The 144179-nt window shown below is 47.4% G+C and overlaps 1 protein-coding gene across 2 annotated transcripts; it reads left to right on the top strand.

Annotated features, from left to right (window-relative positions):
• Positions 1-23699: 23699 nt before the first annotated feature.
• On the top strand, positions 23700-114401 carry efna5b (ephrin-A5b). 2 transcript variants are annotated; one of them, XM_068566813.1, is made up of 5 exons: positions 23700-24364; positions 98106-98398; positions 111422-111487; positions 111915-111995; positions 113319-114401. In XM_068566813.1, the coding sequence occupies exons 1-5, from the start codon at positions 24240-24242 to the stop codon at positions 113444-113446; spliced, it is 693 nt and encodes a 230-aa protein (XP_068422914.1). In that variant the 5' UTR covers positions 23700-24239; the 3' UTR covers positions 113447-114401. The 2 variants fall into 2 exon arrangements, with proteins under 2 accessions (XP_068422914.1, XP_068422915.1); XM_068566814.1 differs by lacking the exon at positions 111915-111995.
• Positions 114402-144179: the final 29778 nt, after the last annotated feature.

The following is a 144179-nucleotide window of genomic DNA, read 5'->3' as shown; positions in this document are numbered from 1 at the left end:
CGATCCCAGCACTCGCAGTGATTTCCAGGCTGTTGGGCGACACTTTAACGCCTTTTCAGAGGAATTCATACTATCTTTACCTTTTGGAAACCGTTTGGAATCGCATTTTAAGTCCCAGCATGCCCCATTCAGACAATCTTTTGGCATAAATTACGTTGTTTTTTTTCCATTTTTGAACCGAACGACACAGTTTTTTTGACTGAAACTCCTTCGTAACAGGCCCAGGATTTGTTTGTTGTTGCAGATTCTGATTCTTTAGGTCCTAATCTTTCCAAAAAGGTGTTTTATTGACGGCTCAAGGAGGCATTTTTGGGGGGAATCTGGTTCACATCACGCTGGATGTTCATAGTTAGGATCAAAATATCTTTTAAAAATGTGTTTTTTGCCAATATACATTTTTTTCCCAGGACTTTGCTGAACAAATACATACAATAAACACAAGTGTTGGAATTAATTTGGGGTTCCTCCAACAACTCAAACAGAAAAGACTAAATTGGTTTCACAGTTTAACAAGTTAAAGTGTTCATTTTGCTCTTAATGTTTTGACCTTCATACGTCCTTTTAGAAATTAGATTACAGTAACTAAAATTCATCAAATCCCTGAATTATATCAGCTTGTCAAATAGATGAACGCTTCCTTTGGCGCGGTGATGCCATTTAAAGAAAATAGCACATTAAACTGCTCAGTACGAGGTGATCTTGTGTAACCGAGTCATGATTTCTAGATTTAGACGACGCCGTATATACTTTAAATGTTCTTAATGTTGCGCACCGCGAGCCGAACGGCGCGTCGTCTCGCTACATCGAGGAGAAGTTAGACAATATCTCCAAAACTGTCCAACTCACACCAGAACAATTTAGATTGATAAATAGCTTTACGGGTAAAAAAGGAAAAATGAACGAATGATTTTGGCGTGAGCGGTTCCTTTCAGGTTGCAGGGGTCTTTATTGCACCCTCTCCCATCACGTCTCGCAATCTTTCCACTCTGCTCGACTCGACTGTGCGGCAATAATTAAAAGTAATCCATCTTATGAAATGATTTTCTCGTTCGGGGTCCTCCTCAATCACCAAAATCTTCTTCTACCGCCGATTGGAACTTCATTTTCACCAAAGTTGTCTCGTTAGACTGCGTGTGCAGAAGCTTTCGGTGGAAGTTTTAAATCATTACGGCAAAAATATGCTGGGACCAAACTTTGAAACCCTTAAAAAAAAAAAAGAAAAAAAAAAGGAAAACACTCATCACAGACAACCTGAACACCGAAAGGAATTGCAACCCAGACAGCTTTTCAAACAGGAATCCACCACAATAAGTCACACTTGTGTGTCTGGTCTGCTTCCCGTCCTCGGCTGCTTCTGGTTATTTCACTCCTTCTTGTGTTTCTCATGCTCCGCAGCTCCATCATTACATACGTGTCGATTTCATGAATCTTTTCTCTGCGCTCGTGTCGCCTCCCCCAGGAATCCAAGATGGCCTCAAGGTACTTCCATGATTGCAATGACTGCAAAGCCATTTGTTTTTATCGCCTACGCCACTGTACTCTGTTAATAAAAAAAAACAAGTTTAACTAATTCCTCCTCTTATGAGCTTAAGTGTCGGCTTTTTAAAGTGGCTAAACACACGGAAAAAAAACAAAAAACGCTGCGGGGGCCAGTGCTGTTGGTGGAATATAAACGCTGATGTTAAACTGATGTGCTGGCTCAGCCCCCACAGCTAAATACTTTTGCGGCACAGCGAAAGCTGCTCGAGCTTTTGTGGCTTCAGCTGTGACACTTCAGGTACGAGCGCACATTAGCGCGTTCCCTGAAACCAGCGTGGACGTGTAGCCGTGGGGGAAAAGGGGCCCTTGTTACCGCCGCTTTCATGCTGTAAAGACATGACTGCGCGCTAAGCTAGCTCATTTAATTCAATTGTTTGGGTGAGCAGAACGATACTGACCTTTCCTAAAAAAAAAAGTCAAAGGAACTCCCACGACGGCGTCCATGTTCACGCCTGTGCCACCAGCGCGGCTTCTCTCTGGGATGAACTGTCTCACATCGGGGGGAAAATCTCCTGGAGTGCCATCGCTGACTGTCATTATTTATTCACAGGTTAACACGCTGGCATTGGCGTGAAAGAGAAATATGCACCAACGGCAAGAGAGACATCGCTCTTTGTCCTTTCACCATGTTTTAGGATCTCATTTCTCGGCCTTGATTTCTCGTCTCTCTCGCCGTCTCCCTCCTCTGTGATGCCACACACACACACACACACACACACACACACACACACACACACACACACACACACACACAGAGAGACAACTTAAGACAACTTGTAAACCCAGATAAGGAGGCTGGAAGCACATCTCACTTTGACATATATAAGGTCATTTTTACAAGCGGTTTATACAATCTTTGCCCTTTTTTTTTTTTTTTACTCCTTTTCTTTATTTCGTCTCCTCGCACGCTCGCAAATTGGATGGCAACTTTTACACGTCCAGTTTTGACATGAAGAGGTCACGGGGGCGGGGGGGGGGGGGGGTCAATCGCGGCAATTTGACGTGTGTGTCTGTGTGTGCGCGCGCGCGTTTAAAGCCAGACATGCTGCTATCATAAACATAACAGAGGACACATAATGCCCCGTGAATCCCAGAAACCCCCCCTTCAACGCAGACAGAGATTTTATTGGACACTCCTCTGTCCTGTTTGCACTTTTATCATTTGAGTGTGTCCAAGAGAGAGAAGGGAGAGTGAGAAAAGGGAGGGAGGGAGATTTACACATCGGCAGAGTAACAGGGGGGTAGCAAGCACTTAAGCTCGGGCGTGGGCAGTGGAAGGGGCGCGGCCTTCTCTCGTTAACTTTAATAAAACACTCCCCCAGTCAATGCCCGGGGCTGTAAAACATCCCCAACTCCAGCTGTGCGGCTCCACAACTTTCCCCTCGAAACGCACACATTCACACACGCTGGATGATTCACGCTCCTTATCCAGAATCCGGGCGATCTTTTCGCAGGTCGAGTCCGCTCCGCGTCGTGTTTTTTGGTTGCACACCGCGGCGCAGCGTGATGGCGTAGCAGCACGCGTGGGAGGAAATAAACAAGCCCTGTGACATCATCAACACTCTGATTTTGCCGCCGCGAGGAAGGAAAATGAACGGGGTCCAGAAGTGATTAAGCGGGAAAGGAATTGAAGAAGTATGGGAAGAATTGGAGGGAACGAAAGGAGAAGGTATGAAGAAGGATGAGAGGAGATAAGGGGGAGTCGAGAAGGAAATGAGGATGTAGCGAAGGAGAGTTTGAGTTCTTCCTGACTTTTTTATACATGGAAAATCTCAGCCTGAAATTCACTCTCGCCAAAGTCCTCCGAGCCAATATCCATATCCTGTAATCTATCAGGCCAGCTGATAAATTACAATATACGACGGGTCCGCCCCTCGCCCAGATGTTGAAGTATATCATCAACGTGTCCGCCTCCCCTCCGACTCAGCTTAATTGAAAATGAATAAATATATTTTCTTCCCGAGTTAATCTAATGTGATTTAAGAGATTAATCTTGTGGGAGTCAGGAGGAACGCCGCGCTCGTGGAACTAAATCACACAGCCCCCCAAAAAAAAAAAACAACGTGGTGGTGCGGACATCTGAAACATCCAGCGGATCAAGAGAATAAAAAGACACTCCTCACCCCCTAAACGGCCGAGGAGGTGACGAGATATAATAACCAAAACACTGGTGAGGTGTCAAGCACGTGTCTATGAAAGGATTTGTTGAATTTCAATGAAAGAAATCGCACAAAAACCACATCACAAAGCCCGCGGGCCAGGAAAAAGCACTGCAGCACTCTCACCACGCCCGCATCAACGTATGTGCATCACCTGAGGCGACTTACTGCTTTAAACAGATGTTAATCACTTTAATCAGATAAGAGGCCGAGCTTTACGGAGTTTAATATATGGAGACGCACACGTTCACATGCGAGACGTGCCGAGTGACGCGGCGGAGACGGCAGATTAATAAGTCAGGGATGCGATGCAATCTCCATCTTTATTAAGACGTTGAAAGACACGAGACGGTAAGCCACACACACACACACACACACACGTACACACACACTGACACGGGGAATTTGCTTCATGAATGACCACACGCAAAACGTCACAATATAGAACGGGGAGAGGGGGGGGGGGGGGGGATTTTAAGGGCCGTGACAAGATCATAAGAGACGAGGACAAAACGATTGAGTGTAAATATGCAAACGTGTCTTTAAATAAAGCCGTGGGAGTGATTGCAAAAGGTGGCGCATGAGGGGGGGGAGAAGGATTGTTTTTTTCGGGCCCTGTGATAATGGACAAAATGAGTGCAGATGGAGGAGGCAGATGGTTTCATTTGTGATGGGCAGCCCCGGGCTGCCACGGTGCTTGATGGGTAATGGATATTACTCCATGGAGCCCGAGGCCCCTTCCTGAGGATTGTGGCACGGTGTCAGTCACATGTTGAGGGAGGACCAGTTTAGCATGTGATCCTTTAATTGTGCAGGTTTCAGTGAGTGTAATTTGACCCTTCCTTCTACGACAGAGGGGTGTGTGTGTGTGTGTGTGTTTTGCACTAAGATAACCTTTGACTGGTTGGATAACACGCTGTCGTGTACAAATCCGACGCGTCTCGTCGCACATTCACGCATCTCTCCATCGAGCTTCGCGGCCGGCGATGTGTCATTTATTTCTTTGTCGTCGTTGTCGAAAAAAAACTGTGGGAAGAAAAAAAAAAGATGTGGGTCACACCGGGTGAAACGTCCGATTCTTCCAGGGGCCTCGTGTTAATGCGAGCTGAACGTTCTGCGGGTCAAATCCGGGAGAGAAAACTCACAGCAATAACAGGAAACATGAGGAAATAATGGCGGCACCGGCCAAGATAAACAAGCCGGATCAGAAACTCCAGAGAAGGCTCGGATAAAAATGCGGCGAAACGAGCGGACGAGACGAGGTCAGACAGACGACGACCTTTTCACTGCAGTGATGTTTTCTTGTGAGGTCACTTCACGAGCGTCTCGTGGCACCGGACTTCTCCAATCCTTTCGCCGGCAATTAAAAACGCGCAGAAGTGGCCCGAACTCGTACATCGGCGTCTCGCAAAATGGCGTGCGAGCGGGAGTGGGGGGGAGGGGGGAGGGGAGAAGCAGAGGTTTCTTTAAAAAAAAAGGAGGGTGATTGTATATTCAAGGGGGAGGTAAGAATTATCCGCGTCTCAACTGCACAGGACTATCAGGCCACATCTGTTGGCCATTCACCGGCTGCATATGTTCTAATCATGATGTGAGGAGTAATTACCATTATGGGGCTTTGTGAAATGTGTGAAGCAAAGACAGCAGGGGCACCATATTTCTTCTTTTTTTTTTCCCCCTCCTCTCTCTCTCTTTTTTAGTATAATGCTTCACATTCCTCAGGGGGCGGTTGAAAGAGTTAAGAGTGACAGATCTTTGGACATGTCACCGGCAAAACATCTCATGATGCCCCGATAATAAGAAACAGAGGGAATGTGAGTTCCTGTCTTTCTCTGCGTGTGTGTGTGTGTGTGTAAAAGAGAGAGAGAGAGAGAGAGAGAGAGAGAGAGAGAGAGAGAGAGAGAGAGAGAGAGAGAGAGAGAGAGAGAGAGAGAGAGAGAGAGAGCGCTAGTGTCTGTGTGGAGATTTGTTTAGAAAAGGTTGTGTTGTTTTTTTGTTTCAATTGTGCGTGCGCTGCGCATGAGGGTGCGGTAAAGCTGTCAGGGTGAAGGGTTAAGTGCGACTAAGTCAGTGCGTTCAGGTTTTGGGCTTCGGGCCCACCCGAAGGCGACGTCCACGCTTCAGAAGTGATTTTCCTTTTCTATACGAACACGCCCTAAAACAAAAGTCACATGACCATCCACTCACACTGGGCCTGCGGGTGTTAACAGGAAGTAGAAAATACCAGAGTCTAGTCGTACTCTTTAGTATTATAAAGGTCGTGCTTGACTGTATTTCCAACACACACACACACACACACATTCAAAAAGAAAACTTTTCAAACTTAGTTATGAGGTGCAGGTATTGCTCTCTCTCTCTCTCTCTCTCTCTCTCTCTCTCTCTCTCTCTCTCTCTCTCTCTCTCTCTCTCTCTCTCTCACACACATCAAATTTACTTTAAAAATGAACACCAACAAATCAGAGTTTGGTGAATTTGGGGTCAAGAAATGTGGATAATGCTCTCCGTGAACTTCCCAATGGTTGTGCAGAACAAAATAAGCATCAATAAGAAAAGGAAAGTCCTGTGTTTCATAGCCGCTACAGGCCAGGGACGATCCCATCGAGAAGCGATCATGTGCGTCTGCGCCATCGCTGTTAAGGATCCCCGTTTCTCACAACGCAACCCCGGCGCTTTCAAACCAACGCGCCGTCGGTCGCGTTTTCAAACGCTCCCGATTTTGTGGTCATAAAACTCCGTAGCAGTGCGGATGCTCGGCGTAAACGTGGAAATAATGTGTTCTTTAAAACGCATCAGAGTGGTTTTAACCCACGTCACTGTGTGTGTGTGTGTGTGTTGTGTGCTTTGCTCCTTTGATGCTGCTATTCTTTGTGAATGTTTGCTTCCAGGTCCCATTTTAAAGCATTACAACCAAGTGTTTTCTCTCTCCTCCTCCTCTCCTCGTCTCACCTCTCATAGACAACCGAGCAATTTGCCTTAATCCATATTGACTGCTCTTGCATGACCTCACTCCATAGGGTCCAGGACCGAGGATTTACTCTGAGACAGCCAATCTAAACAACCTGATTTAACTTCTTTTTCTCAGTATAACTGTGTGTGTGTGTGTGTGTGTGTGTGTGTGAGAGAAAAGAGAGACAGAGATGTAGGTAGGGTGTACGTAGACAGTGTGGTCGAGCAGCCGATGTGTATGTGAGTGAAGCTTTTCACTATCAGCCTTTGACATGAGGAATGGGGCAAAGATGTAAAGTCAGAGATAAACCGAAGCCCCAGCGGCTCGCTGGGAGCCGGGCCATAAAAGTCTCCTCTCTTTTTCGCAACCAATCGTTAGCTCCATGCACACGGGCCCGGCCTCGCAATCACGCACGTCCATTTTTGACAGCGGGGCGGCTACGTGCGTCTAAACTGCGCCGCGCTGGAAAAAACGAGACACAATTAGACGACGACGGCGGAAACCGTGAAGGGAAAAAGTGCTTTTTTTTTGTTGCTCTCTGACTGATTGTTTCTCGCCTGCAGACAGACTCATCAGCGGAGAACAAATGTGTACGTGCGTATTCAAATTTGTGCATTTTTTTGCCGGGTGGGTGTGTCAATAAACGCACGTGATTGTGCAGATTGAATGCGAGTGTTTCGTGAGTATATGTTGCACCGCCAGCTGGGTCAATTTCTATCGCTTTGCTTAATTAATAGTTTGCCTCTGGCGCCGCTGTGCAGAGAGCTCCTGCAGCTAGCCGCGCGGCGTGTACGCACAAATAATAACGGCACGCAACACAACACAACAGGTGCTCAGAGCGTGCAGGAAAGACTAGAAGAGAACAAGCGGCAGCAGCGATGCATCTCTTTGCGTTGAGGATGGCTTCGCTCACAGAAGAAGAAGGAGGCCACGTCGCTGCACGCTTGCATTTGTCTGCATGTATTTTACGTGAAATTATTTGATCTATTTCCTCTGGCTGCAGACATTCGTTGCCAATCAGATGTGCAAGCATTAGCGTACTGTTTGTCCGGCGTAAATGTGTATTTGTGTTGTTTGGTGTTCATGTGTTACCAGCCTCTAGTGTTTTATACGTCTTGAATTCGTTTTGTGTTATTATAAATGTATTTTTAGGCTGCCATAAAAACAAACTGTCCAGGGACAGCAGATAAAAAGCAGCTTCTCCGGCTAACTTAGTTTTACTGTTAATTAGTGTGTATTGTCCTTGTGAAATAAACAAATTATTTTTTAAAAAAAATGTAAAAAATCTCAGTAACTCAAGGAACAACACTGCTAAATAAGTTTGCAAAAAGACAAATATGTGAATTTAATGGCATTTTTTGAAAGGATTTAGATCACATCCTTCCCCCAGACGTACTGCGTTTCCCTTTAATGACCCTCCTTTGTTGTCTAACTCGCCAAAACAATAACAATGCCCTCTCTGCCCTCGTCGCCGGCAACCTCGCTCCTCAATCTGTCCTCTCCTATTCACCCGTGGCCCTGGCGTGCGGATGCAGGCCTTGCTTTGGGCATTCCCGCATACTCCGGCCTGGCGGGAGGGCCGGCGTCCGATTCACTGGGACTTTGGAGAAGAAGAAAAAAAGCGCAGCGGATCATATTCAGGGTGGTGCTCTTTTTTTCTGTCGCGCCCGTGCCGTGTTATTAAGACGCATATATGTTTAATTTATGATCGGAGCCTTTTCAAAAAGGGGGAATCGCTTGCCTCAGAATCGAGCTTTGTCCATATCTTCCATATATATTGCCTCATTCTCCGTCTCTCTCCATTTCCTTATCCCCTTTATCTCGCTGGTGCTGTCGTTGCCTACATGGTAGACACTCAAAGAGAGTACACACACACACACACACACAGACACACACACATTCCTGTCCAGCAAGCACTTGTCTCAACCGAACAGTCGCACAAGCATTGCAGGACCCTCAGAGCACCAGGAGGGAAAATCCCCAGCTGATTCCAGTTAATACCAAAAAAAAAAAGAAGACAATATTGGACGCGGCGTGTCTGACGCGCTATTGTTTCACAGGCACGGGGAGCCTATCTGAAATATTTCCTGTCAAGTCTGTAATGGAACAGGCGATAAATCTCTCTCCGGTTTGTCGGCCTGCGATGGGTTTAAATGGGCCGGGGAATAGCGAGAGGAGGACTGACAATGTGTAAAATAACCAATATCCGGGCGTAATAGATTCGGCGAAATTGGAGCTGAAGTGCTCAGTAATAATGAAAATGTGAATGCGCTTTAATAAAAACGCGTGACGGCAGTCATATCTTCTCTCGGAAGAAGCGACTCTCAATACCTTATTTATACTTCAATCATGGCTAGAAACAAACGGTTGTTTGTCTCCGTGTCCTGACGCACCAGAGCGCTTCCGATCAACCGGACGTCGGCTGTTTGTTCATGTTTTACAAATTGCGCACGTGAAAAGAAACGATTGGCTCACATTAGGCGACTCTTCGCCGTGCTTTTGATTTGATCCTCCGACCGCAGAGCTCCAAATGTGTCGACATCTTGTGTCGGCTTCTGTTAAAAGGAAAGCAAAAGTTACACGAGCTTCAAAGCGGGAAGCCTTCGAGCAAAGCAACAGAAAATGTTCAGTTTTGCATTTTCAATGAACTCATCACGACTCTTATAGGTCTGTAAAAAACACAATGATCGGGGTCAAAAAGGCATTTAACATTTAGTGCAACACTTTGAGAGAGAGAGAGAGAGAGAGAGAGAGAGAGAGAGAGAGATGGAGAGAGAGAGAGAGAGAGAGAGAGAGAGAGAGAGAGAGAGAGAGAGATTCCCAAAACTAACGTAAGAGCCGTGAACAAAGGGACAAAAACGATACTTCCTTACTTTTTTTGCTGTTTGCATTAATAGCACACACACACACACACACACACACACACACACACACACACACACACACACACACACACACAATTGGCCGGCCGCCACTGCCGAAAGCTGAACCTCGGGTTTATTTAAATCCTCTCTTTCAACATGCTGAGCCAATCAAATCAGCGCAGGACCCAGCTTTGTGTTGTGAGGGATGAGACGCAGGTATGCCCCCTGCTGAGAGGGCAACACCTGCTTTCAGTTTAGGGGAATATTCTGGTTGTTAAACATAAATAATGTTGTTGTTTTTTGTTTGGTTGGAAGCAGGATCTTGGGTGACCTACTCCTTCCCGTTACCGGTTGCAATCAGTGAAAAAAACCATCAGGAAAATGTTCGCGAAGGAATCTGAAAACCAAACAGACGTCGTGCTTCCCTTCCGGCGAGGACGCTCGCTTGAATACAAAAACGCCGCGACGTTGCAAATCAGGAATCGACGCACGGAGCTGAACAGTGACCTCGTCCCCTGTGACCTACATGTTGCTGTAAATGACCAATTCCAGCGGCATGTAGCTCCGCCACAAATGTAAAAAAAAAAAATCATTGTGTTAGGCAGTTTGTACCGTGTCGCTCATCTCTCTCTCTCTCTCTCTCTCTCTCTCTCTCTCTCTCTCTCTCTCTCTCTCTCTTTCTCTCTCTCCCCGTCACCACGATGGGGCCTCGAGGCCCAAAGTGGTGTGCAAATCCATAGGAGAACTGTCATGCTGCCTGTGTTCCTGCTTCACCGGTGGCAGGTGGTCCCATGTTCAGCCCGAGGGCAAAGAAGTGAGAGAGCGAGAGAGAGAGAGAGAGAGAGAGAGAGCGAGAGCGGCTGTGGGAGACACCGCTACAGGTGAGAGAAGTGAACGTACTTCCTGGGTGGCAGACAGTTTGAGCGAATCAAGACACGCTCGCGCTCATTTTGCCTTTGAAAAAACAGATTCGCCCGTCTCCTTTCATCGCGGCGTGATTGACGCGAGGGGCAGACCTTGTTTTTGTTTGAGCGCCGCTCAGGCATGACACATGCCAGAGAAACACACGGCCGACGCCGAGGCTCCTTTCGCTCAACATATATTTAAGCGCACGGACAAGTTGCAGGGTTTTTTTTTCTCCCCCCCTTCCTGCCTCCAGGCAAACGCGCCGGGATACGAAGAAGAATGCTCGCTATTTATTTGATCCTGCGCGAACGTATAAACCGCGAGGAAAAAACGCGCGAGGAAATGTACCGTCTGGACTGCGGCGACGTTACGTTTCATGGTTTCTTTCTTTCCGGATCACAAGAGACAAGAGTAATACAAGTTATTTAATGAGCCCCCGTCCAAGACATTACCCTTTTTTAAATATCCTGTGGCCTCCTGACCTACGGGGGGGAAAAAAGATTATGGGCGCCAGATGTGTTTTATGTTATCCCCCTTAAGCATCCAGTGGATACTGTCGTACAGTTCTTCCCCTTCTCTTGTTTCCTTTCGCAAATCTTCCTCTCGTCGCCTGCTGCTCGCCGGCGTTTTCTGCTTGTGCGAACGGGGTCGCACGCAGAGAAACACAGCGGTCGGACTCCACCGAGCTCCCGCTCGCACACACCGGCCGTCCTCCTGGTCCGCTGTTTTATAAGGCGGGAGAGAAAAGGTGAAGATCCAGAACCCAGAGGGGCATTACTGTTCCCCTGTGGGGGGACAATTACCCCTCCTCCCCTCCACTTAAATTACTTTAACTACTGTTGAAGGTATGAGGAGGGCCAAAAAAAGTGAATTTCGTTTTGTTCATGGTGGTGTAGGGTTTTTATGTATCATTGCTTTTCATCAAACTTCAACTTTCGGGAGCAGGACAGGTGCTGCATGGTCGGCGGCCTCCTCAGCGGGCTTTTCTCAAATTGTCTTAAAAGCCCTGTAATCACAACATGAATGTCTGATTTTGAATATTTTCCCTCACTCCCCTTTTCTTTCATTCCAGCGTTTTTGACTGAACAACAAATTAATTCACAGCGCATCGCGAGAGACTGTTTATGATGCAAATGATTTGGTTGGGGAAAGTGAGGGGGTTTGGGGGGGGGGGATGCTGATTGGCACAATGGCCCCTCAGGCAGCAGCAGCATCCATTTGAGATGCTGGTGAGAGACCCGGTCGTCTCTATCCGACAGATCTCTCTCTCTCTCTCTATGCTAAAACATCTCAGTGGAGGCCAGGCCTGCTTGGCCTCTCTGTCAGCAAATGCCACTGCTAATTATGACAGCCTCCTTGTTCCCTAACAAGTCGGCGTTAGCGCTGCTAGCTCTGTTCGACCGGGGTCCTGCAGATGAATTGGGCTCCGGCGACCCCTGCGCCGCGAGGGGGGGGCGCCGCGCCGAGGTAATTGCTCCAATATCCTGAGCTGCAGGGATACATAGTGCTGACAAGTTGGTATTAGTCAAACATGTCGGTTCAGAGGGCCCCGCTCCGTGGGCTACCGGCCCGCCGGCCAGCAGGTGTGAGAGTCCGGCGGGCGGATGTGTAACGCTGATACTCATCGCGCAGGAATGGTCGGGTTTCGCAATGTGAACACATGTGTTCACATCGGCGGTGGATCGGAAATTGTGAAACTGTCAGCTATCACAAACCAAAAAGTACTCGCAAGGGCTCGGTACACGAGGGGGAAAAACAACCGACATATGATCTCATTTAACCTCGAGAGTTTTGTTTTTATTTACGCAGCTTTAACCCTAACGCTAACGTTAAAAATAGTTGCACTATCACTAACGTACATATATAGATATAATATATAATCATACAGATATAATGTACCTGATAAAATATACTTCTCATCGAAATATATAAGTACAACAATACAAAGCAAGTTGAAGTATACTCTACTTTTATTTTACCCCATAGAACTAAGAAAACTTAGGGAATCGTCAATAAAAGAGTATTAAAATATATAAATAAAGGAGCTATGAACTTGTTATTTGGTCCACAAGTCTTGTTCTGTGAAGGAGAATTCTCTCTTCGATGTTGAAACCGAGAAAATCTAGAATTTTTTAAACCTCTAACGCTCACGTTGTGTAAAAAAAACAAATATCACCTGAACACTTGCCTGTAGAAAAAAAAAAGATCGGAGCAGGAAGACACACCCACCTTAAAGAAGACACGCCCACCTCCAATAACACACGCCTACCTTCATTAAAACACCCCCACCTTCAATAAGACATGCCTACTACCATCAATAAGACACGCCCTTCAATAAGACACGCCCACCTCCAATAACACAGGCCTACTACCATCAATAAGACACGCCCTTCAATAAGACACGCCTACCTTCAATAAGACACTAAGTTCAATAAGACACGCCCACCTTCAATAAGACACGCCTACCTTCAATAAGACACTAAGTTCAATAAGACACGCCTACCTTTAATAAGACACTATGTTCAATAAGACACGCCTACCTTCAATAAGACACGCCTACCTTCAATAAGACACGCCTACCTTCAATAAGACACGCCTACCTTCAATAACATCAGTGAGCATCATGAAGCAACACAAGGACCAACGCAACTCAGACCAAAGCAACACAATGAAGATAATGTAACACAACTAGCGTTCTAGCGTTAAGACACATTTATGCCGCCGGGGTTATTCTGCTCCCCGTGTACGGCGAGGATGAACACACGCTGGATTGTGGTGATAACCGCTTTGCAAAATGTCATTTCAACAGCAACATTTGTTGCCACCGAAACGCTTCACATTTCACATTTGGAGCAGCTGTTTTCAGTGCCCGCTCGAGCGCAACAAAAACGTGTGTTCCACTTGTACTAAACGTCCTAATTAAAGCGTCATACTGCAGTAATTAAAGGCTCGCGATTAAATCAAAAAGGCCGGTGACATCATTTTCCTGACTCATGTGTTAAAGGGAGGTGCTGAAACGCCGCCGCCGCCCCGCCCCGGACTGCACTTTTCTGGACGCCCTCATGATAGATGTTACGTTTTGGGGGGAAACACGGAGTGACCTCACATTTCACCCGGGTCGTGTCGCCGGACAGGGCGCCGAACGACGACATCACGTTTCACAAAAGAACCGAGGAGAACGCCGACGCCGTCCCGACGCAGGTGTCGGCATCGCTCCCGAAGCAGAAAGCCGTCGGTCACGCCGGCGTGCGTGTGAACACGGCATGCAGCGCGCGAGCTGAGGCGTGACGCTGCATCTCTGCTTCTCACTTTCCTTACAGATGCGATTACGCTGAACATATATTTTTCCACGGGGGGGGGGGGAAACGCTCTCCGAATGCTTTTCCACCCCGTAATTTCCAGAGGCGGTGTTTTCACGGCTCCGTGTCTACGCCTGTGATCACGCGCGTGCGCCCTCCGACTTCGACTTCGACGCGAGCTCAGGTGTGCACGAGCAGCGCCACACATCTGCGCTGCGTGTCATCGTGATGACTTTTTGGGGCGTGTGCAAGTTGGCCCCGAGCGCTTATTTGTTCTTCAGTCCTATTAACGGGAAAAAAAATGAAGAACACAAGGAGGAAATGGTCTTTTTCAGTCACAGTGATATCTGGAGAGGGAGGATGACTGTAGCGTTAGCGGCATGTGATGCGTCAGGAGTGTATGACTGAAGCAATGGGGGCCATGATTCACTAATAAACACATAAAACCACATTATTTTGTTAAAGTTTGATGTTTATACACCTCTGGAGAGGAAAAAAAAAGGAGCACTGTGTTTCAAAATGGACGGCCCGTAGCTTTGGAAACATTTCTGCAACTGCAATGTGCGTAACAAATTCCCCCTCTCATAAATACCTACGGGGCGAATCTCTTTTTTTTTTGGTCGGTGATACTCTCCGTGGCAATTGTGTTCCTCATTATCAGGTATTTCCTGTTGGGGATAAAATGATCTTAATTTGATCAGCGTCATAAGCTCTGATGTCAGCTTATCCCGTTTCATGTGCAGAATTATAAGCGGTCCGGGGTGGAGAGAAGAAAAAAAAGAAAAACTTTCCATTATGGCAGTGAGAATTAGCAGGCTAAGCATACACTAATGCTATTGTAGCCTCATCAATGATGTATAGCCGAGCTCTTCAATGGCCTTTCTTTTCTTTTTTTTCCCGCAGAGCAACGCTGAGAGGATGAGAGAGACGGGGGAGGAGGACAGACGCGGCGAAAGTACAGTTTGAAAAAGAAAATCAACTGGTATTAATAAGAGATTAACGTTCTCTGGCTCGCACTGACACACGTGGTCGGCGCTACCGCTCTGCCGCTTCGCGTCGAGCAGGTCCGGCTATTAGCTTTGTGCCGGGCATACGAGTCTATATTTCCCTTTTCGACACAAGAGTCATAAAGGGACAGCGAAACATCAATTTCTTCCTGAGACGCGAGGCCTCCTCTCTCGCGGCACCAACGACTGCCGCGACGCGCGCCGTCGCCAGAAATATCAAAAGGATTTTCGACATTCATCGCCATAATGAAAGAGCAGCGAGAGCACAAAAGAGGACTCGATAGTCGCCCGCCCTCTCTCTCTCTCTCTCTCTCTCTCTCCTCCCAGCTTTTCCTTTCTCTCGTTGCGATTGTACGCGAGTATTACTCAGCGTTGAGCACAGCCTCTCCAAATTGAGGCCTCCTTATTGCAGAAGCGCTGTTCGCATCGGGGAAGGGACAATGTGCTCATAATATCTATATCAGCGGTGTCCTGTCTTAATTCACTTTTATTACATCCATTCATAACGCTCTCATAATGATGAGATGGATCCCAGCCAAGGGATTTTCAGAGTGTCACCTTTATTATCGCACACTGTGATTTGCCATTTGCTCCTCTACAGGTCCCCGTAATGAGGATAAGTTAGACTTCTCTGAATTAGATCCGAGGATAAAATGCCACCGTGCGATGCGCTCTTTATCATTAACCCTGCATTTGCCCACTGGAAGTAATACACTTTAAGGGAAATAAATGGGAAGAGTTTGGTTTAAAACAAGAAGGGGAAAAAAAAAGTAACTCAATTCAGTAGGTGATACAACTCTTAAATTGTGAGCGCGCACACACACGCAGAGTGACACACTTTGTGTCTCTTACTTCGCACACAGCTGGAGCGGATGTCGTTAGTGCGCGGCGCGATAAAATATTGCACGACATAACGCATCACACACAGACATTAAGAAACAAACCACTTTGTTGCGGGACAAATGAACATTTGTACGACCGGCTGGGGGCTGTTTGTGGTTCTTGTCTCCTTGTGTGTGTGTGTGTGTGTGTGTGTGTGCGTCTCAGCAAGTCTTTGTTCTTGTAACTGTGCACGGAAGAGGAGAAAAAAAGAAAACAAGGCAGCGTCGATGTAAGAAAAACTGGGTGTAGGTCAGGACAAAAAAACACCGTTTTAACACCGACCGAGCTCGATAACACCCGGCTGAAGCATGAAGAATGTGCTTATTAATTCGTTATCAGCTGATGGTCTGTCCCAAACCCCACCCTCCCACCCCTCACACCCCAAGAGAGAAACACGCCATGTGTGGATATTCTCATTCATCCAAGAAAGTAAAACTGCTTTTCAGAATATTTACTTTACGATGAACGATAAGACTCAAGACTTTAAAAGCAAAACTCTCTCCGGGACATTCATGATTGATCTTAAACACACAGATGTGTGGTATGTATGTACATGGAGGCTCCCACACATGCACTCCTGCTCTCTATACTTGTGAGGACCTTTAACAGACCTTCCTTTTTCTGAGGGGGCCGTTCATTCAGTGCAATTTAAGGAAACCGAGGGGAGGGGATTCACTTTTGGGGAAATACACTTATTCACTTTCATGCTGAGACCACTGTCCTGTCTGCAAAGCAAACATCCCTGGTGCTGGTTAGCGTAGCTTAGCAAAAAAAGACTGGACACAGACGGGAAACAGGCTCTGCATGTTCGAGCCCTTCCAGAAGAAATAGTGCGACGCGTAAAACAAACAAGATCATGTGGCGATTAGTGAGCTTTAGGAGGTGCTGGTTCAGGTGTATTTTGTTACCTTTGGACAGAGTTCCCCCACCGTTTCCAGTTTTTGTGCTAAGCTAAGCTAAGCTAACGTGAACACGTCCGACTTTTTCTTTTCTACTGCATACCTAACTTTAACAGTTATAGTCAAACTTTGGCCGAACTCAGCAGAAAAAACGACAACATTGATTGTTTGTTGTTTGTCTAGCGTTTGTCCTACACGTCATGCCTCTTCGGGAATGCATGCTATCGAAAACACACACTGGGGCAGAATCATGCCGGTGTTTTTTGGCTCAGTGTAAGAAAAAACAAAGCGTAATGGAGGATATAATCTCTGTACAAAAGGGTTTTTTTGGACACTAGTGACTACTGTCTGCATCCAGTCTCCTACAAGCAGTCAGCGTTGGTTACTTTTAACCTCTCGGGTCTCAAAAACCTCGTAAAATATGGCTAAAATAACCCAAACTGAATCACAAAATAGACTTTTTGAACCAGAAGGTGTATATGCATAACTCTACTTTTTCCCACCTTGAAAGGGAAGAAGCTGAGGAAGATGAATCCATTGTAAGTCAATCCATTTATGTAACCAATCCCGAGTAAATGGATATGCAATAATGGAAAAAATAAGATCTTTATCCTCCTTTGTACTGCCCTAGTACATAATCTAAATTTCCAATGCAGTATCTCCATTATAACCAAGATCCCACGGATAATGTTACTGAAGGTCTGCCGCTCTTCGACACAAACGTGACTGAAAGTAAGATGAAAATAGACTTTAACACACCAATTATGAATTTATGAATTTGTAACACTATCCTAAGGCGGTCTCTCCATGTACTGGCCATGTTTGCATGTTTCCTGGGAGATTTACTGCCAAACGCTATTTATTTCCTTATAGCCACGTTACAAATAACATAAACCTCCCCAAAACAATGAAATAGTAAAACATACATATTGATGAATATCAAATATGACTGAAAAGCTCCATGCTCTACAGGCTCAAGGACTTTTAACCGCGACCACAGCCTTTCCCGACCTCTATCCAAGCTGTCTAAACATAACCAAAGCTTAATTGGAGCAGAGAGTGGATGGGGAAAGGCTCACAGGAACCATTGTCTTTACACTCACATGGGTTCAGATCTATTTGGTTTCAATACAAGGACATTGTCTGTCCTTTTGAGCACACGCACACACACAGGAAAACATTCACACAAACATTATCTGCATCTCTTTCTCTCGCTCTGCTTTTGTCTGACGCGCCCACACAAACACAAACCAGCCATCGCCGTATAGTTCACGCTTTCCCCTCTCTGAATAGAAGGACCTTGGCCGTCCCGATTGAAGCGCTGATTCCTCATTGAAAAAGGGAGCCCTTGTCCTTACGTTGCTCGGGCCCCCGTCGCACTGATAGTGTACTAATGGCGGCATCGGTCCCCCATCTGTTGTCCATCATTTGGATTCAGGGCAAGGCCCCGTCCCAGCAGATACATCCGATTAGTCCCTCTCATCGATTTGTGCTGGCTCGTCATGACTTAGTCAACCCAAGGTGTCTCTTCTATGACATGCTGTCTCCCCGTGATTTAGTTTGCCAACGCTCTAAGTGCATTGAGTGTGACAATAAAATCTTTAATCTAATATGCATCCTAAAGAGGGAGACGGCGGAGAATAAAGAGCGAGTGAGGGAGGGAGCTAGACACGGAAAGGGGGGGGGCGGAAGGGGGAGGTAATGTTCTCGATGAGCTCGGATGTAATGAGAAAGGTTTGCGTCGACTTTATGAACAGACGCTCAAGTTTGGAACGCTACACACTCGCTTTCCTGAAGCCTGACTGACACACGTGCGAGTTCAGGTGTGAGATGTCGGCATTAAATGGTTTGTCGAACTTTAATTCTTCAAATGAATATTCACAGGTGCCACCAAGTGCTTCTTCTCCAACTCCTCGCTGAGCCCGTCTCTTCTCGCATAAAAAAAAGAGGAGAAATTAGATTATCACCCACTCAAAATTTCACATCGTATTTTCTGCTCATGTTACAGAGCCTAATCTGCGTTTGCAGTTCGGAGCATACGATAGTGTGAACGAGGTTACGGGCGCGATGAACGCGCGGTGCCTTCAGTAATTCTAACTGACAACTATCCCATTGCGAGAGAGCATCATATTTATGAATGTGTGAGCTGTGTATCAATGAGAGTCGGCACTACACTGTGTGAATACAGAGCTCTCCGGTACGCGCCGCTCAATCTGTATCCATGTGGCCACCTCCGGGTCTGTGACGTGAAGCCAATGAGGAAGTAACATGAAGTCTCTCTAATGGCCAGCAGGGGGCGACTCCTTCGGTTGCAAAAAGAAGTCAGATCCTCACTTGATTTATTCCCTCGGTGAACGTTGTAAACATGAGTTTATGGTCTCAGATGTTCAACACATCATGAAGTTCTTTTAATAAATGATAGTCACATTTAGAGACAAATAGACCATAAAGCAGGGTGCACCTTAACAGAGCCGCTTTCCAAACCGGAGGAGTTGCGCCCCTGCTGGCTAGTAGCGAGAATACAGGTGTTACAACACCTCAGCATTGTCTTCACTCTGTTATGCAACTGGTACCAGGGTGAGATGGACCCAAAAGCAGCCGCAAGGCAGTTTAGAAGAAGAAAAAACAATGTTTACTGTGACAAACTGGCACAGGACAGGGAGTTGACAGAGACTAAATACACAGGGGAAGCAGACACAGGTGGAAACAATGAGGGCGGGGCTTGCAATCACACCAGAGGGCGGGAGAAGAGGAGGGAGGAGTCTGAAACAAGACACAGGTGGAAACAATGATAGTGGGACTTGCAATCACACAGAAGGGCAGCACAGGAGGAGGGAGGAGTCTGGAAGGAGACACAGGTGGAAATAATGAGGGCGGGGCTTGCAATCACACAGAAGAGCAGCAAATGAAGATGCAGGAGTCTGGAACAAAAGAAGGTGAGTGACAGCCAACACAACAACACAACAGGAACACACAGTGAACACACAGCTACCCAGGTCTGGGTGTAACACACTCAGAAGAGCAGGAAGTTGCCGTCTGGTTTACAATGAGCTCCACCCTCTGGTGTCAACATAAAAAAACCAAGATGGCGGCCACATGCCGATCTCGAGGCTTCAACATGTGCAGTCCACCAACCGACGGTTGACGTCGCGGTGACAATACGTCCACTTCTTGTACAATCGACGGTTGTATCCCAACGCCGCTGTGTGTCTCAGTAAACAGACAGAACATTAGAGAAATGTTGTGCCAAGCAATAAATACAGTAGTAATGCACTGTAAAAATGAAGCCTACTTTATAGAAATTTGATGATGAGGGAGGAGGATTTTAAAGGTGTCCTGAGAGCAGATTTAATGTTTCCTTTTCATGTTTTATTATGGTATTAAAAGCAAGCCATTATACCTGCAAGGTGCCACTGTGTCTGCATCCACTCAGTGATTTAGTTTATATCTCTTTTAATGTAAGGGCATCTCATTGACTGATCAGAGGGAAAATACAGCTAATGGATGCAGCGGATCCCTATTGAAAGACTAGGCGATTAGATTAGTTTTAATTAATGCTTTGCCAAGCAGTGTGGCATGTTTTTGCTACTGTCACACACCTCTAATTGACAGATATTTTCCAAGAGAACTTGTTCAAAGGATCCTTTTATGCTTTTTTTTTTCATGTCCGTAATTGCCTGTTGGCATGCCTGACCTGCTGTGTTGACACCAGACATACCGAGCCACAATTTCACATCTTTTTAATGAGTCGGTGTTACGTTGCTGTCTCTAATTGTGCTGTTGGCAAAAGAACAATTGTGTTAAAAAAAAAAACCCACCCAGCCAGCGAGTCAGTCAGTCAGTCACCAGCCTCCCCGCCTCACCCTGCTGTGACCCTGGCTGCGCGAGCGTACAGATTACAGTGTGTGAAAGGAGGAGAACCTCGGGCTCGGAGCCAGACGCTTGTCATTTTGGCCGGGGATGACTTCTATATATCAAATTGAAGCTCTCTGATGACGACAGTTACCCTGCATCAAAAAGGCATTACGAGAATCACCACCAAAATTGAATCGGGCAATAAAACCGTGAAAGTTGGATGTGTTTTTTTTTTTTTTTTCTTTCCCTTTCTGAGAGGGAAAGACGAGGCTCTGTCACGGGTTAAATGAAAAGACACTTTGCGTGCATTAGATGTGAATGTATGCAACAAATGAATGAGTGACGAAGGGAGCCTGAAAGAGAAGAGACACACAAAACATCATCTTACACACTGATAGCCCATGTTGGGATTGTGACAGAATAATAATAATAAAACCAGCTTTTTTTTGAGGTGGTGGTGGTTGGTGTGGGGGGGAATAGAGTTCGAGCCATCATTGCACCGCTCTGTTGACAAATGTGGACGGAGAAAATATGCTCGCATGAGAAGTAATCAACGCGGCCCACTAGGATAGTGACAGCGGGTTAAGAGGAGGGAGAGCTCTGTTCCCATGCCGGAGAAAATGAAAGCAGCTGGGGGTATGCACCGTACGCTGCAGTCAGTCATGTACGCTTGTTATAAAGTGAGTGTGTGTGTGTGTGTGTGTGTGTGTGTGTGTGTCTATTTGTGTGTGAGAGCGAGAGAGATGGGACGCAGCAGGAGAGGAATGCAGTCATGGCTGTAAAGTGAGTGTGAAAACAGCCATGTTCCCTGACCTCCAAGCCGACCTCCCATCCGTCCTCCCCTGGTAGTTGATAGTGTGTGTGTGTGTGTGTGTGTGTGTGTGTGTGTGTGTGTGTGTGTGTGTGTGTGTGTGTGTGTGTGTGTAAAAACAAAAAGAAGCTTGACAAAAATGTGTGAGTATGTGTTGATACTTGCCGGAATTTGTGTGTTTGCATTGTGTGTGTGTGTGTGTGTGTTTAGCCCATGTGCGTTGATAGCTGTAAGTGAATGGCCCTGAGTTTACAACAGTCGGCGGGGAAGAGGTCAAGAGGATTATCTTAAAATATTAGCTGCCCTCTCACCCTCTTCCTCCCTCCTTCTGTCTTCCCTCATGCTTTTCCTCTCGCCTCCTGTAGACATCCAACAGCACCTGTTGTACACGCACACACACACACACACACACACACACACACACACACACACACACACACACACATACACACACGGTAGGCATTTACGATTAACTGCATCGGATTTTCTTGACTTTACAGGGATCAAATATTCATGTAAAATCTGAGGTCTTTTATGTATTACTTATTCGCTGACACACATCGCAGAAAAAGTAAGAGGAGATAGAGACGAGAATACTAAACACGTCTTCAATTACCTCTTTAGATACACATTATATTTAGAATTTAGTTTCCCCTCCCACCACTTTGTGTGTGTATGCTCCTACACTTTCACTGCAACTTAAGATTGTATTTGCAGTACATGCAGACTTTATATCAGGTTCACCTGCCTTGTCAAAAACATATTTTTCACATCGAATCCCTCTGAAAACACACACACACACACACACACACACACACACACACACACACACACACACACACACACACACACACACACACGGTCCTAAATCTGCAGAAATAGACTTGATGGTCCACATGGTCTATAAACTCGCTCCAGACGTCGCACATTGTATCAATATGAATTTATTCTCGTTAGATGTTTCCCACCTGCATGTCGGGCCTGCTGCTCATTTCCTTAAGGTTTCATAAATCCTCCTTGTGAGCACCTGTCTCATGTAAGGTGACGAGAGACCCCCCCCCCCCCCCCCCCCCCACACACACACACACACCTTGATTTGCGTCAGCCATCCCGCCCGCTCGCCACTGCGGGGCGTCCGGGCGCAGGAGCCGCGGGGCCACGGGCCACGGCCGGTCGTCGCTCAGCATTTACGGCATCGCGCGGAGGCAGCGAGGCTCCAGCACCTCTGCGCCTCTCAGTCTCAGACGTGACCTTTTACCGCAGTTAGGTTCCTCACAGTTATTAGTATTATTGTTATTATGAGCGCAACATCGTTTTGAAGGAGGAAATATTGGGGGAGAAAAATAATGGGCAACCTATCGTTGAATCGGTGGAAGAGCCCGTTTGCAAGACATTCAAAAAAAGTATTATGGCATATATTATCTGATATCTAATTTTGTATTTGTACGATAGTAATAACAATTTGCCTGTTTGAATCCCGGCACCTTGACCCGCCATTAGAAAAAAAAAAGTGAATCTGAGTTGAGTTCAGCTGAACTGAGACAGAGGAACTGGACTCCGTGGTCTTCCGCGCTTCGCTGCGTCCGTTTTGCATGTAATGAAATAGCGCCGCGCGCACTTATCGGTCGCATCTGACAGCGGAGTTTTAGAAGAAGCCCCCCCCCCCCCCCCCCACACACACACACACACACACACACAGTCCCCCAGTCCGGCGCACCTCTCCGGCCCGTCCTCTTCCAGCTCTACCTCTCGGTAATTGAATTAGCTCGGGTTTTGGGCGCGGGGGCGGGGCTTAGCTCTGTTGAAGTGACGCCCATTCAAATCGTTTCCAACCAATGAAACTCTCCCCCTCGCTCCGCTCCGCCGTAACCAAACCCTCTCTCAGTCGGCTGGAGCTGCCTGTCTTTGCCCCTCACCTTCCTGCGTGTCCCGGCGTCTTGAAAAAAATTTTAAAAAATCACACAACCAAGCCAAAAAAACCCCCCGCAAGAACGAGGAAGAACTCCACAGCACGCACATGCGGGAGAACACGAGCTTCTTCTCCTTCTTCTCCTTCTTCTTCTTCTAGAAAACCTGCACGTCGCACGATGACTTGTACATGAGCGCGACACTTTGGGATGCGGACATTACCGAGCGTCCCCGCGGAGAGAAGCGCGTGAGACAACACAACGCCGAGCAGGACTCCTCCCCACCGCGGCCGTGACACCTCCGGTGTATACCCGAGGAAGGATAACAGTCTTTCTTTCTTTTTTTTAAAAACATTTTTTAAGGCGAACGTCACCATTCATCTGCCAGCGGCTGACTGACTGTGTGGCTTTAAAAAGTTGCATTGGAGAACATGGACATCTGACGTGCGCCACACGGCGTCATTGGACACATTGAGCCTCTCTCGCTCTCTCTCTTTTCTCCATCACACCGTGGACTGACTATACCCCCCTCCCCTCACCCTCTCTCTCTCTCCCCCCTCCCCCTTCGCCTTGGCTGTGGAGTAAGAAGAAGTGTTCGGCAGTTGTCATTCGCCCTGACACAGGCTACATCCAGTAGCTCCCTGCATCCGAAGGGGGAACCGCCGCCACACCGCAAGACCAGCGCCCGCTGTGCTGCGCATTCGCTGTGCGCGCGCTTGCCCTCGCTGTTTTTGTGCGCGTTTGAGGTGGGAGACATATTTTTTTTTGTTGTCAGCGCCGACATCCTGTGCGTTAACAAAAAAAAAAAAAAGAGCCTGCGATCCATCCGGACAATCGACCCGCATCAGAGAGACGACACGGTGACGCGTCGGGGTTTTTTTTTTTTTGTTTTTTGTTAGTGGAGGGGGTTTGTTGCTGTTGCAACTTTAAATCCCCGTCAACCCGAACAAGTGTCACCTCCAGTGTGCCTCTTCGCATGGTCACGTCGTCGCTTTCCCCCCCTCCTCTCTTCTTCCTCTTCTCCCGTCGCCTTTTTTTTTTTTCCTCCACGTTGCGCGCAACATTTTTCTGTTGAATGAGCCGCGCATCACCTGTCCCGGCTGAGCAACCCTCCCTGACTGACCGCCACTGAAGAGGAATACGTGCCGAAGTTTCGCTGTAGTGATGCTGCAAATGGAAATGGTCATCTTCCTCTGCCTGCTGCTGTTGATGTGTGTATTTAGCCAGGAGCCCAGTTCCAAAGTGGTGGCCGACCGCTTCGCCGTCTTCTGGAACCGGACCAACGCCAAGTAAGTGTTCGGCGACGGTCATCCTCCCCTCCCGTCCCTCATGCTCCCTCCCAGCGTGATCTGCATGAACCACGGCGAGGTGTTCGCAGGTTGGTTGACTGGACCACATCGGTGTTTATTCTCCGCAGTGAGGGCATAATGCCAGTAGCTGTATAGGTACAAGCTGTAGCCGACGGGGGGGAAAAGGGCAGCAGCAGAAAAAAAAAAGAAAAAAAAAGCCACGTCTTATTTCCCAATGGCTGATTATTTCCCAAGAAACCTCACGATAAAAAAAAGACCCGTGCGTAATAGGGCCTGGACGCGACATCCATGGCGTTGGTGTTGCACCCCCCGTTGTCCATGCTGTCCGTTTCACTCTCTCGCTGGTTCAAGAGCATTGTCTTGTGTTGTTTCTATAGAGCTATTTATTCACACGACCCCGCCGGACCCATTAGCAGCAGCAGCAGCATCGAAGTTTAGTCTCCACCATCCGCACCAAGTCCGTCTAATGGTGCCGCTCGTGGACTCACTTTCACACTGACAAACTTCCATTGTGGGCCAAACTCCCTGTGCAAGGGAGAGGGACAGCTTTTGGGTTGTGTGTGAGGGGTGTTTACTGTCCTCCCAACTAGGAAGTCAGTGAGAATATAATGTAGTTATCATCCAATATATAGAGAAAAACCCGATTCTGCTTCATCTACTTCCGCACAGTTCTCTTAACGCAACGTAAGGACGCGCAGCGGTCCCAGCACACCTATAACATGCGCACGTAAAGGAGTGCTTGGTGGATGTAATAAAGGCACAGTGGCAGACAAAGTGACAGAAAATGACAAACTGGTCTGTGAGTATAAGCTTCAGCACCAGAGTGATGTTATGAGGATTTATTTCTTCTTCTTTATATGAACTATTCATCTTTAAAATACTTTTTGCAATCACTTTTTTTTTCCTGTGAGTAAAAACGTCTCCTTGAGCAAAATGTTATTCACTGAAGTCTGCACAATACAGTTTATTTTATCTTTTTTTGTGAAGCATAATAATGTTGCATTGTTGACATTTTGAGCTTTGTAAAGTTAAAAAAAGAAGAATGAAATTAGGTCAGAATGTTTTTTTCCTAAATATTCTTTAAAGATCAAATAGATTTGATAAAATTCATAATAAATAATTCTAGATTGGAAACTCCGGTGTAATGCTATTATTTTTTATTCCACTAAGTGTGGTGTGGAGGACGTGGACTTTCTCGTGCACAACTTTGTGTAGCTTCCTCCCTCTAAAATGGACAAAGTTTCTCCAAATGGAAACCTTAAAAGGTCTTGAAAAGCATTCACTTTGCTGAGACGTAACTGAGCAGTCCACACGTCTCAAAATAACAATACTCAAACCGTTGAATTAAATACTATGAAATGCTTCAGGAATATAAAAAAGTGTGTACTTTTCTCTTTACCTTTTTAGCATAATAAAAGCCCAGCAGTCGGCTCAGTGAAGTGAGGACTTTACGTGCCGTTCACTCGGTGCGAGAGCACCTCGGCAAAGTTTGACATAAAAGTTTCTCAGAGTCGAACTCTCTCACTCTCTGCGATGGTGGAGACGGCGTCCCCCCCCCCCTTAAAAGTCCCTCGTGGAGTCAGACTGTACGGCCTTGTCCCCGGCTTATTAAGTCTAAACACCGCTGCCGGAGTTTACAGAGATCTTTCACTCAACTGCCAACGGCACTTAGTATTTGTTGAATAAAGCGCACGGCACAAAAGCCATTAATAGCACCGGCTGAATTTGTTGCACAACTATTTATACCTCGGGTTTGAAGTTTCGGGGGGCAAAACATGATTTATTGCTTGAAGCAATTAGCGGTCAGGGGCCACGGACGGACGGCCCGACCGAGAGCCCTCTCCTGAAGCCGGGCAGGGTGCGCAGATCCTGGGCCCGATACGCCGTCGAGCGTGACGGTTGTGGTCGTGCTCTTTACTCTGACTTGCCCCGGCTGTTTATTTATGGAGCGCTTTTTTTCCCCTCAATAGACGCAAACACAATTTGGAGTTGAATCTAGATCCCTGTAGTGGATAGGCTTTTTTTCTTCTTCTTGAAACTGTATTTTTTTTAAAAAAAAGGGTGTTATTTTCCTCTCTTTTTTTTTTTTTTTTTTTTTTTTAGTCGACAGAAAAGTTTTCACTTGACTGGCTGCTCGGTTTAACTTGATATCTTCCAGATGTGCTGACAAGTTTTTAGTGAAGTGAAAGGAAAAAGAATGGACAGAAAAAAAGGGGGGAATTTAAGTAAATCTGTTAATCTCAGATGAGACACGCGGAGAGGAAGAAAGCGAGAGGAGAAAACAAGGACTCTGTGATCCGCTGGGCTGCGTGCATGTTGTGTCTTTTCCCTCTCTCTTCGTAGTCCGTAGTCACATCTGAGAAATAGATAGCTTCCTTGAGCTCGACTCGCCCCGAAGGGAAAAAAGCAAGCAGGCTTTCGCAGGACGCTGTAATGCTGCGAAACACCAGTCACACTCTCCCCCTCTTCTCCGTACTCTAAATCGAGTTAGACTCTCAGCCCTCCGGCTCGAGGCAGGAAGCCAGAGAGGTGGAGACGGAGAGAGGTGGCGCAACTCGTCTCATTGAGGACTCGGATGATAAATATCGAGTCCCTTTTTTTTTTTTCTTCTTTTTTTTTTCGGCGTGCATGAGGCGACCGGAGGAAGCCGGAGTGGCGCTCGCGACGTCATCCGGGCTCCACGGTCGCAGCACCGAGAGGCCGGCTGCCCACGAGAGTTCCCCTTTTTTTGTGCATGCACACAACGGACGCACAACTTTATGACGGCCGTGCGCTTCAAATGCTTTAATGCAGTTTGTCATGATGATGTGAGCCGGTCACTTCAGAGATGTTTAACTTTCTCTTCACATTGTTTTCCTGTCGGTGTCTGAACACAGCTCTTCTTTACACCCCCCACACAAGAAAAAACACAAAAAAGAAGGGAATTTTTTATTTTTTTGGGGGGGTTGCTATTCATTTTCTGGCCCCGTTCTGAAATTGCGGCTTCCGCCGACGTGAAAATTGCTCGTCGGCGAGATGATCCATCACACTAAAAAGCTGCAGTTTGAGGTTTTTTTTTTGGTCACAGTGTTTTTTGCTCTGAAACCATTGTGCCCGAGTTGGACGCCTCACATCAGAGCGTGCGATACGCTTGCGCTCCGCTCACTTTATCGCCTGAAAACGCTGAAAGAGAAAATGGAAACCCACGGAAAAAAAAAAAAAATACAAAATGTCGGTGACAAACTTTGTCGCAGCAGGTTTCCTACGATTGGTTTAAAATTGTTGCATTGTAAAAAAAATAAACTGGGGGAAAGTTTGACTTGGACAAACACCAGTGGAAGAACCACTTCCGCTGTGGTCTGGAGACGCCGGTAGACAAAACACACCGGCGCAGCCGAGGCTATCGCTAGTGTTGAATGTGGAATCTCAGATAACAACTTTTTGTGTCTCAAATGGAGCCTTTCGTCTGCAAAATGTTTTCTGCAGGTCGTAATCTCCCCTATTTTGGTTTCCCCCATAAGAAGTAAAGCAATGGCTCGGTTGTTTATTGGTTCGGTGTAGCGTAGTTAGCGTTAGCGTCGAGGTTCGGTGAGGAAGGGGGGGAGGGGGGTTTCCGTTGTGTCTTGTTGGCTTCAGTCCACCGTTGTGTATCCACTCCAACGTGCAACTTCTTCCTGTCTCTCTTTAGCATATCTGTTCAGCACTTAGCCCGTCCAAAAAAACAGGGATCGTATGGGACGGTTGGGGAAATGTGTATCCGTCCTTTCCCTTCAGCTTGAGATGCATTACGGGGACGTTTCTCTCTGCCCTCTGACTGTCTTTGCTTGTGAGTATTTATTCTAATGAGGCGGACAGCCAGCGGCTCTAATGGCGTCTCAGCCGTGATGCCGAAGAGGCGGCCGTTCCCTTCCCTTCTCCCCCTGTGCCCTTTCTTCTTCCCATATTCCTCCTTGCCTTTTTCTCCTGTGGTGCCTCTCGGCCGCTCGGCCTCTCCCCGTCTCTTTCTCCCTCTCCCTCGCCCTCTCTCGCTCTCTCCCTCTCTCCCTCCATCTCTCCGTCCGTCTCCTTGCCGGGGCACAGAAAATGAATGAATACAATTAGATATTTCGGGAGTCCCTCCGCGGTTCATGGTGGAGAAAGACGCGCAGAGGTCAGGCACACTCTGAGAGGAGCTCAGGGAGAGGTCACACACACACACACACACACACACACACACACACACACACACACGCGCGGCGAGGAATAACGAAGCGGAAAGTTGGCCTGTGAATGGCAAAGCGGTGGCTACACAACTCTCCCCTTCAAGTGGAGGGTGCCGCTCACATTATGGGCGTTTTCTGCTGTTGTGGTCATACAAATGACTCCAGGTGATTTTGTGTTTTGCGGCTTAATTTGTAGCTCAACAAGCAGCCGGGAAAGTCTTTTTCTAGCCCCTTGTGTGTGTGTGTGTGTGTGTGTGTGTGTGTGTGTGTGTGTGTGTGTGTGTGTGTGTGGTATTTATTCCATTCTCCTGTAACAGGAGGCCCGCACACAGTAGTAATGTCTGTCTTGTCTTTGTCTGTGCATGCTTTTGTGTGTGTGTGTGTGTGTGTGTGTGTGTGTGTGTGTGTGTGTGTGTGTGTGTGTGTGTGTGTGTGTGTGTGTGTGTGTGTGTGTGTGTGTGTGTGTGTGTGTGTGTGTGTGTGCATGCAAGCGACCAAATGAGCCATGAGGTCATATAGGGCTTGTTTCCTCTCCTTCAGACTCATAGATACCAGAATAATTACATCTTTCTCGCCTGGACTTCTCATTACCTGTCACAGACCAGTGGGACATGAATAACCGTCAATCTGGACGTGTGTGTGTGTGTGTGTGTGTGTGTGTGTGTGTGTGTGTGTGTGTGTGTGTGTGTGTGTGTGTGCAAACGCTGCCTGTACGCTAACAAAGGCATGTACGCATAGGGGGTTGAATGTTATTCCATACACCAATCTGTCTCCAACAGATATATGTCAGTGTTCACTTTTTATTTATCTTTCAAATCCTCTATAGCTTATGAATAAAAAAATCAAGCATACGTTGCCTTTAGTTGTGAAAGTGGACGTCTTTTTGACCCCGTTACCGTTTGTACAGCGACTCGCTTGTGTTGTGCTCTCTCTCTCTCTCTCCCTCCCTCCTCGTCTCCTCTCCCCTCGTCTCCTCTCCTGCGCCCCGGCTCTCGTTCTCTCCCTCCATCTCTCCGTCTGAGGGCTGATTAGTTTGCGTTAATGACCTTCTTGCTCTGTCGTTCTTTCTGTGGCACCGGCGGCCCGGGCTGCGGGGCGACGCCAGCGAGCAGAAGATGCATTTAAAAAAAATAAAAAACACACCACCACCACCACCCAACTGTAGAGATGCTGTTGTGTGAGATGTAATACTTCTATTAGCTTTAAATGGCACTTAGTGTTTTCTCACCAGACCTGTAAATGCACTTTCCAATTTAAATGAGTTTTTCTTCTTCTTCCTCTTCCTCTATTAAGTGGAAAGTGAGCCCAGCAGGCAGTAGTCAATGCTTAGTCAATGTGCTCGGCGGAGCAGCTGTTCTCCGGCGCGCGGTGGGAGAGGGCGGAGGCCGGCGGGCCGTGACCCTCGTGGAGGCGCCGCGCGGCGGACAGAAGCGGCGCTGTCGCCGCGTGGCGCCTTTAGCGGTCAGGCGGTTGTCTCGGTTATGCTAATTGTGTGCAATGGCAGCCTGCGACTGGAGAGCAAGAAGACATTGGCCAACATTTGTATATTTATTTAAGTATTTACATCTATTTTAGAGGGCGTTGTTATTCATTTGGACAGGGGTTCTTACGGTTTATGGAAAAAACTCAATACATTTTTTTTAATGGTTATTTCCAGGCCTGGGAAAGTCTTTGAAAAAAATTCAAAAATCCCAAAAGTGTAGTAAAAGTCATGTAAATGTGTTTTATTCATGTGTGACCAAGAAAGAGGCTCAAAATATAAGCAGGCGTACATACAGGCATCCGTATAAATGTTTATTCTTTTAATCAAACCATTATCTCTCTTTCATTTGTGTCAGCTAAGGTTTACTGTATGCGTTGAATTCTCATTGTTAGTTTGAACACTACATTTTTATCACTTTTTCATGTTTACAACCAGATTTCACTAAATGTTTGGTCCTGGACATTTGTGTAAAGTCATGGAAACTATTGGTGAAAATGTATATGAACCCTGTTTATATATATATATATATATATATATATATATATATATATATATATATATATATATATATATATATATATATATATATATATATATATAATTTATTTATTATTCAAGTAAAAGACGTTGTCCTTGAATAGTGGTATCTGTTAATAGTTTGCTTTAGTGACTAAATAAATAAAAACTGTAAAAAGTAATGTTTTTAAATTCCTTGCCTACACTTTAGAGCGAGTGACATGTTTCCCCTCGACCTTCATCCTGGTGATTCAGTCACCTGAACGCAGCCTCAGAAGAAGTGTTTGTTAATGCTCAGATAAATATTTCTCACACTGGTCAAGGTTAACGGTGTTGAATCGCTTGCTGGGAGCCTTTTAAAAATACCGGCGCCGCGATAAAATGCTTGTTCGTCCACCAAAGAGGCCGACTCTTATCACACCGGCAGGAACGCACGGTGTTGCGTGGCAGCTCCCCCTTTTTTTTTTTTCGGGGGTTTGCACATGTTTCCCCCTCCTTCCCAGGTTTGAATGACCAGTTTTTTTTTTTGCTGTTTTCAGAGTAAATCACTCCAAGGTCAGCCGGAGTGCCGACACGCTGCTATCAGCTGAGCGATCTGTCTCTCTTAGCCCCCGTTCAACCCGTGGCTGCTTGGAAACAATAAAGTGTTAACCAGCTTGTGCTGGAAACCTCCATTGAAAATGATTTTTACGCAATTTTACACTCGTCGCTTGCCACTAGATGCGTGTGTTTGTTTATTCGGAGGGGAGGAGGCCAAGTTGTTCTCTCTATCCCGGCTCTCACCGTCTCAGTTTCACAAAAAAAAAAAATGTCAAAGTTGTGGGAAGTCCCTCCTCCTCCCATCGGACTGTTTCTTTATTTTTCCTAAAGTGACTTTGTGTGTGCAGGTCTGGCTGTCCAAACTCCATTTTTTTTTTTTACACCTGAGTCGTAGTTAATGTGAACCCGGTAGACAGAGGAGTTAACTATCTCGCTGCGAGGTTCATTTAGCTCCCGTATATCAGAAAAGCTCGTGTTTCAGCTCGCGAAGCTCATAAATAGTGACCGGCGGGGAGCGCAGGTCCATGAAGGGTCCAAAACGCCGCCCCGTGAATCTCCCCCTATTGTGTACGATAAGTCCTCATCCGTGGCGGGAAAATGGCGCCACCATATCCTCCTCCGGCTCCTCTGTAAGATGGAGGCTCAGAAGCAGCTGTTACTGTCGTAGTTGATCTATCACCCCTGACCAGAAAGGGGCGCTACTGAGGGATCTCTGACACCCTTATTGTGCCCTTCGGAGCGGTTTCCAAGTGGTGTGCACACTTTGGGGAGGCGACGTGCATTTTTGCGTTGATTTCAAACCAGCTCTTTCCTTTCGTGGTTGATCTGACCTCCTGTGAAACTCAGTCACTGTCAGCGTCGTGTGATATTTACTGGAACCTGTAAAGGCCCCCCTCCCCAACAAAACAAAATGACTGATGGGTTTCAAAAAATGTTTTCTCTCGCTGTCACTATCCAGCTGGAAAATGTGACGGGAACGATTGAGACCGTTGTTTTTTTTTTTTTTTACATTTTTCGCCAGACACAATTTCCACAGATAATTCCTTTCATGGTCGGCTGACTTCGGACCTTTTGCGCTGCCATTTTCCTTATTTAACTTGGGGGTGGGGGGCTGCGGAGGGAGTGACTGGATGTTTTTCTAGCTGGTCAGCAGTGTGGAGAATAGATCCCAGTAGAGAACACATCTCCAGCTCGTGAATAAAGACCTAATTGACGTGTTGCAGCCAGTTTGTAAAAATGACTCATGAGGTAATTCGTCTTCACAGACCGACTGAGAAACACACAGAGGCGGACTGTACAGTTGTGTGGTCGGCTTTCCCCCTTTTTTTTTTTTTTTTTTGGGAGTTGAGACAATCTACTTGGGTTATTTTCAAACGTTTGCGTCCAAAAAAAAAGAGAAATTTCAGTCCTAAAGTGCTGCTTCTAGCCTGGAGATGACGTGCGTCTCTCCCTCCTCACCTGCGTGTCCACCGACGGCTTCTTGGCGTTTCTCTGCTCGCGTTGGCCAAGTGGTGAAAAAGGTGAACGCACTAATTGATTCCCGGGCTTTATTTCTTCATCATTTTTAAAACATGGACACTTCCCAACGACGTGAACATGAATGAACGCATAATGCTCCTTTTCATGACGCTCAGTCTACCGTCGGGGGGCGAGACAGACGCGCCGATAATAAGCTAGCTGCATTAGCCCTGTTTGAATTGACAGTAGAGAAAAATACTAGCACCCCCCCCCCCCCCCCTCCTCTCCTCCTCCCGTCACTCCTCCACCCTCCTCCACCCCCCCCAACGCTAGGCCGTGAGACTGAAAGGCAGCCATTGTTCTGCTCTGTCTGTCCACTCCACACAGCCCGGGCTGAAAGTAATGCATGCGCTTAAAACGGAGAGAGAGAGAGAGAGAGGGAGAGAGAAAGAGGGAGGAAAAAAAGGGAGGGCAAAGGAGAGGAGCGAGGGAGAACGGTGTGAATGGCTCGAGAGGGGGGGGAACAGGGAGAGTGCAGCACAGCTGAAGTTGTAGTGCGCTTTTTGGACAGGAAAAAAAACAAAAAAAAGGGAGGAGAAGAGGAGTGTAACGCGAGCGCCAGACACGAGGGGAGAGCTGTGTAGCGGCCTGGAGTGACACAGTGTGTGTGTGTGTGTGTGTGTGTATGTGTGTGTGTGTGTGGAAAGGAAGAGGTGGCAGTTCCCCTCATTTCCAACCCGCCTCATCCATCCATCCATCCATCCATCCATCCATCCATCCATCCATCCATCCTCTCTCTCATCAACCCCCTGCCGCCTGTCTGCCCTTGCCAGGGTTTTAAAGATGCATGCGGCTCGCTTGGCTTGTCTCCCCGGGTGGTGACCGGGGTGTTGCGTGGTGGTGTTGCGTGGTGGGGTCGGGTGGTGCTTCTCTTCTCGGGAGGGATGGACTCCGGGTCTTCGCTCTTTGCGGTCCGGATTTAGTGACACTGGGGCTATTTTTTCTACAGAGACAGGATTAAGGCCGCTCAGGTTCAGACCCCTGCTTTTGTTTCCCCCTGACACTGAAGACTCCTGCACACACACACACTTACACACACACACACACACACACACGCACACACACGGAGGCCTGTGTTTACAGGCCGGTTGCTGTGAGACGCACCTCCGTACGAACCGTCACTGTGTGGCCTTGAACGTGTTTTTTTTTCTCCCAACGACGTGCGTGTGTCGCATTCGGGACGCCAGTTTTTTTTTGTTTTTTTTTGGCGTAACGCGGCGGCTTAATGGCGGGTTTCCTTCCCCCCCCCCAAAAAAAAGCCGTACATCATCCTCTGCGGGCGACAAATTGGCGCAGTGAGAACGAGCCGCTTCCCGAGCGAAGGTCCTAAAAAGATGCGTGCTGTTGGGTGCGATCAGTGAATGTGTATAATTACGCACGATTGTAATTCAAATGGTGGATATTCTGTGACAAATCTCTTTGTGTGTGTCTTTGTCTCCCTCTCTCTATCTAGACTACCTTTATTTTGAAATCTGTCGCCTCCTGTGTGATAAAAGTCTCAGTGAGCTACGCTTAAGCGTCGCAGGCTGACACTCTCGGCGTGTAAAGCTTTCAGATCCAAGCCTTTAATGAGGCAACACACACACACACACACACACACACACACACACACGTGTGATCTCAGCTCTAAGAAGATCTCCGCAATCAAGCAGATAAGGAATCCTGTTTTTCAAAAACGTAGAACACAGAACCGACGCCGACGTCCTCAGATGAATCTGGGGTTTGATGTCGAGACGGAGCGAGCGTCCGCCGGACGTATGCCTCGCTTTTTTGGGCCCTATAGCAAATGTGTGTGTGTGTGTGTCCCGAGCCGACCTCTGCGCGTTGCCTCCGCTTTGATGAAGCAGCAGAAACACAAACCCGTTACTCCAGCGGCGGAGCACAGCGCTCGTCTTGACCCAATTCCCTGAGTCGGCTCCTCCGAGATGTTTTTTCCTATTTCCGTGAAGTTGCGTTGGCCTTTTGTTTACGTGCGGCGGGCTGCTATTCCTGCGTGGAGCTGCGCAGGGTGTGTATTATTATTTTTTTAACACAACTGATCCGCAGAATGTGCGACGAGTCCCGTCTTCGGCCTCTCCTCTGAGCTTATGGTCTGGCTCACTCCAAACGTTATCCCACGAAACCAAATGTGACACCCTGAGGAACACGGAGACCGACAGACACACTCGGGGCAGTTCATTATTTCTTAAGTGTGGTTCAAGTTGCGGGAAGATGTGGTATTTATTCTACTTGTTTATTCCCCCCACCCCCCCCACCTCCTAAATCGGGGAGCGGCGAGCCTCGGAGTGCAGCAGCCTTTGAACCGCGGCCGATCCCATGACTGCAGCGCCGGGTATTAACCCAGAGCCACTGAGAGGCTTAAAAAGCCATCAGCTCATTGTCCGGAGACACAAAAACCCCCTTCCTTTAAAATCCCCCCTCCACCCCCCCCCAATCCCTCTCTTCCCTTCTCCTCCTTCCCTCCTTCCTTAAGAATGCCTTGAGCCGGCCTCTGCTGGCATTCATATTAATCAGTTTTAAGGGTCTAATGAGATAAGTGAGACTTAAGGGGAGTCCCCAAAGTGGCCTAAGCCCTGCGGATGAACAGAGGTGATGAGCGCTGCCTATGGCTACATCCTCAGTGCTGCGTTTTTTTCCTCTTCCTCCTCTTCCTCTTCCCTCCACCATAGTCATGCATATACATAAGGTTTTAGTGTCCTTAATCTCACTGTTGTGCTTTTTAAGAAAAAAACAAAACGTCACTTAGCTCGATTTATCCGAGAGGAAAGTCATCGCCTCTCAAGCTTTCGTAGGTTTTTTTGGGGGGTTCTCTCCAAGCGCTTCGGTGGGTTTGACCAACACTGTTTTTTTTTTTTACTCCTTCTTGATATCTCCCTCCTTTGTCCTAACCCCCCCCTCTTCTCCTCCTCCTCTTCCTCGCCCCGTCAACTAACCCCCTCTGTATTATAGGCCAGTCGGTTTCCTCCCGCTCTTTTGCTCTGGGTGCCATTTCCCCCTCTCTTTCTTCCTCCCGTCCTCCCACCCGTCCTCTCTTCTGTCTCTGGGATTACCGGATCCTTAACCGTGTGTTTTGGCTCTGGCGGTCCCGCTGAGGTGACCCAGCAGGCCCGCTGTCGGCATCGGGGTCAGTGTTTGTGGCCGCAGCGCTCGACGGACTCTCTATCTCATTCCCCCCGTTTCTCTTTGTCTCTTTTTCTTTTAGTCATTTCTTCATAAACATGCGGCTCTCTAATCCCCTTCCCGTTTGTACTTAAGCTCTCACCTCCAAGATGGAGACAAGAGCTCTGTGTGTGTGTGTGTGTGTGTGTGTGTGTGTGTGTGTTGCCCAAATTAGAAACATGAGCTAAAATGAGCTGGATATAGAGCAGCAATGGTTGAATCAGTTTTACATTTAAAAATAAAGATTAAAGTAGGATTAATTAGGCTACATAGATTAAAGCTATTTAGCGAGGATAACCTTCGTAGGTAAATTAAATAATCTGTAATCTCTAATAATCTGACAATAATCCAACAGGTGCAGTTCTAAGAGGTGTGAAGACATTTAGGAGTCACATAAGGTGAAAAACATTTTTTTTTTTAAAACACCGTAAAAGTTTAAATTAGTTTATTTTTGTGTTTGTGTCTCGGTTCCCGGCGCATTCGGGTTCTTCAACGGAGAACGTCCGGCTCAGATATTTGAGCAGAACCTGCTGGAGGAGCCGTGAGGCGGGACGCGACCTCAGGGAGTTGAGTTTCACCTGCTGGTCTGCGCCTTCAGGGCCGCGACGCCGCGACCGGAGACATTCCAGCCGGGATTAGAGCGAGCGCGACGCGCGGAAGCACGGATAGGAAAAGAGGAAAAAGAAGTGAAGGGGCTTTTATTTTTTTAAACAATGTTTTCTACTACATTGTGTTTGGACTTGCTGTTTTAAGTTTAATATGACCTTTGACATTTTTGCAGAAATAATTTGCAAAATCCTCTTTCAAAACATGTGATTCCTGCAAGTATTTTACTGTTGAAGCACGATTTCAGAAAGTTTTGTTCATTTTAAGTGTTAATGTTAATGAAAACTCTTAAAACTGATGCGTGGACACACTAACAGCAGCCCTCATAAAACCAGCTGCAGGACAGATGTTTGTTAGCAACATAAAAAGTGACAAATTCATCACAAACCGTCGCTGCTGCTGTTATCAAATAATTACAATTGTGTGTTGCGAAATTCTGGAAATTGTGTTACAATTCTTATCTTTGTGTTTGCTTTTACACAAAATAATTATATATCATAGTCGACAAAATTAAATTTTACAGTAAAATGCTATGCATTCATATATTTTACTACATTTTAATATTTACACTGTCATTTCAGGCGTAGTTTTTTTTTAAATTTCAAATTTCTATTCATTAAAGGGGTATTACACATTAAAATGTGTTTTTTGAGCTGCACATTTAATTATATGACTGTACTGTGATGCCCTACACTAATGTGCTAGTAGTATAATTCATGTTAAGATATTTCTTACCAAATTCATAAAGAAATCAGCATTTCATTGGTTAATTAAAAAAATAAAAACAATTTGAGGTTCAACATGTAGTCCTGGCTACTGATTTAAATGAACCTCTCTCAAATCCAATGCTGAGATAGCTTTGTTCTTTATTTTCTACCTAATACAATTTATAAACCTCAAAACCATGCGACTTAAAGGCGACGGGACGCTCACACACTCGCCCACTCTTTAGCTGCTCGCCCACTTTCCTTCCTGTTGCATTTTTCTGAATGACGCGTGGAAGTTGGGCAAAGTGGGAGTGAAGTTACACGATGATAAATATCTATATTCTTCTGCCAAAATCAATTTGAATGTATTTGAGAGTTTCCACATTTTCAGTTTGGCTTCAGAAAATGCTAATTTGCCCTCCGTTCATTCCACCTACTACAACGGAAACCAAAAGAAAAAAAAAAGAAAAGGCGCCTGACACTTTGCAGATGTTTCGGCGGTATTACTTTTCACAAGTTCCAGAGTTGAAGTAGATTATTAGCCTGTGGGAAAAAGACGTGCATCGTGTTTCTCGCGTTGGATTAGAGTGCGTGCCCGGCCGTGGGGTGGAGAGATGAAATATTCATTACTGTTTGTGATCTCGAAGAAGAGTAGCGCTCGCGAACCCTCCGCACGCAATTCATGAAAAATGAAGTCAAAGGTAGACACGTTTCCAGCGTGAATGTGATGGGAGGCTCGGCTGACCCACAGCATCCGTGGTGGCTGGCTCAACATTTCCTCCCTGGGAGTTTCTTTTCAAACTCTTTCCACAAGTTGCTTCAAAAAAACGTGGCGTCGCACGACGAAATTGCCCACTTTCTCCTCCCCGTTAACAGATTGACAGCTGTCACGTCGGTTGGCGTCCGCGACAGCGTCGGCCTCGTCGGCGTGAGTGACATTTTGCTTTTTTTTTCGCGGCTCCTTTTAATAATGCAGCGCCGCCACACTTTTTCTCTCCCGTCCTCGCATTAAGACCGGGTCAGATTGCGTCTGCCGTCGTACATTAGCAGCAAAGGCTTTTTTTCCCTCTTCTTTCCCCCCTTCCCTGTATCACTGGTAAGAGGAACATGGCACGAAGATGGCTGAATTATTCACACTCATAATCGGCCTTTATGTCCTGCTGCCGAGCGCCGGCCCCCACTGTTATTCTAGTGCATAATTGATAGTGCTCATGAGTGGAAAAGTTAGAATAGCAGAAGTAATGCAAAGCGAAAGTGTAGTCGGGCAGCACCGGGAGGGAAGAGAGGGGATTGGTGGAGGGGGGGGGGGGGGTAGAAGAGGATGGAGGTGCCCCCCCCTCCTCCACTCCCCCCACCTATAGGAGTTTTTACACCGAGTTTGTGTTAGCCTTTACGGGGCTTAGGTCCAGCTAGCGTGAGGATCGCGTGTGTAGGAGACTCGTCTAGGAGAGAAGGGGGGATGAAAGGAGGTGGGAGGGAGAGGAGACGAGGATCCAGAGTAACAAGGCCTGACGCTGAGCCGGCCCAGAATGTGGTCTTGTTTCTCCCCCCCCCCCCTAGAGTTTTACTCCCGACTGGCTCCGCTGTGGGCAAATATGCTTTTTTTTTTTAATGGAAAAATTCAAAAAAAGTTTGTTTTTGTCTTTTTCGAGTAATCACAACTGATATCTGCACGGTACGTCTGTACTCACGGGGTTTGGTTTTCCCCCTTTTTTTTTGGAGCTAATCCAGCGCCTTTCTTCTTCTTCTTCTTCCTCTTCTTCCTCCTCGGTGCCTGCTTGCTCGGGCAGGTACGAGAGGCACGGACACATCGCATTACAACCACGCGATACAGCGATCGATAAGCGGCGATCTTGGCTCGGTTCCAATCGGAAAGAGAAGCCGTCTGTTGGGAAATTGAGTGAAACAACCTTTTGAATATTGCTTCGAGACTACAATAAAGGAAAGGGGGAAAAAAAAGTTTCCTCTTGCACATTTCATTTCAAGTAACCTCCCGTCAACTTCCACCTCCATCTCCACGCGGTTAATTCCCACATTATATTCAAGATACTTCCGCCTCCTCACGCCTCCCTCGCTTGAACACCGCAACAGACCGCCGCGGAAAAGTTTGCATGTCTCAGGTGGAGGTGTTAACACGGGCCCGCAGGTGTAGTCTATTTAACACCTCTCTGACCCCGAACAAAGCCGCGCTAACTGCTGCCGAGCTCTGCCTTTTGTGCTCCGCAACAAAGCCCTTTAGCTTCTAATAACACGGCGGCGCTGGCGGTGTCAGGAGAAACCTGAGATAAGGTCCACATCAGAGAGTTGGTGGGAAACTGTTTAATCCGCTTCTCTGAAAAAAAAAACAACCGAACCAACACACACAACAGGGTTTGGGGGGGGGGGGGATCATGTTTGGCAAAGTGGCCTCGCTTTGATGGAGGAGGGAGGGGGGGGGGGGTAATCGGGTGGTGCGAGTAGGTGGAGCGGGGACGCCGGAAAATAGAAAGGCGGCTGAATGCCGGTCGTCTTTTGACGGAGCTGTGAAAGAGAACATCTGGAGAATAATACAGGGAGTTGTACACAGACTGGTGTGCTAACGCTCCCTCGACACACACACACACACACACACACACACACACACACACACACACGCAGCAGTATTACACGCCGCTCTGCTGATTCATTCTACGATTTCCTCCTCTAATCACAATAAAAGTAAATGATTCGCCCAATTACACACAGTTTTTCTTACATGTATGCAAATATAATGACCACGCCCGGTCGCAAACACATGAGGAAACAGTCGTCGGACGAGTTCCCACTGAAGTTGAAAGAGGACTATTTCCTTCGCTCTCCAGGATTATTACTGTAATTCTTTGTAAACAAGGACTTGTACAAAAGCTCCACATCCATCTCTCTCTATATTCTTTGTTGTCGACATCTCTTTTGCGATATATTAGAAAGTATCTTTCGCCAGAGTCGCTGCAATGTGGCCATAAAACCGTCGAGTGGAAACATTAGTAGCGATATGTCTCAGAAACTCATAAAACCAATTTACGAGCGCACTTAAGGCCCGTACACCTACTGGAGCCTTTCTATAAAGATGCAGACAGAGATTGCACCAAACTCTCCCCAATTACCCGCATTTAAAAGTAATAAATGTGGATCGATAAGTGATAGAGGGCCTGTTAATCGCGGACTTACCCCAGTTCTTTCCAATTGAGGCTCTCCTTTTCAAACTAAAATTGCAGCATTTACAAGCTTAGCATTGATTTGTTTCATTGTTTTCTTCCTGCCGGCTCCACGCGGCATTGAGCTGTTTTTGTAGTCGTCCTCTGGAATGAATCTTTTGTGGTGCTTAAATTCTTAAGAGACTCTCCTTTTATCTTATTAAAAAAGAGAAATTGGAAGGGCCAGAATGCTTTTGATTGCAATTATTCTTTATTTATATGCGACTTTTTCTTTTTTTTTTGGAATCCACCGAGAAAGGAATTTTAATGAAAGGAGGGAAACTTCAATAATCAACACAATATTAAGTAAACAACGTTGCTGCTCTGGCGCGTGGAAACAACCCCCCCACCTTTCCCTCCTCGCCCTCCTTGTGAAACACATTCCCGGTCATCCAGCTCTTGTGAACGCGTCCAGTTTATTTATCCGCAGCGCCGCTCAGCTTGCCGGCTAGCGCTCCGACGCTATCGGCGCTAGCAGGTATGGATTAGCCCCCTTTTCTGTCCCGCTGTGAAGTTAATTGAGGGGATCGTCCTCCCGCGGTTGGACCCCGGGACCGTCTCACATCTCCAAAAGAAGACTCCGCGAGCTAGACTCGGCTACGCTTCTCACTTCTCATTGTTATTGACGCTTTCTGACGGCCCGAAACCGACGAGGCCGCGTCCGATGAATCATTCCTCTGTGACCTTTTACAGCTTGGGTCCGGAAACGAGCCCCTCCCCTCTCCCGCTCTCCCCTATACCGCCATTAATGCAACGCTATTAATACGACGCAATGGCTTATTACGCCGTGGCAAATTAGATTGTCCAGCAGTTAGATGTGTCATCATCCCATCCCGCCATTTAATTGCTCCGCTAATGGGTCACCTTTTGCATATTTACATGTTAGCCGCGCAATCGCTCGCCGCGGCTTCACGTGCGTGCATACAGCGGCAATGCGGCGTTAAATGTACCTCACCCTCTTCTGCAAACCCGGGACGAACAATTATCTCGACATAATTAGTGTAATATCAAGCAAATAGTCTCATCAGGAAATGCCAATGCTTATCTGCCGGCTGGCATTTGGTGTAAATACCCACTCGGCTGATGGGAGGATGATCGACTGTCTTTTTTTGTTGCTACATTTGTCTGAACATGTGTTATTTATGTGCCGCTTTTTCACGTAAACAGCCAATTAATTAAATGTCACAGCGAAGCTCAGATTAGCCCATGTGTTTATTCGCTCAGCGCGCTGTCTGAGAATTTGAGAAAAAGGCAATTGATTTGTGACTGATGTGGCATTATTATTATTATTATTTGCCTGTCACGGCTCATCATACGGATTTATGTCGAAAACACCTCCATTAACGTCTCAGAGCTCACTTCATGGATGTCTTTTATTTGTTCGTCCCTTAAACCCGTGGAGAAGACGGTACATTCGTGTGTGTCATTGTTTTTGAGTGTTTTCCTTCTACATATCTGGAAACAGAGTCATTCCTCTTCCTCCTGGCTCTTTTTTTGTGTTTTCGGGGCGTCTCTTTTGGTCTTTTAATTGTGATTTTTCCCTCCCCCCCCCCCCCATTTTTTTACAGCGCAGTAATGATTTCATAGCGGCCTGTTTCATACCGGTGTCCAAACCTGCAGCCTGGGGGAGATTTAGTGTGCCGTCGCTGTTGGGTACTGAGCTCTAATTGGAAGGTCAGGAGGACGTGTTTGAGAGTAGCAGGAGATCACCCCCGCGCACTGCAGATTTTAAAGGTTATCCAAACCCACCCGCAGACATAAATATGTAATTTCCCTGTTATTATATTAGCCATCTGGATGGAGCGAATCGCGTGACCAACCGATTCAGAAAATTGAATTGTATTAATCTGGCCGAAACTTGTCATTTTGGGATTACAGCATATAAAAACGTGACCTTTTTTGAGCCGCTGATGTGCTCATTTCATTCCGTGGTTTGTTCCAGATAAGATCACACTGTACACGCTGCGTTATCGTGCACGCGGTATCCCAGCTTGATGGGCACGCACTGTGCTATTTTCAACATTTCCGACGCAAGTGGAAGAGCTCCTCTCGGTTGCTTTGACACCGGGAAGATTTTTTTATTTTTTTATTTTTTCCATCCAGCCATGGCGTCTCTCTTAAGAACAGCTGCCTCTGGTCCTGCATGGCATGCCAGAAGTTAACCACACTGTAGGGCTCGGCTGGAAGGCTGAGACGTCTGTGTGTGTGCCGCTCCGTGTGTGAAGTGTGTGTGTGTGTGTGTGTGTGTGTGTGTGTGTGTGTGTGTGTGTGTGTGTGTGTGTGTGTCTGAGGGGCTCCGTTTCTGCATTTCGTGCCACATTTCGTGTCTATCGCCAGCCCTTCTCTCACGCTTGCCTGGTCCTGTGTCGTTGATGGAGTTTGGGGTGGAGCGAGGAGGGCGTGAGGAGGAGGAGGAGGAAGAAGAGGAGGAAGAGGAGGAGGAGGAAGGTGGCTGTGGCGGCGGCTGGTAGATAAGTGGTCGATGTCTGGCTTATGCTGTCGATGAAGGCTGGGGTAGGGCTGGGTCACATGGTGGACCCACATAAAGATCTCTCTGGGTGATTCTTGGCACGCAATGGTTTGAACTCAACGTACCACACACACACACACACACACACACACACACACACACACACACACACACACACACACACACACACACACACACACACACACACACACACACACACACACACACCCCCGCTCCTGACATTTGGTTCTAATAACCTGATTGAGCCTGGATTCGATGTGAATTCTGTGCACCTGTGTGTATCCACGTCTGCCAGTGTGTGTTTGTGTGTGTGTGGCTCGGTTTGTGCCTTTCCACCCACCCTTGGTAGCGACACAGTTATTGACAACAGAAGAAGAAGAGGTGACGGTTCTGCACAGACGGAGAGGACCGAATGTGCTGACCGGAGCATCCGGGGACAAAAGCAGTGTGGCCGAGGCAGCAGCAGGTGATCCGTTAACGGCTCCAAAGAACCGGCCGGGCTCGCTGACCAACACTACTTTATTTTATTTCCTCCCTTCTCCTTTTTTTCCTCTCTCTCTCTCTCTCTGTCTTTTTACTTCCTCTTTCTCAGTCTGCCATTAAAGCAGAAGCAATTGATTTTCTAATCCCCCCCCCCTTCGCCCCCTCCAGCCTCTTTCTTTTATTTAATACCCCTCTGCCATTGCCTACCCCTCGCAGCCCAGATCAATACAGTATCTGCATGTTCACCGGGATACAATACAAGCGCACACTACAACAGTGTCACAGCGGGGGTCGGCTATTCTTAAGCCCGGCGTCATCTTGTTCCTCATCCTCCTTTTTTTTTTTTTTTTTTTTTTTTTTACTCGTTTCCTGTCGTGCGCTCTGTTTGTCCCCGTGTCTCTCCTCAACCTCCTCCTCCTCTTCCTCCTCTACCTCCCTCTCATCGATGCAGACGGGTGAGAAAGTTAAGAGGCTGAAAATGCATTTACGGTGCCTCCTCCCCCTCCCTCCTCTTCCTCATCCCTCCTCCTCCTCCCCCTCCTTCTCGCCCGAAGGCTTGTAATGAGAGTCTGACTGCGTTTTTTTTTTTCGCGTGCAAGTTTACGAGAGTGATATTGGTTCTCACGGGGGTCAGCGCGAGCGGAGCAGGACCATCCTCGCCGTGCGTGGATGTTGTGCGTGGGCGTAAGTGCACATCGCAGCTCTCTGTGTGTGTGTATGTGTGTGTGTGTAGGTTACACTATATATGCAGAGCTCACTCTATCCCCTGTCCTCCACCGCTTTGACCTTCTCTTTGTCCCCCCTCCACCCAGCCGGGCTGCGTCCTGATAGAAGAAATAAAACGAGGCTGGCGAGCACATGCAGGCCAAACCCCCCCCCCCCCCCCCCCCACACACACACACACACAAAAATAAACGCACATAGGCCCTTCACAGCGAGGCACTGACACCACTTCTCCTCCGTCGCTCGCCCCTGTCTCTCTTCCTCTCCGGCTGCGATTTGACTACTTTTGACTGCGTTCAGCGGTTCTGGAGAGCTGTCGGGCCCAGCGTGGGGCTCGCATGCTGGGCTTGCTGTTTCCTTGGCGCTCCCTTCTCTGATGACAAATGACCCGCGTCTCCAGATCAGACACCGTGGGGGCGGGGCAGCGAGCGAGGGAGGGAGGGGTTTAATAGTGTAAAGTGCACCGTTATATGGACTGAATTTAAAAAAGGTGATACTGGGAGGCGGTGGAGGAAAAGAGAAAAATGAAGAAAAAAACCTCACCGAGTGATAGAATGACCCATATCTGTGAGAAATGGACTCTTTTTTTTTTTTTTTTTTTGAAGCGAGGAGGACCTCATTCACCTTCGCGGAGTCACCTCTGCTTCCTGTGTGTGTTTGTGCACCGTGAATCATGTCTGGCGTAATTGTCAGGCGAACGGACGTTTAGCTCCACAAACATTTGTCACAGCAACAACAACAAACCACCACCGCCGGATAGAAGCACACAACCATTACATAGACACACCTTTCTGGCACAATGAAGCTCATCATCAGCGCTTGGTGTTGGGAGAACATTGCCCCCGGAGACTCAACGCACGAGTCTTTTGGCGAGACACAGCATACAATAGGTTACATTCGACCCCCTCAAGGGGAAATAATTTCCTTTCAAAACTGACAAGGTGGCATGCTGAGTAATTTAGGCTCTATTATTTCTGTGTATTACCAAGTAAATGGCCTCTGATTCACTGCTTGTCACAGAACCGGGCGGTCCAACGGGGGAGGGAGGGCGGCGAACAGTTCCCCTTTTGTTCACACCCAAGGTTTTTTCGTCGGGCCTTCAAGACCTCCATCTTTTTAAAAAACAGAAATGCCTAATTCATACCACATGGTTCCTTCCTCTCATATTCTTCCCCCTTCTTCTTCGGTTCATTTTTGATTTTTTTTTACATTCGTGCGCACACGTCACGGGTCACACCCGCGGCCGCCCGACCACGCATGGAAGACGCTAGCATTTACATATCGCACGCTAGCACACACACAGACACACACACACCTTCACCCTCGGCTCCCGCTTGGCTGTAGCTTCCCGAGTCGGTCAGTCAATGTTGGATGTTGCTGATTCAGACAGCTGTCGCGGCGGCATCAGCACTACGCCAGACAGACACCATGCAAAGCCACGTAGACATTCTGCTGTGTGTGTGTGTGTGTGTGTGTGTGTGTGTGTGTGTGTGTGTGTGTGTGTGTGTGTGTGTGTGCGCGTGCATTAAAGGGGGATGAGTGCATATGTGTCTGAGCATGCATCAGTGGTTTTTCCGTTAATTCACTTTACACCGTATTCAACGCCGCACGCACGCCGCAACCGCGCTCCCCTTATATTCCTTCACAAGGGCAGACAGGACGGCCGGGCGGCGGGAGAGACGGTGCCAGAAAACCGAGGAAGTCGCAGGTCCGACAGCCAGTGTTCGGCGTGTTGCACCCTTCCACCTCAAACCGCTCATTCATCAGAAATTGGCCCGCGTAAAAGTGTCGGCTAAAAGGAGCTAATTCTGTGACGGATATGGGATGTGACAGCTATTTGATGCCGAAAAATGTTTTCAGTGATTTGATTCGAAAGTAAAATACCCCCCCCCCCCCCCCCCCCCCCTTGGAATTGCCTCCGTGGTAAAATGAATTAACCTCAAACTCAAAGGGTCGGTTCAACCTAAATTACTAAAAAAAAAACAAGCTAGCATATTTACCTGTAGTTGTATCCAGTCATGCGGAAAGTTTTCATCGAGGTGGGTTTGAGTTATCCTTCTCTGAGACTTCTGCTTTCACCCTCTCCCTCTGCCGCCCACCCACTCAGCAATGTCCCCTCCGCACGGGATAATCCATAAACCCGGCAAGAGTTTTCATAGCCACTATTTCTCTGCTATGAAGTAGTTCCAATAAAAACATGCTGAAATTGTATTCTGTGGACTTTCCAGAGCAGCCGGGACATGAAGTCTAAAAACCCAAAACTATGTGCATGGCATTACGTTTATTTGTATTTCGGGTGAACTGATGAGTGAGTGTTTTAAGTACAGCTTATATATACATGAATTGTTCCTATAGCATTGCCTCCAATACAGGCTAAAACGCCGGATTGGGTATCGACCAGTATGCTAGTCTAAATGCACCGATACAGTGTCACGTTACGCTGTAATTTAAGCTACGCAGGAACGACAACAACAACAACAACACGGCTAACGCGCTACCCGATCTGTACGTCATGCTGCACACGTGCATGGCTCAACGTGAGCATTGGAAAGCAGCTAACTTCTAATCTCTGTTGCACATGTGCACTACCTAGCGGTTAGCATGTCACGGTAACCAGAGCTGACAAAAGGAAGGAAAAAAAATGCTAATTTTAACCCTGGAAAAATCTGTTAAGCTAGATGTATTGTTTTTTTTTACTTTTAACGCACTGGTACTCGGTACACAAGTCCACGCATCTGAGTGGGGGAGGAGAGACTGCTATCGCGGCGCCTCCCGGCTTTAATGTGTCACGTTTTGGATGCGCGAGTCATGTGTGTGTTGTTCTTTTTCGCGGGCGAGTCCATTGGTGGACGCTGGCTGTGATGAGCACCACTTGGGGTCCCCAGCTCCTGCTGTGCCCTGAGGGGGGTGAGGATGTCCTCCATAGATTAGACACCATCTGTTAGCTGGCACTTGACAAACACATTGCCTTCTTCTGCACACGCACACAAACCCCACGGACAACCTTGTTAACGTTGTTCACTCATTTCCTTTCCTCTAAACTTTTCCGTCACCTTCGTCCTTTTAACTTTCCCCCTTTTTGTTTTCAGTGCAGGCTTCCACCCTCCATCGTGTTTTTCTTCCTCCATGTGGCCAGTATTCAATGCATCCATGTCCTGTTTTCCCAGACTGTACTTTCCCTCCCTTTTTCCCCCTTCTCTTCCTCCTTCTCCCTCATTTCCTTGTGTCTTGTATCCCCCCTCGACCCCCTTCCTCCTGTCTGGTGGGAATGTTTGGGTGTGAAAGACTGTCATTAAAGAGATGCCCCCTCTCCTGCTGGGAGTAATCATCTATGAAAGAGGACACATTAATAGTACCAAAGCTAACACTGTTTGCTCTGTGTGTGTCACCGTCTGAGTGGCCCATGATGCCAACATGGCCCCGCCCCTCCCAGCACCCCCTCCCCCCCCTCCCTCCTCACACACTCGCCAAATCCTCCCTCAAGGTCACAGTCACTCAGACCTATGTGTGTGTGTGTGTGTGTGTGTGTGTAGATCTCAGTCTGTTGCTGATCCCATGACTCTTGCTTATGAATAGAGCTCATTCTCCATAGAATCACAGGCATATTTTTTTTTCTGAAATTGGCATATAATCCGCCGACCAATTTCGCAGGTATTGATGCTGAACTTAAATAAATGTGTGCATACCTGTGTGTGTGTGTGTGTGTGTGTGTGTGTGTGAGTGAGAGAGGGGCTGTGCTTGTGTCAGCGCTGTGTGTCTGTGTGTTTCGTGACTGTGTCGGTGCTCAGCTTCTGGTTTGTTTTTTTTCGCGTCAGCGTTGTTTGTGTTTGTGTGGCGGCACCTCCGTGTTTCATCCTGCCTCCTCGGGGTTCAATGCTCTCCGGCTATTCTGAAGGTCGGAGATGACACCGTGGGAGAGGGGTCAGCCATCACTGCCACCCGTCCGTCTCCTCCTCTCACCATCTCTCCATCTCCCCTTTCATGTGTTCTCATCTGGCTCTTGTGTGTGTGTGTGTGTGTGTGTGTGTGTGTGTGGCTCTCGGTATGTGGACTTTATTAAATTTTCCTCCGGGTGGGTGACGGAGAAGACAGGCGGCGGGGGGAGGTGGAGGGAGGGGATCAGGGGAGTCATCCCCTCTTTGCTGCTTTCATCTGTCGCTCCTCTTTCATTCCCGCGAAGGGGACTGTGGTTGGAGGGTGCACGCCGTGAAAAAGGTAGCCCTGGAAACCTCTGCCCTCTGTGGGCACTGTGCTCCACGACGGCTCCCTGATTCCATCTGGAGGTCAGGGAGTGGAAAAAAGATCTCTCTCTCTCTCTCTCCCTCCCTCTCTCCCTCTCTCTCTCATCACATGCTGCACTGTCTTTAAGGCCTTAAGGGCGATGTACACTCTTGCAACTACAACTGCGGCTGGCCACTCGGTCGCATCGACGGACTCGTGTTGGTTTATGGTTCTCGTCCCTTTTTCCTACGCCAGAACAGCGGGGGGCGCAACGACCGTTTAGAGTCGACCTGCACGCCGACGTTCACCGATATCTCCCTCCAGGAATTCACCGCCATCTGCGTGTCCTTATACTCCGTCAAAGACCTGTTATATAAACGCTCGTATTTGCAGGACCTCTTCAGCCAAACGTTCTTCAACGGCATCCATCGTTCGGGTTTCTGCGGTGGCTTTTAAAAACAGCGGTATTATGCTCTGAAACCGGAAAGGCGAGACTCAGAAAGGACGTGGTTAGCAGCAGCTTTGTCGGATAGTCAGAAAGTTTGGGCGACGCACGCAAGATGGCTGACGGGACGACGCAAGGGGCCCGTGTGGGTCTTGCGTGCTTGCATCTCGTTGTAAAACCCGAGTGTAAATGACCCTTCAGGCCTGACAGAAAGAGGGGAAAAGAATCGTTCCGCAGCAGCGCCGCTCTTTCTCGTCAATCTTCCCCAATCAAAGGAAATTAAGAAACGCGCTTTGCGGCAGCAAAATAAGACGCAGCCTGGGATTGCTTTGCAAATTCAGGTATTTGGATCGTGAGCTCTTCATTTTAATGAACGGGCCCGACAGAGCCTGTTCTGCTAATGCACATTGTTAAACACACACGAGGGTATACACCTGCTCATCGACGTGTGTGTGTGTGGATGAATGTAGTTTTAGTGTAATTGCAGCATTACATGTGTTTTAATCGCTCATTATCTACTGTGGTAAGGCCTTTTCCTTCGTCACATGGTCAGGTTTCTGGTATTGTGAGTGTGGTTGCTCACTTGGGAGTGTCTAAGGGGCTTGGGGAGTATTACCAAGGATGTATTTGAATATTATGTATATAAAACTGAAGTGGAAGCCTGTGAAGCTCGATGAATTTGAATATGAATCCAAGACAGAAAGGCGTGAAACTTCCTTTTTCTTGCGTTTTTCTTCTTCTTTCGTCCAGGTCTTCAGTTCGGCGGCTCGGTCCTGGCGCCACTGTGTTGCTTTATTTTCTGTTTTGGTCCCTTCATGAATCGCACGGCGGGCTTCCCTGTGGCTTTTTTCTCTGGCTCACACTGTCTCTGCTACAGCCAGGGACTCAGATGAGGTAATTGATTGCTTGAAATAATCCTTTCCCCCCCCCCCTTCTTTTGTTCGCCGCGTTCGCTGTTTGTGAACTGTAGCTAAAGCTTGTTTATTGGCAGATATTAATTATCCACATTCCCCATTGGGAAAAAATGGGGGAGATAATTAATCCAGGTCAATGGGTTGTGTTTTGCCATCACATGGGGCAAACAGGATCACATAAGTAACGCGGTCCTGCTATTGGACACGTGTCTCTGGAGTTGGAGAGGCAGACGCTTTGAATTTCTTTATCGTTTCCGAAAACAAATAAGTTCCTCCGGAGATGTTCTACTTCCATCCCCCAGACCTTAATGGTGGCCCGCACAGCAGATCATTTGAAAGGAAAAGCAGATGACAATCTGCCATGCTCAGACTTTCACCCACTGCTTTGACTAATGTGTTTTTTATGCAACAGATTGGAAGAAGACCCGACCTTGTGTTTTGGTTATTGTGGTCATGTCACGGTCACAAGGATACCAAACCTCGTAGTGTGGACATTGAGTTTACACCCAGAGGGCAATTTGTAATCCCTGGTTTTACTCTAAAAACCTGCAGCCAACAAACCGGGGATTAATAATTTGTGTTAACAAGAGGGATGCCTGCCTCCTTTTCATCCATCCCCAAGTTATGCCCCTCTTTTGCTTCCACCCCTGTCAGCCCCGCTGATTACACCTGACAGTTCCTCCCTCTCATCGTCAAGACATGACAAAGTGTCTCTCCTTTGCTCTCGGTGTCTCATCCCTCAGCCACGGATGGCCCAGATCACAGTGGGAGCAGATATGAGACCAGGGAGCAGATCCGTCACAACTCCCTCCCTACCCCCCACACCGTTCTACCTGGAAGTCGTTTCTCAGCTCCCGGGATAGGGCGAGCGCGAGGCATCTCTTCGCGGTAAATGTGATTTATCCACTGAGCTGCGGCTCGGTGGCGGCCGACGCGGCTACAGGACTTACAATTAACACAGATTTATCCGCCAGCTCAACTCTGAACCGTCAGCGTTGATCAAGAAGAAGCCTCGGGTCGAACACGGGGAAGGGGTTTTTAGTGATAAAATCGATTTGATAAATCAACTTGTGTGTGTGTGTGTGTGCGGAGAAGAAAGACTTAAAAATAAAATGTTATGTATTAATCGTCCCCGTAGACTGCGTGTAAGAAGTGGATGTAGTCGCCGTGACATCACCCACTTGTTTGAGGGTTTTGAAGCATCGAGTTTGGCTTTTTGGCCGCCGCCATCTTGGATGTTAGCCATCTTTGCTTTGTGTAGTGACAGAGGAGTCGCCCTCTGGTGACCATTAGAGAGAATGCAGCGTCAAGCCACTTCAGCGTTGGGTTCACTTTTCAGACCCCGCTGGCTTGTAACACTTAATCAAGCTGTTTTTTTAATTTAAAATATTAGCGTACTTAAGAAAAATGAAAAGGGCGACAGAAATACCAACCGGCCCCCGTCATTCACCTCATGACCACAGTGCTGTACGAGAGTATTTAAAATAAATCATATTTGTCTCCGCACCACTGCACTCTTTGCCTCCGGAGCCACAGTAGGAGGAAAAGCCAAGCCACATAATTTAACACAACACTGGTCTAATGGAAGACATTGGAGGCAACAAAGACAGACATTTAGCAGGACAGCATCAGACAGGATTAGGACGGGTCCGTGTGGAAAGGATGACAGCTTTAGCCACACGTTTCACTGGGTGTCATTTAATACAGCTCCACTGCTGAGCCAAAATTAATTCCCTCATGATGACTCCTGCTCGCTGCGTTCTCTTTTTTTATTTATATATTTGCCCTCGTTGCATTTGTTCCTCCTGTCTCCGTTTTTTTTTTTTTTTTTTACATTCCGCACAGTTTTTAATGGATTTATGTAATTCCAGTCTTTCTTTCCAAATGTGTCAGCGTTCAGAATACCGCCAATTTGCAAGAAAATTAGTCCATTTCATCTCTGTAATTATTGACATGAGGGGAGGTTTGGGGTGTGTGTGTGTGTGTGTGTGTGTTTGAAACACTCACACACAGCCATTACTGGTTTCTTTGAAGCCTGCAGAAGCTCGCTCTGTCAACAGGTTTGCCAAGAAACCGCGACGTGATGAAGTATCGCCCGGACGGTTCGCTTCATGTCGAGTAGTTTACACGCGCGGCGTGCGGCGTAACGCCGACCGCACTTCATAGCCGATCAGGAATCATCCATCAAAACAACTTTACGTCATCCCTTCCCCAAAAGGTGGGGGTGGTGCTGGTGGTGGAGTCATGTTTGTTGTCACGGGGAATAGGAGGTCTCAGAGGGGTGACGGGGTTTAAGGTCTCAGCTTAATCTAACTCCAATCTGGCGGTCGTGTGAAAAGAAATGCTGAGATTTGGGCCACGGCTGGAGGTTAGGTCAAGTCCCCCGTGTAAACCTAATGGTGTATTGCATCCGTGCCTCCTGCAGCCCGTGTGCGTGTGCATGTGTGTCCGTGGGCATTTTCACACCTCCACCATATCAACTTATATTTCCACTGGGTGGTGTATAGCATGGGGAGCGGGGGAGGGAGGGGGGGGGCTCTGGGTTTATGCTAAGACCATCATAAAGGGTCGTGATGGCGGGCGATTGTGTGAGAACGTGTTTATGTATGTCTGCATGGGGCGCCAACAGGACCCTCCCTCGGGCTGGGTTTTAATTCCAAATGGACGTGTGTGTGAACGGATAAAGTGTGTGTGTGTGTGTGTGTGTGTTGGGTGGAGGGGGGTCTGTTGAGGTAGTGTGTAAAATGGTTATTGTAGCGTAATCAGCGTGTTGACCCCGAGCCAGAGTTAATATTGAGGAGCTTGACCTTTTTCTGTTGGCGGGAGAAGAGGAGCGCCCTCTCCATCCCCCTGTAGCACGCACGCACACACACACACACACACGCACACGCGCACGCACACACACACACTAACACTACAATGAGTATTGTTTTAAATGCCAGATACGTGGCAGAATCAGAAACAGCAGTCGCCCCCAACTCCTCTCTCCCCACACACACACACACACACATGCATATTTAATACTGCGCCTCAGTTTCAATCCGGTTTCTCAAAAACAAAAACAACAAAAAAAAGCACATTTGTGTTGTTGAAGCATCGGACAATGGAACGTCTTCGGCTGGAATTACAAACAGCTGGAGCGGCTCCACGAGACGCAGAGGCGGACTCGTTGGGCGTTCTCGGCGAGCCTTTTTTTGTTCCTTCAAAGAAAGACACCTGATTCACTCGCTGATTCACTCGATCCGTTGTTTAATTTCTCTCTGGGAAACCTGCCCAGTCATACCTACCCACATGCCCCGGGAGAAATAACGGCCTACTTGGATCACAGGGGGGGAAAGACTGGTTGGCGAGCAAAGCGCCTCCGTGCATTCCCACCGACTCTTCCGACTCTTTTTCTGGCTTCATCTGCTTTCATAACCTCCCGTGCTCTCTCCCTTTTACTCTCACCTCCTAAATCCTCCCAGTGGTATTAAATTTGTGTTTATCCCTCCAGCCTGCCTCCCTCCCCCCTATGTCCTCCCGAGTCCCCACGGGAAGATCCAAAGCACAGCGCCCCAGGTAGGGGAGCCCTAGGCCGGGCTTGTAGCTGCCGTGGGAGCCCTCACAGGGATTTGCAATCTCGAGGGAGCCTTTAATAGCTGCACAAGGTCTGCTGTTGCACCACAGAGAGGTGTGTATGGAGAGCAGGCAGGAATAGAGAGAGACTGAGAGGGCGCAGAAAAGAAACGACGTGGTTTTCTGCACATTTCGGATCGTCAACATGTGTAATTTGTTGTAAATCCACACTGCTGGAATGTAAATGTAACCCCTCCCGCCCCCGGCCATGTGTGCCTCGAAGCCCCTCCCACATGTGAAACCTCCCCACCGCCCGCCTCCCATTTGTCCGACAGAGAGGGAACAATTGGTCGCAGCGGTTTCGGAGGCCCCGTCTCGGCCCTCGGCTTTGTACGCGGATAAGATGATGTCCCATGCTTGGAACAAAGCCGGATAATTGACCCCCTTCAGTTTCGCTAGCGCGGCTCATGTGGACTGTTGGACACGGGCGGCTCCTCGGCGTGCACACATGAATGCGCTGACAAGCGCAATCACGCTCACGCACACACACACACACACACACACAAATGCAAACAAAATGTGTTGCGCTGGTTCCGTTGCGATTGAGCTAAAACAGTAAATGTAAGCTCTGTGTCATTTCTGTCTCCCCGCCGTCACGGGGCATTTCGGCTGATCCGCTCCGAGTGCCTTTCAGGAGCTGAACATATACACCCTGTAATCTTTTCTGCTTTGTTACGCGGCCGAGGTGTAAACTTTCGGATTTGATGGACGTCTTTACAATAGGCGGGGTTTGCCCATTCTTCTGTGTGAATGGAGCCCGATGACAGCACTTATGACAGCGATGGAACAATAAGAAGTGTTTCACATGTTCGGCTGGAGTTGATGTGCACCATGTTGCTCCTCATGTGTCTTCATTTAGTCTCTTAAGTCCATTCTCTCTGTGTGTGTGTGTGTGTGTGTGTGTGTGTGTGTACAATTTAGACATAAGCACAACGTGAACCTCATTCTTGAAAATCAATTCCGTCACAATTAAATTGGAAAGAAAACACATCACCTCTCTGGCTGACTTTGGCAAAAAAACAACAACACATTTTGTATTGGAAACGGTGTAAAAACAACTTTAATCACATATATAGAGGTCACCCTGTTACTTTGTCTATAGATAGACATACTGTGTGTATTCATAAATATGTATTTTTTTATGTTCTGTTGTAGGCAGACAACACAAGAGTTTTTTTCGGAGATGATTTGTTTTTGAGAGAAACAACAGAACATATTGCGCTTGAATCTGCAGCCGTGCTCACGAGCTCAGAGTTTGTGTGCATCTCTCTCTCTCTCTCTCTCTCTCTGTCTCTCTCTCTCTCTCTCTCTCTCTCTCTCTCTCTCTCTCTCCCCCTCGCTGTGTTATTGAGCTCGAGCCTCGTGTGGGTCAGCCACATCAGTCATTCTCCGACGGCCAGAGTTGCAATACACTGTATGCTAATTGTTTGCTGCTTAATATGCTACATCAATCAGGACTAATTATGACATTGTTCCAGCGCTCAGCGTTATTTCAGCAAATGAGGCCTAGTGGGTGAGAGACAGAGGAGAGAGAGAGAGAGAGAGAGAAGGGGAAACAAAAAAAAAACCAGAGAGATGCTCCATAAGCGGAGTAGAACACAAATGCAAATGCCAGTGAGGATGTGCGGTGTGTAACAAGCGTCTTCGTAGTTTCTTCAGCGGCGGAGGCGGGGTGTGTGTTTGTGTGTGTGTGTGTGTGTGTGTGTGTGTGTGTGTGTGTGTGGAAGGGGGGGGCTCCTGTACCATGTGATCATCCGGCGGTATACCAACGTACTGTTGTTCTCTCCCGCCGTCGGGTGACTTTTCGCACTATTGATCGCCCCGATTGCAAGCGCCGGGCAAAAAACCCAACAAAATGCACAAACATTATTAAAATGTAGTTCAGCCGGAGCCTTGCTATGATTTCCCTCCGCGTTAATCGCCTTTCATGAGTGATTACCTCAGGAATTCCTTTTTAATGGGCTCCCGCCGCACGGTAGGAGCACCTCTTGTTACGCTGAATTATTGTCAGATATTGTGACGTGCCGGGCTATCAAAATATTATTCCTCTGGTAAGGAAACTTGAAAGTATACACCCGTGCACGCTTTAACACACCTTTTAAAAACTTCTTGACTGCAGTGTGTGACCTCCTGGTCGTTGCCAAGTGCTCGGGACGGGGCCCTCTGGCTTTTTAATGGACTCCTCGACAGTCCATTTCCATTGTGTGTGTGGAGGACAACCCCGGTGAATGCAGCAAATTAATCACTTTCGGGCCCAGATTGGCCGCCACTTCCCAGAGAGAGAGCCCCCCTCGCCAAGGTGCAACCTCGGCGGACTCGAGGGGGTCAGACGAGCACAAAATGGAGGTTGCCGACGGGAGAACAGGGAGGGGAAACTCTTTAGTTTAACCCTCAGCTGAAAGAGGAACAAGGCTGTCATTTTGTATTCCGGCGCGGCCTCCCTTTCTGGTGCTCCTGCTGGCATTCTTGCTGCATTTTGTAGTAGCAGGGTCCACGTGCCATTGTGTGTTTGCCGCGAGTGTGTGTTTGCGCTGAGACGGGGAGCGCTCTTGCTGTTTTGTCGTGGCAAAGGTCAGCTTGTAGTGCCAGCTGGAGAGGGGCCTGCGAGGCCCCCACTGGGGTAGGCAGACGTGTGCAAAAGGAGAAAAACGAAGAAGAGGAGGGCGAGATGGATGAATGAGAGGTGAGGAGGGGGGGAGGCGATGGTGGGCTGGAGTTGGGGTTGCAGGACATGATGCAGAGGCGACGCAGATTTGCTATCTGATCGTGTGATCTTTATTTCATCACATAACACTTGAAAAAGCAGGTGATGCTGTCCGATAAGAAAAACAACCGGGAGGAGGAGGAGGAGGAGGAGGAGGGCGGAGAGCTTAATAATGGGCGAGGGGGAGGCAGAAGGCATGGAGAACGAGGAGAAAATGGGCCAAGCGGCGAGAGGAAGCTTGTCGCGGCCCCTGTTCAGTATGCATCCCCACTGACAGTGGGGGCAGAAGAAGCCCATTGTTCCTTTTCGGATCCCACGTCGAGAAAAAGAGCGATGGATGGAAGAGAGGAAGAGAAGAAGGCAAGACACCGAAAGAGGGTTAGGGTGTGGGGCTGACCCGTGACCCCCCCCCCCCCCCCTCCGACCCTCCGACACCCGCCACAACCGGGGCTTTTGTCTGAGGACCGGGCTCTCCGCGACCTCCTCCGTGTAAAATCGAATCCTTAGAAGCCCCCCCACCGCCCCGAGCCCGCTCAAATGTGACAAGGTCAGGGTTCAAACACTGCAAGGGGCCCGAGGGCAGTCGAATAGAACTGAGAAGCGGCATAGTGCATATGTTTATGTGTGTGTGCGTGTGTGTGTGTGTGTGTGTGTGTGCACCTGGATATGTGGATATGTGTTTATACGCTTGTGCGTGCAGTTGTTAAAAAGCTGTGGTCATGTAATGTAATAAGGGGGCGGGTTTTTAAAAGAACGACTCTCCGAGGATTTTAGGGCGGTTAAACTAATGCCGGCTTTATGTTCCTTTCAACACCCTTTCGGCCCTTTTCTACCTGTGTGTGTGTGTGTGTGTGTGTGTGTGTGTGTGTGTGTCTGTGTGTGTGGTGTGCTCTGGTTCCAGTTTGCTGCGGGGGCTCATTACCGTTTGTCCTCCGGTATCAGCGGCTGGAAACGAACGTGAAAGTGAGAAGAAACACTCAATTGAATCTTTAACAGAGACAGACAGTTGAGTATTTTTAACAACCTAAAGGTGGCATCGACCCCACTGTATCCAAGACACACTCCTTTTACACAATGTGTCTCCTTCTTTTACTTCTTCGCCCCGCTACACCCAACTGTATTCCCTGTTTAGGCTTTCATCATCGGTACATCATGGTTTATATTCATTGGAGAGCCCATATACTGCTGCGAAATCACAGGAGCCTGACTGTTTCCATGTGTTGGCTTTTATTGCCGGTTTCCTGCCTCACTAATGTGGATTTTATCAACTCAGCATGTGGATATTGATGTTTGAACGTTTCCCTCTTTTGAACATTTCCAACCCAGCCCCTTCACGACGCAGTCGGCGCTCGAGCTTCGAGGGATATGTTCTTGGACACGCGTATAGACTTAAATGATGTATAATATAAACACATAAACACTGGCCCCTCTTTCTCGCTTTTCTCTTTCAGACACACACACACACACACACAGTCGGCACATTCACACTTTAGAATAATATGCTTTCAGGATCAAATAAATCACTGCAAGATCACACACACACCGGCCATCTACCCTCTTTGGCACAGCATCCATGAATATAAACGCATCTCGTGGACTTGGTCAGTGACATGAAAACATATATTAACATTTCCCTCCATATTTCAAGCTTGTCGAATGAAGCGGGAGGCAGGAAAGAGGAGAGGAGGTGGGGGGGGGGGGTAACGACGACATGCCTCTGGTAAAAGTTTTTGACTGATTGCCGACAGGAGTGGAGCATTTAAAGCTGGAGCAAGTGGGAGGGAGAGCAGGAAAGGAGAGAGAGAGAGTGAGAAGAGCTAAATGTGGAAAACATGAGGACGCTGGCAGGAAGGCAGGCTGGCGAGCTGTGGGAGATCAACACAGAGATGGTTTGACATGGCTCTGTCAAACCAGTGTAATTACTAAAACACCCCAAATTACATACCCTCATTTAGTCGTCCCCTATCATTTACCACGATCCGCATAGCTCTCTTTTTTACTCCTACTCTGTCCCGCTCTTTCCTGCTCTCTTTCTCTCTCTCTCTCTCTTTTCCGCTTTGCCGCTCATTTTTTCTCAACTACGTCTTTTCTGTTTCTCCACCTGTGATTCTCCCGAGCTCTCCAGTGTTATGTTGCATCCCTGTAAAGCGTCCCAGCGTTATAAAAAATTCATTCACAGTGTTTTTCCCTCTCGGAAAACAAGGTAACGCGTGAGGAAACAACAAGAGGAGGCCTTGAGTGGCATCCAATCGTCATTTGTCCGCCCTAGATACCCTTTTTTTCCCACTACATGTTAAATCCCAACTCACTTGGGTGGATGGGGGGGGGGCTTGAGGCCTTGCTGTGAACACATTTATTAACATTAGTCTCCCGGCGGCGAGTGAAACATCACTCCCACAGACTCGGTCTCTCGCGTTCCCCACAGGCAAAATGGAGACGGCCATATGCTCAGAAATCAAGGGCTCGACTCTGGGGTTAGAGTGCCCACTGTGCACATCTGCGGGCTCCTTTTAGTGTGTACGCCCAAGTGTGCGTTTGCACGCGCTTGCATATTTTTGAAGTGTCTTAATGCAGCCTATGTGCTGATGGGTGTATGCTGGTATTAATCCCCTGCGAGTGTCCCGTTCTGATTACAGCCCGGCTAGTTTGCTTGGATTGGCACCGAGCGTGGCGAGCAGCAGAGCCCCCCCCCCCCCACCCTGCCACAGGCTACATACCAGGCTAAAATGTCTATATCCAGTGTCCCTCCGTCTCACCCACAACACACTCGCAGGCTTTCCTGTTTGTGTTTCCAGTGTGTACCTTTTCTTCGATCGAGCGAGAAGCGCCTCCGCTCTGTTGGGGGAAAGCGTGAAGTGCTCTCGGGAGCGAGTGGCGTTCCAACACTTTGTGGCTGTTTGCGCGACTCGGAGACCTTCGCGGATAGATCAGACTGTCAGGACTCTCCGCGCCGTAGCTCTGCTTTGGCAGCGCGCTGATGATGTCATAAACCTGCTCCAGCTACCTCTAGATCACGGTCTGACATTTTCACGGTTGACGGGCCGCCGAATGGGCCGAGCACCTCACATCAAGGAGGGGATTCCATTATCTCGTAACTCACACACACACACACACACACACACACACACTGTCCACCACTTACTCCCAAAAGGTAAGACTTGAGCTAGAGGACACCCGCCCATAGTGCATGTCTGAGGAGGTGTGTATCATTCCCAACGAGGACATTTTGGGGGTTCTCAGGGTCGAGGAGCGTGGGCTCAGTCGGTCTCCGCGGTGGTAATCGCCGGGCGCGGCCTCTGATTTATCGTCCCACCTACGGCCACGGAAACCATCAGCGGATGGCGATGCAGATGAGCGGAGGGGTAACGAGATGAGAAACGGCAAGAGCAACGGAGGAGCGGAAACACGAGGGCCTGGGATCGATGAGAGAGAGAGTGGTGTCCATCTGGGTAACGGCAAGAGGATCGTAAGTGGACAGGGTCAGACGCCGTTTCATTATCAGCTGCGTCCCGATCGCCGTCTGGCGGCCGCGATCGGATGTCGACACGTCTTCGAAGTCTGAGCGAAGGCGGCGAAAACGTCCGCTCAAACAACGGCGTCGGCTTCGATTTAACTCGCTTGAACCTTCGCAGCTTTCGGCGCGCTCGCTCTCCTCCTAGAATTTCGCCCGTTTCTCCTTTTTCATTTTGTCCGTGCACCTCGCGGTGCACAGCGGCGTTTGCGTGCGTTTTTTTTTTTTTTTTTGGAAGATGCAGGTTAAGTTCCCAAAGTCACCTCCGAGAAGCCCATCTCTCTGCAGCGTTCACTATCTGATCCCACCTTTTTGCAGCAGCGACGCTTTGAAGTGTATTTGCACTGTGGACCGGCCTGCCAGGTGCTCCCTTTACCCCCGCTCGCTCGGTTCACTCTCTCTCTTTGTTCCCGTCTGCATGTTTTTTGTCTCCTTGCATCTCTGACTCTCCTCACCTTTTCTCTGTCTCCCTATTTGTCTTCCGACCCTTTTCTTCATTTTTTTTCTCTCTTTCAATTCCGCTATTCACGCTCTTCTTTCTTCATTTCTTTTTTTTTTTTTTTTTTTTGTGCCTCTAAGCCGAAAATGGACTTAAATGGATGAAGTCATGGAGAGCTGTCAACGCCGTGATCATATGGCCGCTACCGGCTCTGCTAACAGCTGAGGATGTGCTCTCAATGGCAACTCTCTGTTTCGTAATCTCAGGAACAAACATTGGCTGGAACTAGATGTTTTGTATTGGGAAACGTAAATATTAGAGTAGAAACTGTCTATAAATGAATGTGAGCCGAACTGTTCTCGGGGAAAACCCCCCGTGCTGCTCCCAGACAACGTGTGCGTCTGGTTATGTGTGTGGTCACAGCTCGTCTGACTCGGGTGGCGTACCTTTTCAACACGCTGAGACATCAGAGGGTGAGAGAGCCTGTGAGAAGGTGTTGATTTGATCACACACACACACACACACACACACACACACACACACACACACACACACACACACACACACACACACACGGACATTCACACCCTTTATCTGAGGGCCTCTCAGCCCTGGAGGAACAGAATTAATCATTTCAGACAGATAGGATCAGATGCTCGTCTCACATGCAGGTAAGATGTAAAGGCAGTGTAGAGTTTTTATATATATATATATATATATATATATATATATATATATATATATATATATATATATATATATATATATATATATATATATATTGTATGTATGTCTGTTTCCTATTTTCATCCACCAATATGTTTTTGTTGGTTGCCAACTTTTTGTTAGGAAATGATGGATTTATTAGAGGAGGCCCACCCAAAGCCCCAATAGTGTTTTCTTTCTTCCGCAAACACCTAAAATATTAACCCCGACAGCAAGTTCACAACTTCCTTCAGCTAAGGGAAACAAAAGATCTATACTTCGACCCAATACTCGTCATGCACACGAGTTTGCTGATATACAAAAAATGAACTGATTGAGCGATTTAAATCAGCCGTTCCCACTGAATCCCTCAACTCCTCATCATCTGGTTCTTTCCCTGCTGTTGGTGCTGATATGCAGAGTATACTGCCTCCGACGCCCGAGCCGCCTCCAGCCCCATTTCCTAATGAAACACTATACTTTCCATGACCAGGCTTGTCTCTGGAAGTTATGTAATCCACATGTCAATAATAAGTGTTTTCTGTGTTGTATTCTCTTACCCCTGGGCGGCGAGTTAAATCTTTAGCATGCTGCCGGATAAATGCAGCCAGGGCTCGAGGTTGTGCCTTCGGTGGTTGTCGGCGAGCTAGCAAGGAGCTAGTGGAGAGCTAGAAGCAGCGCTAGCAGCAGCAGAGCTAGCAGCAGCAGAGCTAGCAGCAGCAGAGCTAGTAGTAGCAGCAGTAGCGGAGGCATAGTAGCAGCGCTAGCTAGTTTAAAAACCCAGAAACTTAACAATACTGTAAATAAATACATGTTGGCTTCTTGATGAAGGTACCTGCCGTTATCCGTATGTGTGGCCTCGTGCTGTGGACCCCTCGTGACAAAAATGTGCTGCAAATGTTTTGCACTTATTTACTGGTCAACACTTTTTTACACTCACGACCGGCGGCGAAATCTCAGTTTGTCGGCAAGTTGTTGGCTTGTTGGGTCGTGAGTTGCCAGGAAAAGTATCCACGCGGCAGGCATTCAAACAAGCGGGAGCTTTTTTTTTCGAGGGATGCTTTCCACATAACATGCGGCTCACAAAAAGTGCTAAAACTGTTTTTGCGTCACCTCCAGGTTAGCGGAGAGCCGGCCCTCGAGGCTACCGCTGTTCAAACATGGACAGCGCAGGCTAATGGCTAACAGCAGGTGCGTGTTGCGGACGAAGTGCATCTGCTTTTTAATGTCCCCCCCTGTCTCCTAATCACTCCACGCTACACACACACACATGCACACACACACACACATGCACACAGTCGCTCTGTCTAGCTGGTTATAAATGGCTGGGTGTGTTGTGCCTGCAAGCTGTCATTAGGAAGCCATTAGGAGCGTGCAGGGGAAGGACAAAACGATACGGAGCCGAACAGAGGAGGGAACATGCGACTAAGATGGTCCTTCCTCCTCTTCCTCCTCTTCCTCCCTCTCACCCTGCAGCGGACTGGAGGTGCTCGGCTAATGGCTAATGGCTAGCACACCTCCCTTTCAAACTGCCCCGGGCCCCCAGCGCCGCTGTCAGACAGAAAAATAACACAAGGAGGATGAGCTGTTGGTGACTGGAGGGGAGGGGAGACGGACGAAGATAGAAATCTGGCAGAGCAAAAGGGATGCTGGTATTGAAAATTAAAGGGGGCACTCCCTTTTCTTGTCCTTTTTTTGTTTACCTGTCCCTCCCGACAGGTAAAAAAGAAAATGAGAAAGAGACGGAGACATTTCACGGGCCCTTTTTGATTTCACAAGCCGCCCCTTGTGTGACACAACGCTGGAGACCGGAGAGGAGAGGAGCGCAGGAATCAATAGTTTGACTTCCTTGCCCTCCTCTTCAAGTTTTTCCTCGTTTCTCTGCAACATACAGGATTAAAAAAACCCTCTTCGTACCTCTTCTCCCTTTCACTGTGCTCTCTGAAGTTTATCTGGCCCTCTCTTTATTCCTCTTAATTTGCCAGATAGGGAGATATTAAGTAACAGGACAATAAACAGATACAGTGCATTAGAGTAAGAGGTAGAAAACAGGGGGAGGGAGAGAGAGACAGAGAGAGAGAGAGAGAGAGAGAGAGGTGCAAGCTTGTGAATAGCTGCTTGAAGCGTGGACACAGGGTTTCTTAGCAACTGGGTCCAGCTATGCAGTTCTTCTCTCTTTGTTTGATTTCCTTTAAAAGACTGAAAGGGGAAAATACACTTTGATTAGGAAAAGGGTACTGTGGATTCGTTCTCTATAGACCAGCAAAGGGACAACAACAGGGGTTTAGTGCACTTCTTAGAAGGCCGGGCTATAGGGGGAAGGCGATGAGGGGAAGCGATGGAGAGGACTGGAAGTAGATAGCGTACAGGAAAACGACTTAAAACCTTATAAACGCAAAGCTGCTTTTTCTCATTTTCAGAACAATTAGAGTAGTGTGTTTTTTCAAATGTAAAACTGCGCTATCTCCTCATCCACATGGTCAATTTAATTCATTTAAATTGCTAAAACACCGTAAACCTTGTGAGAAGAGGCGTGTGGTTTTAGGTTTTAATATTTCCGTAAGCTCCTTAACATGACTAAGCGATTTTAAACCTTCTTAAGTACCCCTTACAAAGGCGGATTTCAGTCAAAGACACATCCCTGTAACCGAGTCGGTGGGAGTTGAATACATGTACATCCTTTTCTGACCATTATTAGTGTCTCGAAGCAAGACCAGAGGTTGGTTTTTTTGGGGTGCGTTCCGAAATCCTGCGATCTCATTGGTCCTCAGACTCTTCTGAAAGCGCGTCAGGCGGCACATGCGGACGGAGGGGGTCATTTGGATACGGTGCGAGCAAGAATCAGGTCAAAGTAGATCATTTTTGAATTAATTACATAGCTCGATAGCAGGATTTACTCGAGATCAAGGACACTATAGGGTATTATCGTGGTCATATGAGCTGGAGAACTCTCGGGTCAACCTCGGGGTTGAACTGTAAAGGGTTGGACCCGAAACCAGGACACGAGGACACACCCTGAGAGAGGCGTTAGACCTGTCTCGGGGATGGTGTGAGGACTGAGGCAGAGCAAAGGAATGTAGGCCAGACGGTAACCCAGAACAGACAACGACAGAAGGGAGAGTGGAGGTGACGGAGGGTGAGGGGAAGAAGAAGAAGAAGAAGAGGGAGGAAGCTTTTCCGGCTTTTCTCGCCACACCGCTGCTCCGAAAAACCAAACACATTTGGAGTTTGTCTTCCTATTGATGTGCCGGTGTTGACAAAACCACGGTTCCTACGCAGGAAAAATGAGAATAAATGGCTGTGTGTGTGTGTTTGTGCCACAGTTTTGTTTAAGTCGCACACATTCGCCTTCGCCCCCGTAAGCAATGTGTTCATGCAGCCGTGTTAGGTTTGGGCTTTCCTTACAATAGCAGTCTCAGCTATCCAAACTGTGACGCCGCAAGAGCCGAGGGAAAGCGCCCGTGTATGCGAGTGAGCTTATGTGGAATTGCGTGTGTGTGTGTGTTTAAAGTATTCATCTCAACCAGCGTGAGGGAACAGCAACAAAATAAGTGGAGGTCCGTTTCCTGGAAGAACAATAGATAATAGGACCGGAAATATACAGTAAACAGCAGTTATTAAAACTCGGGAGGACGGTTTTTCAGGAGAATTACAGCAAGTGGAAAATTACACAGCAAATACAGCTCACTATAAATAACACTTAATGCCGCCGAGGCCTCCGAGTCGCTGCTTAAGAACGGCGTGCGGCGTGCCGGCGGAGACGGCGGCGAGGCGCAGTTTGGCGTGGATCAGAAGCAGACAGGAAGAGAATAGAGAAGCGGTTCAAAGACGGGAGAGATTAGATCATATCTCAAAATTGACTTGGCGGTGCCACCCTTGACTTAAGATAATTAACACCCCGCCCCCCCCTCCTCACCGCCTACACTGACGAACCCCCGGCAGATGGATGCGAGGCAGCAGAAAGCAAGACGGACGGTCCCCCGGTGAACGTGCGCCGGTGTATAAATGCGTCCGCGCATTTTGTTTGATTGAGAGCCGCTTGTCAAAGAGGAGGAGATTGCGATTACAAATGGCGGCGGCGGCGCCACCTGTTTGTCCGTTAAAAAGAGACGCGAAGTGGCAGACGGACGTTTACACGGGAGGAGATGCCTCCACATCGCTGTTCACACTTCCTAATTAAGAGCAGTGTGTCGTTTGATCGTCGCCGACTCCAAATCGGATTGGTCGAACCTTATTTTGAAAAACTCTCCTCAACTAATTTAACACCGCGCGCGCTCAACACGCCGCGGACGGCCAAGTGTGTGAGCGCCAATGGAGATAAGTCACACGTGTGCTCCAGCGACACGAGGTCGCTGCAGTCGCTGGTGCTTCCCGTGGTGGTTAGAGCCAAGGAAAAGAAGAAAAAAAACCAACCCGGCACAGAGTGAGGATGAGGGCAGGGTGCATTCCTGCGTAATAGCCAGCCAGCCTGCCAGCCCTTGTTCTTGTTTACTGTAAACACCCTCGTGCCAATCGCTCCATCCCTCTTTTCGCCGCTCGCTGCTCCGATTCCAAGCCGGCGCGTCGCCCCGGGCCGGTTGCAGACCGGCGTGTCGAGGCCTGCGCTCACATGTTTCGGCGACGCCCGCAGAGACAACTCTCGGTTGACGTTTACCACAAGCAACACAATGTGTCCACACACACACACACACACACACACATGCACGCACGCGCACACATACGACCACGTGGACAACTTTTGTCACTTTTGCGCAACGACCTATTTCACGCTTCATGATGGGAACGCCTTCGCAGAGACAAGCGAGGACCTGTGATCACCGATTGCTTTGCCCGCCATTCATTGCCAGCGGGTGTAAGTCACCTAATTAGTGTCCCGCGATGACGTAACCGGCCATTTTCCCGCTCTGCCGACGCACCGAAAGTGTCTGCCGGTCTCCCAGCCGGCCTGCCGGTTTCTCGCCGTGCATGCGGATGTTTTTTTTTTTTTTTAAAGGCGTCGGTGTGCTCGTCTGTGGATGTGCGAGACTGTTTCCTGACAGGCAAAAACCGCGAGCGAGCCGGAGGGGCTTTGCCGAAGAGTGGATGCATAGGTGTGTGTGTGTGTGTGTGTGTGTGTGTGTGTGTTGAGATGTTTGTTTGTGTGAGGAGAGGAGAGAGGGGTGGGGGGGGTGGAGAGAGACAGAGAAGAAGAGATTGAAAGCAACGCTGAAGTAGAAATACGAGCTCTTTCGGCCACCAGGAATGGACGGATGATCCGGCATGAAGATGACCCGTGATGGATCAACACCAGGCCCGGGAGCCGCCCGGGGCTGGGAGTGGAGGGGCGGGGAGAGGTGGGGGAGGGGTCAATGGGGAAAACAGCCCCCCCGGCTGCGAGTCAAGATGGTGAGAGAGAGGACACTAGGAGCATTTGTTTATTTATTCCCCCCCTACACACATATGCTGTACCCTCTGCAGTGCTACAGTGAGTCAGCTCAATGAGGCGTACGGTGAACGCTCCATCAACTCTGCGAGGATGGGCGGGCGCCGCTGCCTCGGGAGCAGCTTACTCAAACTTCCAGCATAGAGAGTGGTCTTTCTCAAGGTTTTTGGGGGGATATGAGGGCTTGTCACTCGTCGTTTTTTTACTCGTCGTCCAGTGCTCTCTCTCTCTCTCTCTCTCTCTCTCTCTCTGTCTCTCTCTCCGAGGCCACGATGAGACGGAGGAGAAAAACTGCAGCGAGCGTCTGAGTCCAGGCGGCGTTTTTTTTTCTTCTGCTTTTGAGGCGGCCTGTGTGACAATTTGTTGGTCTCACACCGAGACGTTCACACATTAGTTGTAATCTCGAACGGCCGGCTGCGCGTGGCCCCCGATGAGAGAGAGAGAGCGAGAGAGCGAGAGAGAGAGCGAGAGCGAGTCCTCTAATGCCCACAACTTGAGAAACTGTAACGACGCCATCTCATTAACAAATGTCCTTTCTTTGTGTTTGTTTACACCATATGGAGAGTTTGGCGCCCGGAAGGCCAAAAGAAGGTTTTGACTCCTTTTTTTTTTTTTTTTAGTTTTGACCTTCTCATTGAAATTTAATGTGAAATTGGATCTCTTATTAGTGCTGGTAGGTTCAGTGGTTCACATTAGTATGTACAGCAAAGGCCAGGGGAAGGGTTTCAGAGGGAGAGAGGATCAGACACACACACACACACACACACACACACACACACACACACACACACACACACACACACAAATGCGCACGCACGTACACCTGGAAGCTACCCATTATAGGTATTTACCTAAGCACCATGCTCAAGGACACGCCATCTTTGCCCAGATTTCTCTAGTTAGACATTTTGCATTCATTTGTCTGTTTACTCAAATGCTGAAAAATTGGGATTTGATCCCTTTAAAGGGTTGCGCCGGCTATTTTTCATGTTTTTAGACAATTACACGAATCTTGTGTGGTTTACGTCGGTGCACTCGTTGTGTTTCACACACTTTGCTTTTAGCCATGGCTTACGCTACGGGATGCTCCAGTTGGACTGTAGTGGAAACGTTCTCAGCTGGAAACTGACATCCGAGACGTTTCCATTGTTTCTGCTCAACAACAATCCTCCGAATGCAAGAAACAACCAAATTCTCATTATCCGTTTCACATCAACCATGTATTTCTTTTCTCTTCTCTTTTTTTTTCCCATCCCGGATTGATTCCCTGACAGCGTAACTTGTGTGAACGTGATGCTTTTTGGCAGCTGACTCTCCTGAATCTTGGATGTTGGAGCTCGCTTCAAGCAAGGCAACGCACCAGACGCATCCAATAACAAATGAGCTTTGCTTATTTTATCAGCTTTGATTTGATAATGAAAAAAAACAACACACGAAAAAGGACAAACTTGGATGCTTGAGCGTAACGATTTTTTGTGTTTTTCCAAGAGGAGCTGACTATCCTTTCCTCTGCTTCAAACACACACAGGCCTCTGCGTTTAGTATAATCCTCTGAGACTACACACATCATTTCAAATCCAGTCAGGATTTACAATTTAAGCATCAACTGTGGCAGTTATGTTTCATACGTTGCCCAGTGCACTATATTAACCACACCGGCTTAATCCCATCCATCATCCCCACACACTGAATTCCAGACAATAATGCTCATCTTCTTTTTCCCTCAAAAGGACGACGTTCCCCTTGGAGATGTTACGTTCTATATGGATTAAGGGATGACAAAAAAAAAAACCCTCCCATGCGGCGCGTTGTCGCCGAGGAGAGAGGACTCTGAACTCTTCACTTCTGACACGAGTTGTGGCCAAAATGAAATGAAGTTCCCGATGCCTAAATCAAATGAGTGTGTGTGTGTGTGTGTGTGTGTGTGACCGCAATCTGATGCGCAACAACACACCAATTTGAAGAGAAAGCCACATGGAGGGTAACCGCTTTGTGATGGGGAGGTCGGGGGCTGGGGGGGGGGTCACATGTTTACATAGCCCTCTGCCACTTCTGTGTGTGAGTGTGTGTGTGTGTGTGTGTGTGTGCATCGGAAAGGGAGAGAGTGCCTATGAGCGTCAGCATTTACATATGTGTGCATCTAATGAACAGTAATTTCATTTAGCGCTAGTTAGATGGGCGGTGCAATCAGGCATCCCATTTCAAAACTCTCTCTACACACACACACACACACACACACACACACACACACACACACACACACACACACACACAGATACAGAGTGACTCCTCGACTCCATACGCATACAGAATAAATGTCTCTTGGCTGCTATCTAGCTATCTAATTATTCCTTTTTTCATTAAATGGGTAAATCAGATTCTAATTAGCTAGGCTGTCATTCAATGGCCGGGGAGATTGTGTGTGTGTGCGTGTGTGTGTGTATCTGATAGCATATGCTCTCCTCTCGGTCCCTAGGGCGAGGTAGAGGTCTCTAGTAATTACTTTTGTTGCACCAGGAAAGAATGCCGGTGGAGAGCAGGAAGGGGAGCCAGCAGGAACCAATCAGGTGCTAGACCTCTGATTAAAGCTTCGTCAGACGTATCAACGCGCGCGGTCTGGAAGGTAGACACACAACCATCCTGCGGATACATGTCGACGAGTCCTGCAAGCAGAAAACAACAAGTATTTTAAAAAAAATAAACAAATTTAAAGAGAGAAAACGACACCCGGACCCGCTGCCTTCCCCACTGCGCCCTGCTTTTGTCGTGCGTGTTTTAACGGAGGCTAAAGGAGCCATCAGAGGAAACGAAGCGGCGAAGAGGCTCGTGTAACATTAACCGCGGCTCCTCGGACTAATTGGCCCTCGCGAGACGCGCCGCTGAAGGACGACACTTTCTTGTCGCTTTTTGCCGCCGCTGTCGGCGCTCCGGCTCGCTGCGAGAACACGGGTCGCCCGGCTGTGCTTCTTACCGCCGTGTGTGTGTGTGTGTGTGTGTGTGGGGGGGTGGGGGTGGGGGGGAGGGGTGGGGGGGGGAGAAAGGGTTCACACCCCTGTTGGAATTGGTTGAATTGATGTAAAACACTTGAAATGACTACCTCACCCCGCGATAAGATACACATCAGCTCATCAGGATGAACAAGCGATGCCCAGGTTTGTCATCGCCAAACCCGGGTGTGGGATGTCAACGTCTACTCACGGACTGATCCCTCTCCTCCCCCTCCCTCCTCCCTCCCCCCCTCCCCCCTCCTTGCATCTCACTGGGGAACCCGCTAAAGATTTGTTTGGGACGCTTTTGAAATTTGCAAGACCTTCCTTGTTTTGGGCCCGCCTGGTGTATCAAAGTTTTAATTGCAACGGGGAAAATAAAGAGCGAGGGCTCGATGTGCTCGTATATGCGTGCGTCCCATGTGTTCAAGTGTGTGTGTGTGTGTGTGTGTGTGCGCATGTGTGAGAAACAGTGTTTGTAAGTGCTGGTGGGAATTTGGATTTTGTTAAAATGAGAACAAAAACATTCCTGCATAATGTTCAGTACTGAGCATCGGCCACTTAACGCTCTTTTCTCACACACTAACACACACACACACACACACACACACGCACACACACTTCGGGCATCAGAAGGGGGGCAGCAGGTGGGAGGAAAGTTTCAGCGCGACGGTTGGCGTCGAGAAGCAGAGACGCGAGCGGAGCGACGCCTCGAGGAGTCGGAGGGACGGTCGGGTGCACACGAGCGTCGCACGATGACGACTCCTTGATATCGGTTTCTTTTGATGAAGAGCGTAATCGTTTACCAAACTTTACCGGAGGCAGGACGTTTTGTTTGCATGAACTTGACCACTTGTCACATGAATCGTGGTTGCACTGGTCATCCAGGTCTTTTTACAGAGATGCTGGCATCATTCTTTTAATGGTTTTAAACCGTTTAATGCCTGGAGCATTTTTTTTTTTTTGTCAATATATTTTCTCGATCTGCCATTTCCTTTTACCGCGACGACAACTTTCACACAAAAACATCAATGTTAAGCGACAAAAAAAGGCGCCATCATTTTTTTCTTCTTCTCCAGAGCAAAGTCTATTAAAAGTCTCAACCAACCAGCACAGACCGTGCGCTCTCCTTCCACTCTTACCCTACCAAAATAAAAGCCCAGTGTGCACGCTGTGTAACTGTTGACCCAGAGGGAGCTCGCGCGCACTCGGAGCGTTTTGCTGAAAGGAAACAAGGTCACAGCAGATTCGACAAGGGAACTCATACAGAGCGACAGCCGCCGCTCTGGGTCGAAAGCCTCCGGCTCGTCGGTCGTCCGCCCGCGCAAATCTATTCAAACCTTTTAATTGAAAACGTTTTGCAACTCTTGCAAATTGGCGTCGCTTGCTGGTCTGAATGGTTTCCATGCAAAATACTCTCGCCGGTGAATGTTTTTTGCATTTCTTGTTCACTCGCCACGCCCCCTGCTAAATAAAGGCCTTTTGAAACGGCCACCTGCACTGTACTCCCCTCTCACGTACCTGCCTCAGCTGCTGCTGTGTGTGTGTGTGTGTGTGTGTGTGTGTGTGTGTGTGTGTGTGTGTGCATCTGCACTCGTACTGCACAGAAACCGAAATCCTTCATTGACCCACACAGATTGTGTTCAGATAGCGACACCTATCACCGCGGTATGTGCTGCCGCTGCTGCTGCTGTGCGTGTCCGAATAGACGGCACACTGTGTGTGTGTGCGTGTGTGCGTGCGTGTGTGTGTAGCACAGCTGGTCACTGCAATCCGGCACGAAGCCCGGTGAGGATCCGAAGCCTCAGGAGGAGGGAGGAAGTAACAAGAAATACACGGGGTCGCGATGGAGATTTGGAAAACGTGCTCTTCAGAAAACACTGAGTCATGTAAATAGTTGAAGGCTGACGTTTGAAGACATTTGTTCACTCGTTCAAAGGGCTTCAAGGCGGAAGCCGTTAGCATATTTATGACGCTCTTGTTCTTCTGGAAGCAGCGATTGAAAGCGATCCAGGAGAAAGACAAGAAACGTCTGTCTGCAGTTGCTCACTCACATGGATGACATCACCACTCGGGAGGTCGCACTATGTGTGTAAAAGGTGCGTGAGTGTGTGTGTGTGTGTGTGTGTGGTATCCGTGAAGTTGTAGCTCGTGGGTTTTTGAGGCTGTTACAAGATGAAAGAGAGGAGATGTCTTCTCTTTTTCTACCTTTTCTTTTATTAATTTGTAGGGATTGCTTTCTGAAAACTATCATCTGGCAGCGAATAAGAATCCCCTCTCTCTCTCTCTCTCTCTCTTTACCGTGTTTATCCCTCTGTCTCTCTACCGTTTTCTCTCCAAGTTGTGTGTGGGTGTTCTCGCCACATCTGGCCGCTGTCTGAATGTACACTGTTATTCCGGCAATTAGGCTTAAAAACAAATAGAAAACATTCGGTTTATGCTTGCCAGTTTGCATATAAATAGCAACGCGCGCACACATACACACACGCCTACTGCCCGTCTCATCACGCCACACACGCACACACACACACACACACACACACGCCCCGAAATGATAGTAGCTGTTCATGTTTGTCATCCATTTTTCATGGCCAATTAGGTGTAATGGAGTGCATGTTTCACTGAAACCTCAGCTATGGCAGCAACATCTCCAGCTTTAGAGGATGCAGACAGAGATGCGTGTGTGTGTGTGTGTGTGTGTGGTTTTGTGCGTCCCCACCGGGAACGTGTCGTACGCTGTGTGTGTGTGTGTGTGTGCTGCTGTGTAGACGTTCGCAGTGTACAGTAACGTTTCATCCGTTTGGGATCCGCACATCAATCACAGCAGATTAGCTGACACCTCTCCTACCCACAGTGCTCTGCTCCCTGCCTGCAGGCCCCTCCCCCCTGCACCCCCCTCCCCCTCCTCCGACTGATAGGTGGGTGCTAGAAAAACAACACACACTCTCCTCTCGCCCGATAGCAAACAGATATGTAAGAGCTCTCTCTCTCTCTCTCGCTCACACAAACTCCCACATGCACATATTCATCCCTCCCTCCCTCCATCCCTCCATCCCTCCCTCCCTCCCTCCTTTTGCTTATTTTCTTTTTCTCCGTCTTTGTTTTTCTCCCACTAACTCAATATTGTTTCTGCCCACTCACTGGATCAGTCTATTTCCATGTATACCATTTTCCTCTCTCTCTGTGTGTGTGCAAATATAACCATTTTTGCGGGCTCCTGTGTGTGTGTGTGTGTTTGTGTGTGTGTATATTTCACTGATTGTCGCCTCCCCTCCGCGGTGGCTCGTTGCCCACCGGGCTTCGCTATCGGCCTGATCAAACGCTCAGCGCTCCGCGTGCCCGATCGCACACAGGCTGACGAGCGGATCCCCGAGGACGGGAGCTCCGGATTACAGTCCGCTCCGGATTACAGTCCGCTCCGGACCCGCCGGTCAACTCAGCACCCCGAAGGGCCCGGCCCGGCCGGGACCGACGGACTGGATGGACGGAGGGGGACGGCGGATGAGTTGAGAATGTGGGCGGCGTCATGGGCTTGAACAACTCCGGGATAAATTAGCTGGATGATATATAGATGTTTTGTTCACTTGACCTTCAAACGGAGACGCTGTCCCAGTGGAGACTAAAGGATTAGTCACCACCGGCTCGCACAGGAGTCGTATTGTGTTTTTTTTCTTCCTCCTTCTGTTGAATAAGCGACGTAGGAGTGACTGAAAGTGAACTGAAAAATTCTGCAAATGATGACGAATAATGGGCGACCATAAAAGCAAATATAGCAGCTTTTATCCCACTTGAAATAGCACAGTGTTCGTGGCTCCAGGCTTTCCTGACATTTCAACATTCCCTATACTTGCCGAGCAGCGTTCGGATTGAATGCCAGCCCAGCGCCGTCGCTCGCTTTGTTCATGTGAATGTCGACCGCTGCGGCTCACCAGCAAATTTATGTTCAGGCCATCTGCGCTTCAGCGTCGCCGCTCAGACCCCACTGATCAAAAAACCTTCTGCAAACACTCCTTTTGCTCCACATTCATCGCTCCCTTTCCTCTCCATGTATGTGCATGGAACGGCATCTCACATCCTGCACATGGAGGCCATGAACATAAACCCTTCACCTCCGTCTGTGTCCACATGTTTGCATTGGCTTCACACCTACTCTAAAGTCTTGAGAGCACAGAGATGCAAAGTCAAATGTCTTCACCAAGGGGGGCGGGGAGGAAGCAGGAAGTGAGACGAAGAGAGAATCACGGCGACACCGAGCGATATCAAATACGACGTGAATGAGAAGCACCCGATGGTGGAAAACGCGGACCAGTCGCATCGCAGGTATGGCCTGCAAAACCTAAATATGGGCTTACACGCCCACACGTGCACACGTGCACACCTGCAGACTGCGCACGCTATTGTGTCTGACCTGGTTCAGTGGACCGGTAACATCAACCTATGGGACCCGGCTAAAATTGGCAGACCACACAAGGCGAGGATACGTGTCAGCGCTGCATTTCTGTGCGTGTGTGTGTGTGTGTGTGTGTGTGTGTGTGTGCGTTCGTGCATTTTCGTGAGACTACACCTCGCCTTTTCTTGATTAATGGAGTGTGAAGGGATTATGCTGATTCAGTTCATAACTGGGGCACGGTGACACAGTCATTACACAGGTGAGCGTGAGTGTGGGTCCTTGCGTGGCTGTTTCTCCACTCACACACAGACACACACACACACACACACACACACACACACACACACACACACACACACAGGCAGGTGAATGGAGATGGCGGAGCAGTGAAAACGTCCCGGTCCTTTTGTCCTCTGTGCCAAAGGCAAACATGGCAGAGAGCTCTCACTAATCCCCTCCTCTAGCCTTATCTAAACAACACCTGAGAGCAAAGGAGAGAGGGAGACGAAATGTGAGGGTGTGAACACAGAGAGAGAGAGAGAGAGAGAGAGAGAAGAGTAATGCGGAAACGAAAAGGGATGGATGGTGAATGCGTTGCCGGAAAGGTGGAAGGAAGAGTGGAATGACATGCTGACAGGCGAGATCGGGAGATATAACAGGTGTGAAGATGGAGAAAGGGATGGAGGAAGTGAGTTTGGCGAGGAGAGGAAGAACGGTAGACTACGAGGTTTAAGAAGAATGACTGGGCGCTCAGTGACAGTTACACTGTGTGTTATCCCGGACGACAATCTGGGAGTAAAGTAATACCTGTGATGCCTTCAATGCAGACGAGCTGTTGAGGGGGATCGAGACTGCAAAAAAAATATTTCATCTACGCTGGCAAATCTCAGGCACTTTTTATGAAATATGCACAAAAAAGAAAATGCATTTGCTCCCAATGCGAGCACATAAACAAACTATTGTCCTCTTTTTTTTAAAAATCAAATATAACCATCGGACAGCCTCCTTAAAGGCCTCCACACGCCCCGGGCCACGATGGCATTACAATTGTGAAATAGTATCCTGTGAATATTTAGCAAAACTAATCATACAAATGCAAATTCGCAAAAATGTAGGATCCTATTGACCCAGAGCGGCGTCTGTCCGTCTGTCTCAGGTAAACTGTTGCAAAGCCTAAGCTATAATAGCTTTCAGTAGCTTAAGCTATTTGCCGTGAGTAAACAATGACTCATCGTACTGTATACGTCCAGAGCTTTTATTGTGGCGGGTAAGAGCTCATCGTGAGAGGCGCTGCCTATTGTCGAGGTTGACAGCGGTGGTAGTGTTTGCTTTGACCGCGTCGGGTCCTCAGGACGGGGCTGCTGGTCGGTGGAGGCCTTCGTTTGCTGGCGAAATCTCCGAAAAACTCAACCTTGCTCCATGAAGAAGTCATGTTTGACGCGTCGTATTTGTGTTATGTTGTGTTTGCCGTGCACACTTTCACACGGGATGTACACTGTTTAGCTAATTCATAAAGGTATTCAAGTTGACGGATGAAAGGTGCAGCTTGAGCTTGTTTTTGGACAAATAAACGGCTGAATGAAGGAACTTTGTCGCTATGACACGACATACTTATCGTCATATTGATTTTGGTCCCAAACATTGTTTTTAAAGGATAGCGCCACTATCTTCCTATCTTTTTTTTTTTTTACTACAGTCACGTCTGGAACAACGCTCGCCGGCGCTGCTGCCAAGCTTAAGAGCGGCAACGCGTAACCGAACAGGTTTTACTCTTGTGAATCAACACAATCCCCCCCCCCCCAAAAAAAGAAAATGTGAGTCTGTATTTTCAACAAGATGAGCAAAGAAGGCTTGGAAAACACTGCTGGATTTCTTGCCAATTCCTTGAACCCGTTAAGTGCAACATTTCCTTTTGTTTGAGAGACACTGTGATGTGGGATTTCCTCAGCTGCCGTGATAAGGCGTCAGTTAAACGCCAAAAGCAGCCATGTTGGCTTCAACGGAGGCTGCAGTTACATGTGTCGATGTTTCCGGCCTGATCTCCATGAAAAAGTACAGGAGGGCTTCACGAGAGCCTCGTCTTGTATTGTTTCGAAAGAAATAATCCTCCATTCAATGTGCTCACATGCTTCCCTCCAGTCACACACACACACACACAACAACAAGCTAATAGATTATCACATTGTGTTCCCGGAGGCTGCTGAAAGCGAGAGAGGAGCAGGAGATGGATGGACCGGCAGAGGCAGAAGATTAGGTGGATGATGCAGCTGCTTGTGTTTGGAAGAACACAAAAGGATGTTTGTCTCCCTCCTTGCACCTTCCTTCTGTCGCTCCCATGTTCTTGCACTCTTCTGTGCGTGTGTGTGTGTGTGTGTGTGTGTGTGCATGTCGGTGAGTGTGTGAGTGCTGAATGCCAGTTGCGAGTGCGGGAAAACGGGAGCTGCGTCATGAGCATGTTACGCAGATCAACACCCGCACACGACACACTAGCGAGGCACGTGGAAGGCCGACACACAGGCAGACACACACAGGCAGACACACACAGGCGGACAGACAGATGGACAGACGCCCGCTCTCTCAAACACTGCGTGCATTTATGTGGAATCCAATAAAGATGGTCCCAGCTGTCTGTCCGTCCTCTCTCCAAATCCCCACACCGATAATCACACAACTCTTCTTTTTTTTGTTGCTTCCACCGAGTCTTAAAAGTCTGGTTAAAATGCCTGCATGTGTGTGTGTGTGTGTGTCATACAATATCAGTTGTGTCTCTCTTGGCCCTTAAGACCCATGTGACAATATCCCCCCTGGATTTAGTCCTGTTTTTAAAACAAAAGATCTTCCTATCTCTCTCGCTTCAGCTTGGTGGCAAACGCGCCGATGCTTGATTGATGTGCGAGTGTCGAGGGAAGGAATGGAGAAATGCTCCGCCTCCAACCCAAAACACACACACACACACACACACACACACACACACACACAAAAAGACATGTTTTCATGTGCCAGCGGGCCGACCGCTGTGGTGTCAGAGTGAGAGCAAACGGGACTCGGCTTCAGACGAAACGTGTCACAGTGGGCGTTTGGCCGAAGGCGCGTCTTGACGACTCGTCATCTGCATGTTGAAGCGTGTGCTCGCCTTCAGTGTCTATTTTGTCTTTGCGTGCGTGCGCGTACGTGTGTGTGTGTGTGTGCATGATGAAGTGCCAGGCAGCGAGTTGATTGGCCATATGTCTGCACAAATGAGCTCTTTATTTAATAAGGCCGATGAACTAAATTGTCATTACTGTCAACATTTAACTCTGGTCCTCCCCGCCAGATGGTATTTGGTAATATATCACGGCGATGAGCTTTCTCGGATTACTCTTTACTCATTACATGATGAATCCATCCCAGATTAGGAAAACGCTCCAGCTTGCTTACAGTCGGATTACCTTGAAGGCCTCTTCAGTTTGCTCTTCGTGTTAAAAGTCTCTTCAGAAAATCTTTTCATTCCACGTATTTTTCCCACCAACATCATATAGTTATAGTTTACATCTTCATCTCAGATTGTTTGCAGGCGACCGTCTTGTTCATTTTTCTGTGAGCATCCCGTTACTTGTTGGAAATGATCACATTTTTGTGGTTAACTTCACTCGCTGGACGACAGTTATTTGCATGAAGCTTCACAAATGCAAAACACTTGATTATAATAACACCTAGTAATGACCTTAATAGACAGGTTTAAAGCTCTTCATGTCTCACCTCGCATAAGAACCCATCGCCAGCTGGGTCCACTTGTCATTGGATCACGCCTCCCTCCATGCACATATCAACAGCGTTGTTGAGACAACAGCCGTCAACCTTAATACCCTACGTATTAGCGAATCGGGACGCGTGAGCGTAAGAACACACGGCGATGCGGTTCCCCGCGGTCCCGGCTGGACCGCGGGTCCACAAAAACACCTCCACATCACCGGCAAGCTATTGAGCTCCATAAGTACATATCAAGATGTCCCCTGATGCAGCGTCGGCCACATGTCTACAGGGCTTTTATTATGAAAAGGTCAGGGTGGAAAGAGCGGAGCTGTTATCCATGTTGACAATGTGGGAGCAGCAAAGTGTTTCCTGTTATTTTATTACTTTGTGAGAATATAGGCGCAACCACAAGCTGTCCTGGGACACCTCTCTTTAAAATAACACACACACACACACAGCTGAGGAGGCGCTGCTTCACTGTGGTCCAGGGCACGTTTGCGTACACACGGCTAAAAGAATATGCAACATGGATGGTCTCCAGACGTGGTCCGAGCGTCCTGGAGCCGTCCCGGGTGCCTCCGCACCGGGGACGGTCCACTTTCTCCTCTCAAGGTGTTTTGTTTCTGGGCCGAAGACATCTCATCACGGAATAATGCCGGTCCGGCTCACTCCCCCTGCTGCCATTACAGAGGACCGCTGATGAAAATGTCAGCCGTGTTTGTTAATGACCGGGATGTTCCAGACGGGGGTCTGGAGGCAATCAAACCAGCGGCCCGTCGGTCCTTTTCGCAGCAGCGCAGACATTTAGTGGACCCCGAGGCTTCATCTGCACGCTGGCATCTCTTCACTTCTCTTCCCCACTGGATGCACGCATACACATTTTCTTTTTGCATCATGAGAGTATGAGGAGGAGGGATAAGTGTCACATAATGGCAGTGGGGGGTGGAGGAGGTGGGGGGGGGGAGGTGTGATAGAGTGGCAAGGCGGAGCGTGAAGTGGAGCTACGCATTCAGAGAGCGATTTGCGCAGCCGGGTCGGGGAATGGATGGAGACATGTGCAAAAGAGCCAAGGCCAAGAAGAAGAAAGAGGAGGAGGAGAGACGAACAGAGCGGGGAAGAAGAGTCGGAAACTGCACTATCGCAAATGTTTCTTCCAATCTCCTCACATCAAACAACACTCACAGTCTGCGTATGGTGTCTGTTTCCTTTGTGCGTCTTTGTCCTGTGACTCTGCTCCCCAGCGCCATGTTTTCTGGCGATCCTTTTAATCAATGGTCATGCCATGAAAGCCTTTACTCAAGACCAAAAGAGGAGAGAGCGCTTCCTTTCTTGCCGTCGGGACAATACTTCAAACGGTTTCTCCCCCTCCCTCCCCTGCCAGAGCGATTCATTCACAGATGTTTGGCTCGGATCGATGCGAGGATTTAAGAAAAAAAAGATATTACTTCAAGGAAAAAAAGAAGTAACAAATCGTCTGGCTGAAAAAAGTGAAAGCGAGACGTCTAACGAGCCGCGGCGGGAGAGAGCGGAGACGCTCGGCGGTTTGTCGCGGCGAGCTTTTCATAAAAAAACAAAACAAAACTCAAGAGACGGAGACAGAAGTGCTCGCCGCCGATGTCGCGGGCGCAATCTTTGCCGTTCAACTCAAGAGACGTCTGCTTTTCAGTGGATGGTCAGCTCTCTCTTCCTCTGATGGGCTCGGGCCGTTCAAAGTTTCCATTCAGACCCAAAATGTTTCCGTCTCTCTCTCTCTCTCTCTCTCTCTCTCTCTCTCTCTCTCTCTCTCTCTCTCTCTCTCTCTCTCTCTCTCTCTCTCTCTCTCTCTCCCTCCCTGATGGGGGTTAAGTGTGCAGGTTAATTGCAGCCCAAAGTGGAGCCCCGCGCTGCAGCTGAAGAGGAGGTTTTCACGCCTTTTCCTAAACGTCTTTTTAGTCTTCCTCTCACAACATCGTCTGTCCTCTATTGTTTCAGAGCAACGCTTTGGGGAAAAAACAGGGGGCCACTTCACCTCCATGTCGGCCTCCGACTGCACAAGGTTACTTGGCACATCTGCAGTGTGTGTGTGTGTGTGTGTGTGTGTGTGTGTGTGTGTGTGTGTGTATATAAAAGGAAAGGCTAAAGCTGGTGTATATTTGGGAAAATATTCAAAATTGTCCACAGAGCTGTTTCATTACTGTTGTTTACAAGGCTTTGAATGTGAGCACGGCCGAACAATCCTCGTAGCTTACTGTACCATGTTGGGTGTGTGTGTGTGTGTGTGTGTGTGTGTGTGTGGGGGGGGGCATCAACAGACAACAGCCCATTCTTCCTCTCCTCCATGTCTCCGTGTCGTGTGTTTCCTCCCTCTCATCTGTCGTTCCTCCTGTGCCGCCAAAAAGACGGCCAGGAGGCAGGGAACAGGAGCGCGGTAATAACAGGGAGGAAAGGAAGGAAGGAAGGAAGGAAGGATGGAAGGATGGATGGAGAGGGAGATATAGAGAGGGTGTATGATAATTGCACAATAGAGTTGAGAAAAGTACAGAGAGATGTGTTCACCTGCTGCGCCGAGGCCTTCCAGAGAGCGCAGGTGTGGTTTGAGGATGTTCTTCTTTGAATTGTAGTGGCAAAACAACATTTATGTGTAATATCATTTATTTTATGGGAGGGGGGGGGGGGGGGGGGGTAGTGCAACACCTTTGGTACCCCTGTGTACAACAAGTACATTCATATATACACCCGGTGTAGAGATTGTCATGCAAATGTTGTCCTTAAAAGGAAGATGCAAAGCTCTCCGCACACTGTTGCTGTCATGCTCTTCATTATTGGAGACCAGCAGCTTTAAGAGGCTTCCTCCTTGTTTGAGGTTGTATTCAGTTTTTCCCAGTTATTACTATTATTTTAGCCATATATTAGACATTAGGGCTTTGTGCGGTATAGTTCGGACCACACATCTGCTGTGCCGTCACTGCTTCTGTCTTTTCTTGACTTCATATATGTGAAGTGTGCCGCTGCGGTGCTGAGAAAAGACTCACTGTAGATTTAAAGGCTGCACATCATCCCTTCTCTCTCTCTCTCTCTCTCTCTCTCTCTCTCTCTCTCTCTCTCTCTCTCTCTCTCTCTCTCTCTCTCTCTCTCTCTGCCACCCGGTGCTTACTGTCATTCTACTTCCCCCTCCTGTTGGTCTTTATTTGCCTTTGTTTTTTACTCCGTCTCCGCGCCGACTTCCTCCTCCTCCTCTCCCTCCTCCTCCTCCTCCTCCTCCTCCTCTCTAATTCTATTCATGAGAGGTGCACACTCCATCATTCTGTCTCCCTATATCTCTGTCTGCCCTTCATTTTCTCCACACCTTTCTGCACCGGAGCGAGATGAAGGGAGGGAGAGAGGGAGGGGAGAGGCAGAAAGAAACAGAGGGAGAGAGAGAGAGAGAGATGGACGGATTAGGTGACAGTGATAAGCGATCGATCTCAAGGCCAAACAGCCCAGAGAGGATCCTCCTCCTCCTCCCCCCTCCTCCCCCTCCTCCTCCTCCCCCCCCCCCCCTCCCCCCTCCACTCTATTCTTTTATTTTTATCCCCCCTCGCTCTCCTCTCCTCCGCACCTCTTCCCTCTCTTCTTTCTCTCTAACCTTTGTTCCCCTCATACTGACAAGGGTTCATTAAGGATCCACTTTGTGTGTGTAAGTGCGTGTAAGTGTGTAAGTGTGTGTGTGTGCGTGCGTGTGTGCGGACACATACGCGCGCACGTTTGCCTGTCTGCCTGGTTGATAAGTCATGAAGGATAGCTCCCCGAGGTGCCCCTAAAGAGCTCTTAGTGGCTTTCGATCACACGCACGCACACACACACGCACACACACACACGCACACACACACACGCGTTCTCGTTAGAGCTTTTCACGAGCACAAAGCACTCGCTCTGTGATTGTTGGACATTCCTTGCGTCCCTGTATTCATGTTGCTCTGCTGCTACTTTTCTGCAGGAGGACAGGCCCCGCCCCGCCCCGCCCATCTCCCCCGCCTCCCTTGTCCCCCCCCCCCCCCCCCCCCCACGCCCCCCACCCCTCCTCGTGCCTCAGAATGTGCCCGCCACAGCATATTGCCCTAACGAGGTTGTCCGTTGATCAATTGATGGTCTTTGTTCTGGACGCCTAAATGGACCGTCCGCCACTCTCACCAGGCCCGTTTTTTTTATGGCCGCTGCGACGGCTTTGGCCTGATTACAATGGAAGCACTTAAAAATGCTCGACGCCGGATGTTTTATGCGCGAGCACGCGCCGTCCCCGGCCTCGCGAGCGAGCGCACGTCCGCTGCACTGCAGCGCTCCCCCAAAGTGTGTGCATTTCAGCTTGTTTCACCGGCCGGCGGCCGGCGTTCGGCGTTCGGTGCGAGAGAGAGTGTGTTTGTTTAGCGTGCGGCGAAAATCTGAGCAAGTCAATTGAATATCGGCGCACACACACGCACACAATTTGTGTTGATTCGCTCAGTCTGATTGATTGTCTGTACGTGTTTAAGATTCCTGTTTGTACAGTCCGTGCGTGTTTTTGCGCGGCTCGGTGTGTGTTCGCGCGCTCCGATACGTCGGCGTGCCCCCCCCCCCTCCCCCCCACCGCGTGCCGGTTTAATTCAGTGCCAATCGACTGTGACGGTGGGAAAATTACCCACAATGCCTCCCACTAAATCCCCGGATTCCCTCCCCTTTTTAGCGCCGCCGTCACTTCGCCACCCCCTGTCGCATCCTCCCGAGAAATAAGCTTTTTTTTTTTTCTTCTTTTTTTTCTCTCCAGACAATCATTCCCTCCGCTGTTTATTCACGATGCAGCCACTTCAAATATTTCACCAGTCATCGGGCAATATATTGAGTCGAGGCCGATGAATAATGGAAGTGTCTTTGACGTTACGCGCGCGTGTGTGTATGTGTGTGTGTGTGTGTGTGTGTGTGTCACAGATCATCCGTGTAACATCAGCCGGTGAGTTTTAACGACAGCTTTGACTTTTTTTTGTAGTATTGTGTGAAACACTGATTGTTTCTGGTTTTACTTTGAACCGTCGTCATCCGTCAAATTAGCTGAAATGTGATGGGAAAGTGTTCTCTGTAGTTTATCAGATGCTCTCTCTCTCTCTCTCTCTCTCTCTCTCTCTCTCTCTCTCTCTCTCTCCACAAGTCGGTGTTTCACATGAGTCCGTTTCAGTCAAACAGCATGAAGCCGGAGTTAAAACCAGCCTCATGCTGATGTGCTGAACTCCAGCGATGGCCATCCGGATAGCAACATGTGATTTTAATTCAAATACTTGGGTAATCTCCTTTCCCTTCCTTTGCTTTCCTTTTGTCCGTTACCTTATGACATTTCTTTCATAATCATATTTCTTCTACTCTCACACCCCTGCATTCTTTGAAATATTACTCTCTTTTTTTTTTTTTTTTTTTTTCACCGACAGAAATCCGTCTTGAAGTTTCTCTTGGATCTTTCCTCCACATTTCATTATCTTGATCTTTCGCTCAGCCACTCCCCAAACGCAGGCCTGATGTTTTTCATGTAACAGAAACAAAAGGTCAGCAGTATATTATGGGGATTTATGTATTTTTTTTTGTCTACTCATTGCTTGAAAAAGTAGAAAAAAAGGAGGAGCTGCGTGAGTCGTGATGAATGATGAATGAAATGAAAAAGATTTGTGTTTTGAATTGATCCCCGACACCTGTGGGCGGTTTCAGCCAAACCCTCCCAAGTGCTCTGCTGACGTGATGTGGACCGTCGCCACACACACACACACACACACACACACACACACACACACACACACTTGACTAATGCCTCGCCTGGGACATCCCTCCCAGGCATGTGTGTGTCTGCGAGTGTGTGTCCGTGTTGAAGGGGGCCCCCCGCCGGGCCCTGATGGGGACATCAATAGCAGGCAGTTTAGGCTTTCGACACACTCGCATCAGAGTGCGGAGGAAGAGCGGCAGCAGGTGGAGCGAGACCGGCGACAAAATGGCCGACGGGCCGACGCCATCGCATGGGACGGACACTTTAATTTTCTTTGTAAACGTAACTATGAACAAATATCGCCGCGAATAACAAACTATCACAGATCGCCGCAACAATACACCACATGTGTCGTGTGCGGCGCAACATGTGGTCTTCGTTTGAGTCGTTAAGTCGTTAAGTGACAATCGGGCGGTGGGGGAAAGGGGCGGGGCTTCCTTTCATAAGATTGATAGACGTTTTGTTTTATGAGCTCTTGCAGTACCCGGCCGCGGTATGCGGCGAACGTGCAGTGTGCCGCGTCGAGGCCGGAGGCCCTGACAGCCAGCTCAGGTCAGGAGGATGAGAAGGGGACAGCTGGCGAGGAGTGTATGCTCAGGGATGGATGCAATGCATTCTCCAACTGCGCTAACTTTAGACCACACATGTCGGTAAACCTCCCCAAACCTGTCCACAGCGTGTCACCACTTGCTTCCATAAAACCCCCTTTGTGTGCGTGTGTTTGAGTGTGTGTGTGTGTGTGTGTGTGTGTGTGTGTGGGTATATTGGGGAGCCGAATCCTTTGCGAGCGTGACGCATCTCGTCCCCCCGTGTTGAAAACGTCATTTTCATTACCCAGAAGCTCGCCGTGTCAATTTCCTGCTCCGCGAGTTCAAAAGTTCACGCTCTCGCAGTGGGAAGTCTGAGCAGAATGGAGCTGGTGCCCACCAAGACGTGACCCACAGACCTCGATTCGGTGCCAAAAAGCTTCTGTGTCTCTACACACGGGGAACAAAAAAAAAAGGGCAACCAGGCCAATTAGTTTGAATGCAGAAGTAGTTTGGGTTCAGAAAGAATCAATCAGGAACTCTATTATCAGAGGGTTGATTTGGGAAGGGACTTGTGTGTGTGTGTGTGTGTGTGTGTGTGTGTGTGTGTGTGTGTGTGTTAAGTGGAGTCAAGAGGTTCTGGGTTGCGTGTGCACTGTTGCTTCGCTTCACGTGTCTTTCTCTTCTTCTCGAGTAACCGTTTGGTGAAGGACGGTCCAGATTTTAACACAAATGCACAGACACACACACACACACACACATATGCACGTTGAGTAAAAGGTCAACCGTTGGGAACAAAGGCGAGGGCCGCGCTGACTGCTCCCGCTTTGCCCGGTTCGATCCCGCTAGCTGCTCTCCCCAAAGCGAAACACACCGGGAAGGGAACAGAAAAGGGAGGAAAAGTTCATAAAAAAAAAAAAAAAAACCTTGTTTCTCTGTCACATTTTTGCTGTTTGACTGAAATAGGCAGCCGTGCCGCATTGATTGAGCCGTTTTAAAATGTGGACCGTGAGTCTGCTTATGGAGGATTTACAGTACAGAACGGGAATGTGATTGAAATGCAAATATCCAGTGAGACTGCAACGCATTTATATCCCCACTGCAACCTAACCGCACATGGTCCTCAATAAAGCACTTGTTTAGTTTGTTTTAATCGTTGAATAGATTCAGCTGTCTGCCCGTCAACACTAAACAAGGTCTCCTTGCAATAAACACACAAAAACTATCCAGACCCCCGGACACACAAGGGTAAACTGCAAAGTGGCCCTGAACTGTACAGTTTAACATCTCTGGATTTACGTGTTTAGATTGATGTCGTGTGCATGTATGCATGGAAATCTGTGAGTGTGTGTGTGTAAGCTCATGTCTATATTATAGAGCGACCTTTGCTGCCCTACATAACGCAGACATTGCCCACATAAGACACGCAGCGCAAGTAGCCGACACAGCGCTTAACCCCCCGCCTGGGACCTTGACAGCTTCTCCATAGGAGGCTGACCCTGAAGGTCCTGGAAAATACTCTGTTCATACCAAACACACACACACACACACACACACACACAGAACCTCGGCACAGTAATACAGACCTGCACTCTGCTCATGCATGCGTGTGCAGGGTAGGGGCTAAAGGAGCATATAGCTTTTAAACAAGCATGAGGAATTAGCAGAGGCCCATGTGTCAGCACCCCCACTGACAAAAACACCCTGTTGATCCCTCTGGAGTCGCAGCCCCGGACCGCCTCGATAGATCTCCAACCCGACAAAGCACCAGTGCAAAAAGACCTTGAAATATCTGTCGACACAAATATGCACATTTGAAAGATTTGGACAGTTTTGTTTTCTTTTCCAGAAGAAAACAAAGCTCTGCGAACAAATCACATTGGACATGTGGGATACAAGGGGATTGGTCTTTTTCTCTTTTCTTTTCCCCAAATTCAAAAGAACGTAGACACCGATGGAGCGATGTTGGAAATAGTTGTTTTGGGAATGCAGCAATAACGATATCAAAGCCGGTACAAACAGCTGGATCGGTGACAATGGAGACAATTGATCTATAATTCTCTGTTTCTATATCGCATTAAACTCGTTTACGCGTGAATTGTAATTTCTAATTTGGAAGATTTCTTACCAAGTGGCCGGTGTGCGTACAACATACATGTCTACATTCATCTCTAACGTCAGAAAAGCCATGCTGAGGTCAAGCCCGACATAAAAGAAGGATCCCAGTCACTTCTCTGCATCGGCCCAGGATGCTATAAAAAAAAGTCAGATGGGTGCATCCAGAGAACGTGCACACGAGCGTACAAAGCTAATTGTTGCACGTGTGCGAGCGTCCTTGTTTTACAGCGGCGCTCAGGATTAACACAAATCTCCCCGGCGTCGAGAAACAGCAGCGCCCTCGTTGGGAAACGCTGCCGCTGTCGCCTCGCGCCGAGGCCGCTCATGAAGGAATTCCATCATCTCTCCGTAACCATCTGCTCTTAAAACACTCTGCCTTTTTACAATCAGCAGATGCTCTGGAAATTACCTCCTCTTCCCCTCGCTCGCTCTCTCTCTCTCTCTCTCTCTCGCACTGCCGCATCAACCACATCGCTCGTCTGCCAGATCGGCGCGTCAATAGTCATAACACCGAGGAGCGACGCCGGCCGATTTCCGTCCATTTGTTCTCCGAAAACTCGTGATTGAACTTGAAAGTTGTTATCCGACCCCACCGGAGAGGAGACGGGACGCCGTGCGCTCCTCCCCCGGCTTTCTGATGCTTATCCCTGTGACGCATGCTCGCCGTGAGGATGAGCGTATGTATATTAGCACCTTTTGTTCAGCCGGGATGATCGCTATCTGGGAATATTGCTGTTTTTTTCCCTTCCGGATTGCGTGTCAACACCGAGGCTGTATTGTGTCCACTATGACTCGTCTGCGCTGTCTAGACCGAGGCAGATCATGAAGGTGGCGACGCGTGACGCGATGCGATCGAACATGTCGCCACATCCCGTAATCTGTCGGCCCGAGTGTTTTTTTTTTTTTTTTTTTAATAACACACTTTTGGATACGAGCGTCCGTGGGAATAAAACGAGCCTCTACTGCTGAGAGAGTGTGTTGCGCAACAGAGAGCGAGTGAATCAGACTTTTTGGGAATTAGCACGGGCTGGTTTTGTCTAATGCGAGATGCCAGCGTTGTGCTGCGTTTCCCTTGTATTGCCCGAGGAGAGCAATTAGTGTAGCAATGAATGGTTGACGTATCATCTCGTTATGCGAATGGGGTGAATCCATTTAATGTAATACCTTGTAACTTTTACGAGAGGCACAAGCGTGGGAGGAACGCTATGGATTATGCTGAGGAAAAAAATGGGAGGAAATCCAGTTAGAGCAAACATTCGGGAGGGATCCCAAACAAGCCTCGCCGTGCAGCTTGGACGCGGCGTCGCGGGGGTTTGACGCCTCGCGAAACATTTCCAGAAGTCTGGTTCTGATCCCCCGAAAAAATCCAGCTCACGCAATATGAAAGCACCCCGGAGCAATCGAGAGCCGAAATCTAGGAATGATCCTGGAAATATGAACGTTAAGACGGGAGGGCAAAGGGGGAGGAGTTGCTCACCTCTTCAGAGGCAGCTACACGATGTAATGTACAGTCGATGAAGTCGTTTCACGTGCTCCGCATCGCAAAAAACAACTCGACAAAAAAAAAGATGAACTTCCTCCGTAATCGTCGAGATGACAACACGCCGACTCTCAATCCGCTTGCGCCGCGTTGGATCTTCCGGATTCCCGCGTAATTTAAAGTAATCCCGTCTGAAGCGCGTCTCCTCGAAAGGCAAACAGCGAACACACGACAACAGTGATGTATGGACAAGCACGGCTATAGCTACGCAATCTGTCAGTGGAGCAATTACATCCCACGGATAAACACACGGCATTTGGCTTCCCGTGGCTCCCTCTGTTACGGGGCCTAAAACTGCAGCGATCGCAGAAAGCTTGACACACACACACACACACACACAGTAACGCATGCGGTCGGGCCGTATACAGTCGGTGGTTTGTGAACTGTGAAAGGGCCGAAGGGTTTTATGAAAGTGGTGACATTATAGCGCCCTGACACAGCTCCACGGCCGCCTACCTTGAAGGTCAGTGCGTGGTTTGCCCGTGTGCGTTCAGCGTATGGATATATACGTGGATATATATGTGTGTGTGTGTGTGGGGGGTGTCAGCGTGGGTCAGCGTGTTCACGGCCGAGACGCCAGACTTAATGATCAGGTGCAACGGCTGAAAACAACGGGCTCGCTTGGATGAAACAAACGAGGCACATACATGTTTGTTTCATCCTCGCTCCTCTGTTTTCTTCCCACATGTTTACTCTTCTCTCCGCCATCTTTTGCCGCTTTTATTCCTCCATACATGGCTTTTTTTTTTGTGTGTGTGTGTGTATGTGCGTGTGTGTGTGTGTGTGTTATTCCTCCCCTCCTCCCACACTGGATCTCTCCTGCTTCTCCCACGTGCTTCCTTTTATTGTTTTATTTTTTTCTTCTCTCCCTCTGCCCTTTTTTTTTTTTTTTGCCAGTTTTTCTACTCATTTCACTCCTCCATCCATCTGCTGATCATTTGTCCTGGGAGACGGCGAGAGAGAGAGAGAGAGAGAGAGAGAGAGAGAGAGGGAGTGAGCAACATCGCAATAACGGAGGAAAAGTGGGCCGACATTCTTCTGTAATGTGTTCGGGGGGGAATGCAGCGATGCCGCTGTCTCAGTCTCGATCCCGGTACCGGCGCTTTGAGCACCGATCGGCTGCCCGTGTTGAATAAACAGCTCCCCGTGCGGAGGAGACGCTCACCATTCATCACCCTGTCCTGTGGCAACGTCGGGCGCTACGTGAATATCGCCGACCTAAACGACATAAATGCATCGATTTAGCGGATATGTAATATGTTAGCAAAATAATAGATTGTGCACGGCGTAAACATGGATTAAAACTTAAACAGGAAATGGCAAATCACTGAACTAAAGAGATAAAATCCAACTAAAAAAAGGAAAACGCAGTACATCCCACTTTATCTAACAGGTTTTACTTATCCAGAAGAAAACAGGTGCGTCATGTCTATAGAACATCACACTGCATTTACATCAAGTGTGTGTGTGTGTGTGTGTGTGTGTGTGTGTGTGGCCGTACTGTGCTGCAGCTGCTGTGGAGATCGGTCTGGCTATGCGTGACTAGCATGTGAGCATCGTGTGTGTGTTTGTGTGTGTGTGTTTGGGTGTGTGGTGACGTTACACATCTGGCTAGTGGAGAAAAGATAGCTCCCAACGCCCCACAGTGTTGCTGGATATATTATGTGTAATTTCCAGATAACTATCACAATATTTTAAAGGCCAAGCGCGTCAACTCCACTCATCTTTTCAAGAGGTTACGGGCTGACGTAAGCGGGTTCAATGAGGACAGAGAGAGCCGTGAGGGTGGGGGGGGGTCACCGTTTGTATATGTGACCGTCGAAACAGATACTCATCGTATTATAATATTTCTCATCGTGGGCCGATTGATCGGTGCGGTCTTCCTGTTCACAGAAGAGAGGAGCGGAGCAGCGTCCAGGTTGGGACGCCGGGTCGAGAGGATCTGTCCTCGCCGTCAAACTCCATTTATTCAGCCGTAATGCAAGTTTGCCCAGACGGACGGAGGCCTCGGCTTCGTTAAATTCTCATATCGGATTGAAGTGTGCGGGGTCCTCTGCTCCCCGAGTGCGGTGATCTTCTCAAAAGTACGGGAGGAAAGTGCACATTTTAATTTACACAACGCTTTCTTTTTTTTAACTTAATCCAGGCACAGCTCCGCCGCCTCTTTTGAAGACGCTCTTTTTTCCTTCGGTTTAAAGGTCCACACCAGGGACATTATGTAACGCAACTCGGCGTCGTGTATTGTAAGTACGACGAGAAGGAATTAGAGGAGAAAAAAACTCATTTTCTTCTTCCTCTCTTTCATAATCCGCTGACTGCTGGGACCCGATTCATCCGATCTAACCCTTCTGCGTCACGATGCGATGTTTACGACGCAAAGACGCCACGTTTCCTTGTGTTTGTGTGCTCGCGTGCGTGTCGCCCGCCGCCTGTCAAAGTGTGTTCGCGGGTTTCGTCACCTTTGCTTCCACTGGGCATGTGCGGTGTTTGTGTTTATCTAACCTGGAACATGTTCACAGCCGGCAGGTAATGGAGTCGACACCAGACCGGCTCTTGTCCCTTTTCTGTCCTCCTCTCTCTCTCTCTCTCTCTCTCTCTCTCTCTCTCTCTGTCTCTCACACACATTAGGAAGACATGCTACGCGGCTCCGAGACGTTTCATTGCCGCTGTTCTGTCTCAGCTGTCAAATAGCTTGTCGCCATAAAACAATGACTTATGATTAATGGCGAACACGTCCACCCGCTCCATGATGTACGGCCATTAATTGACACTAACTGCCTACGCGTGACCGCGCATACACTCGCGTGCATCTACCAGGGGCGCGCACACACACACACACACACACACACACACACACACGGCCCTGGTACACGCATGTCAGAGCGTACAGTATGTACAAAAAGGGACGGAGTGGGTTTGGGGCAGCAATGTCTCAGGAGAATGGGCCCCCGGGGTCTGACAGGATGTTGGGGGATGTGTCATTTTTTCCCCTTGGTGACATGCAGGGACATAAAGAAATCCTTTTACACACAGGGATGTACACACAGACCCACAAACACACACCCAGAGCCATTCCCTCGCATATTAAGCCTACACACATCAGTGTTATACGGCCATAAAAATGCTTGTTTGGCGGAGTAGATGAGCTCAGAGGAAGTATCTTTCTTTTTTTTTTTCTTCATTTTTTTTTTTTTTTTCTCGCTCCCCCTTCTTCTTCTCTGTTTGGAGCTGGAGCTGCGGCATGCTAATGCAGACGACATCAAACGCTCGCCGGAGTCCCGCCACCCCCCCACCACCCCCCTCCGACTCGCCCGTTTTTCACTCGGCGACCGAGCGCAGAACAAGAACTCGTCTGTCGCTGCTCTTAATTCATTGTCTCCCCCGGGGGCGAAATGAGCGCCGACAGACGTAAATGGCAGAAATGAATATCGTAAGATCACAGTGGAGGGGTTGGCGAGGTGGGGGAGGAAAGCAGGGGTGATAAGAGTGAGGGAGCAGATGTGGGGGGGAGGGATGGGAGAGGGACAGACTTGGAGAGAGAGAGAGAGAAGTGTAGGAGTCGAGATGGGAGCTGGGATACTTGTGAGAAAGAGAGATGAAGGAATGCATGGGTACGTCCCCGTGTCCCTCACTGCTGACAGTCGGTATATTATACTGGGCTGACCACCTGCTCCGAGCCCGCAGTCCAGCCTCCATAAAGCTGCAGCAGATGGACACAGTAAAATGCACCATGACCAGCAGCATACGTGTGTGTGTGTGTGTGTGTGTGTGTGTGTTTGTCCGTTACAGCAGATATCCCCTATAAATATATTCAAATATGCCAACATTCACACACACGCACGAGCCCGCCGCCGTGTCCTGGAGGCATTATCAGTAACATGTGATACTCTAGAGGTCTGATGCGTCTTCTCCCGACGCTGTAAGCCTGTCGGCCAGTTAGCCGGCGAAGGAATGCGGCTGTCAACTCGTATAACAAGCGACCCCCCCCCCCCCTCCTCCCTCCCTCCTCCCGCCCTCGAATGCTCTTCCTCTGACTTCACCGTCCTCTTCTTAGCCGACCCCTCTACCTCCACGCTGGGATTTTCCTCGCGGGATAATGTTCGCCGGCCAAAAATCCGAGTAAGGACTCGAGAGGGCGACTCGGCCGCCTCTGCCGTCATCGCGGCTAATTGTGTATTGTCGTGAGGGTGGGGGGAGGGGGGGGGGGGGGCGACGCGGCCGACAGCTTCTACGACGACATCGCTGTCGTGTGATTATCCCAGACGGGCTGGCGTTGTCGCTTCTCGCCCGCGGAGAAGAAAAGAAAGGGAGGAATTGCGGCGCGGCTCTCGTCGCTCCTCCGTCAGCGATAACGAGGTGAAAACCTCTCCGGACGGAAGGCCGAGTGCCTTTTTTCCTCGACAGCTGTTTAGATCAAACGCGATCAATCGCAAACAGTCGGTCTCTTCTTCCCCGTTCTGCCTGCCTCCGTCTTTCAACCCTTTCTTTCTGCTCCCCCTTCGCTCTTTCGTCCTCTGACACCACACCGATCATCTGTAATTAGACAACTGCGCAAACTAAATCGAGAAGTGTTAGCGATGTGCGTTTGCTCCGGACGTGTTGAAAGGTCCTGAATGGGCCTTTTTTTTTCTTCTTTCTTTCGCGTGTATACTTTAGTCGGGGGTTGAGTCAGAGTTCATCTCCGCTTAGCTAAACATATCTCCCCCCCTCCCCTCCCTCCCCCCTCCCTCTCACCCCCACGGGACCAAAATCAACAAATGATCTTTCACTTGAGGAACACGCACACGCAGCGGCGTACGCGTACACACTCGACAGCCTTTTAAGGGCTTTTAAGGGCCCGGCGCATTTCTTCTTTCTTTTTTTTGTGCGAGGGAGAAGGGTGGGGGGGGGGGTTACTGTGATTTGATTAAACGGGCAACAGGAACATTGCCTGAGGATGTTGAATTGAAACAATATATATATATATATCCGATGTATGAATTTCAACGGGGAGAGGTCGTGTAAATAGATCTGATTTGGGGTCGTGAGCGCGACTGGGCCGAGCGAGAAACTCAGGCAGGCGGAAAGAAAGAAAAGAAAAGAAAATGCAGAGAAGAACGGGAGGAGGAGGAGGGGAAAAAGAAGCGCGGCGTAGACAAACAAAGATGATCTCTTCTACTCGGGTACAGGAGGCTTTGACTTTGTAATGCGTGCAGCTGTCAGCAGTGGTTCAGCGCGTCGGTCTTGACACTTCCTGTCTTTAAAAGTTCCTGCGGCTTTCGTTTCAGGCATTTCTTTTTTTTTTTTTTTTTTTTTTTTTTTTTACATGAAAAATCTCCCCGTCAGCCGCCCGTTAGCTGGAAACGTTGCCAATGGCGTCTTCTGCGCCGACAACAACGGCAATCTCCCCCCACCCAGAGGTGCCCCAGTGGTTTGGCCTTGAGAAGCGAACGCTAGCTAGCTTCGACTTCTTACCTAATTTCGTAGGTAAGTTTTCTTATTGCTCTGCTTCCCCACCTACCTGCGTTGCCCTTCAACACAGAAGATTGACGACAAGAGTGCACATTTCTTACACTATCCTTTCCCAGACTATACAAGAACATCTCACGCCGGATCTTTACAAAACTCAGCTCCGCTCCGAGGTCACAGCCTTCAGGCGCCGCGCCGCTGCACGGCAGCGCATTGAAAAGTTCCTCCTTCTATTGAATCTCACTCAGTCAACTGGCCTCGCATTGCTCCGCACCTCCGAGTTCTTGCTGCGCTCCTTCTTCTCTCCGTCTCTCTGGTTGTTGTTTTTTCTCGCTCGGCTCCGCTATCCGTCCCCGTCCTTCTCGCTTTCTGTCTGCCGCCGCCGGTGCACAGCTCGGAGAGGTGGCTGATGGGAGTTCAGTGGGTGTACGGTGTGTTTTGCGAGTGTGCGCGCAGGGCCGGCGCGAGCGCGGGTGCGTGGTCGAGCGTGTGTGTTTTTGTCTGCGCTGTGTGTCTGTGTGTGTGTGTGTGTGTGTGCGCACGGCGATGTCACTGGGCTGTGTAATTGAAATGGAAATGAGCCAATCAGCGACTGCAGTGGCGTGCCACCTCACCCAGCATTCACTTCACTGTTCCAGCTCTCCAAAACTCACTCGCTCTGTTTGTGATTGTGTGCAAGTGTCTCTATGTATCTGTGTGAGTGTGTGTGTGTGTGTGTGTGTAGGTGTGTGTGTGTTTGTGCTGACAATACTAGGCCCTTCAGTTTCTGCCCCGCGGGCCTGAGGAGGCAGTGTAAAAATGTAATCAGTCGGTAATAAAGATTATCTCTCCCGCTCTCTCTCTCTCTCCCTCTTGCTCACTCACTTTCTCACTGACTAACACACACAGACACACACACACACACACACATATGCACGCACCCACCCTCTGTGTCCAGCGTATTTCCCAGGCTTTGTGTTGTGACCCACGGCGCGCAGAGACAGCTGCGGCACAACAAAGACGTGTAATTATCACCATTTGACAATTAGCCCACCATCCAACTTTGCTCCTTAATTACCTATTTTACTGCTCGCAGGCCTCCGCTGCCACTCAGCTGCCGCTCTTTGCTCACAAGAATGGGGAAAGATTGGCGCTCACGATGTCGCCACTCGGGTGCCGTGGAGGAGGGCGCCGTCGTGGCGTTGTGTGGCATCGGAGGAGGAGCCGAGGAAACTCTGCATCTGGACAGTTTCACTTGTTGTGACTTTGATGGGAATGTACGTGTGTGCTATGTTTGTACGGGTTCTTGCATATGCCATCAGATTGATTTGATTATGTCGTGCTTACTGGTGACATGTAATAAAACATATATTAAGGTGATGCATGAAAACATTGCATGTTGAGCATTGAAATGAGCATTTAATCAATTTACTCGTGTGTCATATGACATCTCACGATGAATTTACCTCCTGCTCCCGTTTTCTAATACTTCCTCATGTGTGTCTATACAAATCATTTGAAGGGTAACAGGTTGCTTGTGCATATGGATATTACACAGTGTTTATAGCAATGCTTGTATGGTTTTGTATGGTTAGTAACGAGCTGAACACATTTCAACTTTGAAAAGCATCATTTACCTGTGAAAGATGTTGACACTATGTGGCTGATTTCACTGAGAAAAATGCATCATTATTCCAGAAGCACGCTCCAAACAAAAAGAAATCCCGCCGACACAAACGCACATAACAACCAGTTGTGACGCGGCCTGAATTTTAATTAATTTTCCTTCGCGCCCACCGGTTTAGTCGATCCTGTGGTATCTTTGCAATTACTCTTGTCTGTCGCCCCCAGCGGTACTGTACCTCCTCGCCGAGGTGTCACTTACATTCCAGCGGTGCGACCTCTCGTCGCTCCTGTGTCCTGCACGGCCGGCCGGCGTGTGTCTAAAAAAGCGCGGCGGCCATTTTTGCGCGGCGGAAAGAACGCGTTCATTCCTCTTCCTGCTAGAAAAAAAAAAAAGCGTCAGCGGCCGAAGTTTACAGACGATTAAAGCTGTAAACGAGACACCGGCTGCATCTAAAAAAAAACAAAAAAACAGCCCACATTAGTCCCTTGATAACAGGTTTTATTTCACAAGGCCAATAAACACAGCTTTCTTCCTCTCTCCGGGAGACATCTCGCTGATGGCCTCGCACTGAATAGACCGTTAAGACTCGCAGCTTTGGCTGCAAACACAGCCGTGTCATCCGCGTAGAGTTTTAGTCGAATCTCCTTTCATGATAAATGTGTTGTTGAATAACCGGGAAGCCTGGCAACACTCTCTGCACTATTCAGTCGCGCCGCCTCTGTTTTTGTATATTCCCTCACCTTCTTTTGGAAACCCCGGTCCCTTTCTCTCTCCCCATGGTGTCTGTTTCTCGCCCCTCGCTCTCTTTCTCACTCGGTGCCATTAGCAGCTTCTGGCCGTCTCACTGCTGTTCCTTTGCCAATGTGCCAGGGAGCTCACTGAACTGATAACACAAACCCAATGCATGTGCGTGAGCACGCACGTGTGTGTGTGTGTGTGTGTTGCATATGCAGAGTGTGCGCGTGTGCGTGTGTGAGGGAGTGTTATACATGTTACAAATGCCTGTCCTGTCCCTTTTATGTGCTCACTCACCCAAACATCCTCCGCTTCATTTGCAGTCAGGGCCACGAGCCACTATTCTGACTGCTGAGACAGAGAGAAGGGCAGCTGAAACATCACACACACACACACACACACACACACACACACAGTGCACGTACACACACACACGGCGGGGCGAGCGGATGGGAGGATGTGACCATTAAGTCAGTGACATTTTAAAGCAGCGAGAGAGATGCACGGCTCTGCCCGGACCTCCGCCGACATGTTTTAAAGGAGATGTTACAGATGAGCGACTCCGTGCCGCGGTCGTAAACACCCTCGCATTAGTATTTAGCCTGCGCGGGTAAACACGGCAAAAGCATCATTTTATGCTAGCTCATGCTCACGCCCACACACACACATGCACTTGAATAAATACACAGAGCGGAAACACACACGTGATGGCATAACTGAGAAAATGTGGCTTTAATCGGTGGGAGAACAGCAGCGTGATTTAGACGGCGGCAAAAGCAGATTTTCTTTTTTTTTAGGGCTCAAATTGCTATTTGATCTTGGAAAACGAGCGGCCTTGTTTGCATTGTGATTCTGAGTCGCTTCCTTCTCTCTCTCTCTCTCTCTCTCTCTCTCTCTCTCTCTCTCTCTCTCTCTCTCTCTCTCTCTCTCTCGACTGGTGCAGCCACGTGGAACGAGCGTGTTCGGATTTTGATCTTTTGAGAAAGGAAAAACATCCTTTTGGAATCAGAACTCAAACATCACACGGAGATAATGAGCCCAGCCGCACTTCTGAATAGAGAGAGCCGCGATAAGTGGGTGGAAACTCTGAAAAGGAGGCAGAACGTAAATATAATTACCTTTTCATACCATTGTGCAGCATTGTATTTTCATCAACATGCGAATATCCAGCTGGTATTTTTAGATCAACTGCAAGAAAGAAAGAATTGTTGTCCCCCCTCCGCCCCCTTTTTGAAGCTCTGCCGCTGAATCGGTCTGTACAAAATCTTTACGACATAATGGACACTTTGTACACGAGAGCAACAGAAAAGTCCCGTCAAGGCAATTTTATGTATGCAGCCCAATATCACACAACTGAAATTTGGCTTGAGGGGGGCTTTACAATCTGCACAGCACACAACGCCCTCTATAATTAGATTCTCAGCTTTGGAAAAAGTCCCGAAAAAAAAAAAAAACGGAAAGAAGAAGACGCTAGAAACCTCAGGAAAGGATCAGACACGGAGTAGATGTTGTGTGCACGGGACGGACCAGCATATTAAGACGCAAATGAATTCAGGGAAACAACTGTTGAGCCGACCCGAACCGCGCCGAGACGTGGCAAGAAGAGAAAAAACACACACGGCGGAAGAGAAAGAGGTCGCAATGGAGCGCGTTAATCCTGAGCCTCCAGAGTCTTCTGGATAAAACTATTTCAGCCTCTTTACACGCCACGACACGACTGCCCTGTGTGCGCTCCCTCCCCCCCCCCCCCACATCCCCTCAAACCCTCCTCCCGGGACTCCAGGAGCTCTTTCTTCCAGACAGCAGCGGCAGTTTTCAATTAAAAGTTTTGTCTGGACTCTCGTCAGGTTGTGCTCTTCCAGCACTAAAGACTCGGTCTCAATTATAAACGAACACCGTCAGGTGAAACGGGTCATTGACACCAGCTGTGTGTGTGTGTGTGTGTGTGTGTGTGTGTGTGTGTGTGTGTGTGTGTGTGTGTGTGTGCTAAATTGAGGGCACGACAAGCTAGGTTTTACAGGTAGTCAATGTTTTCTCTGTGAGGCCGATCTGTGACCCCCGGGGTCAGGGGTCATGGCGTCCTACACCCGGCCAGAAGCAGCTCACAACACGAGATTGCGCTCTGATTTTTTCGGTTTAGCCGTGAAAATTCCACAGGCGAGAGATTTATTTTGTGGGCAGCAGAGAGGAAATTGTGTGTGTGTGTGCGCTTGTGACAGTGTGTGGCCTTTTGATGAATCTGCCTGTATGTATTGAAGCCCTCTGACCCTGTGTGGCCCGTTCTAGATCATTGCAGTTGTAAAGATGCCTCAGCAGACAGCCCTCAGGGACACCCGGGTTCTTTATTTTTCCTACCGTGACATTTACTGTCGGGACCGTCCTGTATCCTCAGCATCATTTTGCTCGTCTCTTTCTGCACGTTGTTTTTTTTGGGGGGGGGTATTTCTTTTTCAAACCCAGTCCTCTCATTAGCGACACTTAAGTTTGCTCTCACTGGAAAAGCAGATGTGTGTACGTGTGAGTAAATATCTGCTGCAATGCCAGATTTATAGATAAACCAACCAACCCCTCCCAAATGTATTGAAGCCGAGGGGAGATGAGAGCGCTGGCGCTTGTAAATTTCCGCACGGCGCCGAGAGATCAAACCTGCGCTCGCTGCACATGTGCCGAGTTCAAACAGACTTTTATCCGTGCTAATTGAGGCGATGTTGACGCGTCAACACGCGGAGATCAAAATGATTTGTCTACATAACTTCACACTTTACACAGAAGTCAACTTTGGATTCGCGCGGCGTTCCGATTTGTCTCCGAAATCCGGTTTCCGCGAAACATCACTGCGGTTTGTATGAGAGAGTTGGTTTTCCCTCGTTAGACAACCGCAGAAAGGAACCCTGGGAAATGTTCCTGTATGTGAGATTGTGCAACGTGGACGGCCTCCTTATCTTTGTTCTCGACTGAAAACAAGAACTATAAGTCGCTGCTCCGTTGCTGTTGATGAATTGTGTTCTTTTGTCATAAACAAAGCAGGATTAAGGATCATTTGATCACTGTGTGAAGCTTTTATTGCTCAAATTCACTGGTTTATTATACGTTTGTTGTCTCTTTTATAGAACATTTGTATTTTTTTCCTTCTTGTTGTTGTGCTTTTGAAGTTCCTCTGTGTTTTTATACGTTTCTTTTTCATGCACATTGTCATGTTGACCGTCTTGTCCTCCTAAAGGAGCCTGATTTGTTTCCCCCTGGGAAAACAAAGGGTTAAACAGTCTACTAATAAAACCTCTCTCTCTCTCTCTCCCGTTGTCCAGGTTCCACCGTGGAGACTACCACATCGACGTGTGCATAAACGACTACCTGGACGTCTACTGCCCCCACTATGAAGAGACGGTGCCCGAGGAGCGCACCGAGCGCTACGTGCTCTACATGGTGAACTACGACGGCTACAGCACGTGCGACCACACCGCCAAGGGCTTCAAGCGCTGGGAGTGCAACCGGCCGCACTCCCCCAACGGGCCGCTCAAGTTCTCGGAGAAGTTCCAGCTCTTCACCCCGTTCTCCCTGGGCTTCGAGTTCCGGCCGGGCAGAGAGTACTACTACATATGTGAGTACTCCAAACCCACGGCGACACGTCGTAGAGCTGCAGTGGAGCCAAAGTCCATATTTCATAGCACAGCGTGTGCTACGATGCTGCGTGGAGGAGACTACCAAAACCACGCGTGCATGAATCCACAGACACGTACGCAGTAAATTTGACTTAAATTGAAATGAAATTGACTCAAAAAGACAGAACATTTTGGTCCCAGTCTATGAAGGTAGATTTGTGTCTTTTTTTTTACCCGAGCAAATTTTTTGTTTGTAAGGAAATTACCTCAAAATCTCTGGTCTTAGTTCAATAATTTGCTCTAATGAAAAATAAAAATGTGCCCTAAAAAAAAAAAAATGCTCTCAAAAATAAAATTTGCTCTTAAAAAAATACGCTCTAAAAAAAAAGAAATTGCTCTAAAAAAAAAAAAAAAAAAAACACTCAAAAGTCAAAAAGTAAATTTTAGTAGTTTCCAGAGCGTTTTTTTTTTGAGAGCAATTTTTTTTTTTTAGGGCACATTTTTATTTTTGAGAGCGTTTTTTTTTTTTTTTTTTTTTTTTTTGAGAGAGAGCATTTTTTTAATTGAGAGCAAAGATTTAGAGACAATTTACTTACAAACAACAAATTTGCTCGGGTAAAAAAAGACACAAATTTAACTTCATACCAGTCTAAATAGAGTAAGATCTACTCTTGCCTCAGAGTTGATAATTCATATTTTTTCTCTATTTAATGTTCACATTTAACTCTACATGATGATATATTTACTAGAATTGGATTCAATTCTCCTCTAACATTCTATTCTAGAATTCTCGAACATTCTATTCTAGAATTCTCGAACATTCTATTCTAGAATTCTCTATAGAACTTGATTCAATTCCATATAGAGCTGAATCTCGATGTCATGGCGGCGGAAGCAGAACTTAAGGAACCGTGGTGGGCGTGGTCACGCTGTTTTACTCCGATAGATTGTATTATGAATATTTCTTCCTCCTCTACTGGCTACCTGATGATTACGCTCTAATATGAGGGAATATATTCCTTCTTTACAGGAAAATAATAGTAACTTTGGAAAAATGACTTTTTCCTCGTGTAGTGAGCCAAATACACCGACTTCACACGGATTACAAACCTAAATGGCCCTTTCCTGACATAATGTTATTCTTTTAACACGCCGAGCGAGCGCGATAGAGACACGCAGCCTGTTCCTAACCGGTGTTTTCACAGCTTCACCGCGGAGCTTTGGAGAGTGGCATTACAGTGATCCCAGTAGGCGCTCCCATGCTGTGCTTTCAGCCCGGCTTTTCACGCGGCTCTCAGCGCTCTGGCGGACAACTCTTCCCTAAAATGGCAATGGAATTCGCATGGCGGGAGTTAAATTGAGACAGTTTAAAAAAAAAAAAAAAGAGTAATACCTCACTTCCCGTACCGCACACTGTACTGTATCCCTTGGAGAAAAATAGAGTGCCCTCCTCTCCTCTCCGCATTATGTGATGCTCTTGTTCAACTCGCGTTAGACGTGAAGTCGTCTGCTTCTTGGCGTCGAAACTGAGCCTAACCGAGTTCATCGGAAGTTTGAAGCCCCTGGGAAATTAGGTTTTTTATCAAAGCGAGGTGACAGAGTGGAGTTGAGCCTGTCCTCCCACCGCAGACCCGCACGGAGGAGTTACTGCCGGCGTGCGCTGTGGCCGCCACTCGCTCCAAACACATTTGTCACAGGGATACGCTGATATTACAAAATAGGAAGCACGGTTACGCTCTCATATTGGTGGCATTAGTGCAATAGCGTGCAGCGCGCTGCGTTATTGCTTCAGCTGTTGAGGGAAAGTTGAAACTTCAGTGGGCCGACGTCCGAGGGAACATTGTATGAATTCCTTCCCAGCGAGGGGGAGACGGGGGGGGCGTCAGTTTAGACAGTTAAGGCTCTCCTGTTAAACGCTGCGGGTTAAGCTGCGCTTGTGTGTTCTTCGTCAGGGGGGTTTGGACGTGTTGTTAACGCACATGGAGGTGGCTGTCAAACGCCCGCGTCTTTGCGTTCTCTCCTTCGCTCGGAGACGGCGTTGAACTGGTTTCTAAGTTGACACCTTTTTTATGAAGCGGTTAACCTGACAGCCAGCCAAGACTTCTGTCCCTTTCATTCATTTAATCTCCCTCTTTCTTTCTTTCTCTCTCTCGCTCTCCCTCCTTGTTCCGTAACACTTGAGAGCTAGAGACTGTAAAAAAAATTAAAAAAAATCCAAACATGAGAGTGCCTCCGTAATGTTCGCCGTTGTTTCCGTCGTGAATAGCTGTTTTCTCTCTCGAGCTTGTCCACAAAACAAATAGCCTGAGCTCTTTTTCCACAGGCCTTTCAACAACCAGGGCTTCGGCCATTTGTCTGTTAAAAAGTAACCAGATTTCCCTTTGCTTTGATAGCCGATTTGCATCGACTGTCATACTAAATGGGACAAGAGAAAAATGAAAGTCTCCGAAGTTGTGAGCGTAGATGGGGGTTAGGGACGGGTCACGCAATTCATCCACTCCTGTAAGTCACTATTTCTAAATATATATATTTTTTTTCCTTCTATTTCTGTTGAGAGATGCTTGTCCTAAGGGCTGGATTAAATTACACTGCGACTGACAGGCCTTCCACGGAGCACATCCATTCTGCTGGTGCACGCCATATTGGTTTAGTGGCCCGCGGCTTCATTGGCTATTGAATGATTCTAGCGTATAGCCTCTCTGGCTACTGCGGCGGATATTAAAGTCATCTACCATGAAATACTCTTGACATGTGATTCCCCACCGCCATTGTATCCGGCCTGAACGTTCATAAGTAGCAGGCAAGATGGCCGCTGAGATGGATCGGACAGTCTCTCGCTCTCTCTCTCTCTTTAGCGGGACGGCGTGTCGCCCTGAAGGATGGAGATGAAACAGAGAGGGAGGGAGGTAGTTGCATTACTACACCTGGCAATTTATCCGCAACATCTGTTTCCATCGCTACCACTATCATCATCATCACCAAGGGACACGAGGAGGAAGGGAGTGAGCGGGTCTTTCTTGTGCCCTTGCAGTAGAAGCATACGAGACCTTTCAGCTTGCATTGGGTTACATCATTCACAAAAAAAAAACCCATTCAAACTGAGGAATAAGTAAACTGCAAAAATGAACAAGAATCTTTTTAAAAGAGTAAAACCCAATTACTGTTTTGTTTGTGTTCCAACTCTGGTAGGTGTTAGCTAAACATGCTATTATCATAAATATCCAGGAGTGAAGATGGCTCCAAAAATGGCCGTGGTACACCTGGAGCATGCCGCGGTCATGTGACTTAACTAAATGTCCAGACTCCAGTAGAAACATAGCGACGCGACCGTCCCACTTGAGTCAATTGCAAATGGTCAAGAAATGCCGTGTAAAACGATGGACATTGCTCGCCCTAAACGGGCGCCATCTTGGCTACGTAGCGGAAGAGGAGGAGCCCTTCCCGCCAGCTTTTCATTTATTTATTTACATCCTCCTACCGCTATTGTGGAGGTCTCACAGTTACCACGTGGGGTGGAGAAAGAGGTACACGAGGGACAAAAAGAGGGCAAGAAGCGCGTTCATTTGGTCAGTTTTAGTTTTTGCGGGTATCGCGAGCAGATTTGCGTCCTTCACTCCCGCCGCGTGGTTAACGTAAGTGTATTCATTTGATGCAGCGCTTATCAGCGACAGAGTGCACTCCAGATGTTAGTGCACTGTATTGTAGTGTTCGGTAATAGACACAGTCATAGTCTTCTACTTAGACGAATGCCACATGGAGCCTTTAGCACTTTTGCGTTGAGCGTTCCAGGAGTGAAGATATCACAAGATATCTGAATTTAAATGATCATATTTTAAAGTTAATATTCCCCATGGCCAACACACTGGAGGAGTCCATCGTCCTCTCCGGCCTTGTCTATTTCCTGCTCTGAAGCACAACCTGAATCCCCCCCCCCCTTCCATCCACTCCATACAAGGATTATTAAATATGCATTGCATCATCTTTCACTTTGCATAGAGATGCTTAAGCACCGAAGGCCAAATGTCTAAATAATGACTCTCGAGCCGTTATTTGTGACTGATCTCTTTCATTTTCATACATCGAGTAAATTGTTATTTTTCATTGACATAAAGGTCCGTAATGATGTGTGCCAGGAGCCTACAACTGGCCTCGACACAGCACAGACATGTTTGCCCTTGTCGGCCGTGTGTGATTGCGTAGTGCAGCGTAGCTAACCGAGAAAAAGCTCACGCGTCATTACCCGCTGAAGCCGGCTGCAGAGCTACGCCGAGCAGAAATGTCAACGTGTCCCGAGGCAGAGGTGACCAACGGTGAGCGGCGAATGGGCTCATGGCGGCATGTCATATTCATGACATGTATATATTCATGAAATGCGTAATTTCTTTGGTTTTTAATACCACCTCGGTTGGTATTCGTTTAGAGTAACTAATATGTAACCACACGCAGAACAGCAGATACCTTATGTATAAATAAAGTCCCTTCACACACAGCAGCAGAATATTAATCTTTTGCTCAGCTACAAATGACCCGAGGGAAAAGGGAAGGTGGGGGGGGGGATGAAAAATTTGCCCTCACTGGTCGTGATTGATCTGCGTTATGTTTGTAGATGAAAATTAAGCTGTCAAATCACATTCCCGCCTGAGAAAACGCCCGTTAATGGCGTTTTCAACCCCGCGAGTTCGATGCGGGTCGAGGGGTTGATGATTTGTTGCGTCTCTGATAAAATTAGAGGAGAGGAGACAGGGTTCTGCTGTCATCCGCCTCAACAACAGAAACAGCTTAATCAACGCCAGCAGTACGGCGGGAATTGACTCAAATGGAAGTCATAATTCTTCATTTTGGTTAGTGTCAGCCTCTTCTCTCTGGCAGGTAATTGAGGACGAGGCGGAAGCCGGGAGTCAGTCGGGAGACAACATCCAGCTGTGTTTTCTCCCAGTTTTAACACAAGGCAGGGCGGAGACCGAGAGAACCATCATTAACAGAGGAATGCGTTAAAGATGATGATCCGCAAAACGCAGTACATTCGCTGTACTGTGGCCCCGAGAGTGAGTTACAACTCCGGAGGCGTCCGCCTCTGTGACAGGCCGAGGAGGATAAGCGGATAATTGTAACACTTCTCGGGTCGGAGTTCACAAGTGCGTTCACGGTTTAAGAAACCCATCTCGCGGGATGCTGATGCGAGCACGTTCGTCTGATATCGACGGGATTTTTTTTCTTCTTTCATCTGAGAAGGGGCCAGCAATCCAATATCAGTGGCGAGAGATGAGTGAGCCCAGTTATGGCGTCTCTGGGAGCGTAAGATGTGTGTGGCGAAAAAGGGAAGGCGCTCGGTGTGATGGTGCGGCGGCAGATTGTCGGGCCGAGCAGATGTCGTTTACGTGCCGTCTGACTTGTTCCCCCGCACGGTGCTGCTTCTCACAGGGAAAAGAATAAGAAGAAAAAACACACAATCAATAACACTTTTGTGTCTCGCTTGTGGATGGAGTTGTTTTATAGATATTTCGGTGTTTTCACACTGCGAAAAAGAGGGATATTACAGCAGTGAACACTTGTTAAATGACCGACAAGGTAGGCCAGAGGTTGGGTAATGATTCTCCCCGTGTTTGGATCTTTTTGTTTTTTATGTTTCGATGAGGCTTCAATCACTCTGCGGATGCCCCCGGAGGCCGATATGCAAAAATGCGACACAAGACTTAAGATTGATCATAAATACCGAACCGAGAAAAAACCTTTTGATATTTATAAGGCTTTCCTACAAGATCTAACAAGGTCTCTCTTTTTTTTTTTCAGTCTTACTGGACTGCTCGATGCACACACAAAGCTCAAACAGATTTCTCCAAGACATGCGCTCTATATAGCCGGCGTCTGATTGATCATAAATCCTTGTGATGCAACATGCTCCCATGAGGAGAACGGAGTAGAGATCGCCGAGCGGCAGCAAAACCGCATTAATGGACGAATGAAACGGAGGCCGGGGCCCGTGTGTGTGTGTGTGTGTGTGTGTGCAGTCTGTATGTTGTTACGGCTACGGGAGGTCTGCTAATAATGACGAAGAGCCGGGCGCTGTTCCGTTCGCGGTTTTCTTTTCGCGGGGGGGAGGGAGGAAACATGCATATGGACGCCATCATAACTCAGCCCTTTCATTCATTCACGTGAAAAATCAAGCCTGTCATCGGGATTCAGAAATGATCCGGCAACACGGAGTAATGTGGGAGAAACACACACACACACACACACACTCACATACACACTCTCGCATGGCTACACATCCGCGTATAAAAAATAAATCCATACACATGCATGAACAGACAGACATAAAAGGCACACAGATGCGAGCTGTCTGGAATGCGTTCATATAATCCTGAGAGATGGAAAGACATTCCATCACCTCCACTGTTTACTCCATCATTTATCGTCTCCCCCTTTTTAATCTAATCTCATTGTAGTTTAGTAAAAGTATTAACAAACTAGCTCTCTCTCTCTCTCTCTCGCGTCAGATTCTTCTGCCCTTCAGATAACGGACGTGATGGCCCATGCACACGGACGAAAGAAACACCTTGAATGAAGTTCAACACACGCGCCTCCACACAGGGCTCACGAGGTGGTTGATGCATGGTTTGTCGGCGTATTTAAAAAAAGGATGCCGTCGCCACTAACCGCCTCAAGGTGTCAAGTGATCGCCCATTAGAGATTTTGGCATCGGCTGGGTTTAACGGCGCTCTTCACAGCCGACGTCAAAGCAAACAAACGACGGCGTCCGATGGATGTGCTGTGGAAGGCCGTGAGGTGGTCCAACGCCTTGCCGAGACACTTTACTCTGAAATGTATTCAATCTGTCGCCAGTCTGACCACACACACACACACACACACACACACACACACACACACGTCGGGCGTGACAAGCCCGCTGGAGTTTTCAGGAACAAAACTGGACACAGTCCACCAGCCAAGCGAGCGAGCCCGTTGGCCAGCCGCGGTTATTAATACGCCGCGAGCAAAGTCACGCCGCACTTGTTGACGGCGGAGCGAGCGAAGACGAGTCTCTAATCAAGTCACTTTGAGGCTCGACCGCCAACAAAGTCGCCGCCGCTTCTCCCGTCTGCCGGGAAAACGAGGAAGGTCGGGGTGGAAAAGCCGAGAGATCAGAGGAAAAGTAGGGCAGGCGCAGCGCTGTGATTCAGAGGGTCACGAGGTTCCTCTCAGCAGAGTATGATTCATGCTCCGGACGGACGTCTTCAGGAGCTGATTGTGATTCACTGCAACGACGACAAAGGACATGTTATCCTTGGCCATCAAACCAATAACGCATATATTATTAACCCGGTGCATTGGTCATTATTTTTAATTGGTTATTGTTCATTGAATCATTCTCTCTCTATTGCAATGCCCACACTATAGCGTTCACACACACACACACACACACACGCACAGCTTTTCCTCATTTATTCAGTGGGAGGACATCCGAGCCTCAACAATAATATTTTGATTCTGCGGGGTGCACTAAGTGCAGTAATGACACATTATTGCGTAGTGTGATTTATTATTTGTGTGCCTGCTTTAAGAAGCCAAACGCCCCCCCCCCCCCACCCCTCTCCCCTTTCAGATTAATAAATCATCAAGTTCATTGTCGTTTGAGTGCGAGGACGCGAATGAGTTGATGACGCTCAAGGGTTCTCAGGCCTTCGAGGCACTTTTGACTTTTTTTTTTTTGGAGAAGAGAGAGCAATTTTGTCGGATTGTCATTAGGGGAGCTTTCACAAAATGACGATACTTGATGTAGATCGACATAAGAGCGATGAGGGAAATGATTGTATCCACGCCCTCTCGCGTCGATGTACAACGGTGTGAGGGAGCTCGTGCGACGTTTAACTCGGCGTGATCCATTGCAGCTCACTTTTAGCTCTCGACTCGCGGGCCCCGCCCCCCTCGCTTCCCTTCCCTTGTGTCTCTCGCTCTTTTTTTTCTTCCCCCCGTCGCCTGTGACCTCGTCACCTCGGAGCATGCGGCAAGAGGAATGACTTTGGTTCACTTTTGGCGGCGGGTTTTAAAAGATGCAAGGAAAGAGCAAAAGGTCAGCTATCACCAGGAGGGAGGGAGGGAGGGAGGGAGGGAAGGAGGGGAGGGAGATTGGGGGGTGGGGGGTGGAGTCTCCCTCGGCTGCCTGAGTCCAAGTCCTCTCCTTTCACCGCTCCTCCTCGTTCCCCTCCTATTGTGCGCTCGCTGTAGTAGCATCTGCCTAATGGGACACTTCAGTGCACAGTCTCTTCCGTCTTCTCACATGTGCGCATTTTGTGAGTGGGCACACACACACACACACACACACACACACACAGAGGCGGCGGTGCAGATAGCTTGCATCGTATGCGCTGGTAGTTTTAAATCTTTCTTTATGATATTTATTCCCTTCTTTCTGTCTTGCTGCATCGGTTCGCTGCGTTGTAACATTTTTTTTGAAGGACACTCAGTAATCCAGAGTGTTTCTGTACGTTGTTTCATTTCATACGGGTCTGTTATGTACTGCATGCGTGTGCTATTTTAGGCCTTAAAGAGGTTCTTTTGGACAGTGCAGCGGATGATATTACCTATTGGATGGGGGTCATATAAATATTCTCTCTCGGTCTGAAACTCCCTCTCGTCTCCTGAATCCAAGGTTTTCTTCCGCGTGTTTGCTTCAACATTGTCCTTTCTTTTCTTTTTTTTTTTTAAATGATTCCATACCCTGAAACCAGAACGAGGAGCGGTAATGAATCCCAGCAGTGATTTCTGTCCACAGAATAGAGGAAATGTATTCTGGCCGCATACTGTCTAATTAACTGGATGGAGACGTGGGCAGAAGATGCTACAAAGGGTCTAGAGAGTAACACTGTGTGTGTGTGTGTGTGTGTGTGTTTTGGTCAGTGTGTGTCCTCGCTCTTGGACACCGGTTTATATAAACTCCTGGACCTAAACTCCGACGGGTTCGCATGGTGTAAACCACATGAGTAATCTCGCCGAATCAAAGTCAAGGCCGGCAGCCTTTTTAAGAGCGCTGGCAGAATTAGCTCGCTAGGAATGCTCAGCGCCGGACACGACATTACAGGGCATTGTGTTTAACCCACCGCGTCCTCCTAACAAATAAGCAGGGATCAAAGGATTAGAGCACCATTATTAAAGCCAGCTGGAGACCTGAAGCCGACTACAGGCACGCTAACACGATGCTATTAATGTAACGTGTCCACATGACGGCATATGAGCCTCTGCCAGGCTCGGCCTTCTTGTTGTCGCCGCGTGTTTAGCTACGCGGACACTCGGGGGAGAGGGGAGTAGTCTCAAAAGGTCGTTTACTGATGTCGTAGTGGACCACTGCAACCCTCTTCAGCACGGCTGTCAAAAGAAGGGAACTGGAAAGTATCTAGTAAACCGTCCGCGCCGCATTGCTCGCTAATCTGCAATATTACATTTGGCGCTGTGGTTTGTGGTGACACTGCCATATGTCTGCTTCTCAGCAACGGTTTCCCCGACTATGAGAAAAAACCCCCCAGATGACACCTGAGTCGAAGGAAATAACAAACAAAGCCTCTTCTCGCAGTTTGATTGACTGGCCTCGCAGTATTCCTTTACAGCCGAGCCATTACAGCTCCTAAATGACGGATAAGAAATCAATATCCCACCATGATATCATCTTGTGTATTTAGCCAGTGTAAACTTTGCTTTTAGCTCCCCCGTCGCTGCAGACACATGCTTTTTATGTCCTCGTGTCTGGAAATGTGCTGGTTGAGTCTTTTCATTGAAAGGCAATGGAAATGTGTTTTCCAGATAACATTACAGTTGCAATAAAGCTTGGCTTGGGCCGTGATTGAAACAATGCCGCGCCTAAGCCGCACTGAGCCCACCTGTTTGTTCTTCCGTAATTGGATTCTGCTTCATTCCATTTGCCTTAATGCTGATGCATAATGCAGTGTACTGAGGGGACCAGCCATTACTAGCCAGGGGACAAGGCTTGGAGGAGTAACTCGACCTCGCCTCCCCCCACCCCGTCCCATCTTTTCAGGGCCTCTGTCCTTCAAAAGCAGCCACTTGCTCCGGCTGGATGGATTGATGGTGGAGGCTGCCGGCCTGATGGGGGGACCAGAATAGCAGGTGTTGATGTTACGGCCCGCAAGAACAATAAGCTGGCCCTCGGCGGCGCGTTAATCCAAAATAAACAGGAGCTGGCGCGGACAGTTTGGCGGAGGGATCCCCCATCAAACACACAGAGTATGAAGCGCTGCGACCAAGAAGGGAACGTAGAGCCAAAGCTAATCTTTTCCTTTGTAGTCGACAATGTACAGCAACACACCTCAGTCACCCGCCAACGCAATCCAAGCTCGGTCGAGCGTTTTCTCACACTAGCATGATTGTCATTTACTGTACGGAAAGCATGAAGTGCTTGAACATAAAAAAAATATGAATTCCAGCGTAACACAATTGGTGAAAGATACTTTGACCACGGCAGACGATTGTGATATATGTCGTGGCCAGGATTGTTCCCAAATCTTGGCGTGACACGCTAAATCTTGACGCTAAATCTTGACGCTAAATCTTGACGCTAAATCTTGACGCTAAATCTTGACGCTAAATCTTGACGCTACATCTTGACGCTACATCTTGACGCTACATCTTGACGCTACATCTTGACGCTAAATCTTGACGCTAAATCTTGACGCTACATCTTGACGCTAAATCTTGACGCTAAATCTTGACGCTACATCTTGACGCTAAATCTTGACGCTACATCTTGACGCTGAATCTTGACGCTACATCTTTACCCTTCATCTTTACGCTAAATCTTTACGCTAAATCTTCACACTAAATCTTGAAACGTCACGACAGCTTCACTAACTGTCACGACAGAGACTCCCCACTTACATTTTTTGCCATTTTCATCAGCGGGGCGGGTGTGGGGGGGCCATACTTCTCTCCTGATCAGCTGCCTTTGCTAAGTGGCTGGTGTCGATGGCTGTGACTCAGCTCTGCCCCCAACAATGATGAAGATAAGACATCTGGAGTGTGTGTGTGTGTGTGTGTGTGTGTGAGACCGTGTGTGTGCGTGCGTGACGATATACAGTACGTGCACACATTGAATATGGGAGCATTAAGTAGAGTGTTGGAGAAGAAAAGTGCAATAGAGCAATAAGAAGACAGACAAATTGTGTGGGCACTGGTATATATCTGAGTGGGTGAGCGACTGTGGTCAAGGTTCATTAGCGTGTCATCGGCTGCCTCCACACCAAAATAATAAGGCTTCTCTCTCTCTCTCTCTCGCTCTTCCCTCTTTCTTCCTCCTGTGCATCGTCTGAATATGAACCGAGTTGGGGAAAAAGCATAAGAATAAGCGTGTGATCTCAAGTCACCTCTCGCGCGCCTTGACACACGGCTAAGAAACGGCTGATGAAGCTAACGACATTAGAGCGGTAGCGGCGAGGTTCGGAGGGACGGAGAGGGAGCTTGGCGAGCAGCAAGAGAAGCCTCCAGTGAATTGAAAGTGATTGAAAGAGTGTGCGGCATGCATTTGATGGAAAAAAAACAGCATCTTGATCTCAGGGTGAGTGCGAGAAAAGGAATAGATTTCCATTTCTTCCGACCCCCACCCCCTTTTTCCCATAGTTATTCGTCAATAACGCTCCTAATGAACATATCCCCCGGCTACAGAGACAGTCCGTTGCTTTTTTCAACTGCCTCCACGTGAAATACCAAGCTGGGACGATCGATTTGCAGCAACGTGAAAAAAATCCTGCAGGCCGGGAGAAATCAGGGGATTCTGTGTTACCCAAACGGACGCGGAGCGACGCCTCCAGACGGATATTAAAACCCGATGTCCCGTGTGCGCGCGCACGGCCGGAGAAGCACAAAACGATGAAGGCGAGTCAGTTGAGCTTTGATGAATGGATACGGCGGCGCTGACAGACGAGAAGAGAGGGTGACACAGCTGGGAGAGAGGGGAGGGGCGAGGTAAAGGTTCACTCGAGAGGAGTTGACAGATCCCAAATGGTCGCCTTTGGAAACGCTCGGCTTCGTCGCATCAGCTGTGGGGAAAGGATTCACGCAGGAAACATAAAATGATGCCCGGAAGACATCGTAACGGAGCTGAGGATCACCAGAAATGAAAACTGGTTCGCTTTAAAGCGGCGTTGATATATCAGAATAGTGGGAAACGCTAAATATCCTCCATCTAAAATGAGGCCCTGACACAAGACAACAGCGTTGTGTGTATATATATATTTTAACTACTGTACTTTCCCCTTGACGGATGCTTGCATTACGCTGCCACCGTGCTCCAACTGACATGTGTTTGACCCCTATCCCCGCATACAGGAGAAAGCACCTGGTGCCTCACCACAACACCATTAGTGGTCAACCACACACACACACACACACACACACACACACACAGCGTCTCGCACACTCCTCTTCACATGAGATATTTTTAGGGGATGTGATACAACCGCTATGATAGCTAACGCTCAGAGATTCACACCCCGTGGGCTCGACAGGAAGGGATCCGTTTCCTGACAGCAGCCGCAAACACGCATCCTTAACGTTGTTAAGAGAGGAGGACGCACGTGTACACGCGTGGAAGTATTAGCGCGACATGAAATCTTCCGGTTTTGAGTGTTTTTTTTTCTCTCTCCAGGATGTAAATTCCTTGATCCTTATTAAGCTGCTGCCAGTTGTCGAATCTAATGCGCAACAATTAAACCGAGCAAAGCACTCCACTTTCCCCAGAGACATCTCCCGAGCACATCTGTAAATACTTTCTGGCTATAATTCCAATAGAACCATGACTAACCCTTCAAAATCCACTTAAGAGTCAACATTAACATCCGAAAGTTAATGCTTGTTTTCTGAATAAACTACCTCGGTTTTTAACTGACCCTTCACGGAAGATTTATTCACTATTCAAAATATATTGACGCGGACCTTTAATACTGTCGGGAACTCTGTGCATGTGTGTCTTACATTAACACCCGCTTTACTTGTGTCTTGTGATTTTTCTTTCTCAGCCTCCACCATCGCTGAGAACGGGAGGAAAACATGCCTGAAGCTCAAAGTTTTCGTCCGACCATCAAGTGAGTGTTTGCGCGCGGCGCGCGGCTTTGTGATGAAGCTCCTTGAAGTCCACGTTGGGATTGGAAATCAAAACGCTTCTCGTCCACCTCTCTGGTTCCCTCACTTCCTTTCTCGACTACCTTTTTGCTCGCTGTCCAACACCCCCCCTCTCTCCTTACCCCTCTTTTCATTCATCACCCCCCCCTTCCCAAAAAAAAACCCTGCTAAGAATTGTTTTCCTGGAAACATGAAAAGGATGATGGATGATCACATCAAATGAAATCCAGGTCACGTCATACTTCATCTGAATGTTGCCATGAGCTTTGTTGCTTGGGATGTTTGATTCCAGAGGGAGGGAGGGAGGAGGGGGGAGGGGCTTCAAATGTCACTAACCTATTTGGCATCAACCTCTAATGATCTTTCATTCTCTCTTATTTTCTGTTATAGACAGCTGTGTGAAAACTATAGGCGTACATGACCGCGTATTTGACGTAAACGACAAAGTAGACAATACATTAGAACCACGAGGTTAGTATGGCTTCCTGCTTATTTTGATTCTCCTCAGTGTGACCGCCCTACATCTATCTGTCCATGTGTTTCCTGTCTCTGTGCCCGTTTGCTTTGATGCCGTTTGTCTGGAAGCTGAGCTGCTCTTCCACGTCTCTGCCTGCTGCTTCTCTGCAACTGATTCCTCTCCAGATGTTGTGTCACGCTACTGTCGCTTGCATATTGTGCATTGCATGATGATGCAATATATATATATATATATATATATATATATATATATATATATATATATATATATATATATATATATATATATATATATATATCACGTTTGTGGAGTGTGTCAGTGTCTCACAGATGTGCATGTTTTGCATTCTCACACTGTTTTCAAACCTTTTCACTTCCAGCTGCATGTTGATGTTGTGCCCCATAACATTTTTTTTTTTTTTTTTACATTATTTTTTATACGAGAATCATTCAGCGCCAATATATCAGTCACTTGACTGCTAATTAAGTCAATATTTTGAGAAAAAAAAGAAGAAAAAAGATGAACTTTCAAGATAAAACAATTTGCCACAAATTGGACCCGTACACTCACACACACACACACACACACACACACACACACACACACACACACACACACACACACACACACACAAGGCCAGATCCTCGGACATTTGTGGTGCCCATCTGCCTCTCCTCCCGGCCTGTCTGCCTGCCTCGCTATCCTACCTGCATCTTTGATGGCTGCCTCTCACCTCTGGCTCGCTCCCCGATCACACTCTCCAAAGGAGGGAGATTAAAACATTCATCCGTCATCTACTGTTGCCATGTCCCTCAGCCACACACACACACACACACCCTTACACACACACACACACACACGCACACTCCTATAGTTACGTAACTGCCCGGCCCTCTGTTCTGTCAGCTGTCCTTTGCTGTGCATGGTCCAGCCACTTTCCCATGATGCTGAGGGCTCGTCGCTGATCAGAGATCGCGGTGCCGCCGCCGCACGCGACGGCGCCTCACCCGGGAGTCGGATTCAAAATGTTCCCCACGACGTTCAAAGCATGACAAAGCGACCCAAGTTCATATGGCAACTCAGACTCTCACCTTTCCAACTCTATGAACGTAACGAACGTGGGCCCAAACATCCCCGTGGTGCGCGGTTGTCTCCATTACAGCTGTTCATTCTGGAAGTATAAATCACGCTCATGTACGCCACGACACAGCCTTTAATCTGCGATTCTCAATGCATTGCACAAGGTGGCCTTTTGTCCGTGCCTCGTTCAGTACCATGAATACCAACCCCTTGTTTCTTTCCCTTTTGTCCCGCAGACGACACCAGCCACGAACCGGCTGAGCCTTCCCGAAGTGACGAAACGAATGCTGCGCCGCGCCTGCAGAGCTCCAGTCCGCTCCCGGCTTTGTTGCTGGTCTGCCTATCAGCACTCTTCACTTTATAGCGCCCCCTCCCACCCTCCTCCCCCATCCCCGCGTCCTCGCCTCCCTCCTTCCCCCTCCCCCCTCTGTCTCCGGAGGGCATTTACACCTAGCGTGGCCTGAAGCTGCCCGGGGCTGCAGGGAAAGTGGCGGTGATCTGCGTGGAGCGTGTTTGCCTGATTCGGCGTCGGAGCAGGCTTCTCAAGGAACCCTCTATTTTTTTCAGAAATATATTTAAGTGGTCTTTTCTCCGTCTGTGAGTGGAAAAAAAAAGTTGATGTTGGAAGTGGGAGAGACAGTTCCCCCCCTTCTTAAACTTTCAACTAAGATGCCAAATCCCGTTTTTTGACACTTAGTGATTCTTATTTTCCGGTGACTTTTGACAACCCTTTACATCATGTTTTGTGTCATTGCAGCACTGACATTTACCAACACACACACACACACACACACACACACATCCAGCACACACACAGACACGCTTTGAGAGTCAAACGCCCGACATTACACCACACAAACAGTCAATAGCAGTAGGTTTTTTTCACCGTGGTTTACAGTAGCAGCAGTAGAAAAGTGAAGATGCTAGGTCTTAGAACTGTACATACACAAATGAAAAGTCGTCCCTGAGACCTCTCGAGAAGCCTTTTTCGGAAAAATGAGCTCCATCAAGTCCTGCTTGGTCGAAGGGAGCGGATTTTTTTTACAGGGATCTGAAGTGCAAAGCTGAAAAATGAAGATGTAAGACGAGAAAAGAAGGTGTTTTGAAGCAGGTCAGACTGCAACCCACAGCACTGAATATCCGCGTGCACGGCAACGCACCTTAGCCCGCTGATCTCCAGACGGCCTCGGTTTTAAACAAGATAGCGCCCTATTTTCTCTTGAATACAGAGAGTGCGTGTGTTTAGGTGAGTAAGCCGCCGATGGCTCGAGCGAGCGAGCGTAAAGCCGATGGGAACGCGAGGGCGTCGTCTTTCCCGCCCTTCCGGCTCAATGAAACGCGTCTCGAAAAACACCGCTCGCTTCAGCGCCGCTCACCAAACGGGCTAAATTGAAACTTTCTCACCAGACGCTTGGCGGGGGCCCCGCTATTGAGATGGAGGATCAATACCTTTCTTTTTTTTTTGAAAGTTGATCACACAATTTCACGGCAACAGTCACAGTCATTTTATGCAATGTTTACTGAGCAGCGCGGCGGCAATTGTTCTCTCCGTTCCATTGGACTATCAGTCGATTTTAACACTCCCGTGAACATTTGCATTCACAGCTTTCCTTTTCAGTTATATTGATTGCTTCAAATAAAATAAATTGGAGACTTTATTTTCTTAACATTTTATGTTATTTAACTTTTTTTCTTTGCCAAATTATGTCCCCAAGAACAATTTTTCTGACGGTGCTTTGCAGTTTTTGTACTTACAGATGCCACGGCACAGTGGTTGACACTTTAATTCACCCTTTTTCTCACGTCTGTGTCACAGCTTTGACACGTCAAGTATTAGTTAGCTGGTCATCGCGTTCAGTTTAGCGCAGCGTTAGCAGGACTTAGCTTCAGTTAGTTGAAAACACGTAGTGTGAATGGAGAAGGTCTCCATTTAGTTTAAGGCAATGCACAGCTCTTTTTAGTCTGGCCACATTAATGTTAGCACTTACATGAAAAATAAATTCACTGCTTTTTCTTTTTTACATGACATTTAGCATCCTTCAGCTCCCACAGATGCACATGGTGAGTTAGCATAATGAAGCCCATTATATCTCCTTTTCAAACGAAAAAAAAAGAGGGACTTGTTTCTGCTGGCTTTCAAAGGAAATGATAGAGGAATTAACCGCCTCCTTTCAGAGACAGGTTTTTGCATGAGAAATATGCACCAGCTGGTATGGAAAGAGAGAAACGGAGCGAGGAAAAGCATCACCGATTGCGTGTCCGCCGTCAGCTCCTAGTGTTACAGGTTTAAGTGACTCTTTAATGAGGTTCAAAATGACAGGCATGTGGACCCCATGTTGTGGCAAGGGGAGTTATTCCTGGCATTAAAAATAGATGGCGGAAGGCTTGGGGGGTCTCGGGAGGAGGAAGAGGAGGGAGGTGTAGATTTCCTTCATGGGGGGGTCGGTTTAAAGCACCAATGACCTTCCAGTTTGAGAGAATTTGGTCTGTGAAGGAGACGGAGAGACTTAACGGGAGGGCCGCACAAAGAGATGGAAAGACATGGGAGGTAGCCGAAGACGGTGCGACTAGAGTGCCTAACAAAACAAAACAACTTAAAAATCCATGCTACACTACTGAACAACAACCACCTGATTTAATGGCAAACTTATTGCTCAGTATCATTCTGTTTTTCGCATTTCTTTTCATTTTTGTGTCTGCCTCTTTACTTCTTCCCATAAAGACTGCCTTTGCCTTTTGCCATTTTTTTTTGTTTTTTTTTTGGCGTGTGTGTGGTTTTGTTGCGCTACGCTAACAATGCTATTACAGCAGGATAGCAGCTCAGCTGTGGGGGGTAATAGGAGCCGAGGCCGTTTTAATGAGGTACTAATTTTCTTGGAGAACACCACGGGGAATGAGCGCCGCGTAAGATTCAAAAATCGACGCCCGACAGCAGATTAACACGAGACATTTTTTATCCGATACCAGCTTCAATTGTACTCTCTTATACCAATACTACTCTTCGTCATTATTGCTATTATTACCATGGTTTATTCTGTACACACTTTGACCTGGGAAATGAGGATCAACTTAAAAACTGGATACTGTGTATCCTGAGGTAGTCGACCATAGAACAAGTAGTCTTAGGTTAGTATCTGTTTTGTACCTTTCTTGAGGACAAAAGAAAGAAAGAAAAAAAAACGAGATCATTGTTAAAACTGTATAATTATTGTTATGATGATGATGATTATGACTATTATTATTAGGAAACCTTCTTGATGTAAATAGTGTTTGATATTAAAGTATTAATTTGGTTCGTATGTCTTTTCTAAAAAAAAAAAAAAACGGTATTATCTCTGGGTTTTCCGGAGTGTGTGCCGTCCTCAAACTACGCATTGTGTGCTTTGATCCTCAATGCCTAAGGAAACTTTGAGCTAATATGAAGGGGACACCTGAGGGAGCTGTACACACACACACACACACACACACACACACGTGTGTGTGCGCAGAAGGCTGAACAGTAGCCGAACCGAGTGGCTCACCTGTTACATGTTTCAACCCGGTCACCGACTTCACTTCTCTTCATCGGGATCCTGCCTTGGAAAGTCACACTTTGGACTTAACGGACGGCTCGTTTGTACTTTTTTTGCCTTCAGTGTTTGAGAGCACGTCGGTCGGCTCAAAGATCTGCCATGAGTTTGCTTTTTAACGGGAGGATCTCGCCAGTTTCATTATGTGGCATGCGCATGAAATTGATGACATGTATTGAAAAAAAAACAACAAAAAAAAAACAGAAAAAAAAAAAGTTTCAAAAAAGAAAGTTTTTTTCTTTTGCTCTTATTTTCTTTTCCTTTTAAGTCGTGTTAGATTTTTCGGATCACTTTCATGTCGTGTGTGTTTTTGCATCCCCATTTGAGTGATGTCATTAGAGCTGTGTAGTGACAGATGACAAATGTACATAACACAAACCATTGTTGTGAAGTTACAGTGGGGGTCGGCCATTTTGTAGTTCAAAAGCAACTTTTTCCTGTTTCTTTTTCTCTCTCCGAAGAATGCCTCTTTCTGTACCCATCTACTGAATTCATCCCATGTAGTTGCAGTCCGTCTCCCCTGACCATTCATCCTCTTTCTGCTCTCCCGAGAAGGAGGCGTTTTGGGAGTGTGTACACATCCGTGTGTGGACGTTTTTTTCAAGTGTGGAAAAAAAAAACAAATGTTTGAGACCTTTTTTGAGTTTGTGTGTGTGTGTGTGTGTGCGTGTCTCATTTTGCTGTTGCCGCAGTGAATGGGAAGCGGCAACCCTCTTTGGCAACGAAGAGTGTTTCCCATGCCTTAGCCCTTCAGCCTCTGCCCTGGCAGCCCCGTCTGTGTACAAGACGCTTTCTGCCATTGTGCTTTTACACGGGACGGCTGCTGGCGTCGACGAGACTACAGCGGGGCCCTTCACCCTTCTCCCTCCCCTTTTTAACAAACCCCCGGGATCACTCGTCCCCGAGGTAGGACGTCGGTCTTGGCCGCACAGTTCAAGGATTAGTGGCGACCCCTTCCACCGGATCCTGAACCGGGATCGTTAGCGGGGTGAAAGCCGATCGTCGATCCAGGTTCTGTGCGTACAGGGCAAAGCCTTTTCCTTTCGCCAGCCCCCCTCTCTTCCTCCTCCTCCTCCTCCTCTTGCCGATGAGCCACTTGTTCATTTTTACGCGCCCGTCCCGTCCCTCTTGTGCTTGTATAACCTCCACCACACCACCTGCTGTTCCCTCACTTTTGAAAAAACCCCGCTCCCACTTTGCCATCCGTGGGGGGATATTTCCAATCTGCTCTTTTACAGTATATAGACAACAACAAAAAAAATTTGACAAAAAAAAAAAAAGATCTGTATTTGTATATACACGTGTCTGAACTATGAGTAATACAATAAAACAGAAATACATTGCTTTAATCGTTGTGCTCTGCTCTTTTCGGCTCTTCTTGAACGCACATTCACGGTGGGATTAAAACACAACCGACCTTGAGATTAGAAGCTCTGACACATTTGACGGTGCTTCTCATGATCGTGGTTGGGTCCCTACATCCCTACCGTAATGCAGCGAATACACCTACATCATGTCAAATCATGTGTCATCATGTGTCAACTTGCACACACACACACACACACACACACTCACCCATCTCCATGTATCGCCCCATCAGCGTCTCGCCATAGCTGTCTATGCTAGAAAATCGCACCCTGTAAAAAAACAGACCGAGAGGAAAACCATCCATCAGGATCACAATAAGACCTTAAACCTCCTTTCACTTCACTCGGGCACTAATGAGGACACCTAATAACCTTCTGCTGGACCCCATCAGCGCCATTTAGCTTCACCCTCCATTATCTCTGGTAATTAGACTGAGTGCCAGCAAGCCCCGAGGGCCACATGGGTGGTGTAGGGGGGGTGGAAGGCCTCCAGATAAGCGATCGGAGCGATGTTGTGAGGATGGCTGAAATTTGACTGGAGAGAATACAAACACTACTCTCCGCATGAAAGGTCCATCGATGGCTGTTGAGAGCGTTTGAGAGATATACGCAGAAAGCTTGGATTCGTGCCGCGCGGGTAAAGCATGAAAAAGCTTTTCCTGTAACGTGGGTTACACAGCGGAGACGCAAAAGTCATGAAATCTCGCGTGGGATGCGATCCTCTCCAATCTCATCTCTTTTTCTTTATCTTCCAAAGCCGCTACTTTTTTTCTACGCATCAGACGAAGAAAAGCTCTATTCATGAACACACACTCGACACGATGAGCCAATTAGTGTCAAGTTGTTCTTCCTGGTGTTATTACCAAAGGAAGGCTCTGGAGATGCAGGTGTGTGTCTCTCTCTGTGTGTGTGTGTGTGTGTTTCTCTCTGTGTGTGTCCATGAAGACCAATAAAGATAAATCACCGCAGCTCATCATTCAATCTGAAGTAACGACACCTCGTGCGACGCCGCGGCCCAGATGTGCTATTAAGCTACGCTCATAGTCGAGGTCCGTGACCAGCGGGCGAGTGCGAGGAGGACGCCACCGGGGGGATGAGATGGCGTTCAACCGGAAAGCGTGTCACCCCTTGAGATGGCGACGTGAATGTGCACCGATTTACCTGCGCCTCTCGATTCTATTCCTCTTTTCCGCCAGTGCAGCTTTAAAAGCTTCACACATTAACAACTTCTTGAAGAGGCCACTTCAGCGCAAAAAAAAAAAAAAGGGCTTTTTTTTTTCATAAAGACATCGTTCTCAAGTCAGCTGGCTCCCTCATTGGCTGGATGGAGTTTCGTTTCCATGTGAACAATCAGTTTGATTGACAGCTCTGAATGATGTCTTCAGTTAATCGCTCCAGTGGTGTGAAAAGGTCATAAATCACCCAATTATGTTGCCCCGCTTTATGAATAGATATTTTTTTTGGGGGGGGAATATTTAAAATGCCTTCGAGGCATATCAACTTAGTCAACCCCATATTTATTGAGAGGGAGTTTGGGCGGGGGTGAGGGGGAGGCGGCTGCTTGTGCCAGAAATAACTGATAAGCTGAATACGCTTTCAGAGTCTCGGTCACACTGTTGAATGTCACCGTGTTGCCGGGTTGGAAAGTTGGAGCCGCATTCAAGGTCAGGATTCATGATTTATGACGCCTTCGACGTGTTTCAAGCGCAAGTTCACGGAGAAAAATAGAAATAATTACAGAGGGGACGTCAACATGAAACCAAAAAAATGCCGGATGGAGAAGCAAAAATGTATTCTTCCAACAGAGCCATCAGCACATTGTTTTACAGCAGATTTATCAGCACGAAAACACATCTATTTGAAACACCTTTGTCCCTGTCGAAAGCAGGCTGCAACGTGTCACCTGTGTTTGATCAATACCCGTCAAAATAAAATGTCTAAGTTACATTCATTGCACTTGCACAGTCGGAAAAAAGCAAGTCACGGATCTCCATCTTGCAGAATGTATGAAGCATTTGCACGAATTTTCCGCCAAATAAATCAGACAAATGAACTGCCTCAACCCTGGAAAGACGTCAGGCTGTAAATACTGGAAAGCAACATCCCGCGTAAACGATAAGGTGAAACCCTTTTGTGGCAAAGATTTGGATAAATGGTCCCACTGCAGGTTTTGAAGATGCTTTTTTTTTTATGAATTATGAACCCCATCTCCTCTCCACCTCTACAAATCCAAGGTATATGCCACCAGCTCAGGTGTAGGTTGATGCTTTGTGTTGCACGCCGGCTATTTTCTTTCACTGATCCCTCTCACATGTTGACCTTCAGGGTTGAGAGATGAGGGCGCTGCAGCCAATCCAGAGGAGGATTACGGGGGGGAAGATGTGACGCCGCTGCAAACAAAATATCAACTGGAGGAGGGAATTGAGACGGAGATTGAAAGTGGGCGGAGCCGGGAGGTGAGGACTGTGACTGAGGCCCGCACGCATGCATGTCTATGTTTTATGTATCGAGCTTGTTTGTCTAAAAGTTTCAATCTCATTTTCAAATCGTGACTGAAATGGAGAAGGAGGAAAAAAAAACAAAAAAAAGCTCCCCCTGGTAAGACGGATTGTTATCCGTGCCCGTGTGGAGGCAGTCGGATGCTGCAAAGAGCGATGGAAACAGCAGGTTTTCACACAGTGTTCCACGCGGCGTGTGATGTGTTACAGTGTGTATTCACACATGCAGAAATGAAGGTTTCCTCGTTTGAAGCGACGGATCATTTTGGCGGGGCGACGCGACCCAAAAGATTCAACAGTTCTCCGGCGAGAGCGCCAGGAGTGGGTGGCAAGAAAACACTTTTTCATTTATCAGGTTCATTTCATAAGACTCACACGGCACACATCCCCATTTAAAGTGTTAATCAAAGAGTTTTTCCCGACACCGATGGAGATGATATCACCTAATTCTCGCCGTCGAATGAACTCAAGACTCTCTAAAACTTCCCCGAGTGGAGATCAGTTTAGTTACAGAATGTGACCTTTTCAGTCAGAACGATATCCTGCCTGCGCGTCTATCTGCTTCCTCCTCGCACATAATGGAGTTATATTGGTGCCACACAAATTTAGCAGCCCTGCCAGAGGGGCGCGGGGCCTCGGCCAGCGACTGAGCAGCTCCTTCCACTCTGAGTGAGTGTGCCATTGAAATGAAAGTATTTCCTGCCAGTGCCCATTGAATGAATGAGGCGTGCGACGACAGGGATATTGCATTGACATGCCAACGCTAGATCACAGAGAAGGCTTTGCCCCCCCCCCCCTCCCCCACCCGCCACCTCCAGGGTCGTAAATTAGTTTCTAATGATTTTGTCATCCTGTTAAAAACAATAACTTTCAACTTTCTCCCTCTTTTCCTTTCGCTTTCATAACCTTTGATTTATGTTTTTAATTTTTTCCGATAGCGAGAAATCGTCCGACACTCGCGCCATTAGGATGTTGACGCCGTGAAATATTGTCCCAATTCATTTCTTTTTTTTTTCTTCCTTTCTTGACTTGATTAGTTTACTTTAAAATGCCATCCATCATAACCGGTGAGGGTTTGCAACGTGGAGGGGACCGAGAGAGCAGGGAAACTTGGCCAGGAGACGACGTCTTACAGTTGACTTCCTGGGAAATACACATTGGCTGCATTATTCATGAAGCTCGCCACGGCTTTAATCTGATTTTTAATTTGAGACTTTGCCGCTCCGACAATATTTCACGTCGCTCTTTCACCGTTTTTTTCTGGAAAGCCTTCATCTGTGCAAATGATGCGGTGGATTATCACTCCTGCACTTGATAGCATCATATTGTATTTCAAATGAGGATGCAGCATGAGACAGCTCGCGTTAGCGATCCATCTTTTCACTAAACCAGACGCAAATATTGAAGGTACAGTCTGTTACAAGACAAAAAATAATAATTCTGACACTTTTCAAATTGCCAAGATGAATGCACAGAACGTTTTGGTCTGTCGTTAAGTAATATGTCTACATTTTATGACACACAAACTCATTTTAGTGCACTTTTAAAGCACACTAATGTCCCTCAGTGTTTTTAGGCTGAAGCCCTTGCTCTCCCTGTATAGGAGAGCTTCTCAAAGTTGACCGTGTTCAAATAGTTCAAGTAGTCATATGAACCCCGAATGAGTTCTAATACTTTTTTTTTTGGTGAAAAATATGTATATTTTCAAATAAATCACTTTTATACCATATTTTGATCAAAACTGTAAATATATCCAGCATGATCTAAGCAAGATTGTCCGTTCAAAATGTGTGCTTCAGGCCGCTACCAACGTCCCACGTACTAATAACAGCCCTGGTTGGAAAAAATAGGGCCGAAAAAAAAGGGTTTAAATTGATTTAGAAATGGAAAAGTTAAACGTTTTATGAGAAAACGATATTCCCCATCGGCATCCCCGGATGCGTTCTCATCAGGAGCTTCTGCATGTGTCGTGTGACGTGGTTACAAGATCGAACAGCAAACAGGGAGCTGACTGAACCCAAAAATGTGAGACGGCGTTTTAAAAAAACAACTCTCTTGCCGTTTTGGGAACTTTAAAGTACTAATAGTCCATCAAAAGGTTCATAAAAGTTTGATAACGGTTTGATTTCATGGCTGGATCTGAGCTGCTCATGCTGTATTCTGTGAGCTTCATCCACCACGTGACGTCTACATCCCTCAACATCACATAATGTGCTTGTCTTTATTTGGGTGGAAGCGTTAGCATCAGTCAAAGGTCGCGACATCCCCCCATTCACATAAATTGTCCCTAATGCAAAATTGGAATGATGTCACAATTACATATTCACCCTTCCTTTTTTAAAAATATATATCTATATATATTCCTTGTGCATCCATGTGAACACACAACTCAAAATATTAGCACGCAACGGCTGCATCTAGCAACCAACCACAGCTACAACAGAAACCTCATAACAACAATCAATAAGATCACAAAGATGATGAAAATAATATGCAAATGTCTCGCCAGTAATGTCATCAGCGCATTTTAATGATGAAACTACCATAACATATTGCAAGCAGTTTATTGGGCCTGAAATTAGCTTTCCTCTTATAATTGATGTGTGTGAGTGAGTGCGATTCCCACACAGACCACACCTTTTATTGCCGGGTCATCTATCACGAGCTTGTGACGGTGATCAGCTCGTGAATATACGACGCTGAAAGCATATTTTGTCTGGCTGGCAAAAGTGTCTCTGCTCCTCACTGGGCCCAAACACGCCATTAGCATTACCGCGTAGCTTGTTGTTGCACTTAATGAGCCGTCGGCGGGCCACAGGTCTCCCTGCCCGTCGTCGCTGTTTTATGTCACCGAGACGGCGCGGACTGCAGGGGGTGTTAGAAGCACCGCGGGCGCACGCCGATAAAAACAGCAAAGCAAAAAAGGCTTAGAGGTCATAAATCTGACATGAAAAACCAGTAAAACCCTCGGAGGGAGAGAGGAACAGATAGGGGAGAGAACTATTTCCATTTGTGTGGTGTCATAAAACATCATAGCAAATCTGCTACAGTAATACTATCCAAATTATGCATTTGAAATCATATTGTTAGTGTTATTTAAATGTCATTATCCTGAAGTGTGACTGAATAAGGTAAAGTGAGGGGAAAAGGCAAAGCTAATTGTGAGAGCCTGACAGTATGTGGTTGCATTACTGCGCCATGGAAGTGCATTTATTAATCTTGAATTGGCAGAGTGAACACGGAGCACGGAAAATAACTTAAGTTTTCTCAAACATCAGCATTCTTCGTTCAAGCCAGAGGCCGTGAAAATATTTCCAAAAGCTCATGCAAATGACCTTTGCATGATCTTGCTAACTTCTACCTCGCTCTGTTCCTCCCTGCTGTCTTTTTTTAGTTCTTTCAACTCCACACACACACACACACACACACACACACACACACACACACACACACACACACACACACACACACACACACATATTTTGTTACAGCTACGGGAGGTCTGCTAATAATGATGAAGAGCCAGGCGCTGTTTCGTTTGCGGTTTTTCGGGGAGGAAACTTGCACATGGAGGCCATCATAACTCAGCCCTTTCATTCAGTCACGTGAAAAAATCAACCCTGTCATCGAGGATTCAGAAATGATCCGGCAACACGGAGTAATGGGGGAGAAACACACACACACACACACACACACACAGACACACACACACATTTGGAGTCATAAAAAAAGATAAAAAAACGGCCTTCCCGCGACTCGTCATTGAAGTCAGATCCTTCCTTGACTGGCACATTTGCTGACCCCTGACTTTTGCGTCTGGTTGCCGAGGGGTCAATCCTAAAATGTCAGGGGTCACGAGGTCAACATTTAAATATGGCCTTGAGTAAAGTACACATCAGTTGTCCCGACCCATGTGCTGTCACACTCACTGCGTCACCGTGCTTTGGGCGTAGGCTCACAGTACACACAGACACAAATGTGTGGTACTTTTTGTGTGACCTCAGTCCAAACACTGTCCTGATGTCCCCGTTGACACCATGACAGCAGAAAGTGTCCACATCTTCTGTCGCAAACTAAAAACACATCTTTTTCGACTACAAGGAAGGAAGGTTGAGCACGTAAATGTCTCTGACTGATGGCACTTTGTAGTTTGACTTCATTGAAGAAACGGTACTTTCTTGATTCTTGCTCTGAGTTTGTACTCAATGCACTTATTGTAAGTCGCTTTGGATAAAAGCGTCAGCTAAATGAAATGTAATGTAATGGAACGCCTTGACAACGGAGTAGAAGTGCAGCTGTCTCTTTGTGTGAAGACTCTGTGAATGAAGGTGTACTGCGCTGAGCTAATCTTCTGAAGGCCTCGCTGCTTCGGTGGAATATAATGTCAAAAAAAGTATAAAATGCAAGTCTCCTTTAAAAAATAGTGCAGTGTAGGGCTTGTGCAAAAATATGAATGCCTTTATTCTACATGGCAAAATGAACTTAACATAACGAACATGGAAGGAATGGCAAAGTGATTCTGCAGCAGTAGAGATAGTAAGTCTTAGATTGGGATTTCAGAGTTAGATTAGAGTCAAACAAGTTGCAATTGGCTATGCATGTGCATTTTAAAACTAGTCTTCAATTCTAAATAATGTAAATATATCAATATTAATCTTCCAAACTAATAAATAGGCTAACTGAGGCATGGATTTAAAAACATTCCCCCCCCTGGCTGCCTTCTCCGTATCCTTAAGGAATGTCCTGATGTAGAAGAAAAGCTGAATACATGTATATTTTTCTCTCCCTGAGTGTTGTGCAAGATAGATCAAGAGCACATGGACTAGTGCAATATATTTAAACCTATTTAAATGTATTGCTGCTCATTTCTCATGAAGTGTAGTGAAAAGCTCTTTCTTCACCGAGAAGGTGAGGCTGATGAAACCAACGGCAAGGCACGGCATTAGCATCCTTCTGGTGGTACAAAACAGCAACTTTACAAAGTTCAAATTCTTTAATTATTTCTAAAACGTCTAAACCATGAGAGCCGTACTTATAAAATATGCAATGAGTAAAAAAAATGTAGTTCCACACACTGCATGGAATAACGACTAAAACTCGTATAAAGCAACTGTTGTTTGCATGGGGTCCTGGACCTGCTGTTGCGGGGATTTAATTATCAGCGTTTTACATCTGGACGCTCTCGCCAGCCTCCACACAGGTTGTTGAAACGGAGCAATTATCATATCACATCACACTGCATTATTGAATTCACTGAAAGCCCTATAGTCATGTCCAGCGTAGGGAAAAGCAAACAGGGAACAGAGGGTGTATGTATATATATCACACATAGATCACATTGTTGTATGATGGTATTAAAGAACAATGTAAAAGGTAAAGACTTCAGGGGTAAAAAAAAAAAATACTATAAGAGAGTATCTGTGGGAGAGAGAGAGAAAGAGAGAGAGAGGACGAACAGATGAACAGATGTTATCTGACAGGTGCAGTAGGCCCCGCTTGGTGTGTGGGCAGCAGATATGACAGCGACTTTGCATACACTGTGAGAGCTAACGCTGTGCACTTCAGTACCTGTCAGGACTATAACCTTATGGTCAGATACAAAAGTTTGGGATGGGGTGTGTGGGAGGATTAGTCATGTCAGTGTTTCACACCGTGGATGTAACGCGATCGCATCGACACGAGCGCCGAGAAAAAACCCCGACACCTCGGACTGCCTCGCGTTTAGCAATGTGAAAACAATACAAACTCATTGACAGGACGTGTACCAATGCATTTGCTTTTTTTTTTTTTTTTTCTGAGGGGGCTCGATGGGCACTCGTGAAGCTTTCAGCTTTTTCGTGCGAGGCCATGACCCATGTGACTAAAATCATGCACAGTTGATGTTTTGGATGTGTCAACACGCACCACAACCCTCTCTCTCTCCAGCCGCAGGCGCATTTCATTCTGCTTAACCTGCAGCACGCCTCCATTAGCCCGTCAACAGAGTGCCTATCTCTGCGCTGATTCGGTGTTATTATTGAAAATGGAACAATGACTGGCAGATGCCCAATTTGTATAGTCTGTGTGTGTGTGTTTTTTGTTTTTTTTAAATGTCCACTCGGTGTGAGTGTCGTTGTCCCACTACTGCCTGGTTATAAATATGCCAGGCAGGCAGGCCCCTCGGCAGGGGGGCGGCGACCGGCGTCAACAAGGTCAAGGACAAAGGCGGCCCTGAGGCACTAGATGCCGAAAATTAAATGAGGTACCCCACCTGGAATGTAGCTGTTGAGTGAAGTGCACGCGCACACACTCTAGTGTGTGTGTTTAAGCTTTTGAGTGCGTGGTTGAGTGTGTGTCGGGGTGAGGTGGGGGGGGTGGTGGTTTTGTGGGTTTGGTGGGTTGGTGGATGACGCCAGAGCCAAGGTGTGCAGGGCGACATGCTTTAGGCGAGCAGGTGGGCACCACTTAGGCTCAGCTGCTTATTCAAGGAAAAATGTGAGGCTGCAACCACAAACCCATGCAAGGACACCAGAGCGTAGCAACGTATGCAAAGATAAGTCACGTGATATTTCCAGGGCAAATCCCCAAAGACTGTGCCCCAACATGCAACTCGGTAGTATTTATCCTACTTATGTCTCTGCAGAACTTCAGGCAGTAAACGTGCAATTTGCAAATACAAGAGTATGTATTACATATTCTTTCTGGGAAGTTGCTTGTCCTGTTCAGTGTTTCCCTCTAAAGTTTATGTTGATGCTGATAGTTGGACTTCTTCCCCTCTGCCAGTTTTGTCTTGGACTATTTTTGTTGTTTATTAAAATGTACTTTGCATCGTCTCGCCGCTCCCTCGTGTCTCGTGTTGCCCTTTTTTTGCCTCCCTATTCCCGGCGTGACAAACACAAAAATGAAACTGACACCAGTGGACCAGCAGGCAGCAACGTGTTTACCTGTAATTCTCGCACCTTCGGGGCAGAAATATGTCCTCGTGTTATTATTTTGAAGAAAAGACTTTTCTTCCTTAAAAAGAAAATGAAAGTAGAAGTTGTTATCCACTTTAGTTATTCCAAAATTGAGTCGTGTTAATGAGCAGATGTTTCTCTTCAGAGGAGTAACTGCTTCTTTGAAGCCCGTTTATTACCGATTTATTAGTGGGAACTTTATTAGTGGGAACTTGTATGCTTGCCCGAGACAAATGTCACCTTTTTTCACAGAATATATTCGGCTGACCTGCTGTGCGCCGACTCAAAGACTCTAGGTTACACGAGCAATTATCTTGAAGCAATTATTTTAAATGTGGCAATGAAACACTTTCAATTTTTTACACATAATTAGCACCGAATTACCAAATGCTTTCCAGGACAATTCTCCGGATACGACGGACCTGTAAAGTCGAGTGTGACAAGAGGTAAAATTCAGGCGGCCTTCTTTTTTTTTTTTTTATAATCCTGTTTAATAATGAAGTGAATGACCTCGTGGAACCGGAGACAACGCTGTACGAGTGAGCGACAGACACAGACACAGTGTCCTCCTGTGTTTCCTCTCTGCCCTTTCTGTTCCTACGGCGCTCATTACAGAATTCATACCATTGGACAACAGCTGGCCACTTTGTTTCCTTTTTTCCCCCCGAAATTATACAATAACAGAGGTAGCTTTAATGTCATTTTACATCACTTTCTCACCGTCTTTGAATCACACAGTGGTAAAATATATAAAACGACAATTCATCACAATCATGGCACCAACAGCCAGCCCCGATCACTCAAGCATGTATTAGCTTAGCTATTTCCTTTTTTAGTCCTGCAGTGGGGAAATTTGCAGGATCATTGCGGTAAATGGGTAAAGTGCACACAAGAGACATAGTAAAATTAAAAGAAATTAAAAAGCAACATAAATAAACAGTAATAAAAACAGTAAACAATGCACGATAAGTGTAGATAAAATTAATGTATGTTGCACTCGTTGCTTCGGCTGACACCAAATAATCCAGTAACGACTCTTCTGTGTTTCCTGTCGTTAAATTGAGTCGCCGTGACCCTCTGTGTCGGGTGAACTTGAGCGGCGTGCGCTATCCGCTGAGAGCTCGGTTGTGCGGATTAACGCGAGACGAAACATCCTGACTTTGTCTTCGGTCAACTTGACCATGATCTGCGCTCAGGTTATCTCAGTCCTTTCACTGGCAGCAGTTATACGGTATAATCATAATCACGATCATAATAATAGTGATGAAAATGTATATTGAAATGATTTGTAGGAAAGGGGACTACGTGCCATCAGTTCCCGCCCCTTATCTGCATAACGCAAACAGAAATACATTATACAAATGAACTCTGGCAGTTGGTGCTACTTACCCTGCTTTATATTGCTGGAGCTGACGCTTGACGTCAACGGGCTCTCAATGATATCATCTGGCTTTGGTCCCTTAGGGCGGATGACTTATACTAATTTCTTCTCCTAAATAATGCTTGTGCTCCCTGAATTATAATAGTCATATTGATTTTTCCTTATTTCAACCCCCCCAGCACAGCAATTCTCATTCAGCCTATTATTCATCAGATGTGACAAAAGAAAAAGAGATATATTTGGTTTCACTTTAATTGCTAACTTCTCGTAATCTTTGACTGTAAGACTGAGCGAGCATCATATATATAAAAATTTTGTGAGCTACTGCTACATAAGAGAAACGGCTCCATTCCCTCATTAATGCGTTGTATGTCTAAAAGTTTATTCGATGGATAATAAATAAGAGTAATAACCATGAATAATGCCCATATGTCAAAGGCAAAGTGCCCTTAGACGTTATTTCTCCCAAAACCCCATAAAAGCTGGTTAGTTTTAGGGCTGTCTGTGAACCCACTGTCTCGACGGTATTGATCAGACTTACATCACCGGGCCGGTTTTATTAGATAGATTTTTTTTATTTTTTTTATTTTTTACTACTACATGCATCATGTTCCTTTTGTCAAATCGATGAACATGAATATGGGGAAGCAGGAAACGTGGCCACGAGAAAACAGTAAGGAATAAAAAATGGGGAATTCCGTGTCACGAATTTCGTGTCACGTAACAAAGGAGTTTCTTCACCACGAGCAGCCATTTTGACCACAATCTTTATGTCACCTAGGAAGGAGTGTTGTGTCAAAGCCTGATTTAAAAACAAGAATTAAAAATCTCCTTGAATCCCACCGCAGCGCCGTGGCACACATCACACACACACACGCACACACACACACACACACACACACCAGCATTTTAGATAAATGGACTACCGTGAATTTTTATTGGGAGACATCAAAAAAAAAAAAGTCCGAATGGCAGTTCATCTTGGAAGCCAGAGCCACCATGGAAACTCTCAATGAAGTGTTTAAACACATGTTCTGGGCTGAGCCGGGCAGAGCTGACTGCGTGGGGTATAATCACAAACAGTCAAGTCTTAAAAGAACCCTGATCCAGAGAGGATTAGAGAAATAATCAGTTTATGTGCACCATTACTAAATGCATACACAAAAAAGATAGAAAGTCATTTGTCACGTAAAGGGTTTTTTTTTCTTTCTTGCTTTATTTTGGTCCAAACAGCCCTTTCAGCATTTGAATGTCTTTCCCCGAGATAATGGTGTTTTCAGTTCATTTATTTCTATCTTGTCCACTTAGAGCGATGTAACTCTTTAGTCTTCAAATAATGTCCATTAAGTATGCAGCATTTCCAATGAAACGAGTGGAGAGAGTCTCCTGAAGGAGATTGATGGCCCAACTAAACTGAGGAGACCACAGGCATCCAACGACCAAAGAAAAAGGGGATTCAGTGAAGCTCTTTTAGGTATAGTTAAAAGCAAATCTTTCATTCTCAAACTGTATTCAATAAAGGAGCTTGTTAATCAGGCGGTGTGCAGAGAAATGAATTGTTCATTCATCCATTTTCCACACCCACTTACCGAGGTTCACAGGTGGCATGGAGCCGCCACAGCGTTCAATGCCTGAGGGGCTGGGAAATGTCATGAGCAGATTTCCAGTTCACCACCTGGAAGAAATCCATGTGAAGACGGAGGGAGAACATACAAACTGCACTCTGAGATTGAAGGACATGGGACGTCCATTTAGCAACGCTGGCTCCCAAAGAAAATAACCCCGAAAAGTGAGCGCGCTTTTCCAAATCACGGTTCGAGAGAAAACACCTGGATATCGCTTTTTTTTTCTTTTAAGACGTTGATATGAAACATAACAAACCTACTTGGTTGGGTTTAGTAAAAACATCACAGTTTGGATTAAAAATAAGTGCGCTCATTACGTTGTTTAAGTGAAGGACGTGAATTAAAAAAGAGTCAACATTGACTTTTTGGTGTCACACGGGACACAAGCAGAGGTCTCCTGGGTGAAAGTCCTGTGTCGACCCATTACACATGTAATCCGCTAGATACAGTGGTTCTCCAATGGGGGTACGGGAAGGCACTGCAGGGGGTATGTGAGGTTAACGATTAGTATCCATTTAAAAATCCTTTAAAACTAGTTATTTAATACATATTTAATAAAATATAAGTATACGTCCATGAAGATAATTGGACATATTCTATATCAAAGCAGATACTGATGCTGTGTTTTACATATTCTTTTCAACCAAAAAGGATTTTGCACTGGTTAGGCGGTACAAAATTATAATTCACAGGGGTAGATGAAAAAAAAATGTTATTTCAAATTAATTATCTGATTTCATTGATAATCATTTTGGAATAAGCTTTTTTTTTTGCTTCTACCTATACCTTTTCAGTCTTTCTGTTGTTTTTTTTTGTATATTATATAGAACACTATTGTATTATAATGATTGACTGAATAAAACCAAACAAACAAACTGTACATTTTTATGTGTGCTCTTAGATGACACATTTGTGGGAAGAATATCTCAATTATTTTGGTCCTCATCATAAAATATATTGTGTGTTAAACAAAAATAAAGATATCTTAACCATTTAAACACACGGCCGCCTGCTGCCCTTAACACTGTGTGCAAACTAGTCAATCAAAAGCAAAACCAGGCTGCGGTTGTGTTTCCAATTCAGAAAGTGACATTGCAATCTCTTCTGTGGTCGGATGCATGCCTGCGCGTTGCTTATAATAGCCAATGACGACGCGCCCGGGAAGAATTGCACCACTGTACCACACTAATTCTGCTCAATTGTACATAACAGTGTGGAAAATAGGCCTGAAATATCAGATTTGAAACACAAATTAAATTTCCCATCCCGTTAGATAATTACATGGCGGTGTGAATGCTGCTTTTCCAGCATGTTGCTTTGATAAGCCCTTTGAGTGAATGGAAATAATGATATTCCTCCCCTCTGATTTAATTTGCTAAGGAGCACGCTTGCTCCACTGCGTAGGTATTCCAGTTCAAGAGGGTGTGACCGCATCGCTGTGTCTATATGAACAGAGTAATTCAACTGTTTGTCATAATCTGGTTCGGGTTTCATCTGAGTCCAGCCTCATATACAGTTTTTAATAACCCTCACATCTCTAACAGTACCCCAGTTGATGAGTAAAATCCTTGAAATGGATGTTTTCCCGAAAACTGAATCGTACAAAGAATAAAAAAGGAATAACCCCGCGCCAGTGATCGACCGAAGGCGAACACGAAGATAAAGATAATCTCAGTGTTGATCTACAAAATCGTATTAAGCGCAGGCAAAATGTTGCAACAATGTGGGGGTTGATTTTACAGCAAAGAACTTAAATTGAAATGCAACAGCAGCCCAGTCAGTTTTTGACAAATCTACAGCATCTATCTGACCTGAGTTTTACTAAACCACACACACTTAACAACCCTGCTTGAATTGTTGGGTCAAGATCATAATCTTTCCTCCACACACACACACACACACACACACACATACATACACCCTCTTTTGGCCAGTGGAACAATGGGAAAGTACCTGTTGGCCCTGAACACTAGAGGTTGTATTTAAGGCCCTTCATCCAGACGGTCCCATTCCCGTAGATGCAATAAAACTCCAGATCCAACATTCCAACGGAAGCTGTTTGAGGTCCGTTTGAACTCCGTCACTAAACCTACAAAAAAAAAAAGAAAGAAAAAGGAAAACACCCCGAAACCGACCTCTTCTTGGCAAGCAATTATTTACAGTGAGGAAACAAGCAAGATTCAAATAGATTAACACACACACATGCACGCACACACACACACAGATATATACACGTATATCTGCACACATGTGTTTCCCACAGCAGAGAGCAAACGACACTTCATCATCTTAGATTAGCACGGGTGGTCATACATGTTGGAAGCCCTTTCTCTGTGTGTGTGTGTGTGTGTGTGTGTTTGACATCTACTGCAGCTAGCCCCAATCTTCTATGTCATACAGAAGGAAAGTGATGTGTCTATATGTGGATAATAAGCTCCTTTGGGGGAGAACTCTCTTCCACTGTAGACCACAAACTAGTCTTTTACTTCAGATGATACACTTCATCTGTGGGGACCTTTCTTCTTCTTTTTTTTTTTTTCCTTCTCCTGATCTCAATAATGTTCCTCTCGTATTGTTTGGTGACTTTATATTTGGTGTCTCCGTTGCCATGGAAGTAATGTGGGTCCTATTAGAACGCGCAAAATAAACTTTCCGTATCGTCGTAAAAAAAAGCTTTTCGGAGCCGGCACGGCTTTGCTCCAATCAGCAGACGGCCCTCCCACTCACTACCAACCGAGGCCCGGCTGTAAAAGCAGACACGGCCTCCTTCACCTTTAAAAAACATCTTTGAATTCCCCCTAGTTCCTCCTCCTCGCTCGAACCACTTCAACTGCTTGCAGGCAGTCCTAGAGCCCCTTTAAGCACCGCTAATTGAAGTGTCTAGAAGGTTTTTTTGGGGGTTTTTTCCACGAGGGGTACCACTCAAGCCCCTTAACTCTCTTCTAGCCCCCCCTACTGCACACAGGAACACAAACATGCACTCGTACATTTGACCCCTCCTCCCATTTCCTTCTGGACATTTCATGGCTGTATCTTCTTTAATTGTCGCGGCCTTCCCTCTCGTTCTCTCGTGGCCTCGCTGTGCACAGTGCCAGCAGCTCATCTCAAGGTCACAGAGCGGCGCTTTTGTGATGTGGATTCGCTCCCGGCTTTTGTCACGCGGTCCAATTCCCTTCACCACAGACATCTGAAACATTCCTAACTATTAGGAAACAGTGAAGAAGACTGGAACAGGAAAAGATTTTCATCGCTCAAGAAATACCTTTTCGACACTTCAATATGCATTGCGCTTCGTTTCCAGCTTCACGATGCCACCTGACTCGTCGCTCTTTCTTTTAAAAAGCAAAAAGCAAAACATGTGCGGGATTCCATATGTTAATTAAATTGTAGGCTTTCGCTCCCTTTTCTTCGGAAAAAGAGGCCACAGAATCTCAACAGTTCAGATCTTAATTGTGATTTTTTTTTCTTTCTGGGACATTCACCTGGCGGTGCGTTCAGGGCCGTGCCGTCACACGTCAGTGTCGCCGCCGTCATGCTTGCTTTTTTTTTTTTTAATAGCGCCTCGGAAGACCGAGATGGGATTTTGCAATCACATCACTGAGCTGAATACATCACCACAAAATGAGAGCACTACGGACGCGGGGGGAGCTTCTTCTCGCTGCCTTTTCCGCATACAGTAGATGTACAAAATCAGATTTTCTCTCGTTTTATGCAAGATTAGGGCCCTAAAACCTTCTGAAGATTATACAATTGTGTGTTATGGTGTGTAAAAGTAGTGTGTATAGTGTGTAAAATGTTGATATTTATCATATGTGTGTACATGGATTACAGTGAAAAACAGCCTGAGGTCAAATTGACCCCTAAACAACATTGAAAACATATCATCATGTTCATTTTATCTTCACCCAGTTCTCCCCATTAAATTAGGAAAAGTCATGAAATATGAAGCAAAAAAAAATGATGTCAACCATTTTTTTCTGGAGACGTTAAATATTGAATGGGGACAAATCGACCCTGAAGGTAATAGGAGGGTTAAATCTGTAATCGGTGTAACTGTGTAGCAACGTGTATGGATTTTTCCTTTCCTTTTTTTGCTCTTGGTATAATGTGTCGTCCGCTGATCAATTGAAATATGGCGATGTAGTTTATTGACCGAACATTTACTGTATGATCCGTGAGAGATAAGCTGGTTTTCGTGGTTTGTCTGCTGACTGACGTGTAATCCCCGTCTTGTGGTTGGAAAATCACACATTGCGATATTCACACGCACACACACACACACACACACACACTCACACACTTCAATCATAGCAAATTTGTGCTAATTTCTGATGCTCCAAATGAATCAACCGACAGCGAGGTTGTCATCGCTGCAGTTGCACATGATTGATGACAGATCCCTCTCCCTCTTTCCTTATCACTTTTTCTTTGACAGAACTTCTAAGAGTCTTAAAACCGATCGCGCACAAACGTATTCCTTCACCCGCTCGAAGGTACCGCACACGTGTCAGCGGTACGAAGGCTGCCGACCTCAGCGTTAACTGATGTGGTTGGCTGGACTAGTTTGCATGATGACTTTTTTAATTATTCCTCCCCAGCTGGTTCTGTAACAGATCAGAGATACATTAACTCCATTCATCACACATCCGTGAGGCGCCGTGTGAAGTGGATCAGCAGCAGTGTGGGGTGGATTAGCATTACAGAATTGCACTTTTCTCACTTGGTTTGCATAAATACACCCAATAAACAATAATAAAAAAAACAACCACATACTCTACTGCTTGAATAGATATGATCAAACATCAATGGTTGTTCTGTATTGGATGTAAAATGGATTTTTTTTCTTATTTTGCGCTGTAGTTTCGGAAACAACCTTGAAGTCTGGCTCATACGAGATCATTTATACAGTCGCAGAAGCATTGTTAGAAAAGATTACAACAAAAGAGCACTGCTGGAATGCTGTGTTAATTTGGTGTTCTTTGAATCCACCCACTACTCTCTATTATTTCATCCACTGGTGTTCTGGCTCAGTTTCCGTCCACAGCTGCCGTGTCCTGAGCCGGTCGCCGGGCAGACTAACCGGAGAGGAGCTGGTTTTCACGTCGTGAGCTCAATGATCACTTATTGTCCGTTCTGCCAACTACAACATGAGACTTATTGTCTGTTCTGCCTCAAGCCAGAAGAGGAAAAGTCAAGCCGATGATGTTTATCATCACTCATAATTAAATAATATAATTATATTAATGCATACATGTATTTAAATGTATACTTTTTCCACACAGACGAGAGGCTGATACAGATGAACAGACACAAATCTGCACTAAATATACAATATGGAATGAAATCAGCATTTTAATGAATTGTATTTATTATTAATTCAATTAAATCTTCCATGCTTCCATCGAGGGATTTTTTTTAATTACATTTTTTCAACAGCTTTTCAATGCGGAGGATAATCCATCACACATAAATCTATCCAAAATGGATCGACAGAGGAAAAAAAACAGGAGGTTTTTGTTGACTTGCTAATGTGAAAACGTCTCAAAGCTGCAGTTCCCCGTGCTTTTAGCGAGGGCGCTGAGTGTTTCCTCGTACTGTATCTGGTTACAGACCTTGAAATTGTGCACTTAAAATGTCTCCTGTAACTAGCGCCCTGCTTCCATCATGGTGAACCCCAAACTGTGAGCTTGCGTGGAGAAAGGGCACAGGTGAAGCCATTTTGCCTCTCCATATCCAGTGTGCAGTAAGAAAAGAGGGCCCGGCCCATTAGGGTCTAATGAATACCATGTTTTATCAATTAGACATTACCCTGTGTGTGTCTGTGTGTGTATGTGTGTGTGTTTAAGAAGGAGAAAGTTAGGGGTAAGTTGCTTCATGCACCACAGGAAGCAATCATGCTCGTGAGTGGTAGCCAGGATGTGAAGTCCATTCAAGGTTGCAGAAAACCTCCGATTTTCACACAAATTGTGTCAGCGGGGGGGTTAAAGTTTGGAACAGTACGAGCCTCTCTCCCTCACCTCCTCTTTTGTTGTGTAATGTGTGCGTAAGTGCTCATTAGATAATGCGGCCCGGGGTCGCTGTAATTGGCTGTTAGGCCATCCACCCCTTCCTCTTCTGAGCATTAATTGAATCACTGGTCTAGTGTAAGCCTATACCAACCTTAATGGTTAAAGTAATTGTGTCAGTGTGCTCTCCCACAGACATTATCCACCCGAAGCCTGTCCTCGAGCTGAAATTCCACCTTGAGATACAGTTAGTCAAGGCCATTGAACTCAAGCAAACACTTGTGGCTAATGGGAAATTATTCGAGCAATTACCACAGAGGTCACCGGGAAATGATAATAGGAGAGCAAGTTGGAGAAAAAGAGGAAGAAAAAAAACTTGATAATTTCATTATCTTGCAGCTAAAAAGAAACTCATCGGATGTATATCAGACCTGACTGAGTGTGTAATGCAATTTGAGGCCGTTTCAAGCGGCGGAATACAAACATGTAAATCTGGTTTGAGAGTTGAAATACAGCGCCGTGGAAATAAGTTAAGTTGTGTGCGTTTAGCGGGAGCTTTTCCAATGTTTATCACCATGTGTTTAACCCAAGGCCCCGCCTCCGCATGCCCTGCCGTCCTTCATGGCGTCACAGCCCACTGGCAAGGAACTAAATAACAACATTTCACAGTTTCACTATGGGGCGCCGTCTATAGCCCGTGGCACTGTCACATGATACCGCTCTCGCCGAGCACGAGGCTGTTGCGCGGGCGTGCGTGAGAGCGCGCGTGCGTACGCGTGCGTACGCGTGTGTACGTGTGCGCGCTCCCTGTGTGTGGGAGCATTGTGCATGTGAAATTGCATTCTTGTCTGCTTGAATGCCAGAGTGCAATATTACGATGACTGAGAGGCTATAACCTTCATCAGGTCTGTAAAGGTAAAAGATGTGTTTCCAGGGGAAGCTAACGTTCCACTCAGATTTACAGAGGGAAATGACATATCCCCCGTTCTGACAAGGGGTGTTAAAAAGCGAAATGGGGATAGATGCCGAGGCAAAACATACCTCTGGGGTACAAAAGCTAGAATCATAAACCTGAGTCTAGGGCCGTATAACACTGAAGCTAGTAAAATAGGCTGGATTTTAAATAACATGGTATAATGTAGTCATATTATTAGACCGTGAGCTAGTGCAACTTAAGAATCAAGTACACAGACAACGTCTTTTATAAGAGATTAAATGACTTGGCTGTATCTGGTGTATTTCTACGGTTAAGTGGTCTTAATTATTAGAAATGTTCCCCGCACCACCATTAGCTCGGTTTATTATATCGTAAAAATGTGCAAAACACTCATTGCCACTTATTTGGCCGCACGTTTCGCAGAGTGTAATTGGGCCTCGGCCGCGTCCGCTGCGGGCGTTACAGTGCGGCGCATTGTTCATTGTTCCTAAAACAATACGAAGGATCGGACGCTGAACACGACAACTGTTTGGATAGAAAACATGCCGCTTGACCCACGCCGCAGTTTGTCAAGATAGGTAAACACGATCCTGTTCAGTTTGACCGCTCCCCCTTGAAATATTGTCCCGTATCCACGCTTACGAGTCGTGAGCAGACGAGGGCATGGACGTTTTTATTTTTTCTCCCTCTGTCAAAGTACTTCCTTCCCCTAAAAGCGGTCAGCAGTCATTTTCGCAGCGACTGAAAGATTGAGACGCTTGTTGTGCTCCGGGGCCCCGAATCACACGTCTGTCTGAAACGGCCGCTGAGTGCCAAGTGAAGGATGCCTTTCAACGGACAGAGGGGGCTTTCCAGCCGTCAGAGGTGGAGGAGTCCCTGGGAGGGAAAGCGGAGGAGATGTATAGTGGGGAGGGAAGGAGGGAGGGAGGGAGGGCAGGAAGAGGGAAGCCCAGATTGGCCAACGACCATGGGGAATCTGGTCTGGGCTGTGGCTCTCAACACATCCATCTTGACCTGAGGCAAGCAGGGGATTGGTTTCCTTTAACAGAGCTCTGATGTCAAAACATCCTAACGTGCGCGATAGGAACACCACCATTGAATTACTTTGAATCCGTGAACTGAAAATGGATTCTCGCACGTTGACAGGCGAACGCGGAGATAGCGATCATTGAAACTACCCCCTCCCCTCCCGTTTAATGTGAGAGGAGCGAGCGTGGCCAAGAACAACTGAACAGATTCAGCCCAAGTGTTTTCTGATGACCAATGGATTCGGGAAAGAATGTTGGTGCGACTCAAAGTGTCCACCATCGTGTCCGAGCTGTCCCACAAGAATGCTGACCGCGGCACTTTGGGACCACAGCCAAGTTTGGATGCACGCTGGGAAACGGGCTGAGACGGGTTCAGGTGGGTTCACTCCGCTGGGCTAGTCATAGCAAACATCTTTCTATGAGAACTCTTTAAATTGTATTTCCAACACAATGTATATTGGTCTACAGTGATATTTCAGGCATCGTCTGCATTTTCTCTAAGTACAAATCCATTCAATAGATATTTTGGCTCATGTTTATTGATAATTTTTCCCTCGGCACATTTTGTGCGTACCCAGAGAGAACAACATCTTCAAAAGCGCCCCTCCCTCCTCCCCCATCCTTCCCTTCTACCTCGTGATTTATCACGCTAAATTCTCAACGCTACTGTTTTTCTTTGTGGCCGTCAAATAGCGTGACCCGATTCAAGAAAATGAAACTTCCACCCCCCCCTTCTCCTCCTTCCTCCTCTCATATATTTCCATAAATTGTCAAGCAGACCTGGATCCAAACCAGCTTCAAGGGCTGGAAATGTGTGTATTTTTACTGGCTCAGACACTGCCCAGAAGATATTAGCCGTGTAGGAAATGTGCTGAATATTGCGGGTCCCCGCTACCCGCGGGGGCCAAGAGAGACAGTTGGTGCAAAACCCCAGACTGCCGTGCGGCTGCTATCTCTCAGAAATGTCAAAGCTTTGGTCTGGAAGTCGGCTCCGTTCCGCCGTGGCTCCAGGATGGGACCCGGGCGGGCGGGCGAGCGAGCCGACTGGCCAGCTGTCCAGCTCGCTGAGTCATGGTGGTAATGAAATGTGACTGAGGGGGAGCGAAGGGTCGATCGCAACTGATACCCGGTCTAAAGGGAGTGCCTATATAGGCTCAGCCTCACACCGCCGCCGCCGCTCCCATTTGCACATCTTTAAAAAAAAAAGACCTGGCTGGATGAGACACTGCCCCAGTTTCCTATTCAAATGCTGAAACAATGGCTATTGTTTGAGCAATACCAACGTTATGTGTGTGTGTGTGTGTGTGTGCACGCATGCCTACATCTGCACCCCTTTCCAAAAAGAAACCCAATTGTAATTCCAGATGTGAAATAACAACATTGGCCTGCCACAAACATGCAAAGGCCCCCAGACGAATGGATTCAGAGTTAAAGATATTTATGATCCCATAAATGGGATTATTTTTTGAAGTAATCCATTTCCACGACGAATAAAACGGAGCCGCGCGTTAATCACCGCACTCGCGAGCTCTTAGCTCCACATTCCTCGCACTCGTCGTGCAAATGAGCCCCAAAAATGTGCTTGACTGGTATTCTAACGGTTACATGAAGTTTCCTGATCTGCAGCGTCATGTGGGACCGCGGCTAATGATCCAAAGGGGAGGACGTAATGAAAGGCAATTTGTAGCATCTCATTATGCCCCTCATTCATTATTATAGTTTGGATAATTTATACGTAACGATTTTTTCCTTCCGCTTTTCAGTCGAAGAGACGTTAAAGTCACGGCCCTGTAGTTGTTGATAAGGCCCGTCCGACCGCGGGCCGTAACCACAACAGCTAGCAAGTGACAGAGGGAATGAATCTCCCTGTGAAGGAGGGGAAGAATAATTGGACTCATATAAGCAGCCGCATTAAAATCACTCAGCTCGGCCTTGTAAGGTCATGTCGGGGAACATTATAACTCTTAAACTTGTCTGCTTGCGATCCCTGACAGAGGGGAAGAAATAACATTAAGTGGTTCTGGCTACGAGCGTTGCGCTGAAAGTCTTACCGTCTCAACCGGCTCCCGTGCCGTGATTGGCCGTCGGACGCCCGCAAACTCTGGAGACCGTCGCGGGGGTTCAAAGTTCGGCTTCCACCCGTGCCAAAGAAAGTAAACGCCAGGCCAAGGAGAGTGTGGTGCGATCCAAATCCCACGCTGCGACTGTGGATTCGCCAACGCCACGGGATAGCTTGAATATGACGCGCATGATGAGTGTCACGACCTGCGCACTGAACATCCTGCAACGTCAACAGCGATCATTTAGTTCCCCCCTCGAAATACAATATGTGATTTCTACTTTAATACATACAGTGGTGCACTAACCGACTCCTTCATTTAAAGGACATAGAAATAGAAAGCTCGATAAAACAACAGGAAGAGGAAGAGAGCCGAAGAGGAGACTTGACCGCCAGTTGTTGTTCTTTGTTTTTGATTTGGTATGACATATGGTTGTATCTTGTGGCCAATTCCTGTCGGGCAGCGATCATAGATTGGCCAAGACGTTCATCAACAGCGGTATCCACATGCAAAGGTGTCAATGAGTACCAACAATCACACACACACACACATATAGTTATTGCTTTGTAGCAGCATACATGTGGTATCTCTTAATCCAAGGACATTTCCAAGGGATCAACACTGATTTCTTGCTGGGCTTGAACGTGCTTCCGACCATGACTAGACGCAGTAACACAGTGGCTGATTTATGGCCTGGACACTGGGGGGAAATGAGTGAATGATGAGCTTTCCCCCCCATTGTGCAACATTTGACACGTCACGCCAGATCTTCAGACAGAATACGGCTCGGCGAGGGCCCTTTTTTTGCTACAGACCGAACATGTTCTTGGCGTGTATCGGCGAGGCAGCTCTCCTCTGAATGTTCTCCGCGTGCCTCAAAGATATGAGATTAGACAGCTGCATGTCAGACTCATTGTCCTTCGTTAACAAGTCTAATTTGTGCCTCATTCTGTCTTCCAGCTCTTTCCAAGATCTCAGACAATCATTCTGCCCCCCCCCCCCCTCCTCCTCCCTCCCACTGGGGATAGAAGAATCATCACGCTGGCATCCATATTTGCACCATCTGTGATGGAGAGAGCTGCGTGGATACGGATCGATCTCACACACAGACACTCAAACACATACATAAACATTCACAAACACACACACGCGAACGTATACAGCATTCTCCTCTGTATCTCTTTGACGCACATGTTTCCAATCCGCCGTTGAGTCACGGCATACACTCGCACATACACTCCCGCATCCCCATGTTGTAGAGGGTATAATCCCCCCCCCCCCATCTAATCCCAGAATCCCTTAACTCATTTGGGCTAAAAACCACAACAAATGAGATGATAACATTTTCTGATGAGCCTAAGTGAGTGATTTGCCGCACCGGCTCTGAATGCCGATCGCGAAACAGGCCGTCGATACGTCATGATGGCTGCCGGCTTTGAGCAATGCACAGCTGCCCCTGGCTTGAGCAGCAGTGCATTAATACTGACATATAGCTATCGTACAAGTACACCACCCATTCATATCTCTCGCTCTGTTGCACTGTTGCTGAACTCCCAAAAGGACATTTCCAGAAATAACCGCTTTGGGAGTGGGCGGACTTCTATGAGGTCTCCCACTGCATTCACCGCAATAAAAGCAATGACTGTGTGCTATCAGTGGAAGTTGAAGGGAGTCGCTTTGGATCCCCCTCTCGCCATCCGTCATCTGCAGTGCAGACAGGATGAGTAAAATGGTCCATTGGCAGTTATAGGGCCGCATTAGTGGACATATTTGAATTTAAGTGTTGGGGTTCCAATAAAACAAATGGAACGGATGACCACTGGTTGGATGGATGATCTCAGTCGCTGGCCGTCGGTCCTTTTTGATGCTTTCGGCTCAACGCTGCTCGCTTCCAAAGAAATAAATAATAGAGAAGCCATCAAACATGCATGCTAAATGGCGCCATAATGCAGCAGCAGACTTAGCTGTGTTACAGCTATGTCGCTGGTCTCTGGAGGGCGAGCTGGCACGCAGCTTTGGTTGGTCTACAGCTGCCCGCTTCTGTTTGTGTCCACGCGCCGTGTTTCCCAGGCTGTTGGATATCGCGTCTGTTCCCCCGAGCAGGATGCTGACCGTCGCTGCCAACCTGTGTGAGCGAATCCCGCCACATTTCTTTGTGTACACCGCACAAAAACAATGGACCGCCGTCACGAGGCAAACCTCAAAAAACACACCCACATCTCCACCCAACCTGGCGAAAACGCCTCTCAGAGAGCGTCTGGGAGTTTTGGCGAAGCCTTTTTCTCTCTCCGAGCAATTCACTTTCTCCTATTTGCACGGATTCCTTTTTTTTTTCCCCAAGTGTGATGTCGCTTCTGCGGGAGTCATTTCTGCGCCCCCGTTTCTGAGCAGGCCTCGAAAACAGAGGCGGAGCTTAAATGCGTCTCCGGCACGCCGTAAGGTCTGTAGTGAGCTGCGTCTCGCTCGATGCTTTTGTGCTCCTGAAAAGCGGAGACAGATATTAAAGAGGGAATTAAACAAGCTCCTCTCTGGTTATTTCCTGATACGAACGCCTTGTTTAGATTTATCTGAATCTCCGCCGGTTTCAATGTGACAGACGGATCCCGATAACAACCCACAATGCCGCCTTTTTTTAAATATTTTTGAGCGCACGGACGCACATCTGCATGCGGAGCGTGCGTCTTCAGCCGTGTTTGTGTTTCTCCAGCGTGGTCTATCTCCATCTGATAGAGACACTCCCTAAGGGGGGGGGGGACAGTAACAGCCACCCGAATATTAGTCCGGGGACACGGAGTGTGTGTGCGGCGAGCGATAAAAAGCTCCTTCCCGAAAAAAAAACAAAAAAAACACGGGACGCAGAAGGCGCCACCAAAGGCTGGAAGATCGCAATCGCAGAGAACAAGCAGCCGAGGCGCAGAGAGAATAGGGCCTCTCTCTCTCTCTCTCTCTCTCTCTCTCTCTCTCTCTCTCAAGAGAGACATGAGGCGGAGTCGAGGAGGAGAGGCAGCAAATGTTGGGGTTATGACGAGAGACGGCACGATGATTTTAAACATCACTTTCACACTAAAGGTCCGAGATGTTAACTGCCAGCGTCCGGCATGCAGAAAAAACGCTCCAGACAATAAAAAAAATGGCCGTACAGCAACAACTTGTTCCACTGTCTGCCTTTGACGACATTCCAGTGAAGTCAATAGTGTATTTATTCTTTTCCGTCAATTACAAGCAACACGATTCTTCGTTCCTTTTTGTGTTTTTTTCTTCGGTGCGAATGTCTCGGGGGAGAAGATGTTAGGGCAATTTGCTGTTTGTCATCCTCGGGAAACGGTCTTCTGCTTCAGCATCATGGTTGCCACGTCAGGTTGCTCCACCAATCAGGGCCGAGAAAGTGCACAGGGTCAGAGGAAATACAAGGGGATGGACAAACGAGAGAAAAGACATTCGTTCAGCTCCAGAGAGAGAGAGAGAGAGAGAGAGAGAGAGAGAGAGAGAGAGAGAGAGAGAGTGGAGCGGAGGCAGAAAGGCTGTGATTCATTAAATAAATGAGAACCGGATGTGTCAACTCACAGTGTCTGCGCGGCCGTATTCACGTCCTAATTGCGAGTAGTGTGCGTGTTTTTTTTCTTTAAGAACATATGATTTATGTCCCCCTTTATGTGCTAGAATAAGCATTCATATTAGCATTCTGACCTTGC

The sequence above is a fragment of the Clinocottus analis genome, unplaced genomic scaffold, assembly GCF_023055335.1.
Source record: "Clinocottus analis isolate CAN_PGR_092001 unplaced genomic scaffold, fCliAna1.0.p SCAF_7, whole genome shotgun sequence".
Classification (NCBI taxonomy): domain Eukaryota; kingdom Metazoa; phylum Chordata; class Actinopteri; order Perciformes; family Cottidae; genus Clinocottus; species Clinocottus analis.
This window is presented reverse-complemented; position numbering and strand designations above follow the sequence as displayed.

Excerpts from the sequence above, each read along its gene's own strand:
- efna5b (XM_068566813.1), top strand. The coding sequence starts at position 24,240 with ATGCTGCAAATGGAAATGGTCATCTTCCTCTGCCTGCTGCTGTTGATG. Across the intron at positions 24,365-98,105 it reads TGGAACCGGACCAACGCCAA|GTTCCACCGTGGAGACTACC; the intron begins GTAAGTGTTCGG and ends CCCGTTGTCCAG. Across the intron at positions 111,488-111,914 it reads AGTTTTCGTCCGACCATCAA|ACAGCTGTGTGAAAACTATA; the intron begins GTGAGTGTTTGC and ends TTTCTGTTATAG.